Source organism: Coregonus lavaretus (genome assembly GCF_964263955.1).
Source record: "Coregonus lavaretus genome assembly, chromosome: 28".
NCBI classification, from domain to species: domain Eukaryota; kingdom Metazoa; phylum Chordata; class Actinopteri; order Salmoniformes; family Salmonidae; genus Coregonus; species Coregonus lavaretus.
This window is the reverse complement of record NC_140015.1, coordinates 16,166,192-16,288,049: the sequence shown is the minus strand read 5'-3', so window position 1 is coordinate 16,288,049 and position 121,858 is coordinate 16,166,192. Positions and strand designations below refer to the sequence as shown.

Here is a 121,858-nt window from a genome sequence, read left to right as displayed (position 1 = left end):
TTATTACATTAACATTATTTGAAATATTAACAAAAATAAGCCAAAAATAGTGGGGAAATATACAGTTCTAAACATATGCCAAAAATGTGTAATATGCCTACTATCTGAAGTGATAGACCTATTGCACATCAATTACACTTGGTGGGGATTCAATGACTTTGTCTGAGAAACAGTTTTCAACTAACTCTGTGTATGCCTATAGTCAGATATTACTAAGATATAACTACGATATTAATATACAAAGATATACTACATAGCCTACTAAGATATTACATCATTTTTTATCCTTGTAATACATTTCTAAACAAATTAATTGATATTTCACCTCTATTTTTATTCTGTGCCAGTAAGCTCGAATCCATATAATATTCATTTTTATAATTGCACTATTCCAATCTATTTTGGAACAATCTCTACCGTTAAACTTGTCTTAACTTTTCCATATTTCTGAGTACAGGCTTCTATTTCTTACTCATGATACAGGCAATTTAGCCATTGACAATACAATTAGACTTTTCTATTTTTTGGGTAAATACCATAAAGCCAGAGGGATAAATAAATAAATAAACTAATATTGAATTATTTTGTATTAAATTAAAATATATATATGACTAACTCCCTTGTGAAAACTACCAGCATAAAAAAACCTCTCAACACATCTCTAATACTAAATAACTTTGTGGACTTCAATGACTGTGATAATCATGTATTTCTTCTTTTTTTTTTCATAATTTTTATCCATCTCTACCCTGTGTGTTTTGTGTTTGATATTGTGTGTTGCTCACAAGGTGCTAACAATGTCTTTGTAAGTCTTGTATGGAGGACTGTACCAACTTGTGTTTTTGTTCAGTAAAACAAGCAAATAAAGAAATAACTTGTGAGGCATTGTGCCTATTGAAAATTAACAAAAGGCATGTTGCATCTTGTGTATCTTGGAGGTGGGGCTGCATTGGGTGGGGCTCGCGGCTAATATAAAAAGGCTTCGTTTGTAAGAGCTCATCACTGAACTTTTACTTCAGCATCGTCTTTAACGACAATCATGAGTCTCACCGCTAAGGACAAGGCAATGGTCAAGGCCTTCTGGGCCAAGGTGGCCGGCAAGGCTGAGGACATCGGATGCGATGCTCTGTCTAGGTAATGGATATCTTGCTGCTAATTTTATAGCTGTTTTTGAAGTAAAAATGTAGACTATTTGGTGTTAGCGTTCCATCTTTCTTGACATGTCTTTTTCTTCCCGTGTAGGACGCTGGTGGTGTACCCCCAGACCAAGACCTACTTCTCCCACTGGAAGGACCTGAGCCCCGGCTCTGCCCCAGTCAGGAAGCACGGTGGGACCGTCATGGGAGGCATCAGTTTAGCCGTGGCCAGCATCGACGACCTCACCGCAGGTCTCCTCACCCTCAGCGAGCTGCATGCCTTCACGCTGCGTATCGATCCCGCCAACTTCAAGGTCAGGACAGTCACAGCATTATTTATAATAATTTGTTTAGCGTTGACACCAAATCAAAATGTATAGTTAAAATGCATTAAAAACATATCGGGTACTCTTTACAGTAAAATGGACAACATTGCTTATTAAATAAAATAGCCTATTAAAACATGTAGCGTACTAATTTCCATTCCTTTCGTCCTGTAGATCTTGTCCCACAACATCTTGGTGGTGCTGGCTATCTTGTTCCCGGATGACTTCAATCCCGAAGCTCATGTGGCCATGGACAAGTTCCTGGCCGCCGTGGGCCGGGCTCTGTCTGAGAAGTACCGATAAACTGTGGGCAGAAGGCATCAGACCAGACGGATTGCAGCATTGATCAGCACTGTGCTCAGCTCTGTATTGATCTAAAATATAATTAAATGTTCAAACGCACATATTTATGTTTTTTGGTCTTTACTTTGGTTTTTAATGAGTCGTGCTGTAGAGCACAGGACCTGATATGATGAAATACGTTGCTGTTTGCAAGGCTGAAAGACATTGAAACTCAAAAAGGTAATCATAAAGAAAATGGAGACTATATACAAAACATTGCCACAAAAATCTGTCCTCAGAGAAGTTAGCAGTAAAAGTTAAAAAAGTAAAAAGAAAAAAATCGAGAAGAGGAACAAAGTTGAAATAGTAGCCTATAGATGAATCAAATGGCTCGCTTAGAACTTGCTATTGATGAACGAGATTGAACAAACTATTTGACATAGGACCACATAAACAAAATGGAAAAAAGGATTTGACATAACAAAATAATATATATTATAAACTGGGTGGTTCGAGCCCTGAATGCTGATTGGCTGAAAGCCGTGGTATATCAGACTGTATACCATGGGTAAGACAAAACATGTATTTTTACTGCTCTAATTATAATAATATAATAATATAATATACCATTTAGCAGACGCCCTTATTGCTTAATTAGATAATTAGGCTAATTAAGGACTCATATATATATATGTATATATATATTATGAATGGATTTATATTATTTATTAATAACATTCCTAAACTCTATACACATAAAAACGTATAAAACGTATAAAACATAGCCTAATGGTTTTGCTGATCATGCTATAATTGTAACATATTATTAATGTATTTTGATAAACCAATGTGGTTAAGTTTTCATAAAATGTGAAAAGTTACATGTTGCATTTATAAATGATGTAAAATGAAATACACAATGACTTGAATAGATTCCTATCTGAACACTTTTTGTAAAGTTATCATGGTTCTGATAAATGTATTTTGTATTTTATAGGGTTCTTTTCACTAACTGATTTATTGTTATTAATAAATAAAAATGTATCTCATGTTGATCTGGTTAAAGCTAGAATCCTTAATTGAAACAATAACAAAGCGGTCACGATCTGTTTTGGTAAAAAACTGAGGGATGGGCCTGGAGAAATCTAACCACTCTCAAATGCATAGACAGAGCTATGGATGCAAGGACTGCCCATCCATGATATCAAAATTATAGTTTTAACCATGTTTTGAGGCAATACAGTGTTTGTTTACATTTACTTTGTTTACAAACAGAGTAAAAGCATAAAACAAGCTTAGGCCTGTATTTTGGGTTCTGATGGGGTACGACAGTTGAACTGAGCTCATGAGGCATATACAAGTCATATTCTTTAAGAATCAATGGTAAATATTATTAATTCAAAAATATATATATGTAGCAACTAGGGAGTCTAGGTTTAAACTCTTGATCACTCAACAATTCCTTGCCACACTAATCCATTAACCTAACATAGAATACCAGATCTGTTATGAAAAGTCCTGTTTACTTTTATGAATTAGATGATTGTGTGTGTTTAAACAGGAATTAATCATTGCAGTCCTGATATCATTTAACGCATTGTATCCATTCTGCACCATTAAACACAAGGTTGTATTTATTATATGCATTGGTTTGTTCGTGCACAGCTAATGTAACATGTCAGCGTGGTTAATTGGAAAATATTTTAGTTATTTGCCAAATATTTGTATATATCGCTCATTATCAATATCTGATAACAAGGCAATATTTACACACTTAGCTCATATTGCATTAGGTCTACCATATGTGCCACCATATTGATGTTCATGCAAGAAAAATAAGGCACAGATAAAAAATATTCTTTTGCGGAAGATTTTATTTGCTTTAGTAGAAGGAATAACATGTGCCTCTAAACAAATGATCAGCGCTTGTTGGTACTCTGATGGTCGTCGGTCTATGAGCGGAGGGGCTCTAGTGGTACTGTCTGCCCAGGGAGCTCACCACGACGGCCAGGAACTTCTGGAAAGCGCCCTGGACATCAGCGGTGAAGTCAGCACCCATCCTCGCAGCAACGACAATAGTCAGGCAGTCAGCCAGCAGCTGCAAAAGAAAGGAGAAAATTGACATGTAAGAAAATGCATTCTGGCGCAGCATTGAGATAGGCAAGTAGAATATGACCTTGTGAAGTAGAAAAGGATAACTCATTTACCCTGAAGTTGTCGGGATCCACGTGCAGTTTCTCGGAGTGCAGCACACTCAGCTCAGCGTAGGTGGCCTTGATGTCATCCATGTTCTTGACAGCCCGGTCCAGTCCGTGCAGGACGGTCTTTCCGTGAGCGGCGACCTTGGGGTTTCCCTGGATGGCAGCTGCGTTGTACAGGTTTCCAAAGTTACCGAAATACCTCTGGGTCCAGGGGTACACGACCAGACACCTGTAGAAATAATAAACAGTCAAGAATCACACTCAACTTACAGAAATCAATTATTTTGTCGTTTGGAGATGTCCATTACGCGAAAATTACGTGCATGTGTCAAATAAGAACCCGTCTTGAAAAGCGTTATAACAAGCGAAAGAATCTGATAACAACATGACTAATTCCAGTAATTTGTAGGCAACAATGTTTAAGGCACCATAACGCTGACATCAAATAGGGTATAAAGGGTAGCTTACCTGGAAAGAGCCGCGGGGCCCACGTCATCGTAGTCCATCTTCGAGAAGATGCTTTGGATTGTGGCGCGCTCAAAGTCTGTCCACTCAACCATGTTGCTGGCTATGAGGTTGCTTTGACAGGGTTCTTAATGGAGGTTAAGGAATCCTATGCACTTATCCTTTGTTTGAGCACCGTTTTTAAAGTAGCCTACCGGAACACTCCTCCCTAAAGACAGCGATGGGTGGGGTCATGGTAGTAGGTTGTAAAGCCAAGCGTCACAGATTTTACTGAGATAATATAATGTGAATGGAAAGGTTTACTTTTGATAATATACACTCAGGTCCAAAATTATTGGCACCCATTTTTCTTACTTTTTAACTCTGCATTGTTGGGAAAGGGCTCATAGGTAAGCATTTCACGGTAAAGTCAACACCTGTTGTATTCTGCGCATGTGACAAATACAATTTGATTTGATTTGATAAAGATGAGCACAAAATACTGTATAAAATAAATAATACAAATACAGAGCTATATTGTATGCTAAAATGAATTGGACAATTCTATTATTTTATAGGTTTACTAATAGAATTGCTCAGAGAAAGCGATTTTGTTTAACAAGTTATTCAAAAAATCTAAAATCTAGGGGTCAAAATTATTGGCACCCCTATTTTCAATACCGCAGCACCCTTCCCTTCCGACGATAGCGACAATTAACCTTTTTCTCAAATGTTTAATGAGAATGGAAAACACATTGGGAGGGATCTTAGACCATTCCTCCATATAGACTCTTTCCAGATCATTGATATCCTTCATCTGCTCTTATGGACTGGACTGCCCTCTTTAATTCAAACCACAGGTTTTCAATGGGGTTCAAGTCCCAAGACTGAGATGGCCATTGCAAAATGTTGATTTTGTGGTCAATTGACAATTTCTTTGTGAATTTTGATGTGTGCTTGGGGTTATTGTCTTGCTGGAAGATCCACTTGCGGCCAAATGTCAGCCTCTTGGCAGAGGCAACCAGGCTAAAATGTCCTGGTACTTGGTAAAGTTCATGATGCCATTGACCTTAACAAGGGCCCCAAGTACCACACTCACTTGAATATGATTTGCTATTGAAGCTTTATTTTAATCTTCCTTTTAACTCATAGCAACATATCGTTATAGACCACACACTGGCATGGAGGATTTGGAGTTGGGCATATTGGGCCTGTAGGGTATAGGCCTATGTATATTTACGAATACTCTCATTTCAATAAAGGACGGTTATTGAAATGAGTGTGTGGGCACGTGCAAACTGACAATAATGATCTTCAATAGCCAATACGCCACGTTTCATGTTTGTCATAGGCCTATTGAGTCCCAAATTAGTAGAGTTGGAAAATGGTCAGAAATGTGTACAATACAGCCAATTAGGTATTCCTGTTACAAATCTAGTAGCGCCGTCTGCTGTTACTATATGGCACTTTGTTGCACTTTCTTTTTATTGGACGCAGTTCTTGGATAATTTCCCCCTCAATCAAATATCCAGCAGAGGGCACTCTCAACCTTTCATGTAAGTGATACCCAAACATACCATGGCGTTATCAAAGAGGCACACTCATAGAGATAGATAGAGGACTCATCTTCATATCTGTGCCATCATAGCGTCTGCGACAGCAGCGCCATTGAGGCTACAACCCATAGGAATTCCCACCCAGTTGACTACTTTGACTAGGCCTAATTTAAAATGGCAGAAGCATGGTGGAAGCCCTCAAGACATATTCACCCAATTGGAGAGCTAGTCTGTAAAAGTACAATAGATAATGCTTTATTGTTATTATAAGAGCAACTAATTTCACATACTATTTAAAGGAAAGGTTCACCCATTTTGAATGTTATTTCGTTTTGGTGCATCTCTGAGTGATGTTCTATCGATTTCCCGGGTCATTTCATGTTTTCATGTGTATCTAAGTTATTGGCGTTCAAGCAGGCAGAAATCTGTCAGGTGTGACATAGCACTTTAATGAAGTCGCTCTCATTACACTGGAAGTTAATAAAACTTGCACAAGACAGTTTATAGAATAGTCAATTTAAAGATATTTAGGCAATTTATTAATTACTACATTTAGCTAACATTATATCCTAGACACCCACCTGAGTGACCCATACCCCAAAGAGAAGTCCCCATCTGTTTTATGGACCTGCTGTGAGTTGCCTATATGCAACCTAAACAGAACAATAGCAGCACCGCCCCCTCAAGATTCTGAGCCTGCCTGGCAGGGTTGGTCCTACAAAGCCAGAGCCCCCTGATGGGAGAGCATAATACACAAGGAAATTCTCAAAGCTGCTAATGAGAACCTTGATGACCTTGTACCTAGCCACTAGCCGGTGGGGATTCCGGTGGGGTACCCCCACCCAGGTAGTGGCAGTGCTGGCAACACTGGCTGCAGTAACCCATGGGGAGGGGGTCACACTTGGACAATCAAAGAGGGGGCTTATTATTGTGGCCCAAGTGGCACAAAATAATCAAAGGTCTGACTGTATGGAGATGCTTGGGAAAAACGGGGTACCAGAGTGTTTGTGTCTCAGGTGAAGAGGGTGGATCTGATCTCCATCACCTAGGACTTGACATAGATTAAATAGATAAATCAGATCTCACATTGTTGTCCATTTTTGCTCAATCTTGCATGCTTTCTCAAACAGCTGTAACTGTATATGCATTCGTAAATCAGGTCCTTTCTAGAGTTGGGCTCTGGGATGTAACAACCGTTGAGCATCTGATCTTATGGTTGATTGTGGAGGAAAGGGGTTGAGTGTGTTAGAGTATGTATGTTTATCCCACATCTGTTGTAAGGGGGTAAGGATGTTAAGGAGAATATAGGATGAACCACAATAATTGTTTGCTAAAATAATAATTGCTTGTCAAAAATGTAATGTAATACAATGGCAATCCGGGTTATAGGTTAAAATCCTACGCATGAACTGCCAACATTATTATGCATATTAATCATTAATGAAGGAAAATAAGATACGCAAGATATTTGAATGGATATATATTTTTTAATAGATATATATATATATATATTGAGGTGAGAGCATTGGAAATGCTTTTGGCGGTTGACCTGCTTCTGTTTTGTGGGTGGCACTGTGTGCTGTTTTCGATGGATGGGTCCTGGCCTCTCGGGGGCCTAGGGATTGGGGGTAATAATACTTTTAACAAAAATGTTTATTTTCAATTTATGATCTGTAGAAACAATGAGAATAGAAAGGTTCAGAACTTTTGTAAAACATCACAGTACAGTTGAAAAATATATGGCAAATAGAAATCCAATATGGATGGTGTTAAGAGATAGATGGGAGGTGTTGAATGGAGCTGAAGGATGGGACTAATAACAACAACTAATAACAACAAGATAACTAATGTAAAGCATACTGTGTCCATAATAAGTATATAGGTTATAGGTTAAGAGCTTTTGTGAAAGAGCACAGTTAGAAAAATATGGCATTTAGAAGCAAACCAGATGGACATCATGAAAATGATCGGAGGAAGTTCAGGAGTAAAAACAAACAAAATATATTTATTGTAGAATTTGACTGTGTCCATGAAATGTATATAGTATGTATGGGCTGGAAGTAGAGGCCTAAGCGTTGTTGTTCACTAGCTTACTCCAATTGGCGTAGGGGTGGTGGGGTTGGAAAGTAATGAAGGGAAATACACTTCTCAAAAAAAATAAAGGGAACACTTAAACAACACAATGTAACTCCAATCAATCACACTTCTGTGAAATCAAACTGTCCACTTAGGAAGCAACACTGATTGACAATACATTTCACATGCTGTTGTGCAAATGGAATAGACAACAGGGGGAAATTATAGGCAATTAGCAAGACACCCCCAATAAAGGACTGGTTTTGCAGGTGGTGACCACAGACCACTTCTCAGTTCCTATGCTTCCTGGCTGATGTTTTGGACACTTTTGAATGCAGGCGGTGCTTTCACTCTAGTGGTAGCATGAGACGGAGTCTACAACCCACTCAAGTGGCTCAGGTAGTGCAGCTCATCCAGGATGGCACATCAATGCGAGCTGTGGCAAGAAGGTTTGCTGTGTCTGTCAGCGTAGTGTCCAGAGCATGGAGGCGCTACCAGGAGACAGGCCAGTACATCAGGAGACGTGGAGGAGGCCGTAGGAGGGCAACAACCCAGCAGCAGGACCGCTACCTCCGCCATTGTGCAAGGAGGAGCAGGAGGAGCACTGCCAGAGCCCTGCAAAATGACCTCCAGCAGGCCACAAATGTGCATGTGTCTGCTCAGACGGTCAGAAACAGACTCCATGAGGGTGGTATGAGGGCCCGACGTCCACAGGTGGGGGTTGTGCTTACAGCCCAACACTGTGCAGGACGTTTGGCATTTGCCAGAGAACACCAAGATTGGCAAATTCGCCACTGGCGCCCTGTGCTCTTCACAGATGAAAGCAGGTTCACACTGAGCACGTGACAGACGTGACAGAGTCTGGAGACGCCGTGGAGAACGTTCTGCTGCCTGCAACATCCTCCAGCATGACCGGTTTGGCGGTGGGTCAGTCATGGTGTGGGGTGGCATTTCTTTGGGGGGCCACACAGCCCTCCATGTGCTCGCCAGAGGTAGCCTGACTGCCATTAGGTACCGAGATGAGATCATCAGACCCCTTATGAGACCATATGCTGGTGCGGTTGGCCCTGGGTTCCTCCTAATGCAAGACAATGCTAGACCTCATGTGGCTGGAGTGTGTCAGCAGTTCCTGCAAGAGGAAGGCATTGATGCTATGGACTGGCCCGCCCGTTCCCCAGACCTGAATCCAATTGAGCACATCTGGGACATCATGTCTCGCTCCATCCACCAACGCCACGTTGCACCACAGACTGTCCAGGTCTGGGAGGAGATCCCTCAGGAGACCATCCGCCACCTCATCAGGAGCATGCCCAGGCATTGTAGGGAGGTCATACAGGCACGTGGAGGCCACACACACTACTGAGCCTCATTTTGACTTGTTTTAAGGACATTACATCAAAGTTGGATCAGCCTGTAGTGTGGTTTTCCACTTTAATTTTGAGGGTGACTCCAAATCCAGACCTCCATGGGTTGATAAATTTGATTTCCATTGATAATTTTTGTGTGATTTTGTTGTCAGCACATTCAACTATGTAAAGAAAAAAGTATTTAATAAGATTATTTCATTCATTCAGATCTAGGATGTGTTGTTTAAGTGTTCCCTTTATTTTTTTGAGCAGTGTATATACAGTGGGGGAAAAAAGTATTTAGTCAGCCACCAATTGTGCAAGTTCTCCCACTTAAAAAGATGAGAGAGGCCTGTAATTTTCATCATAGGTACACGTCAACTATGACAGACAAAATGAGAAAAAAAAATCCACAAAATCACATTGTAGGATTTTTAATGAATTTATTTGCAAATTATGGTGGAAAATAAGTATTTGGTCAATGACAAAAGTTTGTCAATACTTTGTTATATACCCTTTGTTGGCAATGACACAGGTCAAACGATTTCTGTAAGTCTTCACAAGGTCTTCACACACTGTTGCTGGTATTTTGGCCCATTCCTCCATGCAGATCTTCTCTAGAGCAGTGATGTTTTGGGGCTGTCGCTGGGCAACATGGACTTTCAACTCCCTCCAAATATTTTCTATGGAGTTGAGATCTGGAGACTGGCTAGGCCACTCCAGGACCTTGAAATGCTTCTTACGAAGCCACTCCTTCGATGCCCGGACGGTGTGGTTGGGATCATTGTCATACTGAAAGACCCAGCCACGTTTCATCTTCAATGCCCTTGCTGATGGAAGGAGGTTTTCACTAAAAAATCTCACGATACATGGCCCCATTCATTCTTTCCTTTACACGGATCAGTCGTCCTGGTCCCTTTGCAGAAAAACAGCCCCAAAGCATGATGTTTCCACCCCCATGCTTCACAGTAGGTATGGTGTTCTTTGGATGCAACTCAGCATTCTTTGTCCTCCAAACACGACGAGTTGAGTTTTTACCAAAAAGTTATATTTTGGTTTCATCTGACCATATGACATTCTCCCAATCCTCTTCTGGATCATCCAAATGCACTCTAGCAAACTTCAGACGGGCCTGGACATGTACTGGCTTAAGCAGGGGGACACGTCTGGCACTGCAGGATTTGAGTCCCTGGCGGCGTAGTGTGTTACTGATGGTAGGCTTTGTTACTTTGGTCCCAGCTCTCTGCAGGTCATTCACTAGGTCCCCCCGTGTGGTTTTGGGATTTTTGCTCACCATTCTTGTGATCATTTTGACCCCACGGGGTGAGATTTTGCGTGGAGCCCCAGATCGAGGGACATTATCAGTGGTCTTGTATGTCTTCCATTTCCTAATAATTGCTCCCATAGTTGATTTCTTCAAACCAAGCTGCTTACCTATTGTAGATTCAGTCTTCCCAGCCTGGTGCAGGTCTACAATTTTGTTTCTGGTGTCCTTTGACAGCTCTTTGGTCTTGGCCATAGTGGAGTTTGGAGTGTGACTGTTTGAGGTTGTGGACAGGTGTCTTTTATACTGATAACAAGTTCAAACAGGTGCCATTAATACAGGTAACGAGTGGAGGACAGAGGAGCCTCTTAAAGAAGAAGTTACAGGTCTGTGAGAGCCAGAAATCTTGCTTGTTTGTAGGTGACCAAATACTTATTTTCCACCATAATTTGCAAATAAATTCATTAAAAATCCTACAATGTGATTTTCTGGAATTGTTTTTCTCATTTTGTCTGTCATAGTTGACGTGTACATATGATGAAAATTACAGGCCTCTCTCATCTTTTTAAGTGGGAGAACTTGCACAATTGGTGGCTGACTAAATACTTTTTTTCCCCACTGTACATACCTCCATACACACACACACATATCCTTTTTTAAATTATACACTGCTCAAAAAACAGTTGAAGTGTACCTATGATAACAATTACAGACCTCTACATGCTTTGTAAGTAGGAAAACCTGCAAAATCGGCAGTGTATCAAATACTTGTTCTCCCCACTGTATATATATATATATATATATATATATATATATATATATTTGCGAGAGAAAAAAACATATGGGGGATTGGAAATTATGCAGACAATTACATTGATGGAAGTTACAATCTATCTGAAATATTAAAGCTGATCTACCCCCTAAAAACAAACAAAAAAACAACAAACATTAGCTAGTTAATCCAGAGATTCTTACATTCGCCTTGATTCGGCAGTCTCGTCCAGATCATTATGTCATTTGTAGTTCTTTATGATAGCCACATTAGCAGCTAATCAGCATTTCATTTTGGGAGGATAAATACAGGTGAATATATTGATAAAAGTCACCTTGTCCTAGAGAGATTTACACAGTTATCAAAACGTCACGCCAGAGTAAGCTTACGCGAAACACAGCCCTTATTTTAAATTGGAACCATTTCCTTGTTTGACCACTAGGTTTTTTTCACTGCAGTGGATGCTTCTTGGAAAGATGGCTGATGTGTGGCCAAAGCTGTATCTTATTACCTGGCCAGTAGGCTCGGCCTGTAGGAAGTCATCTTTAAGACACTGAAATCTCAGCCATCTCTCACACAACACTCACTGATAATGAATTGCCTTCTTCAAATAATAAATGTTTTTTAAAATGTCACAGTGCTGTCATCTTACATCTTAAAGATATCTTACATCCTAAAAAGACGTTGTTTGAGTCCTGATTGTTTCAAATGTTTTATGAAAATATGGAAAATAGCCTATACAAATATCTGTGTCCAAACTATATGATCTAAGACTGACGCAAGATATCAAATAAGGTTGTTATGTTGCAGTCAACTTCAGGGAAAGTTCCCAAGATTTCCCCATTTAATTTAGAACGCATCCCGTTAAAGTTACGTAAATGGCCTTGTGTAGTTATTTGGCCAGTTACAGCAGGGAAAACAATCATGCTATCCTGCTATATGACAATGAAGAGTAATGTCTGGCCACAACATATTGGTCTCAGGCACATTCATTTAGGACATTTTAATGTCAAGGTGTATGCAAAAGTGGAGTAAAAATATAATTCATTGTGAAGTGCATAATTTTATGAAATGCCCTTGAAACAATGTGAAATAGGCTGTTAACTTTATTTTATAGTTGACGTGACAAATCCATTCTACAAGAGAATCCAAATGTAGCCGACAATATATATCACAAGACATTGTCAGTGTGTCAATATTGGATGGACATTATGCCTTGGATGACAGTTTGACAGCTGAATTCCCGTTTAGCAGTACTTCTCCGCAAGGGCCAGAGCTAGTTGCTGCAGGAACTTGTCCACGGACAGATGGATCTCGGGGGTGAATTCCGCAGGGAAGTAGGCGGCAACGACCACAATCAGGTTGTGAGCCAGGATCTGCAAATGAAAAGGGAAATAGATTATTTCACATTCACACAGGTAAAATCTCCTATTTTGGTGTGTGTTCTTTCCAGTCTTATTCTCTTACCTTGAAGTTGGTGGGGTCCACCCTCAGCTTGGTGGCGTGCAGTTCACTGAGCTTGGACAAGAAATCAACGAGATTGTCCATGTTGCCTACACATTCATCGATCTGATTCATGATGGTGATGCCGTGCTTCTTCACTGGAGCGGAACCGGGGGCCACGGAAGCCCAGTGGGAGAAGTAGGCCTTGGTCTGGGGGTAGACAACCACCATCCTGTCGTGGACATTAGAAATCAGGTGAGCCAAAATGAATATTCAATAATCATTCACACGGTCGGGGCTCCCGCCCTTTCTTCGCCGACATACACTCTTAGAAAAAGGGTTCCAAAAGGGTTCTACCTGGAACCAAAAGGGTTCTCTACCTCGAACCAAAAATGGTTATTCAATGCGTTATCCTATAGGGACAGCTGAACAACCCTTTTAGGTTCTAGAGTAGGCTAAGCATTTATAGCTTTCAAATTGACTGAGGAATTCTGTGTTAATAATTTGAACAGCCTACATGTCACTAGTCTATAATTTATCATACATCGTTATGTAATTACCTGGAAAGAGCCTGTTCTCCAATCTCATCGGATTTAGGGAGGATCTTGCCCCAGATGGCCTTCACCTTGGCTTTGTCCTTGGCTGAGAGACTCATAGCTGCGTCTTGTCCGTTTATCCACCTACAGTGAGGGAAAAAAGTATTTGATCCCCTGCTGATTTTGTACGTTTAACCACTGACAAAGAAATGATCAGTCTATTTGCATTTTAATGAGGGAAATAAGTATTTGACCCCCTCTCAATCAGAAAGATTTCTGGATCCCAGGTGTCTTTTATACAGGTAACGAGCTGAGATTAGGAGCACACTCTTAAAGGGAGTGCTCCTAATCTCAGCCTGTTACCTGTAAAAAAGACACCTGTCCACAGAAGCAATCAATCAATCAGATTTCAAACTCTCCACCATGGCCAAGACCAAAGAGCTCTCCAAGGATGTCAGGAACAAGATTGTAGACCTACACAAGGCTGGAATGGGCTACAAGACCATCGCCAAGCAGTTGGTGCGATTATTCGCAAATGGAAGAAACACAAAATAACTGTCAATCTCCCTCGGCCTGGGGCTCCATGCAAGATCTCACCTCGTGGAGTTGCAATGATCATGAGAACGGTGAGGAATCAGCCCAGAACTACACGGGAGGATCTTGTCAATGATCTCAAGGCATCTGAGACCATAGTCACCAAGAAGGGGACAGGACAATTTCACCGCATCAAAGGGACGATGGACGGGGCCGTCAAATCTTGGGTGAGAACCTCCTTCCCTCAGCCAGGGCATTGAAAATGGGTCGTGGATGGGTATTCCAGCATGACAATGACCCAAAACACACGGCTAAGGCAACAAAGGAGTGGCTCAAGAAGAAGCACATTAAGGTCCTGGAGTGGCCTAGCCAGTCTCCACACGTTAATCCCATAGAAAATCTGTGGAGGGAGCTGAAGGTTCGAGTTGCCAAATGTCAGCCTTGAAACCTTAATGACTTGGAGAATATCTGCAAAGAGGAGTGGAACAAAATCCCTCCTGAGATGTGGGCAAACCTGGTGGCCAACTACAAGAAACGTCTGACCTGTGTGATTGCCAACAAGGGTTTTTCCACCATGTACAAAATCACGTTTTCATGCTATCACAAAACATTTAACAATATGTAGGCTACATGCATTTTATTTCAGAGGAATTAAACAAAAAGCTTTAAAGTTTCATTGAATGAAATAGGCTAATATTCAAATTGAGTAGTGTCCAGTTAAAACGTATCATGCAATTCCCCTGATGAAGGCTAGCCTGTACAACAACGGCTTTTCCCCAACTGACATTTCGATTCATCATTAAAAAATACCAGAAATATGGAACTATCAAATGGGTGGGGCCCTCTGAATATGAAGATAACACACATTTTTAGTCATGCTCTTTCTTCAATAGTTTACACCCAATCTAGGTTTTTATTTTTTAAACAAGACCCTAAATAAACACTTACATTAATAATTAGCATTTTACAAAGATAATATTACAATTCAATGTAAATATTACAACGATAAATTAAAAGAGAATTTAGGGCTAAAGGAACCAAAATCCTTTATTGGTCTATACATTTTACTTTTTGAAATTATGTTCGATTGCATCATTAAGTATGCATGTGTTTATGAAGGCTAATCATTACCTGTTTATTCGATCCGTAATAATTTGAATTGGCAACGCCTAAATGCTGAGCGCAGTGCCATCGTAGGCCTGTGGGGAAAGATCAGCGTGGATGAGATCGGACCCCAGGCCCTGGCCAGGTACAGTATTGTAATATTGATTTAGATATCATTAAATATCCAAGATGGTGTAGTAGTGCAGTCCTGTTTTTGTCGTGTGTCTGTAAATAGCCTGTAAATACCCTGTTTTTGTTTTGTTTTTTTCGTACATATTTCCCTATCAGACTTTTCATCCTTCTACAAAATATACTTTCCTGCAACCTCTATTATTGACTTACCTTTTATCTAGAATCTCCAGTTGAAACTAGCTAGCCAGCTAACTAGCTACTTGCTATTAGCCACAGTTAGCGGTATTTCACCCAGAACATTGGATTTTTCTGCGGGAATAATTGAATCACTGGACATTAATCACCGGATCGCAACTAGCTAGCCGCAACCGAATGGATGTTGCTGTCTGGCTAATTACCACTGCCCCCGATGCAAGCACCAGTTAGCCTCGAGCTAGCCTAGAGCCAGGCTCATATCTACCTCTAGGTCTACCGGACGGGAGTAGCCAGCTAACTAGCTACTTGCTATCAGCTACCGTTAGCGGTTTTTCACCATTGTCTGTGGCCTGCACCACCCACCAGCCAGCTCTAGTCTGGACTATTATTCGGCCAGTCAGCACTGTCTGCACAGCGCGTTATCGACCCAGGACATATCAGTTTTTCTGCCGGAATCACTGAATCACTGGACCTTTAACTCCGGATTCATCGCTACCAGCTAGCTGCAACAAAATGGACGTTGTGGTCTGGCTAATCATCCTGAGCTAGGCCCATCTCCCGGCTATCTACCTCTCTGTCAACCGGACGGGACCACCTAGTGTTGACACGGAGCCCCGCCGATCCTACACGACTGGTCTGCCGACGAAATCGTCTGATGTGGTTACAACAGGCTTCCCGTTACGACGTCGACCACGAAGATTCCATCTGCTAGCCCCGGCCCGCTAGCACACGCTCACCATGGCCTCTTGCTCGCTAGTGCTTTAGCAACCCCCGAACTACCTCCGAACTATCCTACTGCTGTTCACCGGACCTTATGATAACTCAGCTATACAGCTGATGTCTGCTGGACTGTTCCTTTTTACGGTACCGCATCCTGTTTATGTTTAGCCCCAGCCCAAACTGTGTCGTCATTACCAGCTGTTGTCTTAGCTCTCTCAAATTACACCTGTGATTGCTTTATGCCTCTCTCCCATCTCAATATGGTTAGCTTATTGTTGTTTCGGTTATTTCTAATTGTACTATTTCACTGTAGATCCCCCAGCCCAGCTAAACCTGCCTTAGATAGCTCCTTTGTCCCACCCCCCATAAATGCGGAGACCGACTCAATTGGTGCCTCCAGTGATGTAATCTCTTTCATTGTTACCCAACGCTTAGGTTTACCTCCACTTTACTCATATCCTTCCATATCGTTGTCTGTACATAATGCATTGAATCTTTTCTACAACGCCCGGAAATCTGCCCCCTTTATTCTATGTACCCAACGCACTAGAAGACCAGTTCTTAAAGCCTTTAGCCGTATCCTTATTCTAGTCCTCCTCTGTTCCTCCGGTGATGTAGAGGCTAACCCAGGCCCTGCAGCCCTCAGTATCACTCCTTCTCCCCAGGAGCTATCATTTGCTGACATCTGTAATCGCAAAAGCCTTGGTTTCCTGCATGTAAATATCAGAAGTCTACTTCCTAAGTTTGAATTATTCACTGCGTTAGCACACTCCGCCAACCCTGATGTTCTAGCAGTGTCTGAATCCTGGCTTAGGAAGGCCACCAAAAATTCAGAAATTTCCATCCCCAACTATAACATTTTCCGTCTAGATAGAACTGCCAAAGGGGGTGGAGTTGCAATCTACTGTAGAGATAGCCTGCAGAGCTCTATCATACTATCCAGGTCTGTGCCCAAACAATTTGAGCTTCTACTTCTAAAAATCCACCTTTCCAGAAATAGCTGCTTGCTACAGACCCCCCTCAGCCCCCAGCTGTGCCCTGGACACCATATGTGAATTGATTGCCCCCCATTTATCCTCAGAGTTCGTATTGCTTGGTGACCTAAATTGGGATATGCTTAATAACCCGGCCATCCTACAATCCAAACTAGATGCCCTCAATCTCACGCAAATTATCAACGAACCTACCAGGTACAACCCTAAATCCGTAAACATGGGTACCCTCATAGATATCATCCTGACTAACTTACCCTCTAAATACACCTCTGCTGTCTTCAACCAGGATCTCAGCGATCACTGCCTTACTGCCTGCGTCCGTAACGGGTCCGCGGTCAAACGACCACCCCTCATCACTGTCAAACGCTCCCTAAAACACTTTAGCGAGCAGGCCTTCCTAATTGACCTGGCCCAGGTATCCTGGATGGATATAGATCTCATTCCGTCAGTAGAGGATGCCTGGTTGTTCTTTAAAAGTAATTTCCTCTCAATCTTAAATAAACATGCCCCATTAAAAAAATACAGAACTAAGAACAGATATAGCCCCTGGTTCTCCTCAGACTTGACTGCCCTTGACCAGCACAAAAACATCCTGTGGCGTACTGCATTAGCATCAAATAGCCCCCGCGATATGCAACTTTTCAGGGAAGTTAGGAACCAATATACACAAGCAGTCAGGAAAGCAAAGGCTAACTTTTTCAAACAGAAATTTGCATCCTGTAGCACTAACTCCAAAAAGTTTTGGGACACTGTAAAGTCCATGGAGAATGAGAGCACTTCCTCCCAGCTGCCCACTGCACTGAGGCTAGGAAACACTATCACCACCGATAAGTCTACAATAATCGAGAATTTCAACAAGCATTTTGCTACGGCTGGCCATGGTTTCGACCTGGCTACCACTACCCCGGCCACCAACTCTGCACCCTCCGCTGCAACTTGCCCATGCCCCCCCCCCCCCCCCCCCCCCCCCGCTTCTCCTTCACACAAATTCAGACAGCTGATGTTCTGAAAGAGCTGCAAAATCTGGACCCCTACAAATCAGCTGGGCTAGACAATCTGGACCCTTTCTTTCTAAAACTAGCAGCCGAAATTGTCGCAACCACTATTACTAGTCTGTTCAACCTCTCTTTCGTAACGTCTGAGATCCCCAGAGATTGGAAGCTGCCACGGTCATCCCCCTCTTCAAAGGGGGTGATACTCTAGATCCAAACTGTTACAGACCTATATCCATCCTGCCCTGCCTTTCGAAAGTATTTGAAAGCCAAGTTAACAAACAGATCACCGACCATTTCGAATCCCACCGTACCTTCTCCGCTATACAATCCGGTTTCCGAGCTGGTCATGAGTGCACTTCAGCCACGCTCAAGGTCCTAAACGATATTATAACCGCGATCGATAATAGACAGTACTGTGCAGCCGTCTTCATCGACCTGGCCAAGGCTTTCGACTCTGTCAACCACCGCATTCTTATTGGCAGACTAAATAGCCTTGGTTTCTCAAATGACTGCCTCGCCTGGTTCACCAACTACTTCTCAGATAGAGTTCAGTGTGTCAAATCGGAGGGCCTGTTGTCTGGACCTATGGCAGTCTCTATGGGGGTGCCACAGGGTTCAATTCTTGGGCCGACTCTTTTCTCCGTGTATATCAATGATGTCGCTCTTGCTGCTGGTGACTCTCAGATCCACCTCTACGCAGACGACACCATGTTGTATACATCTGGCCCTTCATTGGACACTGTGTTAACAAACCTCCAAACGAGCTTCAATGCCATACAACACTCCTTCAGTAGCCTCCAACTGCTCTTAAACACTAGTAAAACGAAATGCATGCTCTTCAATCGAACGCTGCTGGCACCCGCCCACCCGACTAGAATCACCACTCTTGACGGGTCTGACCTAGAGTATGTGGACAACTACAAATACCTAGGTGTTTGGTTAGACTGTAAACTCTCCTTCCAGACTCACATTAAGAATCTCCAATCCACCAAAGTTAAATCTAGAATCGGCTTCCTATTTCGCAACAAAGCCTCCTTCACTCATGCTGCCAAACATGCCCTCGTAAAACTGACTATCCTACCGATCCTTGACTTCGGCGATGTCATTTACAAAATAGCCTCCAACACTCTACTCAGCAAATTGGATGTAGTCTATCACAGTGCCATTCGTTTTGTCTCCAAAGCCCCATACACTACCCACCACTGTGACCTGTACGCTCTTGTTGGCTGGTCCTCACTACATGTCCGTCGTCAAACCCACTGGCTCCAGGCCATCTATAAATCACTGCTAGGCAAATCCCCACCTTATCTTAGCTCATTGGTCACCATAGCAGCACCCACCCGTAGTCTGCGCTCCAGCAGGTATATCTCACTGGTCATTCCCAAAGCCAACACCTCCTTTGGCCGCCATTCCTTCCAGTTCTCTGCTGCCAATGACTGGAACGAATTGCAAAAATCTCTGAAGCTGGAGACTCTTATCTCCCTCACTAACTTTAAGCATCAGTTGTCAGAGCACCTTACCGATCACTGCACCTGTACACAGCCCATCTGAAATTAGCCCACCCAACTACCTCATCCCTATATTGTTATTTATTTTGCTAATTTGCACCCCAGTATCTCTATTTGCACATAATCTCTTGCACATCTAGCATTCCAGTGTTAATACTAATTGTAATTATTTTGCACTATAGCCTATTTATTGCCTTACCTCCATAACTTGCTACATTTGCACACACTGTATATATATTTTCTGTTGTATTTTTTGACTTTATGTTTTTTTTACCCCATATGTAACTCGGTGTTGTTGTTTTTATCGCACTGCTATGCTTTATCTTGGCCAGGTCGCAGTTGTAAATGAGAACTTGTTCTCAACTGGCTTACCTGGTTAAATAAAGGTGAAAAAAATAAATTAAATAAAAAACACGATAATAGGCTACATAGGCTATATAGCACTATTTGCGCAATAGGATATCGCGGTGTTCACTTTTGGTGCGATACAGACCTTATTGATTGTGAAGTATAATTGTAATTGCAGCCTGTTTTATTTATTTTTAGACTTCTGATCGTATCTCCATGGACTCAGAGGCACTTCAGCACCTTCGACAACCTGTCCACACCCGCTGCCATCATGAGTAACCCCGCTGTTGCCAAACACGGAAAGACCGTGATGCACGGACTGGACAGAGCTGTGCAGAACCTGGATGACATCAAAAACACCTATACTGCAATGAGTGTGATGCACTCGGAGAAACTGCACGTGGATCCCGATAACTTCAGGGTGAGTATTAAACTTTAGCAACAAAAAATGCATTAAATAGCGTTATGAGCCAATGTAAAGCTTATGGCAATATTTAATTTTCCATGTGGTTATTTTACGGTCCCCTCTCCACAGCTCCTCGCCGACTGCATCACCGTGTGCGTGGCCGCCAAGCTCGGTCCCGCCGGTTTCAGTGCTGATACTCAGGAAGCCTTCCAGAAGTTCCTGGCTGTCGTTGTGTCCGCTCTCGGCAGACAGTACCACTAGAGCGTCACTCGACAGTATCAATATGGAAGAGAGATTACACTCCAACTCCAGTCTGTTAGGCTGGAAGCTGTGCCATAGCTACACATATTGAAAATAATAAAAATCAATTTAAAAGCATTTATGTTTTTGAAGTGTTGTTTTTCGATGGAAAATGCTCTCCTGCAATTTTACTAATGGCACATGGTTTCTAGTTAGGCCTTCAGAGGGTTCAAATGAGTGATATATAGGCCTAGGCCTAGGCCTAGGGCTACATATCTTTAAGTTTGAAATCGAAATTATTTCCTAAAGCGTGGACAAATGATCACATAGGCCTAATGTTGCCTCATTTACAAAGTGAAATAGGCCTAACTATTTACATATTTAGATATTGATATTCTTTGTTTTTAGATATTTAGGTATTGGTTTCCTTACAAAAGAATTACTGCAATCCGCTGTCAAGAAATGCTTTTGCCGTTTTTGTACTAAAACCCCATGTAGCCTAAGTCAATCTTTTAAGCACATTTTTAAATGTCATACCCAAGAGCCCGAGGGACTATCCCACTAGTATGCCTACTAGGCTACATTTCAACACATTTTAAAAACAATACACCTTTGTACGAAATAGTAAAACCTTTTAATTTACAGACATTTAGGTTAAGAGATGCGCAAAGATACTTTATTACTACAAAATAAAATAAAATACAATTTTATCAAAAATAAACTACAAAATGCAGCGGTGCCGAAAGGGGTTTGAAAGAAAGTCGAGTCACGGAACTTTCAGAATGAGAGTGAGTGTGTTATATACATTATAACACAACGTGTTCGCTTTCAAAGTCGAGTTCACGTCCCCCTTTGGACCAAATTCACTGCATTGAAAATACAATATACCCTACCATTTGCAACAGAGTCTTGTTGCAAATTACATGGTCATTTTTACCACAATACAAATTACAAAATACTCAAAAGTTATTAAAATATTTAAAATTCATGTAGGCCTAAAATAAATATTTGTTAATCTTTGAATAGGTTTTCATTGTGCCTATGCTGTCTATTCATATAGCCCATTCAGTTTACCAACCCCTGTCGGGAACAACTCCACATTAATCAAATATTAAATGAGGTCAGCTAAATTCATGTTCCACGCATTAGATAGGCTATCCAAAGTTATGGAGAACAACATACTGAGCTAGTGCATGGTGGGCCTAAAGCACTATTTAATACTTACTCCTTCTTTTCTTCATTTAATGTATTAAATCTAGATGTGGTAGTGATCAAATTCAAATATGACTTTGTGATGGTGAACTGCGGTGGAATAAGGACACAAACAGAGGACATAACTTAATGAATTGCCTGTTTCTTTTATTGTGATAACAACAGAGCAGGAACTGAACTCCAATTTATCTGTATTTGTCAGCCAGGGCAGCGGACAAGGCTGCAAGGAATTTATCCACAGCAATGTGCACTTCGGGAGTGAAATCCCCAGGGAAGTGAACAGCCAGGGTCACAAGGATGTTGTGGGACAGAATCTGAAAAGTATATTTTTAAAGTTAATATTGAAGGATTAAGCCATAGCAACAGACTTAGAGTTGATGTCGAAAGTGATCAATATACAGACAATAGGTTATCTGGGAGCGAACCTTGAAGTTTCCAGGGTCAACGCGCATATTGAAAGCGTGCAAATCGCTGAGAGCACTCAGTCCTCCGACGAGGTTGTCCATCTTTCCGACAGCATTACCAATTGCACCCATGATGGTACTTCCATGCTTCTTGACTGGGGCAGAGCCGGGGCTCAGGTCAGCCCAGTGGGAGAAGTAGGTCTTAGTCTGGGGGTAAGCAGTCAGCATCCTGCAAAGGAAGGTACAGAATAGTTTGTACCATAGGCGTTTTTATTCGATTTTCAACTTCTAAGCATTACGCGTATCATATTTCATCCATCGTCTGTGTCTACAATGTAATCAAAGTAGTTGACTTACTGTATGTTAAAATGTTTCGTCCGGGTAGGCACATAGGCCGCTGTCAACAGGTTAAACACAACCATTCTCATAATTCTTTTTTTGAAGAAGGCTTACCTTCCCAAAGCCTCAGCGCCGACGACATCTGCCTCTCCACTAATCTTGCCCCAGAAGGCCTTGACCAAAGATTTGTCCTTTGCTGTCAGACTCATTTTGCTCCTTTTTGATTTCCCTGTATTAAATGTACAAGAAATGAACCTAACAAGTTGACTGTCTATACAACTAGGTCCCTTTATATTATCGTAGAGCAGCAGACACGCCCAGCTACTAGGGTACACTCCCCCTCCACTGTAACCATCTTGGTCAAAATCCAATAGTAAGAACCGTTATCTTGGCTTTCATGAAATATTACATTAGCGTTTTTATATCAGGTAATTCAATAAGATGTCAGAGGGCTATGCTTCTAATCATATCCATAATTAATTTTGTTCCTTTTTGTGGCCTACGTTTTCATCTTCTGGCTGTACTGTAACACAATACATATACATGAATTGTAGGCCTACCAGATGCAACAATTTTACAATTTGTTTGATTGATAAAGATAATAACAATAATATTATCATTATTAATTTTTTTACGTTGCATAAAAATAATTGTTTCAGAGTATCCTAATCGAGCATATATTTCCAATAAGTAAATTCAAAAGATGCAGCTGCTTTTGCCAAAATAGCCAAATATTTATTGATAGTTAATTGGCTATTTGAAATGGCATAGGCCTAGAGTATGATGCAAATGTCGTTCTATCCTACGCAATGTTAAATAATTAAGGTAGGCTATATATTTGATTGTAGAGTTCTATAATACATATTACATTGGTAAATTCAATTGTAGAAATCAAATCCACCTTCAAAGACCTGCATTCAATTGGAAAATATTTATTCAAGGTGACGTATTTCACATTTGTATGTATCAATGATATGCCTATTCTGGTGTTCAATTGAAGTTGGATATGATTCCCAATTAAAAGGTTGATTGGACTTCGAATGACGATCGAAAGAAAAGTCAGAGAGGTCATGCGAGGACATGGGTACACACCTATCCGCAAATAATACTGGACTTTCCTGCTTATCACATTTAATGTCTTGAAATTAATAACTTAGAATGGGTGGGACCGGTCTGAATACCTCGATTTAAAAAAGGAAGGCATAATTTTGTCATAGATAAGAAACTGTGCCAAATTGTAGGCCGGAATTGGCTGGAATTATCAAATTGCATCTCTTTCTATTTTTTTCCTTTGAATAGCCTTATACACAGCAATGAAGGAAATGTAATCTTCGGAAGAGTTTTGCCATAACCTTGCTTTTATTCTTGCATCAGTTGGATCAACTAAAACTGTTTAGCTGTGATCGTGCGAATTTTGAAACGTTGGTAATCTAGATAAAACTGTATATGCCTATTTACATATGATTTCAGATTGTAGGATCTAACCTACAGACTTGATAATGTAACAACTAATAAATTAACATTTATTGTGTTTTTTAACAGATAAATGATTGGAATTTAGGTCATCAAATTCGAGAGCTGAAGCGCTCACTTGGCCAATACTTATCTTTGCCAGAGCCAATCACATGCGCCGCCTCCAGTGGGCGGAGAGCGCTCATAAATATAAGTTGCAGGCAAAGTGTCTCCCTACACAAGACATTAATTAATTGTATCTTGTTGCAAAACCGGAGATCAAACACTGACAACATGGTTGACTGGACAGATGCAGAGAAGAGCACCATCAGTGCTGTGTGGGGCAAAGTAGATATCAATGAGGTCGGACCACTGGCTCTGGGAAGGTGGGTCACGGCTTCAGCCTGATTCAAGTATATAATTTAATGTAGCTTATCATGAGTAATTATAACACTATTATACCTGTCATGTTATCTAATCATTACTATTAATATTGAGTTGATATTGTTAAACTTGAATGGAGCATGTTAGAGTATTAATTAGGCATATAATTGAAATACATTTGAAAATAATCCACATATGTCTGTGTTCTTGCAATGACAGAGTCCTGATCGTCTACCCCTGGACTCAGCGTTATTTCGGCTCTTTCGGAGATCTGTCCACTCCTGCAGCAATCATGGGCAACCCCAAAGTTGCTGCTCACGGCAAGGTCGTGTGTGGAGCTCTGGATAAAGCTGTGAAGAACATGGGCAACATCTTGGCCACATACAAGTCACTGAGCGAGACCCATGCCAACAAACTCTTCGTCGACCCTGACAATTTCAGGGTATGCCTTCTGTCTTGAGAAATAGGTTTATATTTTAGGCTATACTGAGTTAGGCCTACACGTATAACATTCAGAACAATACGTCTAATTCCAAAGGTAAAACAAAAACGGCAGTCTTATTTAACGTCTTCCTTCTTTGTTTTTTGTCCACAGGTGTTGGCTGACGTCCTCACAATTGTCATTGCCGCCAAGTTCGGAGCAGCTTTCACTCCTGAAATCCAGGCAACCTGGCAGAAGTTCATGAAAGTGGTTGTCGCAGGCATGGCCAGTCGGTATTTCTAAATGCATCCCAGACAAGTGATTATGTTCTGACATCCCTGCCTGAGTGAAAATAAAGACATCGAAACAAAATATTGTATTTGTATTTATACAAAGTGTTTTTTTAGAAGGGGGTGGGGGGGTGTTTAGCAATTTTGGGGACAGTTCCACATCAAAATCCTTAAGATCAATACTTAGGCTATACCCTATTTAGATGAGGGAAGTGGAGCTAGGCCCCCATATGGCATGTAATCGAAGAAAGAAAAACAAGTGGGCGGCCAGTACGATGCAGAACACTTTAGTAAACTATTTACAGGTAATATTTACAAAGCATACATATAAGTCGCAGGGCCTCGTTTCCCAGAGCCTTCGTAGCCTTAAGATCATTGCCATGCGATACAGGTCTCTTTCTCTCACACACACACCGCATACCGTTTGGCGCCGCCAACTACAGCAGCGTTCGGGTACTACTGTAAAGAAATACAGTAAGTTAGAGTAATTTTTACAGGGGGCTTACAATTACAGATAATAACAGTATTTTTCAGCATTTTACCCATAATCCAGTGCAATCTACAGCATTAATTTTGTAAAACACATTTAAGGTATTTTACTGTGCATGCTACAGTGTTTTACTTTTGAAAATTACAGAAAAGTCTTACAGTGTAGAACCTTCTTGTCTTTATTAGCCGAGTCGTTTCCCAGAGCCTTCGTAAGTAACGTGGCTCTTAAAAACACTCTTAAAAACCTTTGCACGTCTATGAGTGATCCAGACCACTCATAGAGCAACCAAAGTGCATGGTTAGATGTTTTTTTGCCCTTCATTTACGTAAGTTGTTTAGCCTATCTGTCTGACCGTGACCGCCTATAACGTCAGAACGAAGTTGACTACAAAAACAGATACAATTGAAGTATCTGCAATTGTTTCAAACAAGTGAGGGATAAAAGTATGCTTCAAATGAAAAACGAGGTGACTGTATTAAAATGTAGCCTACATACATGGGCATATAAAGGCTATTTCAATCATATTGAAATTAATTTCATGTTCAACCAATCGAGTTATATTTTGCCACTAGGCTACGGTCTGTACTTTTTGCCTCAATGTGTTTCATGATGTGTGACAACATGTGCGCAATGATGTGCCCAATCTGTGATTTAGTGCATTATTATTGCATAAAGCATAATAAGCCGCCTCAATAGCCTATTTGCAGCCATAGTCAAAGTGGATTGCCTATACAGCCTAGGTTTATCTGTAGTCAAGTCTGTGATTTTGTCAAATAAGCTGGCAAATGCTATTAATTGAAAATCATAAATGAGCTCTTGATCATTGTCGATTGATAATTAATAATCCTGATCTTTACTAAAGCAACAATATGTTAATAACATTGTTGTTGGTTTTATAGGCCGCTACTACATACACTCTAAAAAGTAAAGGTTCCTGGAGGATCCTTTAGGGGTTCTTCAAACTGAAACTGTGGGGGAACCCCTATAAGTTCTTCGAAGAACTCTTCAGAAGTGTTCTTCTGTAGCTCTGTTGGTAGAGCATGGCGGTTGCAACGCCAGGGTTGTGGGTTCGATTCCCACGGGGGACCAGTATGATAGGAGCTTCTGCTAAATGACTAAAAATGTAAAATAAAATAATGTCAAAGAACCCCCTTCAATGGATCATAAGATAACATTTTGGGGTTAATTTTTTAACTAACCCCCCTCCCCTATTATTATTATTAATAATACGGTTAACAATAACAAAAATGACACAATATTTTAGTTGTCAGTGTTTATTAAGATTCTAGTGGCAAAGCAGAATAAAAAAAATCAAATATAAGGTAAACTCCCAGCGGAGCCCCAGGTATAATGGGTATATCCTCTGACGTGTTGATGTTAATGTGTTGATGTTCTCCGTATCCATAGCCAATAATGATTTTGCAGTGCATGGAGATCGAACAGGTTTCCTGTTATATTCATCAGAGGTGTAGGGTGGGTGAAGTCTGTGAATACAAAAAATAGTAATTATACAGATGATTACCAAAACATGCACACGACAGTATTCATACCTTGGCTTTTGTGGTAAATATGGATGAATAAAACTCTTTTGATAATGGTTTTCATACACATAGATTGTCCACAATGTAGAGGCCTATGGGATTTTCCTTGAAGAGGTAAGGGAGGAGGATTGTACACGTGATCTGCATAACATACCAATACCAATTGACATACATCTGTATACCTGCAGACACAGACACAAAAGTGAGCAGTTCATTCATCTGCACCCAATACAGCTAGCCTTCAACATATTCTTATAGCATATATATTCTTACCTCTTTGTTGATTGATATCCATTGAATTGTGTCCATTTTCAGTTTTAGAATGATCTGTACAAATATGAAAAGATAGATGGTATCATCATGAAACAATATCAATTTAGATCATACAAGGGACAAAGCTTACCTTAAATTGTGGAGATCTTTACATTTTTAGAACAGGTTTTTAGAAATGTTTGCAAATGTATATTACAAAAATAATACCTTATTTACATAAGTATTCAGACCCTTTGTTATGAGACTCGAAATTGAGCTCAGGTGCTTACTGTTTCCATTGATCATCCTTGAGATGTTTCTACAACTTGATTGGAGTCCGCCTGTGGTAAATTCAATTGATTGGACATGATTTGGAAAGTCCCACAGTTGACAGCGCATGTCAGAGCAAAAACAAAGCCATGAGGTCAAAGGAATTGTCCGTAGAGCTCCAAGACTGGATTGTGTTGAGTCACAGATCTGGGGAAGGGTACCAAAACATTTCTGCAACATTGAAGGTCCCCAAGAACACAATGGCCTCCATCATTCTTAAATGGAAGAAGTTTGGAACCACCAAAACTCTTTCTAAAGCTGGCCGCCCTGCCAAACTTAGCAATCGGGTGAGAAGGTCCTTGGTCAGGGAGGTGACCAAGAACCTGATGGTCACTCTGACAGAGCTCCAGAGTTCCTCTGTGGAGATGGGAGAACCTTCCAGTAGGACAACCATCTCTGCAACCCTCCACCAATCAGGCTTTTATGGTACAGTGACCAAACGGAAGCCACTCCTGAGTAAAATGCACATGACAGCACGCTTGGAGTTTGCCAAAAGGCACCTAAAGGACTCTTAGACCATAAGAAACAAGATTCTCTAGTCTGAAGAAACCAAGATTGAACACTTTGGCCTGAATGCCAAGTGTCACGTCTGGAGGAAACCTGGCACTATCCCTACGCTGATGAAGCATGGTGGTAGCAGCATCATGCCGTGTTGATGTTTTTTAGCAGAAGGGACTGGGAGACTAGTCAGGATCGAGGGAAAGATGAATGGAGCAAAGTACAGAGAGATCCTTGATGAAAACCTGCTCCAGCGTGGTCAGGACCTCAGACTGGGGCAAAGGTTCCCCTTCCAACAAGATAACGACCTTAAGCACACAGCCAAGACAACGCAGGAGTGGCTTCGGGACAAGTCTCTGAATGTCCTTGAATGGCCCAGCCAGAGCACCGACTTGAACCCGATCGAACATCCCTGGAGAGACCTGAAAATAGCTGTGCAGCAACGCTGCCAGTTGCTGCAGGAACTTGTCCACGGACAGGTGAATCTCGGGTGGGAGTTTGGCGGGGAAATAGGCTACAACGACCACAATCAGGTTGTGAGCCAGGATCTGCAAAGGAAAATAAAATGTAGATTATTTCATCTTCACACAGGTAACAACTCAGAAAAAAATGTTTGTGTTCTTTCCAGTCTTATTCTCTTACCTTTAAGTTGGTGGATTCTGAAGGTTAACCTTCCAACACAATCCTGTCTCAGAGCTCTACGGACAATTCCTTTGACCTCATGACTTAGTACTACTGGATTTATGGTGCTTTCAAGACAACTGGGAACTCTGAAAAAAACAAGATCGAATCTTGATGATGTCAGTGTGCTTCAGGTCGTTGCTCTAGAAAGAGGCCCGAGTTCCCGAGTTACAATTCAGAGTTGGATGACCGTTAAAAACGTATTTTCCCAGTCTAAGCTCATTTTTTGCCGAGTTCCCAGTTGTCTTGAACTCACTGAAGTCAGATTTCACTGTTCCGAGTTAACAGTTGTTTTGAGCGCGGCAGAAATCATGCTGGATTGTCAGCATGGCCAATGTTGAGAGTTTATCATTTTAAGCTTGGAAAAGAGAACCTTGAACCCAGAATTGGGACCACACAGCCACTCCACTGAATAGCAGGCTAGTGATTGCTTTGCAATGCTTGTTGTTAGCCGCTGATTCCATCCAAACAACTTATTGTTGAATTTGCAATTTCCAACAATGGCCGATGAGCACCGATACGTTTTATCTATAATTTCTCTTCATTATTTCTGTTCATATGACACGGATTAAAAAGGATTTGCCTGTAGATAGTCAACTTGATTCATGATGATGACTGCTAGCTGACATTGCCAACCCCTAAGCTCCTTATTTTCCACTGGCTGCACCATCACCACAGAAAGCACTGAGCTAGGCTGAAACACCTGCATTTTGGAGTAGCCTTACTCAAGAAAGCAAAAAAGAGACCATGTTTGCATGCGGCTTTATTAACCCAAGTAATGTTATTTTTTATTTTTTATTTTTTTTACATTGTTTGCAATCTGATATGTGACAAGTATTAATGCCAAATAACATGCAAAACAGGCAACCCCCCCCCCCCCCCCCCCCCCCCCCCCCCCACACAGTTTTTTTTTGTGGGGGGTGTTTTGTGGGGTTTTTTAGCTAAAAATATGGGGCTCAAAACAGGGAATGACCGGTCAATGTTTAGTCAATTTTAGAATAAGGCTGTAACATAACATAATGTGGAAAACGTCAAGGGGTCTGAATACTTTCAGAATTTACTCTAGCTAACATTTCCCAGCTTAATTGTAACCAAATATCCAAAAGGAGATTCAGTGAAAACAAAAATCTGACATTGATTAATTTATCAAGATGAGTTTAAATGCTTTTATCAAAGCAGCGCAATGATGCTGTCCCAATCAAAATGGTGCTGGAATTATTTCTGAATGAAAGATGGTACCAACATGAAGCCTATTGTATAACATCATTTTATAGTATACATACAATGCATCATCCAAACTGCATGATTGCCTACACGTACTGTAAGTGGCTAAAGGAAAATGTTCTATTTTTTAAATTAGGCCTACCTTATTATAAATTAGGCCATCATCATTGTCAATCGTGAATGCTAATTCTTCACTTTTTAAAGGTGAAACCTCCATGCTGCATGTATGCCAACCATTTGATCCAATTCAGTTTCATGGGAATATGCATTTCGATCTTCTTGAATGATATTATTATTATTATTATTATTATTATTATTATTATTATTATTATTATTATTATTATGGCTAACTGGCCGAACTAATCACATTTTAGAGCAGATGGAGTGCCAAGAGTGTGGAAAGCTGTCATCAAGGCAAAGGGTGGCTATTTGAAGAATCTCAAATATAACATATATTTTCATTTGTTTAACACTTTTTTGGTTACTACATGATTCCATATGTGTTATTTAATAGTTTTGATGTCTTTACTATTATTCCACAGTGTAGAAAATACATTTCAGTGTAAGTTGCGCCCCTGCTCCTGATTATAATGGTTGGATGACTTCGGGAGTTTCACCTAACCACAGCCACAGCTCTATGAACTAAGTGGCGCATTCAATTGACTACAATTTTTTTTACCCAATTGCAGCAGTGCAAAAGATTCGGGGCTGACCCAAAAACATTCGGGGCTAACGCCCCGAAAGTCAGGTCCTGTTGACATCCATGCTTTGGATTGGAAAATATGTACACAGTTTATTGAGGTAGGCCTATTGAGAAACACCTCTGAATACCTGTTGGAATACCATATGTTGCAGTCAACTGGAGGGAAAGTTCCCAAGATTTCCCCATTTAATTTAGAACGCATCCCGTTAAAGTTACGTAAATGGCCTTGTGTAGTTATTTGGCCAGTTACAGCAGGGAAATCAATCATGCTATCCTGCTATATGACAATGAAGAGTAATGTCTGGCCACAACATATTGGTCTCAGGCACATTCATTTAGGACATTTTAATGTCAAGGTGTATGCAAAAGTGGAGTAAAAATATAATTCATTGTGAAGTGCATAATTTTTATGAAATGCCCTTGAAACAATGTGAAATAGGCTGTTAACTTTATTTTATACTTGACGTGACAAATCCATTATACAAGAGAATCCAAATGTAGCCGACAATATATATCACAAGACAATGGGAGACAATTAAAATGACAAACAACAAACACCTTTGTATGAGTTTCAATTAGGTTTATTGTCAGTGTGTCAATATTGGATGGACATTATGCCTCGGATGACAGTTTGACAGCTGAACTCCCGTTTAGCGGTACTTCTCCGCCAGGGCCAGAGCCAGTTGCTGCAGGAACTTGTCCACGGACAGATGGATCTCGGGGGTGAATTCCGCAGGGAAGTAGGCGGCAACGACCACAATCAGGTTGTGAGCCAGGATCTGCAAATGAAAAGGGAAATAGATTATTTCACATTCACACAGGTAAAATCTCCGATTTTGGTGTGTGTTCTTTCCAGTCTTATTCTCTTACCTTGAAGTTGGTGGGGTCCACCCTCAGCTTGGTGGCGTGCAGTTCACTGAGATTGGACAAGAAATCAACGAGATTGTCCATGTTGCCTACACATTCATCGATCTGATTCATGATGGTGATGCCGTGCTTCTTCACTGGAGCGGAACCGGGGGCCACGGAAGCCCAGTGGGAGAAGTAGGCCTTGGTCTGGGGGTAGACAACCACCATCCTGTCGTGGACATTAGAAATCAGGTGAGCCAAAATGAATCTTCAATAATCATTCACACGGTCGGGGCTCCCGCCCTTTCTTCGCCGGCATATACTCTTAGAAAAAAGGGTTCCAAAAGGGTTCTATCTGGAACCAAAAGTGTTCTCTACCTCGAACCAAAAAGGGTTCTTCAAATTGTTATCCTTTAGGGACAGCTGAACAACCATTTTAGGTTCCAGATATCTCCTTTAGGCTAAGCATTTATAGCTTCCAAATTGACTGAGGAATTCTGTGTTAATAATTTGAACAGCCTACATGTCCCTAGTCTATAATTTATCATACATCGTTATGTAATTACCTGGAAAGAGCCTGTTCTCCAATCTCATCGGATTTAGGGAGGATCTTGCCCCAGATGGCCTTCACGTTGGCTTTGTCATTGGCTGAGAGACTCATAGCTGCGTCTTGTCCGTTTATCCACCTAAATGAGGATGCTAAGAAAAGAAGCTTGTGAGCGTGGAAAACTCAGAGGCTTTTTTTATTGACGCACAAGAAAAGGCACACCCTGATATAATCTTAGCTCCACCTCTGATTGGGCATTTGTCCAAGACATGATTCATGTTTGTTATACTTTATAATTATGCAACCGAGCCAATTCGTGTAATGCCCAAAATATGACCTTTGCACATAATACTTTCGTTAGTAAAAATGCTGCCATAACAGTGCATGCATTTATTTCATATATATTGAATAACAAAGGGTTTTTGAAACACTTAAAACCTCAATATTTTCTTTAGAATTAAAGTTTAGTCGTAAGTATTAAGACTCGTCTAATATTGCAGCACTCATTTGTGAGCGAGTATATGCTATGTGATTCTGTAGCCTATGGAAAAATAAATGGAAAGGTTTTGTTCTGGTAGCAAAGCGTTGCCTAGGCCTATCACAAAACATTTAACAATATGTAGGCTACATGCATTTTATTTCAGAGGAATTAAACAAAAAGCTTTACACTTTCATTGAATGAAATAGGCTAATATTCAAATTGTGTCTCCAGATAGAACTTATCATGCAATTCCCCTGATGAAGGCTAGCCTATACAACAACGGCTTTTCCCCAACTGACATTTCGATTCATCATTAAAAAATACCAGAAATATGGAACTATCAAATGGGTGGGGCCATCTGAATATGAAGATAACACACATTTTTTGTCATGCTCTTTCTTCAGTAGTTTACACCCAATCTAGGTTTTTATTTTTTAAATGAGACCCTAAATAAACACTTACATTAATAATTAGCATTTTACAAAGATAATAGTACAATTCAATGTAAATATTACAACGATAAATTAAAAGATAATTTAGGGCTAAAGGAACCTAAATCCTTTATTGGTCTATACATTTTACTTTTTAAAATTATGTTCGATTGCATCATTAAGTATGCATGTGTTTATGAAGGCTAATCATTACATTTGCATTTACATTGTAGTCATTTAGCAGACGCTCTTATCCAGAGCGACTTACAGTTAGTGAGTGCATACATTTTCATACTGACCTGTTTATTCGATCCGTAATATTTTGAATTTGGCAACGCCTAAATGACCAAGCATTATCTTTAAAGGTGGGATGAAGTTGCTGATATGTGCCCCCCCCCCCCCCCCCCCCCCCCAGACATTCATCCAATCATTTTCTGTGTTCTTTTCAGGGCGGAGATACTGAACATCAATAAATTGGACATCACAGGAGAGAAAAAGCTCAGGGATCCCTTGTAACATTTTGCAAGTACCAACGGAAATCAACAAACAAACGTCAACATGGTCGACTGGACAGATGCTGAGCGCAGTGCCATCGTAGGCCTGTGGGGAAAGATCAGCGTGGATGAGATCGGACCCCAGGCCCTGGCCAGGTACATTCTTGTAATGTTTATGTAGATATCATTAAATAATAACACGATAATAGGCTACCTAGGCTATTTAGCACTAATTGTGTAGTAGGAAATCGCGGTGTTCACCTTTTGGTGCGATACAGTATAAAAAAACTAAACATGTATGCATTCACTAACTGTAAGTCGCTCTGGATAAGAGCGTCTGCTAAATGACCTAAATGCGATACAGACCTTATTGATTGTGAAGTATAATTGTAATTGCAGCCTGTTTTATTTATTTTTAGACTTCTGATCGTGTCTCCATGGACTCAGAGGCACTTCAGCACCTTTGGCAACCTGTCCACACCCGCTGCCATCATGGGTAACCCCGCTGTTGCCAAACACGGAAAGACCGTGATGCACGGACTGGACAGAGCTGTGCAGAACCTGGATGACATCAAAAACACCTATACTGCACTGAGTGTGATGCACTCGGAGAAACTGCACGTGGATCCCGACAACTTCAGGGTGAGTATTAAACTTTAGCAAACTAAAACAAAATACAAAAATACATAGTATTTTGCATTAAATAGCGTTATGAGCCGATGTAAAGCTTATTCCAATATTTCATTCTCCATGTGGTTCTTGTACGGTCCCCTCTCCACAGCTCCTCGCCGACTGCATCACCGTGTGCGTGGCCGCCAAGCTCGGTCCCGCCGGTTTCAGTGCTGATACTCAGGAAGCCTTCCAGAAGTTCCTGGCTGTCGTTGTGTCCGCTCTCGGCAGACAGTACCACTAGAGCGTCACTCGACAGTATCAATATGGAAGAGAGATTACACTCCAACTCCAGTCTGTTAGGCTGGAAGCTGTGCCATAGCTACACATATTGAAAATAATAAAATCAATTTAAAAGCATTTATGTTTTTGAAGTGTAGTTTTTCGATGGAAAATGCTCACCTGCAATTTTACTGATGGCAAATGGTTTCTAGTTAGGCCTTCAGAGGTTTCAAATAAGCGATGCACATGTATAGGCCTAGCCTACACATCATCAAATTTGAAAAATAAATTATTTCCTAAAGCGTGGACAGATGATCAAATGTTTTACATTTAGCAGATGCTCTTATCCAGAGAGACTTACAGGTGCAATTAAAGTTAAGTGCCTTGCTCAAGGGCACATACGACCTTTCGGTTACTGGGCCAACACTCTTAACCGCTAGGCTACCTGCCGACCATCACATAATGTTTGCTAATTGATAACTACAGTATATTTTGATATTTATTTTATTTGCTTTAGATATGTAAATATGTATTTCCTTAGAATGACTGCAATCCACTGTCAACAAATGCTTTAAAAAATGTTGGACCTAAAAACCCATTCAAGTCAATCTTTTTAGCAACATTTTAAATGTCATACCCCATTAATGTAAAATTATTTTAAACACATTGAGTAGCCTAACACAATTCATTTAAAATATGATTTGGGAGTGTTGCCCTCACCGTCACGGGATTTATCCACATCAATGTGACAGATCGCGCCATCTTGCAAAATGAGGGCAACTGATGCATGGCTTTATTCAAACAAATCCGGTGACGGTGAGTAAAATACAAAATAGTGCTGCAAGAATTATTGTGGCTTCCGGAGTGGCGCAGCGGTCTACGGTACTGCATCGCAGTGCTAGAGGTCACTACAGATCCGGGTTCGATGTTTCGGGGGACGCATGGCTCTCGACCTTCGCCTCTCTCGAGTCAGTACTGAGTTGCAGCGATGGGACAAGACTGTAACTACCAACTGGATATCACGAAATTGGGGAGAATAAAGGGGTAAAAAGTTTTTTAAAGATTTATTGCATCAATTCAGGTAATCCCATCAAACCTGTGAAAAACTGCAGATGGATTGAAACTCTCATCCGTAATCTTTTGCCTCTCATGTTATGCCTGAGTGCATCAATCTGCGCGTAAAACCAAGCCTGTGCGTAAAACCAAGCCTGTGCGTAAAACCAAGCCTGTGCGTAAAACCAAGCAGGAACAAGCCGCACAAGAAAAGCCCGAGAGACTATCCCACTAGTACTAGCCTACATCTCACCAAATTTCACTTCACATAAAGTGAAAACAATACACATTTGTACGAAATAATAAGACCCTTTAACTTACAGACATATATGTGCAGAGATGGGCAAAAATACTTTAATAAAATGTGCTATTTTGTTTGTTTTTTCGCATTGTTTGTAACTGATTTTGTACATAATGTTGCTGCCACCGTCTCTTATGACCGATAAGAGCTTCTGGACATCAGAACAGCGATTACTCACCTTGAACTAGACTAATAATTTTTCTTTAATGAGTCGGATGAGAGGGATTTGATCCAGATACCCGACAGGGCCCTCATCCCGTTCATTCACAGTAGAAAGAGACGGAGATATCGCAGAGGAGATCGGGGTGCCTGGTAAGGAGCCGGCGACGAGTGGCTAATCTGCCTTTGCCATCGGTACTATTGGCCAAGCACAATCGCTTGTTAATAAAGTGGACGAACTACAAGCATGTATATCCTACCAACGGGACATTAAAAACGGTCATATCTTATGTTTCACCATGTCATGGCTGAACAACGACCTTAATAACATACAGCTGGCGGGTTATACACTGTATCGGCAGGATAGAACAGCAGCCTCTGGTAAGACAAGGGGTGGTGGTCTGTATATTTGTAAACAACAGCTGGTGCACGATATCTAAGGAAGTCTCGAGGTTTTGCTCGCCTGAAGTAGAGTATCATGATAAGCTGTAGACCACACTATCTACCATGAGAGTTTTCATCTATATTCTTTTTTTTTGAGAACTCTGTTTATTAAGTTTTACACACACACAGACAAGACAAAGCAATATAAATAATATACTCAACTAGACAAAAATACAAATAATACATATAAAAAAAAAAAATTTAAAAAAAAATATATATATATATAACTTTAAAGATACCATACTTTAGACAAGTTAAACACCAGGCAGAAGGCTACAAAAGGTTAAAGGGCAATCTATAGTATAGGGACAGAGCAAATACCTCACCATTGTTCCTGTAAACAGTTAAGGGATGGGGTGGAGAAATGCAACCACTCACAGACAGTCAAGGCCACAGACCAATCCTCCACTGGACCAAAAATAAAAAGTTACAATGCTTTAAAAATAAAAAATGAATATTGATAATTTTATGTAGGCGTGAACAGAATTAAAAAAATAAAAATAACTGGGAAAAACAAGCTCACACCTTAGTCTCTGCCCGGGCGAGATGAACAGGGCATCCGCAGGTCACAATCAATAAGCACATCAACCTTAATGCCCCCCACCCCCACCCCAGAAAAAAAACACAGAGAAATGCTCATCCAACCCCTAAGTCACAGGGGGGTCAAATATAGACTTATTTTGGTTTTAATAGGAATGCTATCAGAGGATGGACTGTTTAAAGTAAGACCGGAATGGAGCCCAAGCCTCATTAAACAGTTTGGGGTTCCCACGTGAATTGAATTTAATTTTTTCTAGCTTCAGAGAGCACAACACATCTCTCACCCAATATTTATAAGATGGGGGAGCTGCCATCTTCCAGTTCTGTAGTATTAGCCGTCTAGCTAAAAGAGTTGTATAAGCAACAGTGTCCGACTGGATTCTTGACAGGGGGGTGCTTATGGGCAGTACTCCAAAAAGGGCTGTAAGGGGAGAGGGATCTATAACAGTGTTATATATATCAGAGAAACATTTAAATATTAATTCCCAGAAACCTGACAGTTTATGACAGCCCCAGAACATATGCAACAGTGTGGCCGGTTCAATTTTACATCTGACACAGGTAGGATCAAAATCAGAGAATATTCTTCCAAGTCTGGCCCCAGACCAGTGGATACGGTGAACCACCTTGAATTGAATGAGGCTGTGTCTAGTGCTAAAAGAGGACGAATGCACCCTGCGCAGCACAGATTCCCAGGTGTCTTCCCCAAGTTCCTCCCCCAAATCCTTTTCCCATCGAGTCTTTAAAGGCACCAAAGAAGGGTTCTGTAAGTCATGAATGATTGCATATACATCTGAAATTGCGCCCCTAGGAAGCTTGTTCAGCTCCAGGATGCTCTCTATAGCTGTATTCACAGGCCTATGGGGAAATTCAGGTGTGTTAGCTCTGACAAAGTTCCTAGTCTGGAGATAGCGGAAAAAGTGGGATTGGGGGAGGTTGAACCTTTCCTGTAGCTGAGCAAAAGAGGCAAATGTATCATCAAAGAATAATTGGGCTAGTGAGGAGAGGCCTAGTGAGTGCCAGATGTCAAAAGCCCCATCATTCAAAGATGGAGGAAATAAAATGTTCTGATTGATTGGGCCTGATAGAGAAAAGCCTCGGAGGCCAAAGGCTAAGCGGAACTGATTCCAAATTTTAAGAGACTGCTTTACAATTGGGTTGACACACCTTTTGCCAAGGGACACTGGGAGAGACGAGCACAACACAGAAGAAAGTGCAGCAGGTTTACACGATTCAGACTCCATCTGGACCCAGATTGGTCTAGGGCCAGTAGGATCAGTCTGCAGCCAGTACAGAAGGGCTCTGAAATTTGCAGCCCAATAGTATGTCTGAAAATTTGGTAGAGCTAAACCCCCCAATGACTTAGGCTTCTGTAAATGTTTCCTACCAATCCGTGGTACCTTGCCATCCCAAATAAAATGCATGAATGTTTGATCCAGTGAAATAAAAAAAGATTTTGGAATAAAAATGGGTAGACATTGAAATAAATATAGAAATTTGGGCAACACACTCATTTTAATGACATTAATCCTTCCGATAAGAGAAAGAGGTAGCGCTTTCCAAAAAGCAAAAGATTGTTTCAAACTGTCTGCTAGAGCAACCAAGTTTTCCTGAAACAGATTTGAATATTTCCTTGTCACTTTGACTCCCAAGTAGGTGAATTGATCCCGGACAATCCTCAACTGAGAGCTTGTAAAAGAGCACTTTAAAGCAGCCTTGTTTACAGGAAAAAGCTCACTCTTGCCTAGATTCAGCTTGTACCCTGAGATTGATCCAAACCTTTTAAGAACAGATAAGGCGCGTGGCAATGAGGTATCAGGGTTAGAGATAAACAAAAGGAGGTCATCCGCATATAGCGAGACTTTCTGCTCTGAGCCCGTCCGGGTTATTCCTTGAATGGCATCATTAGAGCGTAATGCAATGGCGAGAGGTTCGATTGCCAAAGCAAACAACAAGGGGGAGAGTGGACAGCCCTGTCTGGATCCGCGGTGCAAGGGAAAATAGTCAGAGGACAAGTTGTTAGTCCGTACCGAAGCCATGGGGGAAAAATAAAGAATCTTTATCCACGCAATGAATTTGGGGCCAAAGCCAAATCTATAAAGGGTGGCTGTTAGGTAATCCCACTCAACGCGGTCAAACGCTTTTTCTGCATCAAGTGAGACCACCACCTCTGGGTCCTCCGACGCAGGGGAGTACAGTATATTCATAAGGCGCCTAATATTGAAAAACAAATGCCTATTTCTCACAAAGCCAGTCTGGTCAGAGTGTATTACTTGATGCAGCGAGCCTTCCATACGGATGGCTAAAAGCTTGGCTAGGATTTTGTAATCACAGTTTGAAAGCGAGATTGGGCGAAAGGATCCACATTCCAGAGGGTCTTTGTTTTTCTTTAATAGTAATGAAATTGAAGCTTGATAAAGACTAGGCGGTAGCTTTGAGGTATTAAGGCACTCTGCAAATAGTCGAAACAAGAATGGGCAAAGCAGACCAGAAAACGTCCTGTAAAATTCGGTTGGAAAACCATCCGGACCCGGTGATTTACCGCTTTTCATTGCGGACACTGCTGTTGCAATCTCCTCAGGTGTAAATTCTTCTTCTAGATAGTCATGGGTGTCTGTATCAATTGAAGGCATATTCAGGCCATTAAAGAAGGAATCAATCAGCAAAGGGTCTTGAGGGGATTCAGAGGTGTATAGCGCAGAATAAAATTGTTTGAATTGATCATTGATCTCTTTATGTATAACTGTGGTGGCACCAGACGGGGTCCTTATTTGTGGGATTAAACGTGAGGCCTCAGATTTACGGATCTGATGTGCAAGGAGTTTACTGGCCTTGTCGCCTTGTTCATACACTCTGTACCGAGCTCGCAAGAGTAGCTGTTCAGCTTGCCTGGTAGAAAGCTCATCAAATTCAGATTGGAGTAGTTGGCGCTCTTTATGCAGATCAGAGGAAGGAACCGTGGCATACTTCTCATCCAATGTGGCTATGGATTCGCTCAGGTCCCGAAGTCGCTGAGAGCGAACTCTGTTTTGGTTGGCTGTATAAGAAATAATTTGGCCACGTAGGTATGCTTTGAGAGACTCCCATATGGTAGAGCAGGACATACCTGGTGTTGAATTAGTTTCTAGGAATAAGGTGATTTCAGAAGAAATGAAATTGACAAACTCCTTATCTGAGAGTAAAATGGGGTTAAGACGCCATTGATAACACATAGGAGGTCGCTGGGGAAACTCTAGTTCAAGCACTAATGGAGAATGGTCCGAAATAACAATACTCTTGTAAGTACACTGCCGAAGGTTAGGCAAAAGTTTTTTGTCCAAAAAGAAGTAATCAATCCGGGAGTATGTTTGATGAACATGAGAATAAAAGGAATACTGTCTATCTGTAGGATGTAGGAAACGCCAGGCCTCAAACATGGCATATTTCTGAAGAAAGGCTTGAATAAGTAGGGCACATTTAGATGGGCCTGTAGTTGTTCGTGAGGACTTGTCAAGAACTGGGGACATTTTGCAGTTGAAATCCCCCCCTAAAATCAATAAATGAGAGTCTAAATTGGGTATAGCAGACAAAAAGGAAGAAATGAAACTTGTGTCATCCCAATTGGGAGCATAAACACTAGCCAAAACAAGAGGGGTAGAAAACAGTTTACCGGTTACTATGACGTATCGTCCCTTAGGATCAGCGATAACCTCAGAAGCTACAAAGGGAGTGACTTTATCAACCAAAATGGCAGCCCCTCTTGATTTACTATGAAAGTTAGAGTGGAACACTTGACCAACCCAGTCCCTACGCATCCTGAAGTGCTCACCAGTCCTCAAGTGAGTCTCTTGTAGAAATGCAACATTTGCATTCAAACCCTTTAAGTGTGTCAACACCCTCTTACGTTTCACTGGGTTATTAACCCCTTTGGTGTTCCACAAAATGTATTTGATCGCATTGTTTCGGCCCCTCTGGGCATTCCCGTTATACAACCCCGTCATTAGAGCATAGAATGGAAAAGCAATGAGCGCCCAGAAACCCCAGAATAACTTGTCTCAGAGTAATAATGTACGGTGGTAGATGTTGAGAAAAAGTACCGAAAAAAAAACAAAAAAGACAGAATGACAACATTAGAACTGAACAATTCAACCCCTCCCCCCACCCCCTCCCCCCATCCCAGACAGTACCTCCCCAAACGAGGTACAAGCCTAAATAGAGCATGTTCTCTTCGCACAGTATGTCTGTGAGAGTGCGGTCTTAAACCTAAACCCACAGTCCCGCTCTTTAAAATCGTGTTTTGTTAGTGGATCAAACAGCAAAAAGAGATAATCATTTTTTAAATAAAAGAAATTAAGGTGAATCCCTTGTGCAGACGAAATTACAAAAGCACCACTTGTAGATGTATATAATTATATTCCCAGTCTTATAACAGGCATTTGGTTTTCATCTATATTCTACCACTACATATACCGATGCTGGCACTAAGAACGCACTCAATGAGCTGTATATGGCCATAAGCAAACAGGAAAACGCTCATCCAGAGGCGGCACTCCTAGTGGCCGGGGACTTTAATGCTGGGAAACTTACATCCGTTTTACCTCATTTCTACCAGTATGTTAAATGTGCAACCAGAGGGGAAAAAAAACTCTAGACCACCTTTACTCCACACACAGAGATGCGTACAAAGCTCTCCCACGCCCCCCCATTTGGCAAATCTGACCATTATTCTATCATCCTGATTCCTGCTTACAAGCAAAAACTAAAGTAGGAAGCACCAGTGACTCGGTCAATAAAAAAAGTGGTCAGATGAAGCAGATGCTAAGCTACAGGAGTGTTTTGCTAGCACAGACTGGAATATGTTCCGGGATTCTTCCGATGGCACTGAGGAGTACACCACATCAGTCACTGGCTTCATCAATAAGTGCATGGATTAAACGCAACATCTGCACTGAGCTAAAGGGTAGAGCTGCCGCTTTCAAGGAGCGGGACTCTAACCCGGAAGCTTATAAGAAATCCCGCTATGCCCTCCGACGAACCATCAAACAGGCAAAGCATCAATACAGGACTAAGCTGGAATCGTACTACACCGGCTCCGACGCTCGTCGGATGTGGCAGGGCTTGCAAACTATTACAGACTACAAAGGGAAGCACAACTGCGAGCTTCCCAGTGACACAAGCCTACCAGACGAGCTAAATTACTTCTATGCTCGCTTCGAGGCAAGTAAAGAGGGCACGTCAAAACCTATTCCCCCTAAGGAGACTGAAAAGATTTGGCATGGGTCCTCAGATCCTCAAAAGGTACTACAGCTGCACCATTGAGAGCATCCTGACTGGTTGCATCACTGCCTGGTATGGCAACTGCTCTGGCTCCGACCGCAAGGCACTACAGAGGGTAGTGCATACGGCCCAGTACATCACTGGGGCCAAGATTCTTGCCATCCAGGACCTCTATACCAGGCGGTGTCAGAGGAAGGCCCTAAAAATTGGCAAAGACTCCAGCCATGCTAGTCATAGACTGTTCTCTCTGCTACTGCACGGCAAGCTGTACCGGAGTGCCAAGTCTAGGTCCAAGAGGCTCCTAAACAGCTTCTACCCCCAAGCCATAACACTCCTGAACATCTAATCAAATAGCTACCCAGACTCCTGGAGGATCCTTTAGGGGTTCTTCAAATTGAACCCCCCCCCCCCCGCCCCCCTCCCCTATTATTAATAATAATACGCATTACATTAACAACACTAACACAATATTTTAGTTGTCAGTGTTTATTATGATTTTAGTGGCAAAGCAGAATACAATATTTCAAATATAAGGTAAACTTTGAGCTTTGAGGATCTTAGAAGAACCCTTGTTGAACCCCTATTGTTATTTTACTGATGCGCTTTAATTATTTTTTTAGGTATTATTTCTTAAAACTACATTGTTGGTTAAGGGCTTGTAAGTAAGCATTTCACTGTAAGGTCTCCACCTGTTGTAAAAAATACCCTAAATACCATGCATCAAAGAGAAACTACAAAATGCCGGTGTCAAAAATACATTTAATTACTCAAATTGTATTTAGTTAATCGAAAAACAGAAAATACATTGGCAAACTTAAATTAGCTAGGCTATTAAACAACCAGTTACCCTTAGTTAACACGCTATAAACAGTATCAATAGCCCAGACAATTGGCGCAGACAATTGGCTAGCGCATGGTGGGCCTAAAGCCCTATTTTTAAAATAATGTATTCGTTCATTTGTCATTCAATTTTGTATAATGTGGTAATCTAATGTATTTAGCCTGTTGTAGTGCTAACATTCAAATATGACCTTGATGGTGAAATGTGGTGGAATAAGGACACAAACAGAGGACGTAACTTGATGAATTGCCCGTTTATTTTATTGTGATAACAACAGAGCAGGAACTGAACTCCAATTTATCTGTATTTGTCAGCCAGGGCAGCGGACAAGGCTGCAAGGAATTTATCCACAGCAATGTGCACTTCCGGAGTGAAATCCGCAGGGAAGTGAACAGCCAGGGTCACAAGGATGTTGTGGGACAGAATCTGAAAAGTATATTTTTAAAGTTAATATTGACGGATTAAGGCAGCAACAGACTTAGAGTTTAAGTCGAGTGTGATCAATATAATGATAATAGGTTATCTGGGAGCGAACCTTGAAGTTTCCAGGGTCAACGCGCATATTGAAAGCGTGCAAATCGCTGAGAGCACTCAGTCCTCCAACGAGGTTGTCCATCTTTCCGACAGCATTACCAATTGCACCCATGATGGTACTTCCATGCTTCTTGACTGGGGCAGAGCCGGGGCTCAGGTCAGCCCAGTGGGAGAAGTAGGTCTTAGTCTGGGGGTAAGCAGTCAGCATCCTGCAAAGGAAGGGACAGAATAGTTTGTACCATAGGCGTTTTTATTCGATTTTCAACTTCTAAGCATTACGCGTATCATATTTCATCCATCGTCTGTGTCTACAATGTAATCAAAGTAGTTGACTTATTGTATGTTAAAATGTTTCGTCCGGGTAGGCACATAGGCCGCTGTCAACAGGTTAAACACAACCATTCTCATAATTCTTTTTTGAAGAAGGCTTACCTTCCCAAAGCCTCAGCGCCGACGACATCTGCCTCTCCACTAATCTTGCCCCAGAAGGCCTTGACCAAAGATTTGTCCTTTGCTGTCAGACTCATTTTGCTCCTTTTTGATTTCCCTGTATTAAATGTACAAGAAATGAACCTAACAAGATGACTGCCTATACAACTAGGTCCCTTTATATTATCGTAGAGCAGCAGACACGCCCAGCTACTAGGGTACACTCCCCCTCCACTGTAACCATCTTGGTCAAAATCCAATAGTAAGAACCGTTATCTTGGCTTTCATGAAATATTACATTAGCGTTTTTATATCAGGTAATTCAATAAGATGTCAGAGGGCTATGCTTCTAATCATATCCATCATTAATTTTGTTCCTTTTTGTGGCCTACGTTTTCATCTTCTGGCTGTACTGTAACACAATGCATATACATGAATTGTAGGCCTACCAGATGCAACAATTTTACAATTTGTTTGATTGATAAAGATTAAATATTATTATTTATTTCGTTGCATAAAACGAAATATTTCAGTGTAATCAAGCATATATTTCCAATAGGTTAATTCTAAAGTTGCAGCTGCTTTTACCAAAATAGCCAAATATTTCATTTATAGTTAATTGGCTAAATTTCATTCTATATCCTAATAACGTTAAATAATTAAAGAGTAAGAACCGTTAATGTGGCATTTATGAAATATTAAGTTAGACTTTCTATATTAAACCCTTCGATAAGATGTCATAGGGCTATGTTTTTAATAATATCCATCATTAGGCCTAATTTTAAAAAAAATGGTTCCTTTTTGTAGCCTACAATTTAATCTTCTGACTGTACTGTAACACAATGCATTTAAATCAATTGCACCAGATGCAACAGAGATGACAACAATTTTACAATTTGTTTGATTGATAAAGATAATAACAATAATATTATCATTATTAATTTTTTTCCGTTGCATAAAAATAATTGTTTCAGAGTATCCTTATCGAGCATATATTTCCAATAAGTAAATTCAAAAGATGCAGCTGCTTTTGCCAAAATAGCCAAATATTTATTGATAGTTAATTGGCTATTTGAAATGGCATAGGCCTAGATTATGATGCAAATTTCGTTCTATCCTACGCAATGTTAAATAATTAAGGTAGGCTATATATTTGATTGTACTATAATACATATTACATTGGTAAATTCAATTGTAGAAATCAAATCCACCTTCAAAGACCTGCATTCAATTGGAAAATATTTATTCAAGGTGACGTATTTCACATTTGTATGTATCAATGATATGCCTATTCTGGTGTTCAATTGAAGTTGGATATGATTCCCAATTAAAAGGTTGATTGGACTTCGAATGACGATCGAAAGAAAAGTCAGAGAGGTCATGCGAGGACATGGGTACACACCTATCCGCAAATAATACTGGACTTTCCTGCTTATCACATTTAATGTCTTGAAATTAATAACTTAGAATGGGTGGGACCGGTCTGAATACCTCGATTTAAAAAAGGAAGGCATAATTTTGTCATAGATAAGAAACTGTGCCAAATTGTAGGCCGGAATTGGCTGGAATTATCAAATTGCATCTCTTTCTATTTTTTTCCTTTGAATAGCCTTATACACAGCAATGAAGGAAATGTAATCTTCGGAAGAGTTTTGCCATAACCTTGCTTTTATTCTTGCATCAGTTGGATCAACTAAAACTGTTTAGCTGTGATCGTGCGAATTTTGAAACGTTGGTAATCTAGATAAAACTGTATATGCCTATTTACATATGATTTCAGATTGTAGGATCTAACCTACAGACTTGATAATGTAACAACTAATAAATTAACATTTATTGTGTTTTTTAACAGATAAATGATTGGAATTTAGGTCATCAAATTCGAGAGCTGAAGCGCTCACTTGGCCAATACTTATCTTTGCCAGAGCCAATCACATGCGCCGCCTCCAGTGGGCGGAGAGCGCTCATAAATATAAGTTGCAGGCAAAGTGTCTCCCTACACAAGACATTAATTAATTGTATCTTGTTGCAAAACCGGAGATCAAACACTGGCAACATGGTTGACTGGACAGATGCAGAGAAGAGCACCATCAGTGCTGTGTGGGGCAAAGTAGATATCAATGAGGTCGGACCACTGGCTCTGGGAAGGTGGGTCACGGCTTCAGCCTGATTCAAGTATATAATTTAATGTAGCTTATCATGAGTAATTATAACACTATTATACCTGTCATGTTATCTAATCATTACTATTAATATTGAGTTGATATTGTTAAACTTGAATGGAGCATGTTAGAGTATTAATTAGGCATATAATTGAAATACATTTGAAAATAATCCACATATGTCTGTGTTCTTGCAATGACAGAGTCCTGATCGTCTACCCCTGGACTCAGCGTTATTTCGGCTCTTTCGGAGATCTGTCCACTCCTGCAGCAATCATGGGCAACCCCAAAGTTGCTGCTCACGGCAAGGTCGTGTGTGGAGCTCTGGATAAAGCTGTGAAGAACATGGGCAACATCTTGGCCACATACAAGTCACTGAGCGAGACCCATGCCAACAAACTCTTCGTCGACCCTGACAATTTCAGGGTATGCCTTCTGTCTTGAGAAATAGGTTTATATTTTAGGCTATACTGAGTTAGGCCTACACGTATAACATTCAGAACAATACGTCTAATTCCAAAGGTAAAACAAAAACGGCAGTCTTATTTAACGTCTTCCTTCATTGTTTTTTGTCCACAGGTGTTGGCTGACGTCCTCACAATTGTCATTGCCGCCAAGTTCGGAGCAGCTTTCACTCCTGAAATCCAGGCAACCTGGCAGAAGTTCATGAAAGTGGTTGTCGCAGGCATGGGCAGTCGGTATTTCTAAATGCATCCCAGACAAGTGATTATGTTCTGACATCCCTGCCTGAGTGAAAATAAAGACATCGAAACAAAATATTGTATTTGTATTTATACAAAGTGTTTTTTTAGAAGGGGGTGGGGGGGTGTTTAGCAATTTTGGGGACAGTTCCACATCAAAATCCTTAAGATCAATACTTAGGCTATACCCTATTTAGATGAGGGAAGTGGAGCTAGGCCCCTATATGGCATGTAATCGAAGAAAGAAAAACAAGTGGGCGGCCAGTACGATGCAGAACACTTTAGTAAACTATTTACAGGTAATATTTACAAAGCATACATATAAGTCGCAGGGCCTCGTTTCCCAGAGCCTTCGTAGCCTTAAGATCATTGCCATGCGATACAGGTCTCTTTCTCTCACACACACACCGCATACCGTTTGGCGCCGCCAACTACAGCAGCGTTCGGGTACTACTGTAAAGAAATACAGTAAGTTAGAGTAATTTTTACAGGGGGCTTACAATTACAGATAATAACAGTAGTTTTCAGCATTTTACCCATAATCCAGTGCAATCTACAGCATTAATTTTGTAAAACACATTTAAGGTATTTTACTGTGCATGCTACAGTGTTTTACTGTTGAAAATTACAGAAAAGTCTTACAGTGTAGAACCTTCTTGTCTTTATTAGCCGAGTCGTTTCCCAGAGCCTTCGTAAGTAACGTGGCTCTTAAAAACACTCTTAAAAACCTTTGCACGTCTATGAGTGATCCAGACCACTCATAGAGCAACCAAAGTGCATGGTTAGATGTTTTTTTGCCCTTTCGCGTCACTTCATTTACGTAAGTTGTTTAGCCTATCTGTCTGACCGTGACCGCCTATAACGTCAGAACGAAGTTGACTACAAAAACAGATACAATTGAAGTATCTGCAATTGTTTCAAACAAGTGAGGGATAAAAGTATGCTTCAAATGAAAAACGAGGTGACTGTATTAAATTGTAGCCTACATACATGGGCATATAAAGGCTATTTCAATCATATTGAAATTAATTTCATGTTCAACCAATCGAGTTCTATTTTGCCACTAGGCTACGGTCTGTACTTTTTGTCTCAATGTGTTTCATGATGTGTGACAACATGTGCGCAATGATGTGCCCAATCTGTGATTTAGTGCATTATTATTGCATAAAGCATAATAAGCCGCCTCAATAGCCTATTTGCAGCCATAGTCAAAGTGGATTGCCTATACAGCCTAGGTTTATCTGTAGTCAAGTCTGTGATTTTGTCAAATAAGCTGGCAAATGCTATTAATTGAAAATCATAAATGAGCTCTTGATCATTGTCGATTGATAATTAATAATCCTGATCTTTACTAAAGCAACAATATGTTAATAACATTGTTGTTGGTTTTATAGGCCGCTACTACATACACTCTAAAAAGTAAAGGTTCCTGGAGGATCCTTTAGGGGTTCTTCAAACTGAAACTGTGGGGGAACCCCTATAAGTTCTTCGAAGAACTCTTCAGAAGTGTTCTTCTGTAGCTCTGTTGGTAGAGCATGGCGGTTGCAACGCCAGGGTTGTGGGTTCGATTCCCACGGGGGACCAGTATGATAGGAGCTTCTGCTAAATGACTAAAAATGTAAAATAAAATAATGTTAGAATGTTCTTCAAAGAACCCCCTTCAATGGATCATAAGATAACATTTTGGGGTTAATTTTGTAACTAACCCCCCTCCCCTATTATTATTATTAATAATACGCTTAACAATAACAAAAATGACACAATATTTTAGTTGTCAGTGTTTATTAAGATTCTAGTGGCAAAGCAGAATAAAAAAATTCAAATATAAGGTAAACTCCCAGCGGAGCCCCAGGTATAATGGGTATATCCTCTGACGTGTTGATGTTAATGTGTTGATGTTCTCCGTATCCATAGCCAATAATGATTTTGCAGTGCATGGAGATCGAACAGGTTTCCTGTTATATTCATCAGAGGTGTAGGGTGGGTGAAGTCTGTGAATACAAAAAATAGTAATTATACAGATGATTACCAAAACATGCACACGACAGTATTCATACCTTGGCTTTTGTGGTAAATGTGGATGAATAAAACTCTTTTGATAATGGTTTTCATACACATAGATTGTCCATAATGTAGAGGCCTATGGGATTTTCCTTGAAGAGGTAAGGGAGGAGGATTGTACACGTTATCTGCATTACATACCAATACCAATTGACATACATCTGTATACCTGCAGACACAGACACAAAAGTGAGCAGTTCATTCATCTGCACCCAATACAGCTAGCCTTCAACATATTCTTATAGCATATATATTCTTACCTCTTTGTTGATTGATATCCATTGAATTGTGTCCATTTTCAGTTTTAGAATGATCTGTACAAATATGAAAAGATAGATGGTATCATCATGAAACAATATCAATTTTGATCATACAAGGGACAAACCTTACCTTAAATTGTGGAGATCTTTACATTTTTAGAACAGGTTTTTAGAAATGTTTGCAAATTTATATTACAAAAATAATACCTTATTTACATAAGTATTCAGACCCTTTGTTATGAGACTCGAAATTGAGCTCAGGTGCTTACTGTTTCCATTGATCATCCTTGAGATGTTTCTACAACTTGATTGGAGTCCGCCTGTGGTAAATTCAATTGATTGGACATGATTTGGAAAGTCCCACAGTTGACAGCGCATGTCAGAGCAAAAACAAAGCCATGAGGTCAAAGGAATTGTCCGTAGAGCTCCAAGACAGGATTGTGTTGAGTCACAGATCTGGGGAAGGGTACCAAAACATTTCTGCAACATTGAAGGTCCCCAAGAACACAATGGCCTCCATCATTCTTAAATGGAAGAAGTTTGGAACCACCAAAACTCTTTCTAAAGCTGGCCGCCCTGCCAAACTTAGCAATCGGGTGAGAAGGGCCTTGGTCAGGGAGGTGACCAAGAACCTGATGGTCACTCTGACAGAGCTCCAGAGTTCCTCTGTGGAGATGGGAGAACCTTCCAGAAGGACAACCATCTCTGCAGCACTCCACCAATCAGGCTTTTATGGTACAGTGGCCAGACGGAAGCCACTCCTCAGTAAAATGCACATGACAGCCCGCTTGGAGTTTGCCAAAAGGCACCTAAAGGACTCTTAGACCATAAGAAACAAGATTCTCTAGTCTGAAGAAACCAAGATTGAACACTTTGGCCTGAATGCCAAGCGTCACGTCTGGAGGAAACCTGGCACTATCCCTACGCTGATGAAGCATGGTGGTAGCAGCATCATGCTGTGTTGATGTTTTTTAGCAGAAGGGACTGGGAGACTAGTCAGGATCGAGGGAAAGATGAATGGAGCAAAGTACAGAGAGATCCTTGATGAAAACTTGCTCCAGCGTGGTCAGGACCTCAGACTGGGGCAAAGGTTCCCCTTCCAACAAGATAACGACCTTAAGCACACAGCCAAGACAACGCAGGAGTGGCTTCGGGACAAGTCTCTGAATGTCCTTGAATGGCCCAGCCAGAGCATCGACTTGAACCCGATCGAACATCCCTGGAGAGACCTGAAAATAGCTGTGCAGCAACGCTGCCAGTTGCTGCAGGAACTTGTCCACGGACAGGTGAATCTCGGGTGGGAGTTTGGCGGGGAAATAGGCTACAACGACCACAATCAGGTTGTGAGCCAGGATCTGCAAAGGAAAATAAAATGTAGATTATTTCATCTTCACACAGGTAACAACTCAGAAAAAAATGTTTGTGTTCTTTCCAGTCTTATTCTCTTACCTTTAAGTTGGTGGGTTCTGAAGGTTAACCTTCCAACACAATCCTGTCTCAGAGCTCTACGGACAATTCCTTTGACCTCATGACTTAGTACTACTGGATTTATGGTGCTTTCAAGACAACTGGGAACTCTGAAAAAAACAAGATCGAATCTTGATGATGTCAGTGATCTTCAGGTTGTTGCTCTAGAAAGAGGCCCGAGTTCCCGAGTTACAATTCAGAGTTGGATGACCGTTAAAAACGTATTTTCCCAGTCTAAGCTCTTTTTTTGCCGAGTTCCCAGTTGTCTTGAACTCACTGAAGTCAGATTTCACAGTTCCGAGTTAACAGTTGTTTTGAGCGCGGCAGAAATCATGCTGGATTGTCAGCATGGCCAATGTTGAGAGTTTATCATTTTAAGCTTGGAAAAGAGAACCTTGAACCCAGAATTGGGACCACACAGCCACTCCACTGAATAGCAGGCTAGTGATTGCTTTGCAATGCTTGTTGTTAGCCGCTGATTCCATCCAAACAACTTATTGTTGAATTTGCAATTTCCAACAATGGCCGATGAGCACCGATACGTTTTATCTATAATTTCTCTTCATTATTTCTGTTCATATGACACGGATTAAAAAGGATTTGCCTGTAGATAGTCAACTTGATTCATGATGATGACTGCTAGCTGACATTGCCAACCCCTAAGCTCCTTTTTTTCCACTGGCTGCACCACCACCACAGAAAGCACTGAGCTAGGCTGAAACACCTGCATTTTGGAGTAGCCTTACTCAAGAAAGCAAAAAAGAGACCATGTTTGCATGCGGCTTTATTAACCCAAGTAATGTTATTTTTTATTTTTTATTTTTTTTACATTGTTTGCAATCTGATATGTGACAAGTATTAATGCCAAATAACATGCAAAACAGGCAACCCCCCCCCCCCCCCCCCCCCCAGTTTTTTTTTGTGGGGGGTGTTTTGTGGGGGTTTTTAGCTAAAAATATGGGGCTCAAAACAGGGAATGACCGGTCAATGTTTAGTCAATTTTAGAATAAGGCTGTAACATAACATAATGTGGAAAACGTCAAGGGGTCTGAATACTTTCAGAATTTACTCTAGCTAACATTTCCCAGCTTAATTGTAACCAAATATCCAAAAGGAGATTCAGTGAAAACAAAAATCTGACATTGATTAATTTATCAAGATGAGTTCAAATGCTTTTCTCAAAGCAGCGCAATGACGCTGTCCCAATCAAAATGGTGCTGGAATTATTTTGTTATTATTATTAAGCCATCATTTCTGAATGAAAGATGGTACCAACATGAAGCCTATTGTATAACATCATTTTATAGTATACATACAATGCATCATCCATACTGCATGATTGCCTACACGTACTGTAAGTGGCTAAAGGAAAATGTTCTATTTTTTAAATTAGGCCTACCTTATTATAAATTAGGCCATCATCATTGTCAATCGTGAATGCTAATTCTTCACTTTTTAAAGGTGAAACCTCCATGCTGCATGTATGCCAACCATTTGATCCAAATCAGTTTCATGGGAATATGCATTTCGATCGTCTTTAATGATATTATTATTATTATTATTATTATTATTATTATTATTATTATTATTATGGCTAACTGGCCGAACTAATCACATTTTAGAGCAGATGGAGTGCCAAGAGTGTGGAAAGCTGTCATCAAGGCAAAGGGTGGCTATTTGAAGAATCTCAAATATAACATATATTTTCATTTGTTTAACACTTTTTTGGTTACTACATGATTCCATATGTGTTATTTAATAGTTTTGATGTCTTTACTATTATTCCACAGTGTAGAAAATACATTTCAGAATGGGGGGGGGGGGGGCATGTCCCCCCCTGTCCTCAGTGTAAGTTGCGCCCCTGCTCCTGATTATAACGGTTGGATGACTTCGGGAGTTTCACCTAACCACAGCTCTATGAACTAAGTGGCGCATTCAATTGACTACAATTTTTTTTACCCAATTGCAGCAGTGCAAAAGATTCGGGGCTGACCCAAAAACATTCGGGGCTAACGCCCCGAAAGTCAGGTCCTGTTGACATCCATGCTTTGGATTGGAAAATATGTACACAGTTTATTGAGGTAGGCCTATTGAGAAACACCTCTGAATACCTGTTGGAATACCATATGTTGCAGTCAACTGGAGGGAAAGTTCCCAAGATTTCCCCATTTAATTTAGAACGCATCCCGTTAAAGTTACGTAAATGGCCTTGTGTAGTTATTTGGCCAGTTACAGCAGGGAAAACAATCATGCTATCCTGCTATATGACAATGAAGAGTAATGTCTGGCCACAACATATTGGTCTCAGGCACATTCATTTAGGACATTTTAATGTCAAGGTGTATGCAAAAGTGGAGTAAAAATATAATTCATTGTGAAGTGCATAATTTTTATGAAATGCCCTTGAAACAATGTGAAATAGGCTGTTAACTTTATTTTATACTTGACGTGACAAATCCATTATACAAGAGAATCCAAATGTAGCCGACAATATATATCACAAGACAATGGGAGACAATTAAAATGACAAACAACAAACACCTTTGTATGAGTTTCAATTAGGTTTATTGTCAGTGTGTCAATATTGGATGGACATTATGCCTCGGATGACAGCTTGACAGCTGAACTCCCGTTTAGCGGTACTTCTCCGCCAGGGCCAGAGCCAGTTGCTGCAGGAACTTGTCCACGGACAGATGGATCTCGGGGGTGAATTCCGCAGGGAAGTAGGCGGCAACGACCACAATCAGGTTGTGAGCCAGGATCTGCAAATGAAAAGGGAAATAGATTATTTCACATTCACACAGGTAAAATCTCCGATTTTGTGTGTGTTCTTTCCAGTCTTATTCTCTTACCTTGAAGTTGGTGGGGTCCACCCTCAGCTTGGTGGCGTGCAGTTCACTGAGCTTGGACAAGAAATCAACGAGATTGTCCATGTTGCCAACACATTCATCGATCTGATTCATGATGGTGATGCCGTGCTTCTTCACTGGAGCGGAATAGGGGGCCACGGAAGCCCAGTGGGAGAAGTAGGCCTTGGTCTGGGGGTAGACAACCACCATCCTGTCGTGGACATTAAAAATCAGGTGAGCCAAAATGAATATTCAATAATCATCAAGTCGGGGCTCCCGCCCTTTCTTCGCCGGCATACACTCTTAGAAAAAAGGGTTCCAAAAGGGTTCTCTCTGGAACCAAAAGGGTTCTCTACCTCGAACCAAAAAGGGTTCTTCAAATTGTTATCCTTTAGGGACAGCTGAACAACCATTTTAGGTTCCAGATATCTCCTTTAGGCTAAGCATTTATAGCTTCCAAATTGACTGAGGAATTCTGTGTTAACAATTTGAACAGCCTACATGTCCCTAGTCTATATTTTATCATACATCGTTATGTAATTACCTGGAAAGAGCCTGTTCTCCAATCTCATCGGATTTAGGGAGGATCTTGCCCCAGATGGCCTTCACGTTGGCTTTGTCCTTGGCTGAGAGACTCATAGCTGCGTCTTGTCCGTTTATCCACCTAAATGAGGATGCTAAGAAAAGAAGCTTGTGAGCGTGGAAAACTCAGAGGCTTTTTTTATTGACGCACAAGAAAAGGCACACCCTGATATAATCTTAGCTCCACCTCTGATTGGGCATTTGTCCAAGACATGATTCATGTTTGTTATACTTTATAATTATGCAACCGAGCCAATTCGTGTAATGCCCAAAATATGACCTTTGCACATAATACTTTCGTTTGTAAAAATGCTGCCATAACAGTGCATGCATTTATTTCATATATATTGAATAACAAAGGGTTTTTGAAACACTTAAAACCTCAATATTTTCTTTAGAATTAAAGTTTAGTCGTAAGTATTAAGACTCGTCTAATATTGCAGCACTCATTTGTGAGCGAGTATAGGCTATGTGATTCTGTAGCCTATGGAAAAATAAATGGAAAGGTTTTGTTCTGGTAGCAAAGCGTTGCCTAGGCCTATCACAAAACATTTAACAATATGTAGGCTACATGCATTTTATTTCAGAGGAATTAAACAAAAAGCTTTACACTTTCATTGAATGAAATAGGCTAATATTCAAATTGTGTCTCCAGATAGAACTTATCATGCAATTCCCCTGATGAAGGCTAGCCTATACAACAACGGCTTTTCCCCAACTGACATTTCGATTCATCATTAAAAAATACCAGAAATATGGAACTATCAAATGGGTGGGGCCATCTGAATATGAAGATAACACACATTTTTTGTCATGCTCTTTCTTCAGTAGTTTACACCCAATCTAGGTTTTTATTTTTTAAATGAGACCCTAAATAAACACTTACATTAATAATTAGCATTTTACAAAGATAATATTACAATTCAATGTAAATATTACAACGATAAATTAAAAGAGAATTTAGGGCTAAAGGAACCTAAATCCTTTATTGGTCTATACATTTTACTTTTTGAAATTATGTTCGATTGCATCATTAAGTATGCATGTGTTTATGAAGGCTAATCATTACATTTACATTTACATTGTAGTCATTTAGCAGACGCTCTTATCCAGAGCGACTTACAGTTAGTGAGTGCATACATTTTCATACTGACCTGTTTATTCGATCCGTAATATTTTGAATTTGGCAACGCCTAAATGACCAAGCATTATCTTTAAAGGTGGGATGAAGTTGCTGATATGTGCCCCCCCCCCCCCCCCCCCCCCCCCCAGACATTCATCCAATCATTTTCTGTGTTCTTTTCAGGGCGGAGACACTGAACATCAATAAATTGGACATCACAGGAGAGAAAAAGCTCAGGGATCCCTTGTAACATTTTGCAAGTACCAACGGAAATCAACAAACAAACGTCAACATGGTCGACTGGACAGATGCTGAGCGCAGTGCCATCGTAGGCCTGTGGGGAAAGATCAGCGTGGATGAGATCGGACCCCAGGCCCTGGCCAGGTACATTCTTGTAATGTTTATGTAGATATCATTAAATAATAACACGATAATAGGCTACCTAGGCTATTTAGCACTAATTGTGTAGTAGGAAATCGCGGTGTTCACCTTTTGGTGCGATACAGTATAAAAAAACTAAACATGTATGCATTCACTAACTGTAAGTCGCTCTGGATAAGAGCGTCTGCTAAATGACCTAAATGCGATACAGACCTTATTGATTGTGAAGTATAATTGTAATTGCAGCCTGTTTTATTTATTTTTAGACTTCTGATCGTGTCTCCATGGACTCAGAGGCACTTCAGCACCTTCGGCAACCTGTCCACACCCGCTGCCATCATGGGTAACCCCGCTGTTGCCAAACACGGAAAGACCGTGATGCACGGACTGGACAGAGCTGTGCAGAACCTGGATGACATCAAAAACACCTATACTGCACTGAGTGTGATGCACTCGGAGAAACTGCACGTGGATCCCGACAACTTCAGGGTGAGTATTAAACTTTAGCAAACTAAAACAAAATACAAAAATACATAGTATTTTGCATTAAATAGCGTTATGAGCCGATGTAAAGCTTATTCCAATATTTCATTCTCCATGTGGTTCTTGTACGGTCCCCTCTCCACAGCTCCTCGCCGACTGCATCACCGTGTGCGTGGCCGCCAAGCTCGGTCCCGCCGGTTTCAGTGCTGATACTCAGGAAGCCTTCCAGAAGTTCCTGGCTGTCGTTGTGTCCGCTCTCGGCAGACAGTACCACTAGAGCGTCACTCGACAGTATCAATATGGAAGAGAGATTACACTCCAACTCCAGTCTGTTAGGCTGGAAGCTGTGCCATAGCTACACATATTGAAAATAATAAAATCAATTTAAAAGCATTTATGTTTTTGAAGTGTTGTTTTTCGATGGAAAATGCTCACCTGCAATTTTACTGATGGCAAATGGTTTCTAGTTAGGCCTTCAGAGGTTTCAAATAAGCGATGCACATGTATAGGCCTAGCCTACACATCATCACATTTGAAAAATAAATTATTTCCTAAAGCGTGGACAGATGATCAAATGTTTTACATTTAGCAGATGCTCTTATCCAGAGAGACTTACAGGTGCAATTAAAGTTAAGTGCCTTGCTCAAGGGCACATACGACCTTTCGGTTACTGGGCCAACACTCTTAACCGCTAGGCTACCTGCCGACCATCACATAATGTTTGCTAATTGATAACTACAGTATATTTAGATATTTATTTTTATTTGCTTTAGATATGTAAATATGTATTTCCTTAGAATGACTGCAATCCACTGTCAACAAATGCTTTAAAAAATGTTGGACCTAAAAACCCATTCAAGTCAATCTTTTTAGCAACATTTTAAATGTCATACCCCATTAATGTAAAATTATTTTAAACACATTGAGTAGCCTAACACAATTCATTTAAAATATGATTTGGGAGTGTTGCCCTCACCGTCACGGGATTTATCCACATCAATGTGACAGATCGCGCCATCTTGCAAAATGAGGGCAACTGATGCATGGCTTTATTCAAACGAATCCGGTGACGGTGAGTAAAATACAAAATAGTGCTGCAAGAATTATTGTGGCTTCCGGAGTGGCGCAGCGGTCTAAGGTACTGCATCGCAGTGCTAGAGGTCACTACAGATCCGGGTTCGATGTTTCGGGGGACGCATGGCTCTCGACCTTCGCCTCTCTCGAGTCAGTACTGAGTTGCAGCGATGGGACAAGACTGTAACTACCAACTGGATATCACGAAATTGGGGAGAATAAAGGGGTAAAAAGTTTTTTAAAGATTTGATCCAGATACCCGACAGGGCCCTCATCCCGTTCATTCACAGTAGAAAGAGACGGAGATATCGCAGAGGAGATCGGGGTGCCTGGTAAGGAGCCGGCGACGAGTGGCTAATCTGCCTTTGCCATCGGTACTATTGGCCAAGCACAATCGCTTGTTAATAAAGTGGACGAACTACAAGCATGTATATCCTACCAACGGGACATTAAAAACGGTCATATCTTATGTTTCACCATGTCATGGCTGAACAACGACCGTAATAACATACAGCTGGCGGGTTATACACTGTATCGGCAGGATAGAACAGCAGCCTCTGGTAAGACAAGGGGTGGTGGTCTGTATATTTGTAAACAACAGCTGGTGCACGATATCTAAGGAAGTCTCGAGGTTTTGCTCGCCTGAAGTAGAGTATCATGATAAGCTGTAGACCACACTATCTACCAAGAGAGTTTTCATCTATATTCTACCACTACATACGGATGCTGGCACTAAGAACGCACTCAATGAGCTGTATATGGCCATAAGCAAACAGGAAAACGCTCATCCAGAGGCGGCACTCCTAGTGGCCGGGGACTTTAATGCTGGGAAACTTACATCCGTTTTACCTCATTTCTACCAGTATGTTAAATGTGCAACCAGAGGGGAAAAAAACTCTAGACCACCTTTACTCCACACACAGAGATGCGTACAAAGCTCTCCCACGCCCCCCATTTGGCAAATCTGACCATTATTCTATCATCCTGATTCCTGCTTACAAGCAAAAACTAAAGTAGGAAGCACCAGTGACTCGGTCAATAAAAAAAGTGGTCAGATGAAGCAGATGCTAAGCTACAGGAGTGTTTTGCTAGCACAGACTGGAATATGTTCCGGGATTCTTCCGATGGCACTGAGGAGTACACCACATCAGTCACTGGCTTCATCAATAAGTGCATGGATTACACGCAACATCTGCACTGAGCTAAAGGGTAGAGCTGCCGCTTTCAAGGAGCGGGACTCTAACCCGGAAGCTTATAAGAAATCCCGCTATGCCCTCCGACGAACCATCAAACAGGCAAAGCATCAATACAGGACTAAGCTGGAATCGTACTACACCGGCTCCGACGCTCGTCGGATGTGGCAGGGCTTGCAAACTATTACAGACTACAAAGGGAAGCACAACTGCGAGCTTCCCAGTGACACAAGCCTACCAGACGAGCTAAATTACTTCTATGCTCGCTTCGAGGCAAGTAAAGAGGGCACGACAAAACCTATTCCCCCTAAGGAGACTGAAAAGATTTGGCATGGGTCCTCAGATCCTCAAAAGGTACTACAGCTGCACCATTGAGAGCATCCTGACTGGTTGCATCACTGCCTGGTATGGCAACTGCTCTGGCTCCGACCGCAAGGCACTACAGAGGGTAGTGCATACGGCCCAGTACATCACTGGGGCCAAGATTCTTGCCATCCAGGACCTCTATACGAGGCGGTGTCAGAGGAAGGCCCTAAAAATTGGCAAAGACTCCAGCCATGCTAGTCATAGACTGTTCTCTCTGCTACTGCACGGCAAGCTGTACCGGAGTGCCAAGTCTAGGTCCAAGAGGCTCCTAAACAGCTTCTACCCCCAAGCCATAACACTCCTGAACATCTAATCAAATAGCTACCCAGACTCCTGGAGGATCCTTTAGGGGTTCTTCAAATTGAACCCCCCCCCCCCGCCCCCCTCCCCTATTATTAATAATAATACGCATTACATTAACAACACTAACACAATATTTTAGTTGTCAGTGTTTATTATGATTTTAGTGGCAAAGCAGAATACAATATTTCAAATATAAGGTAAACTCCCAGCAGAGCCCCAAGTCCAATGGATATATCCTCTGACGTGTTGATGGCATCATCATAAAACAATATGAATTTAGATCATACAAGGGACAACCCTTACCTTGAGGAGATCTTTAAATGTTTCGTTACGTGCCTGCACCTGCGGTCCTTTCCAATCCAAATATTTCAGTTGGGCAGTTAGGTTCCTGCAAGAACCCCCACCTACTAAGGAGGTTCCTCGATTAACTCCACCTCCTATGGGGTTCTTGGAAGAACCTTTTGGGGGCAATTTTCAGTGCCAAGAACCTTAAGGTTCTTCGAAGAACTTTGAGGATCTTAGAAGAACCCTTGTTGAACCCCTATTGTTATTTTACTGCTGCGCTTTAATTATTTTTGTAGGTATTCTTTCTTAAAACTACATTGTTGGTTAAGGGCTTGTAAGTAAGCATTTCACTGTAAGGTCTCCACCTGTTGTAAAAAAAATACCCTAAATACCGTGCATCAAAGAGAAACTACAAAATGCCGGTGTCAAAAATACATTTAATTACTCAAATTGTATTTAGTTAATCGAAAAACAGAAATACATTTGCAAACTTAAATTAGCTAGGCTATTAAACAACCAGTTACCCTTAGTTAACACGCTATAAACAGTATCAATAGCCCAGACAATTGGCGCAGACAATTGGCTAGCGCATGGTGGGCCTAAAGCCCTATTTTTAAAATAATGTATTCGTTCATTTGTCATTCAATTTTGTATAATGTGGTAATCTAATGTATTTAGCCTGTTGTAGTGCTAACATTCAAATATGACCTTGATGGTGAAATGTGGTGGAATAAGGACACAAACAGAGGACGTAACTTGATGAATTGCCCGTTTATTTTATTGTGATAACAACAGAGCAGGAACTGAACTCCAATTTATCTGTATTTGTCAGCCAGGGCAGCGGACAAGGCTGCAAGGAATTTATCCACAGCAATGTGCACTTCGGGAGTGAAATCCGCAGGGAAGTGAACAGCCAGGGTCACAAGGATGTTGTGGGACAGAATCTGAAAAGTATATATTTAAAGTTAATATTGAATGATTAAGCCATAGCAACAGACTTAGAGTTGATGTCGAAAGTGATCAATATACAGACAATAGGTTATCTGGGAGCGAACCTTGAAGTTTCCAGGGTCAACGCGCATATTGAAAGCGTGCAAATCGCTGAGAGCACTCAGTCCTCCGACGAGATCGTCCATCTTTCCGACAGCATTACCAATTGCACCCATGATGGTGCTTCCATGCTTCTTGACTGGGGCAGAGCCGGGGCTCAGGTCAGCCCAGTGGGAGAAGTAGGTCTTAGTCTGGGGGTAAGCAGTCAGCATCCTGCAAAGGAAGGTACAGAATAGTTTGTACCATAGGCGTTTTTATTCGATTTTCAACTTCTAAGCATTACGCGTATCATATTTCTCCCATCGTCTGTGTCTACAATGTAATCAAAGTAGTTGACTTATTGTATGTTAAAATGTTTCGTCCGGGTAGGCACATAGGCCGCTGTCAACAGGTTAAACACAACCATTCTCATAATTATTTTTTTGAAGAAGGCTTACCTTCCCAAAGCCTCAGCGCCGACGACATCTGCCTCTCCACTAATCTTGCCCCAGAAGGCCTTGACCAAAGATTTGTCCTTTGCTGTCAGACTCATTTTGCTCCTTTTTGATTTCCCTGTATTAAATGTACAAGAAATGAACCTAACAAGATGACTGCCTATACAACTAAGTCCCTTTATATTATCGTAGAGCAGCAGACACGCCCAGCTACTAGGGTACACTCCCCCTCCACTGCAACCATCTTCGTCAAAATCCAACGTTATCTTAGCTTTTATCAAATTTTAAGTTAGAAGTTCTATATTAGTCTCTTCCATAAGATGTCAGAGGGCTATGTTTGTAATAATATACATCATTAACGTTTTTGTTGAATTTTTAGCCTATGTTTTCTTCTTCTGACTGTACTGTGAAGCAATGTGTGGAAATAAATTGTACAAGAGATGTCAACAATTGTACAATTTGTTTGATTGATAAAGATAATAATAAAACATAATAATAATTATTATTATTATTTATTTCGTTGCATAAAACGAAAGATTTATGTATAATCTATCATATATTTCCAATAGGCTAATTCTAAAGTTGCAGCTGCTTTTGCCAAAATAGGAAAATATTTATTGATTGTTAATTGGCTATTTAAAATTACGATGCACCTTAGTAAATTCAATTGTAGAAGTAATTTCCACCTTCAAATACCTGCAGTCAATTGGAAAATATTTATTCAAGGTGACATACTTGACATTTGTTCAATTAAAGTTTGATATGATCCCGAATTAAAAGGTTGATTGGACTTCGAATGATGATCGGGAAAAAAGTCAGAGATCATGCGAGGACATGGGTACACACCTATCTGCAAATAATACAGGACATTCCTGCTTATCACATTTAATGTCTTGAAATTAATCACTTAAAATGGGCGGACCGGTCTGAATACCCCGATAAAAAAGGAAGGCATAATATTGTAGTAGATAAGAAACTGTGCCAAATTTTAAACCAAATTCATAAAACAATTAAATAAAGTGACTGCATCCCTTTAAAAACATGTATTTGAATAGCTTTGTACACTGCAATGAAGACATTTTGAATAGTTTTGCCATAATCTTAATTTTATTCTTGCATCAGCTGGATCAAGAAAACTGTTTAGCTAGTGATCATACGAATTTTGAAACGTTGGTTATCTAGATATTTACATATGATTTCTGATTTTAGGATCTAACTTTCATAATTTATTCTGTAACAACTAATAAATTATCCTTTACTGTCGTTTTTAACAGATAAATGATTGATTGGATTTTGTTCAAGAGCTGAAGCGCTCATTAAACACTTGGCCAATACTGATCTTTGCCAGAGCCAATCACATGCGCCGCCTCCAGTGGGCGGAGAGCGCTCATAAATATAAGTTGCATACAAAGTGTCTCCCTACACAAGACATTAATTTGTTTTATCTTGTTGCAAAACCGGAGAACAAACACTAACATGGTTGACTGGACAGACGCCGAGAAGAGCACCATCAGTGCTGTGTGGGGCAAAGTAGATATCAATGAACTCGGACCACTGACTCTGGGAAGGTAGGCCATGGCTTCAGCCTCATTCAAATACATAGTAAAATGTATCTTATAATGATGATGATTATGCGTAATTATAACACTATTATATGTGTTCTATTATCTTATCATTACTATTCATATTGATAATAGTTGATTGGCCTATTTTTAAGTTTGAATTGAGCATGTTAGATTATTAATTAGGTATATATTTGAATAGCATTTGATAATAATGCACATATGTCTGTGTTCTTGCAATGACAGAGTTCTGATCGTCTACCCCTGGACTCAGCGTTATTTCGGCTCTTTCGGAGATGTTTCCACTCCCGCTGCAATCATGGGCAACCCCAAAGTTGCTGCTCACGGCAAGGTCGTGTGTGGAGCTCTGGATAAAGCTGTGAAGAACATGGGCAACATCTTGGCCACATACAAGTCACTGAGCGAGACCCATGCCAACAAACTCTTCGTCGACCCTGACAATTTCAGGGTAGGCCTCTTGTCTTGCGCAATATGTTTTAGGCACCGATATTCACTTATAACATTCAGAATAATACGTCTAATTCCAAATGTAAAACAAAAACGGCAGTCTTATTTAACAGCTTCCTTGTTTTTTTGTCCACAGGTGTTGGCTGACGTCCTCACAATTGTCATTGCCGCCAAGTTCGGAGCCGCTTTCACTCCTGAAATCCAGGCAACCTGGCAGAAGTTCATGAAAGTGGTTGTCGCAGCCATGGGCAGTCGGTACTTCTAAATACAAGTGATTATGTTCTGACATCCCTGCCTGAGTGAAAATAAAGACATCGAAACAAGCTGTTGTATTTGTACAAACAAAATGAGGGTTAGGATGGGGGGGGGGGGGTGAAGTTCCACCACAAAATCCATAACATCAATATTTAGAGCATTGACCGATGGGGAAAGGATAGTTTAGGGTCATGGAATATTGTGTGAATAAAGTGCGGGTGGGTAGCGGGCAGGTTGAATAAAGAGAAAACAATACATTTTAAAAATCCATAAATGTATAATTCTTGAGCAATTTTTAACTATAGGCTACATTAAAGGTTTTTCTTTCATTATTTTAGGTTATTTGGCATTAGTGCGTAAAAGGCTCTGCATGGTCAATTTGTACAGTGGCGGTAAAGCATTTACTGCCTTGCAGCCTCCGCAGACGTCAATGCTTTCATACTTCTTGGCTTAGCGGAGCAGAGCTGCTGTGAAGGAAGTTATCAAGGAAGTGAGTTTGTGTTTATACTGGACCTCACGCCCCCACCTACCGTCAACCAATCATGTCAATGCGGAGCTATAAGGATCCCTCTGCATTGTGAGTCGAGAGAGAAGAAAATGGTTGAGCAGAGGAGCGGTCCCGCGAGAGCACAGGCCAGTCAAAAGCGCAAATTAAACTTGAGAGATCAAAAATAAACATTTATTAAACACTACATATAGAACTGTAAGCAAAGAAACGTGATTCAAACGTGTAAAAAAATGTTTTTGAGGGCATTAAATTGTCCACCAGCAATAGTCCCTTGTCATTCGCTCTCAATTTCTCAAATTGCTCTCTCAAGTTGTGGCACCTTTGGGTTTGGATTTCAGGCTGATTGGAGGGGGGCTTACAGGTGGGTGCTTGTCTAGAAACCTTACATTTGTCACTTTTACTGCAGTGATGGAGAAACTAACAAATTCCTGCCATTGGCCAGTCTAATGTTGTGATTGGCTATTATGAACCTTCTGTTTGTGATGCACTGCAGACAGTGTTGCTGTGTTTTCAGTTTTCCAGAAAAATTGGTCTACTTTGGGTTTCTGGGCCATGGCATTTATCTTAATTTTAAACAATATATATATTTCACTGTGACCTGCTGCTGCTGACTATCAGGCTGTTACTGAGTGAGTGAGTGAATGGTGGAGGGCATAGGCCCACCAACTTGGCAGCCAGAATGAGTTTCTCCCCACAAAAGGGCTTTAATACAGACAGAAATACTCCTCAGCACCCCCTCCACTCCCCCTCAGATGATCCCACAGCCAATCAGTCTCATCCGATTAGATGTTATCAGCAAGCCAGAGCAATCTGTGGAAAGAGCACAAGTAGAACAAAGATAAGTGCAAACAGAATAAATGTGTCGTTCAACATAAGATTCCACCTAAAAAATGACATGAGCCCTATCCCAATTAATCTCTGCTCAACTCCTTGTCTATTTTTCTTGTCTATTAATGTATTGCATTATGCCATGTTTCATGTTCTGTGTGGACCCCAGGAAAAGTAGCTGCGGCTTTCGCAACAGCTAATAAAATACCAAACTCCTCACTTCCTCTCGCATCCTTCTCAAAACACATTGGAGGAGGTCTTAGGCGAGGAACCTTGGGTCGTCTCCTCCAATGGGGTTTTAGAAGGAGGCGCGATGGTCAGTCCTTGAATTTGAGTGGTTACATTTCTTCAGCCCCGTCCTTCAGCTTTTTACAAAACAGGGGCGAGGAGAACGCTTTGTTATTGTTTCAACTGCTGAATACTGCTTTCAGAAACACATAAATGAGCATACAAGTATGTTTAAGCATACATGACTGTTGGGAGTGCGGTGCCATATTTTTAGCTCCCAGGTGCAGCAGAGCTGACACACTAAAGATGAAGTTGCGGGAAATATCTCGACCACCCTCTGGCTGTTCTCTAGACAGCAGTAGCACGAGAAGGTGTCCCAGGCACAGTTTGTTGCCACATCACCTCCCTCAGAACCAGTGAAGATCTCCAGATTTTTACAGTCGGGTATCAGCATAATTTATAGAGGGCAGAACAATACAGGAGATCTGATTAGATTTAGTATGGAGTCGAAGTCCCAAATTAAAATTCTTGTACAATCCATAGACATTGGTAAAATGGTAAACAAAAGTATGGCACTGGAGTTTGAGGAAGGTGGAGTGATACATACACTACATGACCAAAAGTATGTGGACACCTGCTCGTCGAACATCTCATTCCAAAATCATGGGCATTAATGGAGTTGGTCCCCCCTTTGCTGCTATAACAGCCTCCACTCTTCTGGGAAGTCTTTCCACTAGATGTTGTAACATCGCTGCGGGACTTGCTTCCATTCAGCTACAAGAGCATTAGTGAGGTCGGGCACTGATGTTGGGCAATTAGGCCTGGCTCGCAGTCGGCGTTCCAATGTATCCCAAAGGTGTTCGATGGGGTCAGGGCTCTGTGCAGGCCAGTCAAGTTCTTCAACACCAATCTCGACAAACCATTTCTGTATGGACCTCGCTTTGTGCACGGGGGCATTGTCATGCTGAAACAGGAAAGGGCGTTCCCCAAACTGTTGCCACAAAGTTGGAAGCACAGAATCATCTAGAATGTCATTGTATGCTGTAGCATTAAGATTTCCCTTCACTGGAACTAAGGGGCCTAGCCCAAACCATGAAAAACAGCCCCAGACCATTATTCCTCCACCACCAAACTTTACATTTGGCACCATTCATTGGGGCAGCTGGCGTTCTCCTGGCGTCCGTAAAACCCAGATTTGTCCAGAAAACGCGTTTCCACTGCTCCAGAGTCCAATGGTGGCGAGCTTTACACCACTCCAGCCGACGCTTGGCATTGCGCATGGTGATCTTAGGCTTGTGTGCGGCTGCTCGGCCATGGAAACCCATTTCATGAAGCTCCTGATGAACAGTTCTTGTGCTGACGTTGCTTCCTGAGGCAGTTTGGAACTCGGTAGTGAGTATAGCAACCGAGGACAGACGATTTTTACGCGCTACACGTTTCAGCACTCGGCGGTCCTGTTCTGTGAGCTTGTGTGGCCTACCACTTCACGGCTGAGCCTTTGTTGCTCCTAGACGTTTCCACTTCACAATAACAACACTTACAGTTGACCGGGGCAGCTCTGGTAGGGCAGAAATTTGACGCACTGACTTGTTGGAAAGGTGGCATCCTATGACGGTGCCACGTTGAAAATGTATGAGCTCTTCAGTAAGGCCATTCTACTGCCAATGTTTGTCTATGGAGATTGCATGGATGTGTGTTCGATTCTATACACCTGTCAGCAACAAGTGTGGCTGAAATAGCCACATTCTGTAATTTGAAGGGGTATCCACATACTTTTATATATAGTGTATGTGCCGAGTTGTGTAAGGCATAAGATGAGTTGGTGACTCACTGGTTCAAACTTGAGGTCCTCTGCCTCATTGTTATAGTGGTCCAGGGCGATGAAGTAGAAGCCTGACTCCACCTGATCAAATGTGTTCTCTCTACACACACTGACCTGTCTCCTGAGAACTGGATTGAGAGAGAGAGGAAAATAAGATGCCAGGAAAGTTCAATTGGAGTTTAAATGTTTTAACATCTTAATCAGGTAGCAGTCCATTTTAAGACTGCTGTATCAAACAAACCATACAACTCTATGTACAATGACTACTTTTAACAATTTGTAATAATAATAATAAATAATAATATGCCATTTAGCAGACGCTTTTATCCAAAGCGACTTACAGTAATGCGTGCATAAATATTTTTTGTGTATGGGTGGTCCCGGGGATCGAACCCACTACCTTGGCGTTACAAGCGCCATGCTCTACCAGCTGAGCTACAGAGGATCATTGGTTTGTTTGACATACATTTTAAAGTTCAGCATCACCCCCTTACCGCAGAATTGCCTTGTACCAATACACGCCACTTGTCAGTAAACTTGGCTCAGTATTGAACAGTATGCCGCGTTAGGTGATGCCCAACCAACGTCGTGGAGTGCTATCCTCCTATAGGTTAACTTCATCCCTTACCTACAGTACTCATATTGTTTAGCAATGACTATCACATACATTCAGTATAGAACCATCTTTCTAACCAATTGACAGCAGCTTTGGTTAAACCACATTGCTAAACATTAGTTAGCTAGCTAACGTTTGTTAGCTTCCTAGCTAGCTGACGTTCACCTAGCTTGCCTCATCAATAGCCTGTTTTAATATCAGAATACCAAATAACTGCCTACTTAAATTTCAATATTCAAATCATAGTTGATTAGCTAGCTAGTTGATCTCAAGGCAGCTGGGACCATAGTCACCAAGAAAACAATTGGTAACACACTACGCCGTGAAGGACTGAAATCCTGCAGCGCCCGCATGGTCCCCCTGCTCAAGAAAGCACATATACAGGCCCGTCTGAAGTTTGCCAATGAACATCTGAATGATTCAGAGGAGAACTGGGTGAAAGTGTTGTGGTCAGATGAGACCAAAATGGAGCTCTTTGGCATCAACTCAACTCGCCTTGTTTGGAGGAGGAGGAATGCTGCCTATGACCCCAAGAATACCATCCCCACTGTCAAACATGGAGGTGGAAACATTATGCTTTGGGGGTGTTTTTCTGCTAAGGGGACAGGACAACTTCACCACATCAAAGGGACGATGGACGGGGCCATGTACCGTCAAATCTTGGGTGACAACCTCCTTCCCTCAGCCAGGGCATTGAAAATGGGTCGTGGATGGGTATTCCAGCATGACAATAACCCAAAACACACGGCCAAGGCAACAAAGGAGTGGCTCAAGAAGAAGCAATTTAAGGTCCTGGTGTGGCCTAGCCAGTCTCCAGACCTTAATCCCATAGAAAATCTGTGGAGGGAGCTGAAGGTTCGAGTTGCCAAACGTCAGCCTCGAAACCTTAATGACTTGGAGAAGATCTGCAAAGAGGAGTTGGACAAAATCCCTGCTGAGATGTGTGCAAACCTGGTGGCCAACTACAAGAAACGTCTGACCTCTGTGATTGCCAACAAGGGTTTTGCCACCAAGTACTAAGTCATGTTTTGCAGAGGGGTCAAATACTTATTTCCCTCATTAAAATGCAAATACATTTATAACATTTTTGACATGCGTTTTTCTGGATTATTTTGTTGTTATTCTGTCTCTCACTGTTCAAATAAACCTACCATTAAAATTATAAACGGATCATTTGTTTGTCAGTGGGCAAACGTACAAAATCAGAAGGGATCAAATACTTTTTTCCCTCACTGTATATATATATATATATATATATATATATATATATATATATATATATATATATACAGTTGAAGTCGGAAGTTTACATACACTTAGGTTGGAGTCATTAAAACTCATTTTTCAACCATTCCACAAATTTCTTGTTAACAAACTATAGTTTTGGCAAGTCGGTTAGGACATCTGCATTGTGCATGAAACAAGTAATTTTTCCAACAATTGTTTACACACAGATTATTTCACTTATAATTCACTGTATCACAATTCCAGTGGGTCAGAAGTTTACATACACTAAGTTGACTGTGCCTTTAAACAGCTTGGAAAAGTCCAGAAAATGATGTCATGGCTTTAGAAGCTTCTGTTAGGCTAATTGATATCATTTGAGTCAATTGGAGGTGTACCTGTGAATGTATTTCAAGGCCTACCTTCAAACTCAGTGCCTCTTTGCTTGACATCATGGGAAAATGAAAATAAATCAGCCAAGACCTAAGAAAAAAAATTGTAGACCTCCACAAGTCTGGTTCATCATTGGGAGCAATTTCCAAACCCCTGACGGTACCACGTTCATCTGTACAAACAATAGTACGCAAAAATAAACACCACGGGACCACGCATCCGTCATACCGCTCAGGAAGGAGATGCTTTCTGTCTCCTAGAGATGAACTTACTTTGGTGCGAAAAGTGCAAATCAATCCCAGAACAACAGCAAAGGACCTTGTGAAGATGCTGGAGGAAACAGGCACAAAAGTGTCTATATCCACAGTAAAACGAGTCCTATATCGACATAACCTGAAAGGCCACTCAGCGTGGAAGAAGCCACTGCTCCAAAACCGCCATAAAAAAGCCAGACTATGGTTTGCAACTGCACATGGGGACAAAGATCGTACTTTTTGGAGAAATGTCCTCTGGTCTGATGAAACAAAAATAGAACTGTTTGGCCATAATGACCATCGTTATGTTTGGAGGAAAAAGGGGGATGCTTGCAAGCCAAAGAACAGCATCCCATCCGTGAAGCACAGGGGTGGCAGCATCATGCTGTGGGGGTGCTTTGCTGCAGGAGGGACTGGTGCACTTCCTCGATGCCCTTCTTGACACCAGGCCATCCTCCAAAAGACATCGCCTCACTGTGCGTGCAGATGCATTCACACCTGCCTGCTGCCATTCCTGAGCAAGCTCTGCACTGGTGGTACCCCGATCCCGCAGCTGAATCAACTTTAGGAGACGGTCCTGGCGCTTGCTGGACTTTCTTGGGCGCCCTGAACCCTTCTTCACAACAATTGAACCTCTCTCCTTGAAGTTCTTGATGATCCGATAAATGGTTGATTTAGGTGCAATCTTACTAGCAGCAATCTCCTTGCCTGTGAAGCCCTTTTTGTGCAAAGCAATGATGACGGCACGTGTTTCCTTGCAGGTAACCATGGTTAACAGAGGACAAACACTCGGTCCTCCCGAGTGGCGCAGTGGTCTAAGGCACTGCATCGCAGTGTTAGCTGTGCCACTAGAGATCCTGGTTCGAATCCAGGCTCTGTCGTAGCCGGCCGCTTCCGGGAGACCCATGGGGCGGCGCATAATTGGCCCTGCGTCGTCCAAGGTAGGGGAGGGAATGGCCGGCAGGGATGTAGCTCAGTTGGTAGAGCATGGTGTTTGCAACGCCAGGGTTGTGGGTTCAATTCCCACTCACTAACTGTAAGTCGCTCTGGATAAGAGCGTCTGCTGAATGACTAAAATGTAAATGTAAGAACAATGATTTCAAGGTCCACCCTCCTTTTAAAGCTTCCAGTCTGTTATTCTAATTCAATCAGCATGACAGAGTGATCTCCAGCCTTGTCCTCGTCAACACTCTCACCTGTGTTAACGAGAGAATCACTGACATGATGTCAGCTGGTCCTTTTGTGGCAGGGCTGAAATGCAGTGGAAATGTTTTTTGGGGATTAAGTTCATTTTCATGGTAAAGAGGGACTTTGCAATTAATTGCAATTCATCTGATCACTCTTCATAACATTCTGGAGTATATGCAAATTGCCATTGTCGTATCGAGTGAGTGGTGGCAATTATTGCTGATGAACAAAAGGAGTGTGCTCATACTGAACGTTGATCATAAGGTTTATTCAGACCACAAGCTTCAGCATGAGTGACAGGTGACATGACACCCGGAGAGTGACGCCTCAGAATGGCTGCTCGTTCTGCCCTCTCCTTCGTTTTCCCCCCTATTTATAACAATGATGCTCCCTCTTCTGGCCAATCACCAGTCTCCCCTGGGGCGTCACCCTAAAACATTCCCTTTTGATACTAACATAAACAACATTCATTGTTCCTCCAAAACAGTCATAATGTTAATACACCACACCATCATAAAAACTGAGGCAGCAGACTTTGTGAAAATTAATATTTGTGTCATTCTCTAAACTCTTGACCACGACTGTACTTCCAAAGTTGTGGCAAAATGGCTTAAGGACAACAAAGTCAAGGTATTGGAGTGGCCGTCACAAAGCCCTGACCTCAATCGTATAGAACATTTGTGGGCAGAACAGAAAAAGCGTGTGCGAGCAAGGAGGCCTACAAACCTGACTCAGGAGGAATGGGCCAAAATTCACCCAACGTATTGTGGGAAGCTTGTGGAAGGCTACCCGAAAGGTTTGACCCAAGTTAAACAATTTAAAGGCAATGCTACCAAATACTAATTGAGTGTATGTAAACTTCTGACCCACTGGGAATGTGATGAAAGAAATAAAAGCTGAAATAAATCATTCTCTCTACTATTATTCTGACATTTCACATTCTTAAAATAAAGTGGTGATCCTAACTGACCTAAAACAGGGAATTTTTACTAGGATTAAATGTAAGGAATTGTGAAAAACTGAGTTTAAATGTATTTGGCTAAGGTGTATGTAAACTTCCGACTTCAACTGTATATACAGTTGGGAGAACAAATATTTGATACACTGCCGATTTTGCAGGTTTCCCTATTTACAAAGCATGTAGAGGTCTGTAATTTTTATCATAGGTACACTTCAACTGTGAGAGACTGAATCTAAAACAAAAATCCAGGAAATCACATTGTATGATTTTTAAGTAATTCATTTGCATTTTATTGCATGACATAAGTATTTGATCACCTACCAACCAGTAAGAATTCTGGCTCTCACAGACCTGTTAGTTTGTCTTTAAGAAGCCCTCCTGTTCTCCACTCATTAACTGTATTAACTGCACCTGTTTGAACTCGTTACCTGTATAAAAGACACCTGTCCACACACTCAATCAAACAGACTCCAACCTCTCCACAATGGCCAAGACCAGAGAGCTGTGTAAGGACATCAGGGATAAAATTGTAGACCTGCACAAGGCTGGGATGGGCTACAGGACAATAGGCAAGCAGCTTGGTGAGAAGGCAACAACTGTTGGCGCAATTATTAGAAAATGGAAGAAGTTCAAGATGACGGTCAATCACCCTCGGTCTGGGGCTCCATGCAAGATCTCACCTCGTGGGGCATCAATGATCATGAGGAAGGTGAGGGATCAGCCCAGAACTACACGGCAGGACCTGGTCAATGACCTGAAGAGAGCTGGGACCACAGTCTCAAAGATAACCATTAGTAACACACTACGCCGGCATGGATTAAAATCCTGCAGCGCACGCAAGGTCCCCCTGCTCAAGCCAGCGCATGTCCAGGCCCGTCTGAAGTTTGCCAATGACCATCTGGATGATCCAGAGGAGGAATGGGAGAAGGTCATGTGGTCTGATGAGACAAAAATATAGCTTGCCGTGTTTGGAGGAAGAAGAAGGATGAGTACAACCCCAAGAACACCATCCCAACCGTGAAGCATGGAGGTGGAAACATCATTCTTTGGGGATGCTTTTCTGCAAAGAGGACAGGACGACTGCACCGTATTGAGGGGAGGATGGATGGGGCCATGTATCGCGAGATCTTGGCCAACAACCTCCTTCCCTCAGTAAGAGCATTGAAGATGGGTCGTGGCTGGGTCTTCCAGCATGACAACGACCCGAAACACACAGCCAGGGTAACTAAGGAGTGGCTCCGTAAGAAGCATCTCAAGGTCCTGGAGTGGCCTAGCCAGTCTCCAGACCTGAACCCAATAGAAAATCTTTGAAGGGAGCTGAAAGTCCGTATTGCCCAGCGACAGCCCCGAAACCTGAAGGATCTGGAGAAGGTCTGTATGGAGGAGTGGGCCAAAATCCCTGCTGCAGTGTGTGCAAACCTGGTCAAGACCTACAGGAAACGTATGATCTCTGTAATTGCAAACAAAGGTTTCTGTACCAAATATTAAGTTCTGCTTTTCTGATGTATCAAATACTTATGTCATGCAATAAATTGCAAATGAATTACATAAAAATCATACAATGTGATTTTCTGGATTTTTGTTTTAGATTCCGTCTCTCACAGTTGAAGTGTACCTATGATAAAAATTACAGACCTCTACATGCTTTGTAAGTAGGAAAACCTGCAAAATCGGCAGTGTATCAAATACTTGTTCTCCCCACTGTATATATATATATATGCAATGTAATTTAAACACATTTTCACCAAGGTCAATACAATCAAAGCTGCTTTGAAATGCCTTCTCAGTTTGCAAGTTTATTGCAAGTATATTACAAATATTGAAATGTTCTTAACACAGCAAATGGAACATACAAATCTGGTGTGAAATGTTCAGTTGGGCCAACCCCGTATCACTTCAGTGTTTGCAGATATGAAGGTTTAGAGCGGTGGCCAGTAACCGAAAGGTTGCTGGTTCACATCCACGAGCTGACTAAGTGAAAAATGACACCTCTGCCAATGTGCCCTTGAGCAAGGTATTTACCCCTAGTAGCTCTGGATAAGAGTGTCTGCTAAATGACTAAAATGCCATGTCAAGAGAGTCTATTAAATATGACTGCAGACACACAAATCAATGCTGCTAATATGTTTATTAGATGGTGATGGCTAAATCTTTCTAATTCTTCTTGCAAAAATCACAGCCCTTGAACGGTTTCGAGATGGCTCTGGAAATGGCCCGGAACACCCTGACCAACAGGGGATGTTTACGGGACTCCTGTGCAGGTGCTGGTGGCAGGTCGTCCTCAGGTTGGGGAATGAATGGGACAGCATGATCATCATCTGTGATAAGAGAACATTGCAGGATCAGAATTGAACATATCAAATGTACTTTCCTTCTCTCCAACCACAGCACAAACAAATGGTAATACATCAGAATGACAGAATCTACGATTTTGACCTTGGGAAATGTGAAAGTCGCTACAATGTTTGCCTGACAGCTCGTCAAACTCAGTGGCCTTGATCAGAGAAAGCATTATGGATGGATTAATACATCTCAGCATTAAACTCAGTAAAGCTGCATTCACTCTGACCACAGGCCACATCTTGGCAATGCATCAAAATCAAATGATCATCATTGTGTGTCGCTTACCCAGCGCAACTCGAGAGGTGCTGAAACGCTGCGAAGGCAGCTCCTTTTGAGCGGGGTGGCTCTCTGGTTCCACTCTGCTCTTGAACACCTGTTGCCGAGTAAATTCATCCTTCCATTAGACGCCCCACAATGTCTCACTCTGACCCCATTAGCTTCGAATTCTATTTTAGCCGTAATGACGGGGAAAAACCCCAAACATGGAGCTCCATACCTTGATCTTGACCGTTGGCAACTTTGGGCAGTAACTGAACCTCCGGCCCTGGCTCTTCTTCTTCACTCTGGCAGAGGGGACATGACGAGTCTCTGTATCAGCAACAGCTGTAGAAGTGCACTTCACAGGCAATGCGGTGTCAGGGCGGTTGGCATGGAGCTCAGCAAGAACGTCACTGGAGGCCTGGCTAGTGCCTGACCTGTGGGTACTTGTGGCCTGGAAGAGACTTCTCTTTGATTTGGGCAGAAGAATATCTGGGGGCAGAAGAGATAAAATAGTTATGTTGTGTATATTTTACAATAATACACAATCTTGAAAATCCAATGAACACAATTGCAATAAAACTATTAAGCTCATGAGTGAATCCTACATGACACGAGAGTTGGCGTGGTCACAGTTGTAAATGAGAACTTGTCCTCATCTGGTTTACCTGGTTAAATAAAGGTGAAAAAAAATAAAAAATAAAAAATAATTCAATTTAGTGCATATTACAAAATAAAATAAATGAAAAGTGGTCATTTTACTTACCACGCACAGAGGTCGCGGCTGACACATCATCGGTCAGTGTGTCCATCGCCTGGCCGGTCACCGCCATACAAACCTGAGAGGTTTTAGATGAGACATCCTGGTAGATGTCATGGACCGACATCACATGAAGATGATCCTCTTCACCCACATCAGGCTCATCATCTTCTAGCCTGTTCAGAATGGAGTCAAACATCTCCATGGCAACCTGCCACTCTTCGGTCATCTGCTCACCCACAGATGAGTGCTCTGAGGCAGCTACTCCGGCCTTGATCACATTCAGAACCTTGCTGAGGATCTTCTTGGCGCTGTGTCTGACTGACTCCTGGCTGACTGCAACTGTTGGGTCTTTGAGGTCATTGTTGGTAGACACTTCCATGTCCTGGATTTTGTCAGCAGTTAAATGGGTATCCTGGTGGTCCCGCTCATTGGTGAGGTGGCAACCAGTGTACAAACTCTTCAGCTCGTTCACAGCTGTGCTGTAAAGTTTCTGGGAGGATAACCGGACCTGTTCCCAGAACTTGATCCTACCTGCCTTACTCACCTCAATTGCCTCGTTTAAGTCCACTAGAAGGGACTCAAGAATGCTAGTTGAGGCCTCAGCAATGTTCCTTGAGGAGACGTGGGCTGACAGGATGTCCATGGTCAAAGAAGCATCTCTTATGACCTGAGTCACTACCCCTTGGGCCTTGGCAGAGTATTCTGCCATTAGGTTGTCGGTCTGAAGGTCAGCAGGATGCTGCTTTTCCCCCTGTGTGGTCACATCCTGTGCAGTGAGTGGACGGCTTAGAATAATTGTTTCCTGAATCCTCTCTGATGGTGGGAATGGACAATCAATGAGCAGGGAGTGGTAGATGGCAGTGGAGGATATGTCTGGGTGTTCTCTCACAGCCTCCGGCTCCATGATTGCTGAGGGGCCCTGGAGCATCTCACCAATTTCCAGATCGCTGATGCTCTCGACACTCAACACTAGACGTGCTAGAAGGTTTCTAGACATCTGGCATGGAACAAAGGACTCGTCTGAGTTGCTGTCAAGCTCTGTTTTTATCACTTGCAGGGCAGTTCTGACTGACACTGCTGACCGGACACAGAGCATCCTCAGGTCGGAGTGGGAGCGAGACAGAGGTGAGTGGTTCGAGGGACCACTGCTGCCCTGTGAGTATCTGGATCCCCCCTCCAGCTCAAACTCAGACATGGATGCCTTGAGTTTGGCTGCAGCTTTCCGGACCATGTCCCTTGCCACACCATCAATGTCGAGGCCTTCAATCCCTGTCCGGGAGCCAGCACTCTGGGACCTGGAAAATGCCTGGTTCTCTAGATAACCAAGGGCATCCAGGGTATCATCGACCACCAAATCCACCAAATCATTGGACATGGCAGTGATTCTGTCATGACCTAGCTGGATATTCTGTTCTGTCAGGGACCAATCCCACAGGGATCTACCGTACATTTCAGCCATTTTCAGCTCGACGGCCCTGTTGATCTTTGCCCGAGACAGGTTCAGCAGGTGGTCGCTTCCTGACATCCTGGTCTCCGTTCTCTGGACCACCAGACTCTGCACCTCGGCCGACACCGCTGACAGGAAGTAGGACACCCGCACCTCATGTCCTGTCTGAGCGTCGCTCTTCACCCTCTGGATGCTGCTGATGGTTGCAACAATGACCTGACCTGCCAGTCGTCCTAGCTCTCTCTCAATCTCCTTAGCGGACTTTCCAGACAGCCAAGTGAGCGCCATCTGTCCCATAGTATGGCCATTCATTGTGGTTGTGATTGTCCGCAGCAACTGCTCAGCAAACTGACTGCTTGGTGAGCTGATGCTGGTGGAAGGAGCTTCGGCTCCCTGACTGGCCCCTCCTATCAGCATGAGCTGGGCTAGTCTGGCGTTGATCTGCTTGAAGATGATCTCCACAATGGCCATGATCAGCCTGGTGTCCGCAGACAGAATAATAGGCCTCATCTTCTTTGGTCTCCTCTGGATGGATGGCAGTATGACCTCACTCAGGGACCTGCGGGCGTCTCTGTGAACCTGACTGAAGATAAAGTTGTGAGACAGTCCGAACACAGACCTCAGGGGGTCTGAGTGGGGTCTGTCCCAATCCTCTCTATCTCCGTTCTCAGATGCTGAGGAATATCTTCTTGGGTTGTCATCTTCTTCCTCATTTCCCAAAGACTCCTCTGACCTGAAGAGCACCCCACAACAAAGATATGGTAACAACGACAATAACAAACCTTTCTGGACACAAACACTGCTTTAAAACATTATTTAAAAGAATCAACTAAAGTCATACAGATGCAGGATCTTAATTTGATCACCCTGTTGCAGGAGAACTTTCCTGCAATGTAGGAAATGTAAAACGTATAGTGTATTTGAGGTTTTAAAAGGCTTCTGAAGTCCACTTTGAAATTTCAGACTAGATTTTTTTCCCTTACGAATAATGTATCAATCCCTTCAAAAATGTCCATTAATTATAATCCAGATATTAATTCACATTTCCTAATGCTGCAGGATTATTTTCCTGCTGTAGCAAACGTAAGTTCCTACATCTGTATTCAGTGGAAATAAATCATTTTAGAGAAGTCATTATTTATACACATGTATGAAGTTAAGGAATTAACTGTTCCAACCATTATGGGGAGGAATAAGCTACAGGGGGGTACATACGAAAGGAGGGAGGGGAAGGGAGTTGGGTTCCGTGTCCTGGCACCAGTTCTAGGGCTGGTGACCTCGCTTGGCCCATGACTTGGCCCAAGGTTGAATCTGACGCTGCGGCATACGGAGGCCGCTTCCAGATCTGCTTCATTGATTACGACTGAAGACCAGGAGGAGGAAGTTGATGAAGATGATGATGGTGACCAGGGCAAATGCCTGTACATGATGAGATCAAGGGCAGGGACCACCACTGTTGAAGAGTCCTCCTTCACCCATGACACGATGTTCTTGCACTTAGCATGAGCCTCAACTGTGGTGGACTGTAATGTAAAAGAACAGCCGGGAAAGATTGTTCTAAAATTGAACATTCAATTAAATCCACCGTCTGTCTACATTGTGATGTCTTTATTATCTAACCTGAATGCCAAAACTTATTAAATAAAGTTATTCTATTCAACTTCCTCCGACCTTGTTGTTGAGATATAAAGCCTGCTCACCAGGTTCCCATTGTCTAGACTCAAAGTGCTGACTCGCCAGCTCCTGGTACATTTACTGTAGTATTGTAATAGAATATCTATGCCAGGGATCGGCAACTTTTATGGGCGTGGGGGCCAAAAAACTCTGAACTCATCATGAGGGGCCGCAGTGGCTCGCGGGTCTTCATTCCCACATCCATACCCACACATGTAGTCTGAGTCGGCCCTTGCGTTTTGGGGGCCCCAAGCAACATTTTGTTGGGGCCTGCCCCCCACTCTGCCAGCAAATGATTTTAGCCGATCCCCTCTTGACAGTGGAGAGACAAAATTGAAGTTTTAGGGTTAATTTCCTGCAATTCTGCACATTTTGCCATGTGGCGTAGAACATTTTTTGCCGTTTTAAAGCAAGTTTGCTGCAATTCTACACATTTTACCCTGGGGCAGAGAGAACATTTTGAAATTGTAGAACTACTTTCATGTAATTCTACTCATTTGATATCTGAGTGAGCGTGACTAACAAAATCAATGCCCCCTCCCCATTGCCCCCTCCCCATTCGACCATGATTACTACAAATTTAGATAGCTGGCCGCTAGACTAACTTACCCCCCAAAAAATGTTTTAGCTGACATGGGCTAATTGAGTGACTGTCAGTGACTGACATAGCAAGAGAAAAACTGCTGATGCAAAACCAAAATTGAAAACGGCACCTTGTGTATTCTACTATTCTAACTCTCAACAATAAGTTGAGACCCTGACTGAGTTCCATTCATTTTTTTTATTGATCCGCGGGCTTACAAAAGGGGATCCACGGCCACCAGTTGCCCATCCCTGATCTAGACTGCATCCCAAATGGCACCCTATTCCCTATATAGTGCCCTGCTTTTGACCAGGGCCCATAGAGTTCTGATCAAAGGTAGGGCATATATTTGGAAAATGGCACCATTTGGGATGCACCCATAGTCTATTTTACCGTCTCCCTGATGTTAGAAAATTCCAGCGCTAACTCTAACTCACCCTTTCATGCATATTCTCAGTCGAAATAATCCATTGCCTGCAAAAGGGATAAATAGATGAGTACTGTTAATTATTAAAACTATCTAACCCTTGACCTCTACGGGACTAGCCTATATACATGTACACCACAAACACACCCTCTGATTGGTTCTTTGGTCAGTTGCAGAACACACAGTATAGAGAATAGGAGGTAAGTATGGGGAAGACAAAGAGCTACCTACTTCTCATTCATCTCCTCCCCTGAGAATTCGAGTTCTGAGGAGGAGCTTCTCCGGGCCAAGGACAGGTTGTAATGAGAAGTCTGCTGTGGCTCCCATGTGTTAGATGGGCCGGCTAAGTCCTGATCAGCCTCCTGCATCTCACTCTCTGCTTCAGTCTCCTGTGAATGAGATGGGCCGGCTGACTCTGGATCAGCCTCCTGCATCTCTCTCTCTGCTTCAGTCTCCTCTGACTGAGATGGTCCGGCTGACTCTGTATCAGCCTCCTGCATCTCTCTCTCTGCTTCAGTCTCCTGTGACTGAGATGGGCCGGCTGACTCTGGATCAGCCTCCTGCATCTCTCTCTCTGCTTCAGTCTCCTCTGACTGAGATGGTCCGGCTGACTCTGGATCAGCCTCCTGCATCTCTCTCTGAGATTTTACATATCACCTTTCTCAACTCTCATTAATTAGCCTACATTATTTATCACTATATATCACCTTGGCGATCACCTTTACCCAATTACTCACTATTTCTGAATTTGGCAGATGGCAAGACTTATCTTGCCTTTCAAAATGTTTAATATAAAAAATATACATCTCTATTTAAAAAATCTGAAAAACAAAGCCTACCTCCACTTCTTTCTTCTCCATATTATCTCCAGTTGTATCACATATTAATGCTTTTAAAAAATTATGATACAATTACATTGCAATAAAATGCGGGATAATACATTTTCAACCACCAACGACACCAACTTGATGACTGAATGAAGAGTCAAATGTTATCTGATCTGTTTCGAACGTGATCACGTATGACGTAATAGATATACATCGCAGACGTAATTGTGCCGTAACTGCAACAGTCAGCAAGTAGCGGCAAAATCAACAATGAAAACAACAGATACCAGACTAGACCACTGAGCGTTACACACCATTACAGTCAAATCAATTCTGCCTCATAAAAAAAGTTGCTTCGCCTCGGGCCTCAGAACAGCCTTGTCACACAATAATTATCGGATTCTCAGGCATTATTGCTTAAATGACAACAACAGATACCAGACTAGACACTATTCCAGTCAAATCAATTCTGCCTCATAAAAAATAAAAAATAAAAATCGGCCACCACAAGCAGACTTCATCCAAAATATGTAAAGGAAAATTGTTTCAAATTGTGTTTGTAAAATGTAAGGCTCTGATATATATTTACACCTACGCCTGTTTCTTTGATAAAAAACAAACAAACAAACATGTACACCCACTTAAAAAACCCACCCACCCTTTGCAACAGATACCATTTTGGTTAATAATAATAATAATTAGTCTGCTGATATCAACCTTTGGTGTTGCTATGCTATATAATTAGCACTTCCCAATGTCTAGACTCGAATATTTGACAGCACATGTCGATATCACCATTAACTGTTGTGTGGCGCTAGAATGCACAAAAGAACATGGGTGATTAAAAGCAGGCAACATGTCAATCAATTTTTGACCTCATCCAAGCCCCACCCATTCACTGGGCAGCCTTTATAAACTAGCTCTCATCATCATCTCAGCCTTACTGATTTTGTCTCTGTCTTGAACGGTTGTGTCCAGGTTCTTCTGTCAGTCTCAACATCGTAACTTTAAAGGTATGCTGCTTGAATGGTGGTGTTACAACTCCCTTCATTTTGCATTATGTCATAGCATTGTGTTTTACGAATCTCACGTTGCGGTTCTATTCATTTCATGTTTTTAGGAAGTTGGTGGATCCGTGTCGGTTGTGTTTTGCCTTTCGCATTGACTAGCTAGCTAACATGCCACGTAACGGCGTGGTGTTTTGCCCGTTTATACCTAACTAACGTTAGCTAGTTAATTGATATACATTGAGTGACTCTTTTAAAGTTAAGTCTCATCCTAATAGTAAACCAATGACTTGGAGTAGTTATAGCATGCTTAACGATAGTTAATTAGTTGAATGTAACGCGGTAACTCCGGTGCTGTGCATTTCAGTTTCACCGGACGTGACTGGCTTACGGGGTGACAACTGCTAATTCACATGGCTAACTAGTTAAGCCTTGCGGGTTACCATAAGCCAATTATTTGTCCCTCTCGTGTTACTATAAGCTCACTTGTAGGTGGCAAGTACTTGACAATTCTACTTTAATCTACTTGGAATTTATTTCGATTAAAGACCGTGGAAAGCCGGGCCATGTGGCATCTGATCTGTACCAAATATGGCCGCTTGCTTTCAACAATGGGATGTACTCAAGTTCATGGCGCTAACGTCCTTAGCTCGCTTTGAAAAGTATATTAATGCCGGTGTAACACTCGGATCTGTATTTAATCGGGACGTAGCCAGTTAACTAGTTACTTTTCGTGGTTTGCTGTCATTCAAACGGTGGGAGAATTTAACAATCAGCCCATCGCGATGTAAAAATGCTAACTAATGTATTGCCAAGCTTGCAAATATGTGCCCAATTCGACTGGTTCCGGCGCAGGGTGTGGTTGTGATTTGATTAGATGACTCGTTTATAGTTTGAATGCTGTTAAGTCGGTGTAGGTTTTGAATATTACTATTTTAAAAAGCTCAATGAAATGACGTTTGAACCAGACAGTTTAACACTGCTGCAGCATCTGGCTGCAGTTCAGTGTAGTGAACTGTACTTTCTATAGATCTAAACATAACTATACTAAAGCCTGAGTTCACTTTGTACAACAGTAACTAAGCTACAGTACCAGTAAAAAATGTCTCGTTTGCCCATGTATGAAACATCAGTTGCGCATTGGCAACGAAAGCAAATTGTTCATACTAAATACCCCATAGGCATGGAATGGGCATGTGGGAATACTTTCCGCAGGATTGGTGATAAGAATAGAATTGTGCTGTCCTTGCCCACTTTCCCACTAGCCACAGTACATCTGTTCACTCCATAGCAGTCTAGGTGACATTGAAGAGCTGTCAACTGGCAGTACATTGGTCAAAGGTTGTGCAGAGTGGCCTGGCTTACTCCAGCTAATTCAACAATTTCAGTTTACGGGGGTTGGGGGATTTGGATTGCCAAGACCACAAATTAGGCAGTTTTTCCATTAATGTGCATTTCACTGATGGCCCACTGCCATTTCAGTCACTCAATATCTATCCTCCTGTGTTGCAGCACCATGTCTAACACCGAACGTACCTTCATTGCCATCAAGCCTGATGGTGTCCAGAGGGGGCTTGTGGGAGATATCATTAAGCGCTTTGAGCAGAGGGGCTTGTGGCCATGAAGATGATCCAGGTATGTGAATAACTGAATCTGTTCAGAGGTGCTTCTAGTAGGGTTCAATGGCATTTAACTGCTTAATATTGAGTTTGAGGCATTGAACTGAGTTTTTTTGTGATTGCAGGCGTCTGAGGACCTTGTCAAGCAGCACTACATTGACCTGAAGGCCATGCCCTTCTATGGCGGCCTTTGCTCATTCATGCACTCCGGTCCAGTTGTTGCCATGGTAACTATCCTCCCCACGCATGCACTACGCACAGCCCGTTTTAAAATGCTGGCTCATTGCTAGATTCATAGTGGCTCACTGCTAATGCCACCCTGGACACTATACTTCAGGTTCTCTTGAGCGGTGCTTGTGATATAATTAATCGTTCCACTCAATTCTCCATTATTTTATGCTCCCTTGCTTTCAGATCTGGGAAGGCCTGAACGCTGTGAAGAACGGCAGATTGATGCTGGGAGAGACCAACCCTGCAGACTCCAAACCCGGAAGCATCCGCGGAGACTTCTGCATCACGCTTGGCAGGTATGTGTCCACTGATGCTTGTTTATACAGACTCTGATATGGAAAGTAGGAAGTGCTCAACCAATGTGAGTAGAGGTGCAACCTGTAAAGGTGTATACAACATTGGACAGGAATCTGATGAAATATTCAAGCTATAATGAATTTTCTACAAGCAAACTGGCATGTATAGAGGAATATGTACCCTGCTGTAGTTCCAATAAATCTAAGCCCATTATCCGCATGATGCAGAGTTTCTGATTTGTAGCCTTTTGCCATTACAGGAACATCATCCACAGCAGTGACTCCCTCGATAGTGCCAACAAGGAGATTGCCCTGTGGTTCAAGCCAGAGGAGATTGTCGAGTACAAGAGCTGCCAACATGGATTCCTGTATGAGTAAATAAAATGGGACTGGAAACTTTTCTCCTCACACCCCATCAAACCCATTCTGAATGCTGTTGATCTGGAATTTGTTCATGTACCTTGTGACTTTCAAGCACTTAAAAAGAATCATGTCAATAAAAATAATCATGAATTAGAATACGCGAGGCTCGCCTAGTTTACTTTTGAAACTGCGGGGGGCTTTGTGTAGGGGACTGGGACATGTGAACATGTTTGATAAAATAATTGGTAGTGTCCTCTGGCTTCTGTTCAGTGCATGTGGGCCTCTATTGAAGGGGCTTCAATATATCCATAACAAATGACAAGTCATGCTGTGGAAAATGTTATGTACATGCCATTTGTATAAGGCATTACCCTTCAGGGTGCCCTCTACAGTATGCAGAGTAGTCGCCGGTGACGTGGGGTGAATTCCTAATTGTCAACAACCCAATTCCACCACCATAGTGTAGGAACCATTCTGACTGACACTGGTGTGTTCCATTGTGGGGCATGCCTGATGGGAGGTTTTGGTAGAAATGTACTTTGGGCCTGTTGGGGCAATGTCACAGATGTAGGCCTTTATTGCGTTGAAAAGGGTAGGTGTTGTCAACTGCAACATTCTTGATTTACTTGACAATACACCAGTCTTCGAAGCAGGCCGTTGCCCTATATGCCTGCTAAATGGTTCCTGTTTGAGTTGGTGCAACTTAGTAGCAGGGGTATTCAACGCTTACCCTGTGAGGTCTGGAGCCTGCTGCTTTTATGTTCTGCCTCATACTTAATTGCACCCACCTGCTGTCCAAGGTCTAAATCAGTGTGATGGGGGGAGCACTGGAACTGGAACTGGTCTAGGGTTGCGTTTGAGGGCACTATAGCAATGTTTAAATCCAGAGAACATGGTTCAATGGGAACATCTTGACACAATAGGTCAAAATCATTTTGGCAGAGGCCGTTTTATCTACTTTCCCAGTGTCCGAACTCGTGGATAACATGTTTTTGTCCAGTATGAAGGAAGTTAGCATTGGCTCAAGAAACGAGTACTACTAGCATGCTGAATATCTGCTAGCAGATACCCATAGACTTCGTCATAGCATGCTAGCAGATACCCATAGACTTCGTCATAGCATGCTAGCAGATACCATAGACATCTAGTCATAGCATGCTAGCAGATACCCATAGACTTTGTCATAGCATGCTAGCAGATACCCATAGACTTTGTCATAGCATTCTAGCAGATACCCATAGACATCCAGTCATAGCATGCTAGCAGATCCCATAGACTTCCAGTCATAGCATGCTAGCAGATCCCATAGACTTCCAGTCATAGCATGCTAGCAGATACCATAGACTTCCAGTCATAGCGCTAATGCTAGTTAGCATTAACTCACGAAACTACCTCTAACTTCCTTCATACTGGACAGAGACACAAAAATGGTATCCAGGAGTTCATCTGACTCAGGGGAAGTAGATAAAGGACCTCATTGCCAAAATCCCAAAGTATCCCTTTAATGGTGTAGTCAACGAAACAATGGGCACTGGCTTTTCAATACTGTACTTTTATGCAGTGTAAAAAAAGTAAAGTGAATCATTTATTTTACGTTAATACTTTTCCGCAAGATTCATTACAAATGTTAAATGAAAGTAAACATCTAAATATCTTTCTTCAAACACATTTTTTTTTCTTTTGTATTTGATATACTGTAGCTTAACAAACTTAATGTTCACAGCACATTTACCATGGAAACCAAGGGGGGAAAACGATATACTTGGACAAAGAAAAAACGTACAGAAAACGCAGGAATCCCTATTTATCCCACAAGTGCCATGCAAAGAAAATGTTTTGACAGTTAATTCAATATAAATCTTTCATTATAGTTGTATCCAAAATATGAGAATACGAGAAAATAACTGAATTTCTCCACCATGGTCACAGTTTTTGAAAATAATTTCATTCTTAATAAAAGGTTATGACTTTATCAAATATATATATATATACATGTATAGCACCAGAATACAAAGACAATATGATGAAGGGGTTTCACATTAGAAACAAGCACACATACTCGTGTTAGTGCAAAGACCAACAGTTATACATAAATTAAGCCCAAGAGGACATGGTGTTCACACTGCTGCATGCACATATTTTGGTTTTAACAAACACACCCTCTAGTCTTGTTTCTTTTATATTTATTATTATATTGATGAAATAAGGCATTTGAAATCAATTAACATCATGATCAGAATAGTGTAGCCCTATATTGAGTCCATTTCTGCGTTTCTTTTTTTCTTGATTCAAATACCATGAATTCTCGTGTCTAACATTTGTGTTACAAGGATGACGGAAACAAGGTTTGTCGCCTCAAAACAGTCATGCCATATAAATTATTAACATAATGTAATGTATATTTCCACCATTCGGTCTTTGATGCACAGTCTGAAGTTTGATTGAAAGTACAGCTAAAAGCTTTTGATCTCACTGCGTCTCCCAAACCTAATGTAGGGTGAAATTGAGGGGTATTTGCAACAGATACGCCTCTTTACCATATATTTAGCTATTGTGTGCATGTCAAACCTTGTTCATTATTATGACATTTAGGGTGAAATGTAACGTTAGGAGAGAACTGTGATAAGACGTTATTGCTTGACAGTGACCTTTGGCAATCTTTGGCATCACCATGGTCACCTGAGCTGGTTTACACCAGCCAACGCGTAAAATGTCAATTTTAATTGAGACTGTAATACTAGTTTGAGTTTCACTCAGGACCAGACATTGAAACATACAGTAACAACAGTAAGACAATCGACAGAGCTAACATTTAACTGAACACTTTTGCAAAAAAGGTTAAAACAAACACCTACACATTATTAAACAGTGACATACAGACGGGTAATCCTACCTCTAGAGCGACAGAATATATGACAAATCCACTTAAAATGGGACCTTGTATAACAATCAGATAGGTCTCTACGTTAGTGAGATGGTTTAACAAGTAACATTTACTTTAAGACTGCTCTTGGACTAACACATTTTGTTAATACTGTTGACCACATCAATATCTGAAGCCTAATTTCAGCATACCAACAGCCAATGACAACACCTTTCTCAATAACCATAACGACGAAGAAGAAGCCTATAATACAATACGCTAAGATTTCCTGAGAGTAAATTGTCAACCTTACTGGTATATAAAGTGAGACAATGGAGTGCAGTCGGTATTTTATATAGTATGTCGATTATAATCCCTATTCCATTTCTCATATGGCACAAAATAAATCACCATATCATGTTTGTAAATTGGCTCTGTTTTATACTGTATGCTTTATTCATAAATACACATTTAATGCGATATATTTTGTTTTATAAATCAATATTGACATTCATTTAATATCTCCCATTGAAAGGATGGCCTATGAATAAATTGTATGATCATGAGTCGGTGAGTGTGACAATTTAGCCCAGGCCTACCATTCACCTACTAGGAAATATGCACACAGCTGCCAAAGTGATTTAAATTGTCATGAAAATCAACTTTACATGTGGTTTGATCAGAATCGGACTACCTTGCAACAGGAGATTACATTAAAGTTCTAAAAGAGGTAGAGAAAACATAACATTATTTTGAAGATGTTCTTTTACAAAGGCAGTAAATTCTCTATTTAGATAAATGGTTCTCATGTTGTTGATGGTAGTGAAGTGATGATAGTGATAATAGTGAACAACAGCCCAACTATTACAGTGGCTTGAATATCTACTCTATTTATAGTATCACTCTGAATTATGACATAATTAAACGTAGAATAATGCTATACATTAGATATAGAACATTTCACATAGATCTCAGTATTATTTGACACAAGAGTCAAGGTTTGCATATCATTGTGTAGTAAACTGTGATAGAACTCAATATTACCACAGTGGATGACCTGTTTTTCATAGAGTATAATTTTTTAGATTTGACAAAACTTTGCCTGCAATCAGCTGGCCAAGAGGAGTAATATTTGTAAACATACTTTAAATAAGGCATGGTAAATATAGTGTGAAAAAAGGGTCAACTAGAGATTTGGGAACTCTACCACATTCTCCTTGGTAATGTCCCAGTGATAGCTGTCGGTCATGATTGGCTATCACACAAATGGAACGCAAGATTCAGAGAATGTGGAAGGCTGCTCAAATCTTAGTTGAACGTGTGGAACTGGTATGAAGCTGATTGGTGGTGTTTCTATTTTATATCTGTGTGATTGTTTTATACCAGTAAGGTTTAGTCCATTCAATACCTACATACATACACCCTGTTTTTTTGTTGAAAATCTGATTATATATACTCACAAACATCACAGTTTATCCATCGAAAGATTACCCTACCTCAAAGTAACGAATACGAGAGATGCACAAAAAGATCTCGGATTTGAAAATCGTACAAAAACGTTTTTGTTGAAGTACAAAAAACTGAAATGAAACGTAAAGTTATTGTCGTTCACACACCTCACTTTTTCTTTTCTATGCTCCTCTCCCCATTTGCGCTGTCTGTTTGGAACTAGTCTTTGAGCCACTCTGTCCCAAGTCTCTCTATGGGCACAGCTTGGTGACCTTCCATGTTAATGTTGTGGGGATGTCACACAGGGCCCATGGTCTCTGGTGCTGTGGAGGGAGAGGGAGTGGACTGGCTCCTTCTTGCCCCCAGGCTGGCCCTCTGTTGGTGGGTGGGTGCAGCAGTGCCCCATGGAGGGTCAGGGCTCCTGCTTGATGTAGTAGCTGCCACTGGAGCCGTTGCTCTCCAGGTCGGAGGCTGTGCCCTGCGGGAAGGTGAACTCGTCCGCCTCCTGAACCTCCTCCTTCAGCTGCAGCGTCACCCCTTGGGAAGGGAAAGAGGGACAGTAGAGAAGTAGGAGAGATGGGGAATGAAAATACATTAATTATAAAACTCAGGAGATAAAGGAGAAAATAGGTTGCCTTGTTCAATATGGTAGAGTACTTGGTCTACTACACCATTCTGTTTCAGTAGAGGACATCCCTACCCAACTACCATGCTTAACATGGGTTTCTAATTTGAGTTCAGTTGGCGGGGTGGTTTAGGTTACCTGGCTTTCCATTGGGGCCGAGTTCCTGGGCTGCCGAGGGAGGCTGTTCGGTCCCAGAGGCAGATGCTGGCGTGGGAGGAGATGGGTAGTCTGGCGGGGTCATGTTCTCGTCTCCAGATAGGTTCCTCTGGGGCACTCCACTCAATGCCACCCCCGACAAACTCACTGGCCTCTTACTAATGGGGATCTTCCTCTCTAAAAATCCAGTCAAAGGTAAAATGGTTAATCAGCTCTGCTGTTGCCTTCTCATGTTTATTTTGCCTTTGCTCTTTTTGACGTGTGACTACTTCAAATCAAATCAAATGTTATTTGTCACATGCGCCGAATACAACAGGTGTAGACCTCACAGTGAAATGCTTAGTTACAAGCCCTTAACCAACAATGCAGTTTTAAGAAAAATAAGTGTTAAGGAAACAATAGATAAGTAAAAAATAAAAGCAGTAAAATAACAATGCAAATAGTCCGGGTAGCCATTTGATTAGCTGTTCAGGAGTCTTATGGCTTACGACCTAGACTTGGCGCTCTGGTACCGCTTGCCGTGCGGTAGCAGTGAGAACAGTCTATGACTAGGGTGGCTGGAGTCTTTGACAATTTTTAGGGCCTTCCTCTGACACCGCCTGGTATAGAGGTCCTGGATGGCAGGAAGCTTGGCCCCAGTGATGTACTGGGCCGTACGCACTACCCTCTGTAGTGCCATGCAGTCGGAGGCCGAGCAGTTGCCATACCAGGCAGTGATGCAACCAGTCAGGATGCTCTCGATGGTGCAGCTGTAGAACCTTTTGAGGATCTGAGGACCCATGCCAAATCTTGTCAGTCTCCTGAGGGGGAATAGGCTTTGTCGTGCCCTATTCACGACTGTCTTGGTGTGTTTGGACAATGATAGTTTGTTAGTGATGTGGACACCAAGGAACTTGAAGCTCTCAACCTGCTCCACTACAGCCCAGTCGATGATAATGGAGGCGTACTCAGTCCTTCTTCGGTTACTTATGTGTTATTAAATCATTAATAAGGTACAATTTAAATATTCAAAACTAGGTAAAAATGTCTTAGAAATGTAAGTTATTCAGGAAAAGCTTGATGTAATGTCTGGCATGACTAACAAAGACTGAATGAACACAAAAACCAAGCATACTATAAAAAGATCTGCACTATGTGCCTACATAATCAAATAATTTGTATTTTATTGCAGTCATTGAATATTTTTCTTTAGCCTGAGGTCTCCTCCTCTAATAACAGCTTCACACTGGTATGAAAATCCATCCATTGTAGGAGGGTTTTGACTTGGTTTCAATGCTCTGTTTTGGTGTGAATAGAGATGCCCGCAGAGCAAGAACCGTGAAGAGCTGTGGCAAGTGCAGCTTTGCCCTTAAATAGAGAGAAAAAGAGGGAAAGGGGAGGGTGCAGTGGAGGAGGCGGAGGCACAGGGGCAGAAACGAGAGGGGGAGGGGTCTGAGGCACAGGGGCAGAAATGAGAGGGGGAGGGTGCAGGGGGAGGGGTCTGAGGCACAGGGGCAGAAATGAGAGAGGATGCAGGGGGAGGGGTCTGAGGCACAGGGGCAGAAACGAGAGGGGGAGGGTGCAGGGGGCGGGGTCTGAGGCACAGGGGCAGAAATGAGAGGGGAGAGGCAGAGGATGCAGGGGGAGGGGGCTGAGGCACGGGCGAAACGAGGGGACAGATGACCCACTTTTCTTTTGGCCTTTGTACTGCTGGGATTTCTTCTTCTGTTTTGTCACACTCGGAGGGAGCTCTCTAGAGGCTGAAAAAAAGCACAAACCAGAGAACAACTCATTCATTCATATATTCGTGCAGCACAGCTCGTCTCACCTCATTCAAAAAATGTTTCCTACATTACTAGAATTAGTTTCAGGTTAAAGGTTTGCGTTAAAGTCGCAGTGTTTTGGTTATCGATTAGTTACCGGAGTGTAACTCCAGTTCTATGAGTGGAGCGGAGCCCCATAGGGGAGCTCTGCTCCTAGTGGTTTACCCTCTGCCCTAAGGCAGCAGCAGCCTGAGACAAAATTATGCACACACCTACAGCCAATAGGAGTACAGGTGTCCCTATAAGAGGGGATGCCTCCCCTCAATCAGCCTCCCGAGATATTTTTCTTCAGCGAGACTAGAGAGGGTCGGCAGGGCCTTAAGTCCTATGGGGCTCCGCTCCACTCATAGAACTGGAGTTACACTCCGGTAACTAATCGTTCTATATCGTGGAGCTCCGCCCCATAGGGGAGCTCTGCTCCTAGTGGTTTAAGGCGGAGCGTAGCGCTCCAAAATGTACTCCCTGCCGAGCCTAACACTTCCCATCGAAACGAGAAAGTCAGGCCTAGCAATGGCTGCAACCGAGTCCCGCAGTACTGCAACTAAAAACCCCTACGGGCGTCACAATATACCGCGTCATCGGTTAAAAGACCCGCCCAACCTAGTCCAATGGCAATGCCAATGACTAGTGGGCAGATCACCAGAATAGAAGCCATACTAACCTGTACTAGCAGATAGATGTGCCTCAATATCCTGTGAAAACACTACCGACCACTAATGGAATGACATCAAGTGTCACTCTACATTGTGAACGCGGTAGACCGCCTCACTCACTCAATGGAATCCCAGAGATTAGTGGGCAGGAACAAAAACATGAGTCATACTAACTGAACAAGCAGATAGATGACCTCACATTCTGTAATCAACGCATGCCTCTACTGTACTGACCCTGTCAGTCAGGATTCATGCCACAAAATATGTTTTCTTATCCAAAGCGGACCTGATGGAAACCCTGTCCATAGTCCTGCTTTTCCCTCTCTTCCTAGCTCAAGATCTCCCTTCAGCTATGCTGAGTACAGACCGAGCCAAAGAGTTAGAAAACACATCTGTCAAAAACACGTCTTCTTAACCAAAGCGGACCTGATGGAAACCTGTGTCCACAGTCCTGCTTCTCCTCTCTTTCTTGCTCAAGATCTCCCTTCAGCCACGCTGAGTACAGATCGAGCCAGAGAATTAGAAGACATATCTAAGAGATAGAAACGGATAAATGGAGACGGCGTCGACCAGGATGCTGCTCTACAGATATCCTCTACTCCTGTTCCTCTGAAAAGGGCAGTAGAAGCCGCTACTCCACGAGTGGAGTGAGCTCTGATACCCTGAGGCAATTGCCGCCCTGCTACCTCATAAGCTGTCTCAATGCCTTCACAAAGCCAGTGAGACAACCTCTGTTTTGAAAGTGGTCTACCTAGTGCAGCCGCACCGTGACACACAAACAACTGAGGCGATGACCTAATCGCTGCTGTGCGCTCGACGTAACACGCCAAAGCGCGTACCGGGCACAGGCGATGGAGCTTTTCCTCACTCCTCTCTCTATGAGGAGGAGGAGAAAAAGCCCACAGCTCCACAGTCTGTGACCTATATGAACTCTTAATAACCTTCGGCACAAATGCCGGGTTAGGACGTAACACTGCTCTGCTCATGTCACCATTGATGGCCAAGCAGTCAGGTCTCGTCGAAAGAGCACACAAATCACTGACCCGCTTAGCTGTAGTCAAAGCGAGCAACAGTGCTGTCTTTATAGACTGCATCTTGAGAGGTATTTGATTCAATGGCTCGAACGGCGACTTACATAGCGCTTCGACTACCAAAGCCAAATCCCACTGAGGAAGCGTGACTCTAGGTGTTGGCCTAAGTCGCCGCGTTCCTAATAGGAAGCGTTTCACTAGAGGGTGGCTAAAGACATTGTCTCTTCAAAACCCTCATGACAAGCTGAAATCGCTGCTGCAAACACTCTAATCGTGGCAGGCGATTTTTGCTTATCAAACATGAGCTGTAGAAAAGAGAGAATACTCTCCACCTGACAGCTCATGGGGTCTACACCTTGTGTGACACACCATCGTGAAAACACGTTCCATCTACTGGCATACATCTTAGAAGTGGAACTGGCACGTGAACCCTGTATGGTCCTGATCACTGCATCAGATAACCCACGGCGCTCTAGCCTGTCCCTCTCAGCAGCCAGGCCTTCAGTGGTTGGCCGATTATGGGCAATTTCCCTATCGTGCCAGCCGCTTGAGACAACGCGTCCCGTCGATGTGGAATTGGCCAAGGTGGCGCAATCAACATCTGACTCATCTCCGCAAACCACGGAGCCCCCGGGCGATCGGGCGCTATCAGTATCACTGACAGCCCCCCTGACCTCACCCTGGCTAGCAGTGGGAGAATGCAGGACAGCGGAGGGAATGCATACAGGAGAACTCTCGGCCACGGTTGGTGCGCAAAGTCGTCCCTTCCCAGTGGCGGTTCGTCCTGTTCCCTCAGAGAGAACCACAGAGGACATTGCGCTTTCACGCGTGACGCGAATAGGTCCACCTCGGCTCTCCCGAATTGTTCCCAAATCTGGAGAACAATGTCTGGATGCAGACACCACTCGTCGTCTCGAGGACCCCCTCTTGACATGAGGTCTGCTCCTCCGTTCAAGTAGCCCGGAATGTGTGCTGCTCTCAATGAGCGAAGGTGCTCGTGAGCCCACAGCCACAATTCCTCTGCCGCCCGATGGAGAGCAGGAGACCTGACTCCTCCCTGGCGATTTATGTGGGCTACTGTGGTCCGGTTGTCTGACCAGACCAGCACATCGCGACCCGAAGGGTAGACGCGAAGTGGGTCAGAACCAGTCGAACCGTTTCCAACTCCAGGAGGTTGATGTGACGACCTGATTGAGGCCACACACCTCCTATCGCTTGTGTCTGACATGTCCCTCCCCATCCCGTCAGGGACGCATCCGTGAATACTGGGATGTGAGAGGACACCTTTCCTATCGGGACTCCGTGCGTGAGAACGCGCAAGTTTCTCCAATAGTTTAGGTCTGCACTGAGCGAGAGGGGAACCACCACCAACCGATGACGTTGACGCAATGGGTCTAGTCTTAGTTGGGTGAACCATCGCTGCGTCCTGCGCATATGCAGGAGTCCCAGCGGAACCACAGAGTGCGCTGACGACATGAGACCCAAAAGTGACATGATCGACAGTGCCGTCACCGTGTGATTCGGACGGCACTTCCTTAGGGCTAGCAACAAGGCTACCCTTCGGGGGTCCGAAATTCGAGCCCTCATCCTCACAGTGTCTAGCTGTATCCCCAGGTAGACAATCTGATGAGTGGGCCAGGGCGCGCTCTTTTTCCAATTCACAGCAAACCCCAGACTTGTGAGATGCATCACTGTCTGTGTTGTGTGAGTGATCGCCAGCTCTGCTGACGGGGCGAGAACCAGTAGGTCGTCCAGGTAGGCTAGTAGCCATATTCCCTGACGACGCAACGGTTCCAATGCCGCCTCCACACACTTGGAAAATGTGCGAGGTGCCAGGGCGTACCCAAATGGCATCCTCGTGTATTCGTACGCCACCCCTTGAAAGGCGAACCGCAGAAACTTCCTGTGACGCGGCTGAACCGGCACATGAAAGTACGCGTCCTTTAGGTCTATGCTCGTACAAAAGTCTTCTCTCTGGACACATTCCAGCAGACGTTTTGTCGTTAGCATTCGGAAGGGCCGTTTGGTTATGCTCTCGTTGAGAATGCGTAAATCCAAAATCGGCCTCACTCCCACCGTCTTTTTGGGCACTAGGAATTAAGGCGAATATAGCCCTTTGTTCCTTTGCTCCCGGGGAACTACTGTCACCGCCTCCTTCGCCAAAAGTTCCGTAATCTCTGTCATCAGAGCGGCCACTTTGTCTGGCGTTTTCATCACCGTCTCCACCACTCCCCTGAACGGGGGTGGGGTCCGGTGGAATTGGAGAGCATAACCCTTCTGCAACGTCTGTTCTAGCCAGCGTGAGAGGGTGTAGATTCTTCGCCACTGCCAACAATGCAGAGAAAGTGGCTGGGCGCGAAGCTGTGGTGCATCCAGTAGGAAGGACCTGTATTCCTCTATGGCCCTTACCGCCACTGTTCCCCAACATTGAAGTGGTGGAACAGCCCAAGGTGGGCCTCCCGTGAAAGGGAGAGGAAATGCGTTCTGAGAAAGAAAGAGGAGTAGGGACGTCGGTTAAACCCGTAACCGTCGTATTCCTGCCCTCCTTGAACGCATCGCGGGTCTGAATTGCGCTGACCGAGGCCACAGCCTGCGGCAGGGCACCATCCCCAGCAAGCGATTGCGTCATCTTAGGTGACTGCAATTCGCTATCAGAGCCCTTCACTACAGTACTCCTAGAAGTCTGTAGTATGAGGTCTCTATGAGGTAAAACAAGGCGGCGCCTTGATACCTTCTTAACTTTCACCTTCTGTGTGTGTTCAACTCTGCCCCCCTGGTGGGTTGATTCACGCTCAGTGTGGTGAGTACTGGCTCGTTCTGTCAGGGGAGCTGATACTTTGGTTATACCCATAACGCTAGTAATCCTGCCCTCCGTGAACGTAGCATGGGTCTGAATCGCATTAACTGAGAACTTGGTCTGCGATAATGCGCCGTCCCCAGATAGCTGCTGTGTTACAATGCCTGGGGGCGCCGATACTCTGGGCACCTTGGTGACCGCGGTAATCGGGCCCTCCGTGAACGCAGCATGGGTCTGGCTCGTACTAGTGGAGACCTTAGTCTGTGCTAGTGCGCCATCCCCAAATAGCGGCTGCGTCCTCATGTCAGAATCTGACCGGGACTGCTGCCTTCTATGTAAAGCACTTCTTATACGTGAAGTGGGATGTGACGACCTGATTGAGGTCTTCTGGATACCTACCCTTAGTGCCTGTTCAGCAACGCACCCTCGGTGGGCTGAACGGCTCTTAGAGTGGTAAGGAAGAGAGGGTGAGATTTGAACGCTCTCGGACGTATTATGGAAAAGAGGCTCTTTTTTGACAAAGTCAGGTGGAGCCAACTCTTTATTAAACACATCAACAAAGGCATTTACATCAACACCCGTCCCTTCAACCGAAGGGTGGGGGGGAACAGTGGGTACGTTCAACACCATCAATGCGTCCTCCATCCTTTCCCCCGCGTCCCGTCACGTACGCCTCCTCTTGCCTCCCTTGGAGGGCCAGGTCGGCGTTCTCGTCACCTCCCTCGCCAGCTGTAGTGGGGCTACCGTAGCTGCTGGGAGGGCCGAGCCCGCTCCCTTGCTGCTCGTGGCCGCCGGATGACGCCGATTACGCCGCCTCGCCGTAGACCCCGGTCTACTTAGAGGGGCGGAGGTAGATGGCCTTTGGGGAGGAGGGGGGCCGAGTCGTCCTGCCAACGGCAGGTGCTTGGCCAACTGCTTCTTCTCCTCCTCTAACTTCGAAAAACGCTCCGTCGCCTCTTTGACTGCGACCCCAAAGAGGCCGTCGTCAGAGAGGGGGGCGTTCAAGAGAGACGTCCTGTCTGCCTCTTTCATGGATGTCAATGACAACCAGAGGTGTCGTTCCCCGACCACCGAAGTGGCCATGGACCTCCCCGCGCAGACTGCGGACGCCTGTGTAAGGTGGAGTATGGCGCCAGAAATTCTGGACGCCTCCTCCACCTCCTCCGGTGCCATCTCTGTCTTACCCGTGGTTAAACGGGACAGAGAGGCCGCCAAGAGGGCAATGTTGTTAGCTGCTGCTACAGCTTGGGCTCCCAACCCAAAAGACTTCTCTAACTTCGACGCTGTGAGTCGGTCCTTCTGGGATGGCAACGTGGCCTTCTTGGAAGAGGGCCAAGGGCTCGAACCCGGTACGAGATACGCCGCCATGGCGCTCTCTAACCTGGGGATTCTCTGACCCTGAAACCTTCCTTCCACTCTCGTGAATGGGAGATACGCTTTCACAGGCGAACGCGCCGCTAAAGGTGCCTCCCACGAGCCCTCAACGTACCTAGCCAAAGAAGGCATGGCAGGAGCCACTGGCTCTGCCGCCTTCCTTGGCCTGGAATAAGGACCGCCCTCCATCATATCAACCTCCGGTGCGGAGGGAAGAGGGGGCAGCCTTATTGCCAGCCGTTGAGCAGCTCTCTCAATGAGACCCGGAAAATCCGCTCTCAGAGAGGCTGCAGCGAAAGAGAGAGCTTCTGATCTCTCAGAGCTCCTATCCCCTTCGCTATAGGGACTACAAGCCCTCTCGCTCTCCAAAGGAAAGGGGGGCTTGAAAGTATGAGGGACGGGGTCCGACTGTTCCATTGGAATGCCAGACACTTCCTCAAAATCCCTATCTTCCCCCGAGTCTGCGCCGTCGGACGACGCCTCTGAAGCAGAGGCTAGTATCGACAGCACATCCTCAAGGGGGATGTCCTCCCTTAAAAACGCCCAACGCTGCTTCCTCTCCTTTAAAGAAAGGAGGGCGCAGGAGGCGCAATTCGGGGGACTGCAGACGCCTTCCTTGGCATGCTGGGATCCCAAACACACGAAACATAGGTTGTGGTGGTCACCGGCCGCCATGGAAGTGCATCTGCACTGAGCTCTGAAAAGAGCTTTTGGGGGTGGAAAATCTCCCGGTGTGCTCATTTAGACGACGTTGATGACTGGAATATCAACGGCGTTTTTTCGTCCTGAGTCTTCGTGCTTCGTCTCTTCTTGGCTCTTCAGTCTAGTCATCCAGTCGCTGAAGAAAAAGGGAGGCTGATTGAGGGGAGGCATCCCCTCTTATAGGGACACCTGTACTCCTATTGGCTGTAGGTGTGTGCATAATTTTGTCTCAGGCTGCTGCTGCCTTAGGGCAGAGGGTAAACCACTAGGAGCAGAGCTCCCCTATGGGGCGGAGCTCCACGATATAGAACTGCTACAGGCTATGTTTCATTGGCTATAACTTCCCCGTTATAAACTTATAGTGAACAGTTGCGAGAGCAACATTTATTTTGGAGAGCGAACTGGAGAATTGGTGTGGGCAGGAGAAAATACACCCGTGTAGGGAAGCTGTGTATTTGTGAGAGTGCAGTAATTTCTGAGTCTTGACATGTAGTAAGTATTTCTTCAGCCGAACAAAAATCTCTGCTCTCTAATTAATTTACTGCGTGCGGAAATGCAGTTCTGCTAGCTCAAAGTGACACTAATAAACTCTCAAGTGAAATTTGCGCGCACCATGCTTGCCTGTGCTCGCGGAACACGTCTTCTCTCTCGACTCAAGCGTTTACTCGCGCAATTATGTTTAATCTTTCTCGCGCGCCATTTAGTGCTCGTTCGACTTTTGGATCGGATTTGTTAACATATGAGTTATGATAATACATCTATAATGCGCACTATTTCTTCTTATTTTGGGTAGTTGGAGGACCATTTGGGTCACGGAAGGGTGGGCAATGTCTTGTTTGGGTCTCGAAGTGATAACGTTTAAGAACCCCTGCTCTATGCTTTCCAGTTTTATTAGCCTCACGAGATCATGCTGGCTCTACAGTTGCTTTGCTATTGAATGTGAAAAAGAACAGTGATGATATTAATTGGTAAAATGCGAGTTTTACAACAGGGTATTTGGTTCAGAATCGACCGATAATCTCAGATTGTCACGGTAATCTTCCACCCCACTAGCGGAACTGTTTTTACTGTCTACATCACAAATCAGTGTAACATACAACATTGGCAGGAAGCCACTGATGAGGTAGCAGGCAGCGCTGAGCTGGAGTAGAGAGACAACAACAAATCTAGCAGATAACTGAATTATATAAGTATTAAAATATAATGTTACCGAGTGTTGTTAAGTAGCTAATCAATATACTTACCTAATGGTGCTGCGATAGCTAACGTTAACCCTCAACATTTCTAACGTTAGCTAACTAGCTCGGAGCTAGCTTGCAAGCTATATTTAACAATTGTTGGAAAGTTTGGCAAGTGGTAGCTAGGTTTCTTATAAGCATCTAACTAGCTAATATTAAATATTCATTAACAAACAATTTGCCAATGCGACGTTACAATATGTACATTCATTCCTCTTCATTTGAGTTACAAGGGGAGCGAAAATCTATGTATAAACAGTCTGAAAATAGCTCCTACAAAAGTGGTGAAAACATTTTTTACATTTTAGTCATTTAGCAGACGCTCTTATCCAGAGCGACTTACAGTTAGTGAGTGCATACATTATTTTTTTATACTGGTCCCCCGTGGGAATCAAACCCACAACCCTGGCATTGCAAACGCCATGCTCTACCAACTGAGCTACACCCCTGCCGGCCATTCCCTCCCCTACCCTGGACGACGCTGGGCCAATTGTGCGCCGCCCCATTGGTCTCCCGGTCGCGGCCGGTTACGACAGAGCCTGAAAAGACAAGCCCTATCAGTGTAGTGGTGAAAAGACAAGCCCTATCAGTGTAGTGGTGAAAAGACAAGTCCTATCAGTGTAGTGGTGAAAAGACAAGCCCTATCAGTGTAATTTTGGTTACTTCGGGTAGCCGAGGGAACAAATTGCTCTTTAGGTACCCATTTCAACGGGTTGCAGATTGTCCATCATCACTCACGAGTAAGTAGTCCTTATTGTGTATGACGTTAGCTTGCTATGTGGTGTGATGTGTCAGATTTGGTCAACAATCTAATTATCTGATGTTTTTGCCCAATAGAAAAACAGCGAAGTCCATATGCATTGAACACGACAGGAGATGTTCTTGAAGACCCAGATGGAGATTCAAGGTATTGGTCACCTTATTATGTCACCAACATAAGGTTTCCATCTTGCTGTAACCACAGTTTAGGCCTACATCACGATGGGGAAATGAAGAACATCCATTTGAATGGGGACTGTTAGCTTTCTTAAACTCTTCTCCTTATGTAGGGGTTTCATTCATTACATTTGCCCACATTTGGCTCTGTGTAAACTGCAATTCCGATGCTGTGTTTTAACGTTTAAAAACGTCAATAATCATCACTTTCGAAAACAGTTTTCGAAACGTATGCTGATATGCCCCTTATCTTTCATGTCAGCGAGAAATAATCTTTCAAATAAAAAAGATACACATACTGTAGCAGTTTTGAACAGATCCATACACTGTGTGTGCCCCCAGTTGATTAACTACACTTCCTCCCCAGTTAGCTTACACACAGGTGTTCGGAGCACACTAGATAGCTAAATTGCACAGGTAGCGGCCTATGTCTTCCATCTGTCTTCCATAAACTAGTGCTGTAACATGGAGATATAGCCGTGTGGGAACACTAACCCTATAAAGGTGTGTAGTAATTTTCCTTTCATAAAAAATGAAGGAGATTTCTCACTGATATGAAAGATACGTCCTTATGTTTCCAATACAGTTCCGCAGGCAATGCGTGTTAATGTTTAGAGCAAGCGTCGGGGCTCTCAACAAAACTCCCCCAGTCAAAAAATACTATCATCAATAGGTGCTAATGAAGTTAGCGTTTATTAATGGGGTAGGGGACTGTGTTACACTTTGCACCAGTGTGACTGGCTTCATCATATTCATCATACGTTTTGTTAACCAGTCAAGTTTTGGATATGTTCATATAAGAACTAAATTAGTCAACATTTGATTAAAACAATGGTGGCATGTGTGTTGGCTAGGGTGCTATTGGCTGTGATTCACCTAAGAGGGCTAGGGTTGTATTTGTGCCCTCTTGCAAATGTCTGTGATATTACAGCATGGGTTCATGGCAATAGACCCTTTATCAGTTGTTTGGGTGATAATTTGGGTCCTGAAATCTTTTTACATCAGATTACATTTGTGGACATTTTCTTACAATCTAAAGTTTTTTTTTATTGATCTTTGCAGGATTTAATTACTGGATGTTCTCTTTAGTGGCTTTAAAGTTAGGACTAAAACAAAATATGTGATTATGAAAGTCACTCTATACAGTGAGGGAAAAAAGTATTTGATCCCCTGCTGATTTTGTACGTTTGCCCAATGACAAAGAAATGATCAGTCTATAATGTTAATGGTAGGGTTATTTGAACAGTGAGAGACAGGATAACAACAAAAAAATCCAGAAAAACGCATGTAAATTTTTTTATAAATTGATTTACATTTTAATGAGGGAAATAAGTATTTGACCCCCTCTCAATCAGAAAGATTTCTGGCTCCCAGGTGTCTTTTATACAGGTAACGAGCTGAGATTAGGAGCACACTCTTAAAGGGAGTGCTCCTAATCTCAGTTTGTTACCTGTATAAAAGACACCTGTCCACAGAAGCAACCAATCAATCAGATTACAAACTCCACCATGGCCAAGACCAAAGAACTCTCCAAGGATGTTAGGGACAAGATTGTAGACCTACACAAGGCTGGAATGGGCTACAAGACCATCGCCAAGCAGCTTGGTAAGAAGGTGACAACAGTTGGTGAGATTATTGGAAGAAACACCAAAGCACTGTCAATCTCCCTCGTCCTGGGGCTCCATGCAGGATCTCACCTTGTGGAGTTGCAATGATCATGAGAACGGTGAGGAATCAGCCCAGAACTACACGGGAGGATCTTGTCAATGATCTCAAGGAAGCTGGGACCATAGTCACCAAGAAAACAATTGGTAATACACTACGCCGTGAAGGACTGAAATCCTGCAGCGCCCGCAAGGTCCCCCTGCTCAAGAAAGCACATATACAGGCCCGTCTGAAGTTTGCCAATGAACATCTGAATGATTCAGAGGAGAACTGGGTGAATGTGTTGTGGTCAGATGAGACCAAAATCGAGCTCTTTGGCATCAACTCAACTCGCCGTGTTTGGAGGAGGAGGAATGCTGCCTATGACCCCAAGAACACCATCCCCACTGTCAAACATGGAGGTGGAAACATTATGCTTTGGGGGTATTTTTCTGCTAAGGGGACAGGACAACTTCACCGCATCAAAGGGACGATGGACGGGGCCATGTACCGTCAAATCTTGGGTGAGAACCTCCTTCCCTCAGGTAGGGCATTGAAAATGGGTCGTGGGTGGGTATTCCAGCATGACAATGACCCAAAACACACGGCCAAGGCAACAAAGGGGTGGCTCAAGAAGAAGCACATTAAGGTCCTGGAGTGGCCTAGCCAGTCTCCAGACCTTGATCCCATAGAAAATCTGTGGAGGGAACTGAAGGTTCGAGTTGCCAAACGTCAGCCTCGAAACCTTAATGACTTGGAGAAGATCTGCAAAGAGGAGTGGGACAAAATCCCTCCTGAGATGTGTGCAAACCTGGTGGCCAACTACAAGAAATGTCTGACCTCTGATTGCCAACAAGTACTAAGTCATGTTTTGCAGAGGGGTCAAATACTTATTTCCCTCATTAATAAGTATTTATTAATAAGTATTTATTAATATCAATTTATAACATTTTTGACATGCGTTTTTCTGGATTGTTTTGTTGTTATTCTGTCTCTCACTGTTCAAATAAACCTACCATTAAACTTATAGACTGATCATAAGTACAAAAACAGCAGGGGATCAAATACTTTTTCCCCTCACTGTATGTTTGTCAAATAAATGGCTAGGCTACATGTGCTTTTTAACCTTGTTACTTAAGTGTCTTTTGTTTAACATGTGGGCTTTTAAAATGTTTTCATTTGATTTTCAGAATGACTTGTGAGGTAGTCAAACACTGAATATCTGATCAGGGACATTCAGATAGTAATAAATAGCTGGCCTGCAAAATGGTGGCCACAAGATACAGAAAATTGTTTTATGGAAATGTCAGTGTGCCTCATTTATTTTAAAAGCAAGAATTTAACAAAAATGCTCATGCCCTGCAATTGATAGCTACTCAAATAAAAGTGACAGGCCTATTTACATCAAGTTAGGCCTATTCTTTACCTATTTCAAACCATCTATGGTATTAACATGGTAATTACTGTAGTAACTTGTTATTGCTTTGTAGTTTAATTTTAATGCAGTTGAGTCCACTAACAAAACAACTTATCTTGACTACTATGCAAATTATAAATTGTAACAACATGTTTATAGCATTGTTACTAGGTTAATTATAGCATTTGTACTCGGGTACAAGAGCAATGCATTGTGAAGCGTTACATTTTCTGTAATCAAGTCTTTCGTATAAAAATGAGATCAATTTGCTTTTAAATATTTATTCAAGTCACTCTCAAGTGGTAGTCTTGTTTAGCTTTGTTTGTGATGTCCTTCTGTTATGCATTCTGTCCAATTGTCTGCTGCATTTTTTTCGTTTCCTGTGTGTGTACATATACAGTGGGGGAAAAAAAGTATTTAGTCAGCCACCAATTGTGCAAGTTCTCCCACTTAAAAAGATGAGAGAGGCCTGTAATTTTCATCGTAGGTACACGTCAACTATGACAGACAAAATGAGAAAAGAAATTCCAGAAAATCACATTGAAGGATTTTTAATGAATTTATTTGCAAATTATGGTGGAAAATAAGTATTTGGTCAATAACAAAAGTTTCTCAATACTTTGTTATATACCCTTTGTTGGCAATGACACAGGTCAAACGTTTTCTGTAAGTCTTCACAAGGTTTTCACACACTGTTGCTGGTATTTTGGCCCATTCCTCCATGCAGATCTCCTCTAGAGCAGTGATGTTTTGGGGCTGTCGCTGGGCAACACGGACTTTCAACTCCCTCCAAAGATTTTCTATGGGGTTGAGAACTGGAGACTGGCTAGGCCACTCCAGGACCTTGAAATGCTTCTTACGAAGCCACTCCTTCGTTGCCCGGGCGGTGTGTTTGGGATCATTGTCATGCTGAAAGACCCAGCCACGTTTCATCTTCAATGCCCTTGCTGATGGAAGGAGGTTTTCACTCAAAATCTCACGATACATGGCCCCATTCATTCTTTCCTTTACACGGATCAGTCGTCCTGGTCCCTTTGCAGAAAAACAGCCCCAAAGCATGATGTTTCCACCCCCATGCTTCACAGTAGGTATGGTGTTCTTTGGATGCAACTCAGCATTCTTTGTCCTCCAAACACGACGAGTTGAGTTTTTACCAAAAAGTTATATTTTGGTTTCATCTGACCATATGACATTCTCCCAATCCTCTTCTGGATCATCCAAATGCACTCTAGCAAACTTCAGACGGGCCTGGACATGTACTGGCTTAAGCAGGGGGACACGTCTGGCACTGCAGGATTTGAGTCCCTGGTGGCGTAGTGTGTTACTGATGGTAGGCTTTGTTACTTTGGTCCCAGCTCTCTGCAGGTCATTCACTAGGTCCCCCCGTGTGGTTCTGGGATTTTTGCTCACCGTTCTTGTGATCATTTTGACCCCACAGGGTGAGATCTTGCGTGGAGCCCCAGATCAAGGGAGATTATCAGTGGTCTTGTATGTCTTCCATTTCCTAATAATTGCTCCCACAGTTGATTTCTTCAAACCAAGCTATTGCAGATTCAGTCTTCCCAGCCTGGTGCAGGTCTACAATTTTGTTTCTGTTGTCCTTTGACAGCTCTTTGGTCTTGGCCATAGTGGAGTTTGGAGTGTGACTGTTTGAGGTTGTGGACAGGTGTCTTTTATACTGATAACAAGTTCAAACAGGTGCCATTAATACAGGTAACGAGTGGAGGACAGAGGAGCCTCTTAAAGAATAAGTTACAGGTCTGTGAGAGCCAGAAATCTTGCTTGTTTGTAGGTGACCAAATACTTATTTTCCACCATAATTTGCAAATAAATTCATTAAAAATCCTACAATGTGATTTTCTGGATTTTTTTCTTCTCAATTTGTCTGTCATAGTTGACGTGTACCTATGATGAAAATTACAGGCCTCTCTCATCTTTTTAAGTGGGAGAACTTGCACAATTGGTGGCTGACTAAATACTTTTTTTCCCCCACTGTATATGCCTACGCCAACCTTAATCTCTGAAATTCCTGTTGAACTATTGCAGATCGAATGATTCACTGGTCTATCTGGGTAAATCCTGCATTTCAATTAAGCATTGTTAAATGCTTGCTACAAAACCAGCAATGTAGATTCTTCAGTTCATCTGATGATATTTGATTGTTGGGAAATCAATTATGAATAGGTACATAGACTTCTTCTACATGGCTAAGCCAAGTATAGCCATAATAATATCCTCACTTATTTCTCAGAACAAAAACATAGTCATGATTAAGATTGGATTAGAATCTGGCCCAGTTTTCTGGTGGAATAATACCACCTGATGATTGTGATACAATTTTTATTTGATGATAGGTCCAGCCTACAGCATGAGCTATGTAAACCAGCATGAGTCTGTCACCTTCCCTGTACAAAGCCCTCCCCTTCTCTGCCAGAGGGGGCTTATTCACTGTCTCTCCTCTCACAGTACTATTTACATCAGCTCCTTTCAAACTGTGATCCGTCAATCAGGTTGCAGGCTGATCCATGGGATTAACCTAACCCTCCTATCCATAGACACACTATGGCTACCATTATAGGTTGATGGACTAAATAATAAAACAGAGACAATGAAACCACTTTCTCAGATGTCTTGTTGCTCTCCTCCTCCCTTCCCTTCCCTCTCTTCTCTACTCTCGGCTGGTTTAATTAGGTCTGTTTCTCCTCTCTCTCCAACAAGGTTCTCTGACATCATCCTCGCCACTATCTTGGCCACCAAGTCTGATATGTGTGGGAAGAAGTTTGAGCTGAAGATAGACAATGTGCGTTTCGTTGGGCACCCCACCCTCCTCCAGCATCCTCACACCATTCAGGTAAGATACTTTTTTGGGGGTAAATTTGTGATGCCCTGAGCATAAATACCCATTCACTGCAAAGATTCTCTGTCAGTCAGTCCAGCAGTACCATGAGATCTGAACAATGACTGTATATGAATGGACAAAGCCATCGATCACTTGACACAATTCATTTAAAAAAAACATTTTTAGTCATTTAGCAGACGCTCTTATCCAGAGCGACTTACAGGAGCAATTAGGGTTAAGTGCCTTGCTCAAGGGCACATCGACAGATTTTTCACCTAGTCGGCTCGGGGATTAGAACCAGCGACGTTTCGGTTACTGGCACAACGCTCTTAACCACTAAGCTACCTGCCGCCCCAATTCATCCCTTTGTGAAGACTCAATAGCACATTTAAAGCCAAGGAAGTCGGTTAATATGGCGTCTCATGGATAAATAACATGCCCAGTTTGAGCTACTCCAGAAAGTGACGTTGTAGGCTAGCTCAGTGCTGCACCCTCTCATTGAATATATCAAGTTGAAGGCCAACCGGGGTACTGCAGGCTTTCATTAGTCATTTAGCAGACACTCTTATCCAGAGCGACTTACAGGAGCAATTAGGGTTAAGTGCCTTGCTCAAAGGCACATCGACAGATTTTTCACCTAGTCGGCTCGGGGATTGGAACCAACAACCTTTTGGTTACTGTTGCGATTTTAAAATAATAAGTTCAAGGACATACATCTGGTGTAATAGAAGCAATTATTGGTACCATGTTTGTTTTAGAATATTTTCATTTATTTACACGAAGATTGACCACAAAGGTTTACATTTTCCTATTCACTATAATGGGGGATCCTATTTTCTGCAAACAATGCCTGCAGTCGGCCTTGAGAGGGGACAGTTCTTCTCCCCTGGATCTGAAAGAGCAATTCTCCTTTGACTTCTAGTTCCCCTCTGAGACTCTGAATTAAGGTCCCTTGCTCCATCTAGTGGAAGAAGTGCCTTACATCTCAGTGGTTCACAATAATGATTTGACAATTCACAGAAGGAAGATAGAATGGTTGAATATAAGGGGGGGAGAGATAAATAATTTGCAGTGAAAATTCTAGACAAATATTGAAATGATTTGTAACGTAAATAAAACGTATCTAACCTAAGTAGGTTATTGATAGGTACTATTACATTCACTGGACTAGATTTAGCCTATTGGAGGGTTGAAATTAGTGTCCTGATTAACCTGATAACAAATTACTAAACTGGTGCAGTGAATCATTTGCTTACTATAAAGACATGTATTGAATCCATGTGATTCGTAAACTGTTGATTGTATCCAAATGGCAATTTCTCATCAAAGTGTGATCCCCTAACAACAGAGCCTGAGCTGTACATTAGAATCCTTACAAAATGGCCCTTTTCAGAAATTATACCAACAATTAATGAGCTATGGCTCTCATAGAATGTTATTTCAAAGCTTAATTGAATACCTAGTGTAATAAACCAAGCTTTAAAAAGTGCAGTTACATATTTATGTATTTTTGAAAATAAGATGTTGAAAATGCCAGTATAAAAGGCATTAATAAAATGAATCATTTACAGCGGTTTATTTCTGTCTAGAGAGCTTTGTCACAGGACATTGTTTTCACTGTGTTTATACATTTCAATACATACAATAGCAAGTATTATGATTTGCTCTGGATAAGAGCGTCTGCTAAATGATGTAAATGTAAATGTAAATAAGGGTATGCAAAGCCATTGATCATAGTCAGAATGATTTAGAACATCTTACATCTATTATATTTATTATCTTATTTCTTTCTGTCCAGGTGTCCAAGACAGACCCCTCACCTAAGAGGGAGATGCCCACCATGATCCTGTTTAGTGTCGTGTTTGCTCTGAGGGTAAGAAAATAAAATTAAAAAAATGAATATAATTATTGTCATGTCAATAATATTCCTCTTAATTTGATGAATAAGTGCTAATTCTCAGGTTTGGATTATCTAAATGTTTTCCACATTATGTGCTTATTTTACAAACAACACATTCATTGGTTATAAATACATTTTCTCTAATTAAATAAAATAAATCAGTTGGTAATTTGGGTGGGTGAGGCCAGGTCAGGGAGTCTGCTTTCCCAGAAAGGGAGGGGTCTCTTGGGGTGATAACATTCCAGCATGGGGTCTATCTGTGGTCGAAAGGAGGGTGAGAGCTGGGCGGGGGCAGTGGGCTCTGTTTAATCACTCTACCCAGCATGGCACTACCCTCCCCTGGACATGACTCAGCCTGGCAGACTGCTGAGTCACTGGAGGCTGCCTAGCCCGGCACTGCTGAGACTGGGCGGATTGTGCACAGTCATGTTCTAACCTCATATCTGCCCAGCAACCCACCCAGCCTGTCACTCACTGGCATTTTCCATGGCACTGCGCCTAACATGACCATGCAGAAAATTCTGTCCTGCCCTTTTGACTTGTTTGGTTTTTATTTTGAAATATGAGTAATTTGTTTACATACACTATTGATTCATATTTTTTGTAATTGAGTGCCTGTAATGTCACTCAATGTCGGTTCACCCAAAATTATTTAACTGCAAAAATAAAATTTGACATGCATGTATTGATAAAATATCTGATATTAGTTTTGTATAGTATGCAAACATTTTAAATTAGCAGTTTGGAACTAGGGCCCCTTTTACCACTCAAGAAAATATATTTTTAATAAAGTTATTATTGAATCTCTAAATGGATTATGTTTCTAATATTGCTGGTTTGAAGTTACTTAGAGATTACGATATTTGGAAGTCAACATGTTTTGCAGTCAGCAATGCTGCTAATACTCAGATCTAGTGATGTAAACAAACCGATATCTTGGGTTACTGACTCGCCAGACAATAGATTCACTTCTTGTTACAATTACAATGTAATAATTTAGTAGATGCTCACAATTTCAACCAATGTGTTATAACATTACAGATTTATAATCATCTATAAAAAAATAATAAACTGTTAATAAACCGTTTATAAGCAATTTAGAAATCCTTTTTAGCAATAAAAAAATAAAGGGATATTTTGAGATTTTGGTCTGGGAAAATAGATAATTAATTGCCACAATCTCTAAGTATCCCTTTAACCAAGCATTGAAATGTGATCAGTGTTCCAGTTGCTTTGCACCATGGCTTGTTATTGAGCCAAGTGTCTCAATATGCCTTCTCTCTGTCCTGGCGCCCCCTACAGGCCAATGCCGACCCATCAGTCATCAGCTGCATGCACAACCTGTCTCGGCGCATCGCTATCGCCCTGCAGCATGAGGAGCGCCGCTGCCAGTACCTCACCAGAGAGGCCAAGCTGATCCTGGCCGTGCAGGACGAGGTCACCACCATGACCGAGAGTGAGTCACATACTATATTACCCAAAACACACCACTCAGTGCTTGAGTCTAGTACATTTACATTACATTTTAGTCATTTAGCAGACGCTCTTATCCAGAGCTACTTACAGTTAGTGAATACATATATATATATTTTTTTTATACTGGCCCCCCGTGGGAATCGAACCCACAGGGATGTAGCTCTATCAACTGAGCTACATCCCTGCCGGCCATTCCCTCCCCTACCCTGGACGAATTGTGCGCCTCCCATGAGTCTCCCGGTCGCGGGCCGGCTGCGACAGAGCCTGGATTCGAACCAGGATCTCTAGTGGCACAGTTAGCACTGCGATGCGGCGCCTTAGACCACTGCGCCACTCAGGAGACACTGAGAAACTGAGTACCATGAAGTACCCACTTTACTCTGATAGCATTTTACAGAACAATGCAGATATTTTCCTCTTCATATTGTCCCAAAGAAGATGGGGATCAGAGGTGTCTTTGTTAAAGTCTTCACATGACATGGATTTACAATGTCATGGAGAGGTCAATGGCTGTATGTGACTTGGTTTTCTGTGTTTTCGTTCTAAGCTGATGGCAGCCCTCAGTCACCGTTCAGACAAATCCTTCCTAAATGCAAGCTTGCCAGGGACTTGAAGGAGGCATATGACAGGTTTGTAAAAACACCCGTCAAAATCATGTATTTGTGGTTCGTTTCTTTGTTTTTACAATGCAGGTGTATTAATAGAGTCTGTGTTGTGTTTCTAGCCTGTGTACAATAGGGGTGGTGAGGCTCCATATCAACAACTGGCTGGAGGTGAGCTTCTGTTTGCCTCACAAGATCCACCGGGTAGGGGGCAACCACGTACCTCCAGAGGCCCTGGAGCGCAGCCTCAAGGCCATAAGGTGTGTATGTGTGTGAGTTTGTCCTTTGTGAGTTACTGAACACTGTATGTGACGTGTGGGTTACATGTTGTAACTGACACCAGAACTTTGTAGGCTTTCGTTGTATGTGGACATTTGGTTGATCAGATCTTGCGGCCTGCTTCTTTATGTGAAACTATTAACTGCATCTGGTGAGCAGCTCCACCAAGAATTTTCTGTAGGCCACAGCGCCACCTAATGGAATTATTTATTTACTTCTTCTGCCTTTCACGTGCTTATGTTTAGTCAGACCAATGTTACAGCGTCCTCATCTCAAAACACTACTATAACTACAATCTTGCCCTAAGTAAAACATGTATTGAAACTTAAATATAAGCCATAATGATAGCTATATATTATTTTGTCTTTTCCGAGAGAGAATGAGTACATTACTAGCAATAAAGAAGCACTAAGTGCATTTATATACACTTCATGGACTATATAGAATGTAAAATATGATAATTAGTCATTAACATGAGCTCTGTGTTAAATGTATGTGTTGTTGTCCCCCAGGCCGTATCATGCCCCTCCTTCTGCTGGACAGTGAGAAGGCTCTGCTGGCCCAGCTGCCTCTGGACTGCTCTCCTGCTCTGGTGCGCCTCATCAAGACCTGCTCTGCAGTCATGAACCTGCAGCAGCTTGCACAGGATGCAGACCTGAACCTGCTACAGGTTGGTAGGAGCACCTTGCATCAGTACACAGTACACACTTAAGACCACCAGACCTGGGTTCAAATACATGTGTATTTGATTGTTTGTTATTTTAATACTTATTTTCGGTTTATTTGAGTATTTTCAAATAATGTGGGCGAATCAAATACTTCTATTGGAAGTATTTAAATGTATTTTCAAATAATTTCCTATAAATAGCCTACTATTTGAAAGCATTTTTAAATACTAATTTCAATTACTATTTTCAAATGCCTGGGTCAAATGCATGGGAGTGTATTTGAGTCAGTGTATTTGAGTATTTTCAAATACTTTCCAAGTGTATTTCCAAATACGTTCCAATATTCAACTACTTGTCTTTAAAAATAACATCTAAATACTTCCTTCCAAATGTCTTTGAAAGTAATTGAAATACCCTAAATAGTAGTTGAAGCCAGGTTTGGTTGACATCGCCCCACTTTTCAAAAACAGGGGACTATCATTTATTGTATGTTGCTGAACACTAACATGCAGCAATATAAAGAATTGGCAATATAAGGAATTGCAAGTCATTACAAACTGTCCTCAATGTCACACCATAGCACTGCTGTCATAATATTGCTGGTCTCATACTGACATCTAATGGAGTAAATTAGGAATCTTCTTTCTCTTCAGTACTATTTCATTTTTACACAGACAGGTTCTGTCCATGACCAATAATACAATTTCACAGTTACATTTTTGTTTCTGTTCATTGTGTGTGCAGATCTTCCAGATTGCTGCTCACCTGGTGTACTGGGGCAAAGCCATCATAGTGTAAATAAATAAATATGCCATTTAGCAGACGCTTTTATCCAAAGCGACTTACAGTCATGCGTGCATACATTTTTACGTATGTACCCTCTATGTGAGAACAATGTCTACATGCTGTCCCCACACGCCAACATCAGCCTGTGAGTATCAGTGTGTGTGTGTGTGTGTGTTTGAACAGCCTCCTGCTTCCTTTCTCTCCTTCCTGCCATGCCTCATTACCAGGGTGTGTGCTGAGAGGTGGTTAAACTAATGAACCAAACACTGTAGTCTGTCCATCTATTTAATACCAACAGAATAAGCTGTCATCATGAGCATCAGGGTGCTAATGTTAAATTATGACCAAATGATTGGGTGGTGAATCTATAACAAAAGGTGTTGTTAGTGATGTCATTATGTTAACCCATTATTTATTTGGCAGCAAAGAAGAGCACATTATTTTTTGTACTGAATTAGATTGATTTTCTTTGGGCCACTCATGGTCCGTCTGTGTTTTGTACTGTATACTGAAAGGATTCTCTCCTGCTTGAACATTTGCAGTGGTTACAATATGAATATGAAGAAGTAAGAAATCACCATCTCCTTCTTCTTGCATAGGTACTCTCCATTGGCTGAAGGGTTTGGCCAGCAGTTCCCAGGTCATGACCTGCCTTCCATGCTGGCCAAATTCTCCCTGCCCCTCTCACTGTCTGAGTTCAGGAACCCACTGGATGCGTCTGTGCAGGAGGTAGGTCTATTAGGAAAGATAGCTTCCCAAAAGCTACTCAGCATATAATTGATACCTCAGAAATGCTGATGTCTGAAACAGAAAGAACGTCTGGGCTCTCTCCCAGACCCATCCTGGTTTGGCCGAGCTCTCTAAGCGAAGATGATAAATTATAAAAGACATCACATCTACTCCGTCCTTCTCAACGTCCATTTTTCATGAGAACAGGACCAGAACACGCAGCTATTTCTTGGCTCTATTTTGGGCCAGGATAGAACCCTCTGGAGGTTTAGAAACATATCAAACCTGTCTGTCTGAAACAGATGGGCCCAGTTACAGGGTGATGCTTCTTCCAGCTCTACTTGTTCTGCCTTTTTCTTTGAGTGGTGTCTCTAACCCAGTTTGTCCCTTCTCCTTCCCTCTCCCCTCCTCCTCTCCTCTGGCCAGGCCCAGCTGATCCAGATGGTGGTGTGGATGCTCCAGCGGCGCCTGATGATCCAGCTCCATACCTACGCGTGTCTGCTGGTGCCCCCCAGTGAGGAGGAGCTCCCCCTGGTGGCCGGGGTGGGGGGCCGCAGCCTCAGCACACCCAGCGCACTCCGCTTCGGATCCCCAAGTATGTGAACTTCCCATTCAACCAGCTGTCTTGCACTCTGGGGGTGAAGTGTTGATGAAGTACGCTCTATCCTTATGGTAGAGGATGTCTTTATGTATTACCGTACCTGGTTAACGTGTTCAAAAGGGTTACCCGCTACAATTGTGCCTCTAGGCAGCTAATCATCAACCCCTGTCCTTCATTCCTTCTCCTCCTCAATCAGTCTGTCTCTCCCTCTCTCTCTCCCTGTAGCCAGCAGTGATGACATGACCCTGAACAGTCCCAGTATGGGAAACTCCAGTGCAGAGCTACTTCCTGGTGGAGACTCTCCACTAAACAAGAGGATGACCGAGACGTTACTGGCCAGCCTGACAGAGCACGAGCGCCAGGTCATCCTCAACATCCCAGCTGCATGTTCGCCAGGTACAGTATGTCCCCTGCCCCTTTACTTGTTGGCACCAAGGTGGACTACTGTATTTCAGTGGCTTTGGACAGTGGCGTAATGGCGCCCTCTATTGTGTAGCAGTCAGTATGACAGGTGGGCTGGGTTGTTTTGAAGGACCTGGGCTGGAGGCTCTTGTGACTCGTATATCTTCAGAACAAACATACATCTGTCAGCTTGGTCTTGTGGGGAATTAAAGGGTTTTTGTTCAATGCTTTAAGAAAATATATTTTTCTCATCCTGTCTTCATGTAAGAATATATGGGAAAGAGAATGGTATTTTCGGTTGTGTAACAATTAGATATAGTTGAGGTGTAGAAGTGAGAGAAAGCTTGAAGGAAAGTGCCAAAGCCCTAAGCAGTGAATCAATAGTGTGACTGCATATGTGCAGGCTGCACTAATGTGATTACTGGCTCTAAGAAGTGCTGCTTCATGCTAGATTTACCCAGCTAATGATTTGGTGGAGAATTTGCTTTAGTCTAATTTCTATGCCTGTTGTGTGATGTTCCTTCCCTCTGTTCAGACTGCTGCACTACTTCCGAGGGCACCATCACCTTGAGGAGATCATGTATAACGAAAACATGAGGCGCTCTCAGCTGAAGACCCTCTTTGACAAATTCAGAAGTGTTCTGGTTGTCATCAACCATGAGGACCCTGTCATCTCCCTCTTCCAGTCTCCTCTGGAGTAGAGAGAGTAGAGGGGTCTGTCATGAGATGAAGGACCCTTTCTGAAATACCAGACGGACAGAACGACACGGACTACTGCTGTACATTGTACAATGGCCTAATTATGGTGCTTGCTGCTTTCAGCCAACTGGAGAATATTGCAATTTGAGAGAACTAATATACTGTACCCATCTATCAATGCACCAAAAAAAACGTTTCAAAAAGAATAACTGTCTGCTCTGCTTGGGGGACTGTGATGAATGTAAATAGCTTTTAGATTATTTTTATTTGTTCCTTTATCTCTTAGATGTTTTACGTTCAATGCCTTGTTTTCAATAATACATTATTGAATAAACATAGTGTGTGAAAAATTGGCCAGTTTAAACACTGTACTCGACTTGAGCCTTTCCAATTAGAGGATTTGGGTGATTCCCAAAGGTGATAAATCATCTCAAACAAACACAATGTAGGAAAACAACCCTAATGCTAATTCCTGGCTGCAGGCAAGGCTGCCTCCCCCCAGGAGTCGAGTGGGAGGGAGAGAATTAAAAGATGCCAAACATCAGACATGCTGTTTTTGCTTTGAGAGGAGGAGCACAACATTCCAAACATCTGTGAAATCATTGATTCCAAGAGAACTTCTCAAGCAAGGATGTTTATTAAAAACAGGTGGAAGATTGAGAATGACTGGAATGGAAATTCTAGTTGGTTTGATAGCAGGGAGGGTTGGCTAGATAAAATATTTTACAGATGTTTGGAATGCAGTATAATCATTTGTAGCATACAAGTATGGCATATTCCTTATCTGTGGGATTTGTGTTTGTGCAACAATGTGGATCTAAATTGAAATAATGATATATTGAGTCTGGATTCCCCTCAGAGTGCAAACATTTTCGCTTTGGGTCTTTTGCAATGATTTCCCCATAGCTAGACCAAATGACTGATAGCTGAAATGTTTTCACTTGCTCTAGCATCATGTCTGTAAAAACCTGGTTATAGTTAAGAAAAAACATCAATTAAGTATGTGCTCATCATGGTTTGATACAATTCCAAAATATTCTTAGTTTCAACTCTGTCCTGTGCCACCATCACATACGTCCACTGAGGAGGACGCAAAGTCTGATATAACAGTGTTGGCCATTGAGTGAGTCTGTGTCTCTGCCTGTTTGTCCACTACACTCACACAGTGGTGACCACGCAGATAGAAGCGCAGGGGTTTGGTGGCCCATTCCCCATGAGAGTCAATGCCGATCCGGGCTGCTGAGACCACCTCCTTGAGGTCTGACTCCTGTGGTCCTATCTGGGGGTCCCTCTCCAGCCACACCTCTGGGTCTGAGGCTAGGTCTCTCCGATCAAAGCAGCGTGGTATGTCCAGGGCCTGGCACAGCTTTGAGGGGCCGTTGCATAGCTCCTTTTCCTTCAGGGGCCGGGCCCCCTCCCTTCGCCTGGCTCCCCGCAACTGCCTCATTAGAGGCAGGCCCTGTAGGGGCTCCAGAGCCCGCAGCAGCACGGCAGCACCCTCCCCTAGGGAGAACACACACAAGGCATGATAGTAAGGCTCCACTCTGTCTCCTTCCTTTGCCCTTTCTCCAGTGTGAATGAATGGATAATAACATGGTGCAACATATAAAACGTCTTCAATAATGAGAAACAGTTGGAGAAAAAAACCCATCAAAACATTTCACAGGCTACACACGGCAAAACATGCATCAGCACCTGTAGCCAAAGATAACTATCGCCTAATGAAAGTAACATGGGGGAGCCTGGGAGGTACTACACTATTTAGTGTCTAATGAGGTGATTTTCCTACAGATAAGGCCAACACAAAATGTGAACTTTACTGCGTGTGGTTTTAATAGTAGTTTGGTTTATTAATGGTGGTTAGTTCCACTGCCTTCTGGGTAAGCCTGGCTGTTGTATGGTCTTACCTTGACTGGAAACATTCATACAGAGGTAGATGCCATAGATTGGGTATACATAGATGGTGCCAGGTTTCATAAACATCGCTGTGTTCCTCTCAGTGCATTTTCCCCCAGCAGAGTGAGAGGCTTTGTCCTCTCCTCCCAGGTAGGCCTCAGTCTCCACCACCCTCCCTCTCAGCTCAGTGCCATTTGCGCTCCGACGCACCAACACCTTGCAGGGCAAACAAGGAACAGCCTAAATAAAGACTTTCTTTCATGTGTGTCCTCAGTGGGTAAGTCTTCAGAAGGAACTTGATCTATTGTTGTCTCTGAAGAGAACTAGACTACATGTGTGTGGTCACAATAAGCACTGTAGATGGTGTATGTGTGCCAACGGCTGTGCAACCGCTAGCTGGACTCCATTCAATGTTGATACAGGAATACACAGACAACACACATTTTCCCATCATGTTTAGCTAGATCATTCAACTCATCAGCAGAGGCCATGATACTCCACTGAGAAGGCATTTAGTATAGATGGAGCTGGGGGGAACAAACTAAGAGAAAATGAGGTTAATGTGAGAAGGAAAACAATATTTCTCTACAAGATAAGTCCTCTCCCATCAGTTGTTTGGATCTCAGTCACCACCAACTACTCAGAGAGTCAGAGGGTTTCTTTCAATGCCGATGAAAGAAGTCACCATTGAGGAGAGCAATTATTTCAGCATTGAGCAAAGGACTGTTCACAAACCACACAGTGTTCTGAGGCAGTGTGTGCTGGAAGGCTGGTGGAATGCATGATCACACGGGGGGGGAACCAAGCTTCTCTGACAATTAACAACCAGCCCGGAAGCCTTGCCACATGATAATGGCTTTCATACTTTTTATTACAGTCTTGCTGTAAACTGGTCCAGACATAGCTTCATTAAACACAAACATACTCAGGCACTGGAGGGCTTAAAAAGACGCAACGTGCAGAGGAGTCATGGCTAAGATTATTAATAGTCACTCTGCATACACAAGTGCTTCCTGGCTTTGACATTTGCTGGTCGTTTGAATGCAAGCACAGTGATTCTGTTCAGGATTTAAATAGATGACCTTTCGAACTCTTTGTTGCAACAATAATCCTTAGAGGTAACTACAGATTGTTACACCAGATAATCATTTTTTTGTGTCATTAAGTAATCGAACAATATGTACGCTACCATCTTGTCTATTTCAAGTCTTCTCTCATTGATCGAGACAGGTGTCTGTCATCATGACCTGCCGCACCTTGGGGTGGACACCCACCAGTCTCGATCAATGACAGAAGACTTGAAATAGACAAGATGGCGGCATACACATTGTTGGATTACTTCAGGGAGCCAAAAAAGTTCAATCACATTATCTGGACACATTAGTTGGTTAAATCACATTATCTGGTGTAACAATCTGTAGGTATATCAGAGGTAGAGGGTAGTCTACAAAGAGCCCCCCTTCACATCATGAGGGCTGCCCTAGTCATAGGCCTATCTACTGTGTTACATATAATATGTATCTGATCAAGGGTTATTCAACAGCGGTTTGGGTTACAATGATGTTTGATACTAGGGAACGTACCTTGCCCAGGAATGATTTAGCCAAACTGATACAGGGCTGGTTGAAGAACTCTTCTCCAAGCCTTTGGGGGTCCCCCTCCTTGGAGAAGTACTGACTCTTCACTGTCCCTGGTTTGACATCATTAACATCCCTGCTCTCATGGTCATGGACGGTAGACCTCAACTGTCTCAGTGACACGCCCCTGTTTACTTGGTCCTCGGACTCAGGTACTGATATTTGCTTCCTCTTTCGCCCTGACATGCTACATTGCTTGATGTACACGAGTTTGTAATCTAGTAAACACAGCTACCTAGTCAGAGATACGTATAACTAACTCTTTCATCTATGACCTAGCTTGTTAGCTAAACATGTTTATTTTTGCCTATACTAAGGCTAAAAACATTAGCTAGCTAGCTAGCTAGTGTTTTTGTTTTGTTGCAACGATTTACTAGGGTTGTTGAGGTACATTTATGCTAGCCAGAAGATATAGGCCTATTCGGTACGCAACATCAATAATGTCCGTTTCCTATGCATTCATCTGAAATTGGTTTTGCACCCACAAATTATTTGATATAGGAAATATTTATCAAATAGCCGGCTTGGATTGCTAGTTATCTAGCTATCTCGCTGGGGATGCTGGGACTTCTGCTGCGTTCATAACTAAGTGGGAAGATGGTAATTATCAGTTATGTAGTCGTAAATACGAGTTCGGTGCATTCACGTGCTTTGAACTTGTTGAGAAACGCCGATTGGCTAATGCCAAACAAGCTGCGTCAACCATCGACTAAAAGTACAGCTATTATGCTCGCAAACAAATTAAATTGTTAAAAAAAACACATTTAAAGATTGCTTTTGATAAATAATGTTTTGTTTTTTCATTTTACTGCCGAAAACGCTGTTAGTGAGATAATTTCCTTAATATGTGACGTCAGAGTTCAGCATGTATGAGAAATCGGAGCTCAGAGATGGTAGACGAGTTTACCACTAGTAATTACCAGTTGGTAGTGATGCGTTCAACTGGATTTCCCAGTCATATGTGGGAAATACCACCGGCCCACTTGGGTATGAACGCAGCATTCTCTTCTGACTCCTCTTAAAGGGACCACACACCTCAGATGAACAAATTAAATCCCCAAATGTACTATTATAAAATGTACTCTCTTATATGGAGAATTTAATTTATGTCAAGTAAATCATATGATTGAATGGTGGGGGAAAATATGTTATAATTTCCACTTATTTTTCTCATTCCACTTATTTTTTTTCTTATTTTTTTTCTTACAGCAACTCACAAAAGAAAATCACTATTTAGGCTACCTAGCTACATTTAACAAGTGGTTGTGCAATTACACATTGTAAATCTATGCTTACAGGCACAGCAGATCATAGTTACTTACAGGGGACCTACAGGGGATGTTTCAAATTAGTGACTTGACCTTTGTGTACATTTTACATTTACATTTTAGTCATTTAGCAGACGCTCTTATCCAGAGCGACTTACAGTTAGTGAGTGCATACATTATTTTTACATTTTTTATATATTTTTATTTTTATTTTTTTAATTTTTCATACCGGCCCCCCGTGGGAATCGAACCCACAACCCTGGCGTTGCAAACGCCATGCTCTACCAACTGAGCTACATCCCTGCCGGCCATTCCCTCCCCTACCCTGGACGACGCTGGGCCAATTGTGCGCCGCCCCATGGGTAAACCTTCACAATTGTGTAAACCTTCACAATTTCTCTTTGTTCACAGCGAATACTTTTCAGCTGTGTTGCTTGGACTGCCACGTTCATAACATTCATAGTTGTTGACCCATGCCAAAGTTATTTAAAAAATGATGGATCATGGATATCACTTCACATTGTACACATTTAGAGCATCTGGATGGTTCCCTAGAGATGGCATTTCACGTTGCTATGCTCAGTTTGAGTTTGTTTTGTATTATCTCAATGTAAACATTAAGAAAAACCTTCCTAATATTGAGTTGTACCCCCCTTTTGCCCTCAGAACAGACTCAATTTGTCGGGGCATGGACTCTACAAGGTGTCGAAAGTGTTCCACACGGTTGTTGGCCCATGTTCAGTTCTTGACACAAACCGGTGGCACCTACAGTGGGGAAAAAAAGTATTTAGTCAGCCACCAATTGTGCAAGTTCTCCCACTTAAAAAGATGAGAGAGGCCTGTAATTTTCATCATAGGTACACGTCAACTATGACAGACAAAATGAGATTTTTTTTCTCCAGAAAATCACATTGTAGGATTTTTAATGAATTTATTTGCAAATTATGGTGGAAAATAAGTATTTGGTCAATAACAAAAGTTTCTCAATACTTTGTTATATACCCTTTGTTGGCAATGACACAGGTCAAACGTTTTCTGTAAGTCTTCACAAGGTTTTCACACACTGTTGCTGGTATTTTGGCCCATTCCTCCATGCAGATCTCCTCTAGAGCAGTGATGTTTTGGGGCTGTCGCTGGGCAACACAGACTTTCAACTCCCTCCAAAGATTTTCTATGGGGTTGAGATCTGGAGACTGGCTAGGCCACTCCAGGACCTTGAAATGCTTCTTACGAAGCCACTCCTTCGTTGCCCGGGCGGTGTGTTTGGGATCATTGTCATGCTGAAAGACCCAGCCACGTTTCATCTTCAATGCCCTTGCTGATGGAAGGAGGTTTTCACTCAAAATCTCACGATACATGGCCCCATTCATTCTTTCCTTTACACGGATCAGTCGTCCTGGTCCCTTTGCAGAAAAACAGCCCCAAATCATGATGTTTCCACCCCCATGCTTCACAGTAGGTATGGTGTTCTTTGGATGCAACTCAGCATTCTTTGTCCTCCAAACACGACGAGTTGAGTTTTTACCAAAAAGTTCTATTTTGGTTTCATCTGACCATATGACATTCTCCCAATCCTCTTCTGGATCATCCAAATGCACTCTAGCAAACTTCAGATGGGCCTGGACATGTACTGGCTTAAGCAGGGGGACATGTCTGGCACTGCAGGATTTGAGTCCCTGGCGGCGTAGTGTGTTACTGATGGTAGGCTTTGTTACTTTGGTCCCAGCTCTCTGCAGGTCATTCACTAGGTCCCCCCGTGTGGTTCTGGGATTTTTGCTCACCGTTCTTGTGATCATTTTGACCCCACGGGGTGAGATCTTGCGTGGAGCCCCAGATCGAGGGAGATTATCAGTGGTCTTGTATGTCTTCCATTTCCTAATAATTGCTTCCACAGTTGATTTCTTCAAACCAAGCTGCTTACCTATTGCAGATTCAGTCTTCCCAGCCTGGTGCAGGTCTACAATTTTGTTTCTGGTGTCCTTTGACAGCTCTTTGGTCTTGGCCATAGTGGAGTTTGGAGTGTGACTGTTTGAGGTTGTGGACAGGTGTCTTTTATACTGATAACAAGTTCAAACAGGTGCCATTAATACAGGTAACGAGTGGAGGACAGAGGAGCCTCTTAAAGAAGAAGTGACAGGTCTGTGAGAGCCAGAAATCTTGCTTGTTTGTAGGTGACCAAATACTTATTTTCCACCATAATTTGTAAATAAATTCATAAAAAATCCTACAATGTGATTTTCTGGATTGTTTTTTCTCAATTTGTCTGTCATAGTTGACGTGTACCTATGATGAAAATTACAGGCCTCTCTCATCTTTTTAAGTGGGAGAACTTGCACAATTGGTGGCTGACTAAATACTTTTTTTCCCCACTGTACTACCATACCCATTCAAAGGCACTTAAATATTTTGTCTTGCCCATTCACCCTCTGAATGGCACACATACACAATCCATGTTTCAATTGTCTCAAGGCTTACAAATCCTTCTTTAACCTGTCTCCTCCCCTTCATCTATACTGATTGAAGTGGATTTAACAAGTGACATCAATAAGGGATGATAGCTTTCATCTCAATTCACCTGTCAGTTTATCTCATGGAAAGAGCAGGTGTCCTTAATGTTTTGAACAATCATTGTATACTCTAAATCAGATTTATACAAGTACATGCTTGGCTGCAAACAATGGCACAATTCACTCAACTGGGCCATCTCAATTTTGTTTTTTAACTTTGAATAATCACTTTGTTCCTCTGGCATTCATCCATCAATATCAAGGGCTAAATTGGATTAAATATACAATCTCCAAGGGGCATTTTGTACTGCATGTAGTAGACCTGGGTCCACTCTTTCCTCTTTCTGCCTTATCATTTGACACAGCTTCATTAGGAAAACAGTGCTGGTCTAATAAGTGGTTATAAATAGTTCTGATGTCCTCGTGCCTGCCCGCCCGCCCGTGCCCAGGAAGAGGGCTGTCTGCACCAGGCAGCTTGGCTCCAGGCTGTGTTGACCGATGTGCCAGTCTGGCCGTCTATAACAGAATGTGACACGAGCGTGCACACAGCATGGCACACTGGGAATAAAGTACAGTACAGTACAGCAGTCTGTCCAGTATCCTTGTGTTTAAAAGGTTTTTGTGACACAATAGTTTAGGAGGCCTTTCAGAGGTAGTGAAATGAAATGAGCTATTATTTTTGAATGTGCCATGGTGTTTCATAGTCTCTCCTGTCAGCCATAGGCGTGAAAGTAAGGCGGTACGGTCCGGTACGGCGTCCCAGCAAAATAAATAGTGGAGGTATGCCATACCGCTAAAACATGAGCCTATCACAATAATTAAAACAAAATGTCGGCCTCCTGAGTGGCGCAGCAGTGACCGGGAGTCCCAAAGGGTGGTGCACAATTGGCCCAGCGTCGTCCAGGTTAGGGGAGGGTTTGGCCGGGGAGGCTTTACTTGGCTCATCGTGCTCTAGCGGCTCCTTGTGGGGTGCCGGGCGCCTGCAGGCTGACTTCGGTTGTCAGTTGAACAGTGTTTCCTCTGACACGTTGGTGCGGCTGGCTTCTGGGTTAAGCGGGCGGGTGTTAAGAAGCGCGGTTTGGCGGGTCATGTTTTGGAGGATGCATGACTCGACCTTTGTCTCTCCCGAGCCCGTTGGGGAGTTGCAGCGATGATAGAAGATCGCAATTGGATATCACGAAAAAGGGGGTAAAATACAAAAAAATACAAAAGAAAATAAGAATTATACAAAACTGTAGGCTATTGCACCCCTTTTTATCACGCATGTCAGAGGCATGAAAAATGAGCAAACAGACTTGAAAACGGGTGGTAGCCTATAGCCTATGCTCCAAAATGCGATGTGGTTTGACGAGAACACTGACATTTTGGCAAGGCAGAGATGAGTGGCCGACACCGAGACACGCACGGCCAGCAGTGGACGCATAAATTCTGTCCTAATGACAATCGCCAAAATGTCATTACACTTCTTGGTGTTTTGTGGAACAGTTATCTCTTTCCTTTCACCACTGTTTGGAGGCTGGAAATATGTTTGGAGCCCATCAAAGGTTTTGGTGCACGTGTATGAGTTCCCGTACAGGGAATAAATTAATTATACTTTCACCCTACCTCCCACTTTCAGTATTACTCACTGAAACTGCCTGCAGATGCATTGAGAAAGATGTTGTGCTTTAGTATTATGAGGCAGGGTCACTTTCCACTCCCGTTTTGGCTTTCACATTCTTCTAGAACTTAACTTTGCAGGATGAGAGTGGGCCCCATGTTGGCCAGGTTTGCCTAACACTGTGTGATGGTTAGTAGCTCTGATGGGATTGACAGACTTTCTGGTTTCTAGCTTGGTCCCACTTGCCTCTCCCTGCTGTACGGTTCTGTCATTAGCACCAGCCAGACGTGCTCCCAGCCGCCTGGTCGACCGCCTTCTCCTCCTGCTCCCCAA

The 121,858-nt window shown here is 42.5% G+C and overlaps 13 protein-coding genes, 1 long non-coding RNA gene and 2 pseudogenes across 16 annotated transcripts; 6 read left to right on the top strand and 10 right to left on the bottom strand.

Annotated features, from left to right (window-relative positions):
- Positions 1 to 1,039: 1,039 nt before the first annotated feature.
- On the top strand, positions 1,040 to 1,765 carry LOC311103994 (hemoglobin embryonic subunit alpha-like; the record flags this gene model as incomplete). The annotated part of the gene is made up of 3 exons (XM_084145632.1): positions 1,040 to 1,134; positions 1,243 to 1,450; positions 1,637 to 1,765. 3 exons carry the CDS (start codon positions 1,040 to 1,042, stop codon positions 1,763 to 1,765), a joined length of 432 nt encoding a protein of 143 aa, XP_084001758.1.
- A 1,948-nt stretch (positions 1,766 to 3,713) lies between these two features.
- On the bottom strand, positions 3,714 to 4,505 carry LOC311103991 (hemoglobin subunit beta; the record flags this gene model as incomplete). Its single annotated transcript, XM_084145629.1, has 3 exons — positions 3,714 to 3,842; positions 3,952 to 4,174; positions 4,414 to 4,505. The coding sequence occupies 3 exons, from the start codon at positions 4,503 to 4,505 to the stop codon at positions 3,714 to 3,716; spliced, it is 444 nt and encodes a 147-aa protein (XP_084001755.1).
- Positions 4,506 to 12,635: 8,130 nt separating this feature from the next.
- On the bottom strand, positions 12,636 to 13,516 carry LOC311103983 (hemoglobin subunit alpha-4-like). Its single transcript, XM_084145620.1, has 3 exons — positions 13,407 to 13,516; positions 12,871 to 13,078; positions 12,636 to 12,779 (listed from the first exon to the last, which is right to left on the bottom strand). Exons 1-3 carry the CDS (start codon positions 13,499 to 13,501, stop codon positions 12,651 to 12,653), a joined length of 432 nt encoding a protein of 143 aa, XP_084001746.1. The 5' UTR covers positions 13,502 to 13,516; the 3' UTR covers positions 12,636 to 12,650.
- An 8,377-nt stretch (positions 13,517 to 21,893) lies between these two features.
- Positions 21,894 to 22,773, bottom strand: LOC311103984 (hemoglobin subunit alpha-like). The gene is made up of 3 exons (XM_084145621.1): positions 22,629 to 22,773; positions 22,197 to 22,404; positions 21,894 to 22,085 (listed from the first exon to the last, which is right to left on the bottom strand). The coding sequence occupies exons 1-3, from the start codon at positions 22,721 to 22,723 to the stop codon at positions 21,957 to 21,959; spliced, it is 432 nt and encodes a 143-aa protein (XP_084001747.1). The 5' UTR covers positions 22,724 to 22,773; the 3' UTR covers positions 21,894 to 21,956.
- Positions 22,774 to 24,206: 1,433 nt separating this feature from the next.
- LOC311103893 (uncharacterized protein) lies at positions 24,207 to 34,611 on the top strand. Its single transcript, XM_084145523.1, has 8 exons — positions 24,207 to 24,352; positions 24,570 to 24,792; positions 24,946 to 25,068; positions 31,452 to 31,547; positions 31,678 to 31,881; positions 33,608 to 33,738; positions 34,002 to 34,224; positions 34,364 to 34,611. The coding sequence occupies exons 1-8, from the start codon at positions 24,261 to 24,263 to the stop codon at positions 34,493 to 34,495; spliced, it is 1,224 nt and encodes a 407-aa protein (XP_084001649.1). The 5' UTR covers positions 24,207 to 24,260; the 3' UTR covers positions 34,496 to 34,611.
- On the bottom strand, positions 31,352 to 32,328 carry LOC311103985 (hemoglobin subunit alpha-4-like). Its single transcript, XM_084145622.1, has 3 exons — positions 32,196 to 32,328; positions 31,651 to 31,858; positions 31,352 to 31,559 (listed from the first exon to the last, which is right to left on the bottom strand). Exons 1-3 carry the CDS (start codon positions 32,288 to 32,290, stop codon positions 31,431 to 31,433), a joined length of 432 nt encoding a protein of 143 aa, XP_084001748.1. The 5' UTR covers positions 32,291 to 32,328; the 3' UTR covers positions 31,352 to 31,430.
- Positions 34,612 to 43,301: 8,690 nt separating the features above from the next.
- On the bottom strand, positions 43,302 to 44,179 carry LOC311103988 (hemoglobin subunit alpha-like). Its single transcript, XM_084145626.1, has 3 exons — positions 44,034 to 44,179; positions 43,603 to 43,810; positions 43,302 to 43,493 (listed from the first exon to the last, which is right to left on the bottom strand). The coding sequence occupies exons 1-3, from the start codon at positions 44,126 to 44,128 to the stop codon at positions 43,365 to 43,367; spliced, it is 432 nt and encodes a 143-aa protein (XP_084001752.1). The 5' UTR covers positions 44,129 to 44,179; the 3' UTR covers positions 43,302 to 43,364.
- Positions 44,180 to 46,032: 1,853 nt separating this feature from the next.
- LOC311103892 (uncharacterized protein) lies at positions 46,033 to 63,157 on the top strand. The gene is made up of 8 exons (XM_084145522.1): positions 46,033 to 46,178; positions 46,396 to 46,618; positions 46,772 to 46,897; positions 53,336 to 53,431; positions 53,561 to 53,764; positions 62,233 to 62,372; positions 62,613 to 62,835; positions 62,971 to 63,157. The coding sequence occupies exons 1-8, from the start codon at positions 46,087 to 46,089 to the stop codon at positions 63,097 to 63,099; spliced, it is 1,233 nt and encodes a 410-aa protein (XP_084001648.1). The 5' UTR covers positions 46,033 to 46,086; the 3' UTR covers positions 63,100 to 63,157.
- On the bottom strand, positions 53,208 to 55,297 carry LOC311103982 (hemoglobin subunit alpha-4-like). Its single transcript, XM_084145619.1, has 4 exons — positions 55,267 to 55,297; positions 54,075 to 54,207; positions 53,534 to 53,741; positions 53,208 to 53,443 (listed from the first exon to the last, which is right to left on the bottom strand). Exons 2-4 carry the CDS (start codon positions 54,167 to 54,169, stop codon positions 53,315 to 53,317), a joined length of 432 nt encoding a protein of 143 aa, XP_084001745.1. The 5' UTR covers positions 54,170 to 54,207; positions 55,267 to 55,297; the 3' UTR covers positions 53,208 to 53,314.
- On the top strand, positions 55,461 to 56,492 carry LOC311103980 (hemoglobin subunit beta-4). Its single transcript, XM_084145617.1, has 3 exons — positions 55,461 to 55,619; positions 55,883 to 56,105; positions 56,245 to 56,492. Exons 1-3 carry the CDS (start codon positions 55,528 to 55,530, stop codon positions 56,374 to 56,376), a joined length of 447 nt encoding a protein of 148 aa, XP_084001743.1. The 5' UTR covers positions 55,461 to 55,527; the 3' UTR covers positions 56,377 to 56,492.
- LOC311103987 (hemoglobin subunit alpha-like) lies at positions 60,073 to 60,952 on the bottom strand. Its single transcript, XM_084145625.1, has 3 exons — positions 60,808 to 60,952; positions 60,376 to 60,583; positions 60,073 to 60,264 (listed from the first exon to the last, which is right to left on the bottom strand). The coding sequence occupies exons 1-3, from the start codon at positions 60,900 to 60,902 to the stop codon at positions 60,136 to 60,138; spliced, it is 432 nt and encodes a 143-aa protein (XP_084001751.1). The 5' UTR covers positions 60,903 to 60,952; the 3' UTR covers positions 60,073 to 60,135.
- A 10,111-nt stretch (positions 63,158 to 73,268) lies between the features above and the next one.
- LOC311103473 lies at positions 73,269 to 74,025 on the bottom strand. Its single transcript, XR_014610093.1, has 3 exons — positions 73,951 to 74,025; positions 73,740 to 73,827; positions 73,269 to 73,429 (listed from the first exon to the last, which is right to left on the bottom strand). It is a non-coding gene; the product is annotated as an uncharacterized lncRNA (long non-coding RNA).
- Positions 74,026 to 80,386: 6,361 nt separating this feature from the next.
- LOC311103795 (nucleoside diphosphate kinase A-like) lies at positions 80,387 to 83,107 on the top strand (annotated as a pseudogene). The gene is made up of 5 exons (XR_014615797.1): positions 80,387 to 80,446; positions 81,953 to 82,075; positions 82,185 to 82,286; positions 82,474 to 82,586; positions 82,847 to 83,107. The product of XR_014615797.1 is annotated as a nucleoside diphosphate kinase A-like (transcript).
- A 4,364-nt stretch (positions 83,108 to 87,471) lies between these two features.
- LOC311103505 (MBT domain-containing protein 1-like) lies at positions 87,472 to 89,777 on the bottom strand. The gene is made up of 3 exons (XM_084145079.1): positions 89,710 to 89,777; positions 88,025 to 88,219; positions 87,472 to 87,798 (listed from the first exon to the last, which is right to left on the bottom strand). The coding sequence occupies exons 2-3, from the start codon at positions 88,125 to 88,127 to the stop codon at positions 87,674 to 87,676; spliced, it is 228 nt and encodes a 75-aa protein (XP_084001205.1). The 5' UTR covers positions 88,128 to 88,219; positions 89,710 to 89,777; the 3' UTR covers positions 87,472 to 87,673.
- Positions 89,778 to 98,244: 8,467 nt separating this feature from the next.
- LOC311104363 (GATOR1 complex protein NPRL3-like) lies at positions 98,245 to 112,915 on the top strand (annotated as a pseudogene). Its single transcript, XR_014615796.1, has 14 exons — positions 98,245 to 98,379; positions 98,477 to 98,546; positions 104,355 to 104,487; positions 106,274 to 106,348; positions 107,678 to 107,831; positions 108,399 to 108,480; positions 108,576 to 108,713; positions 109,245 to 109,402; positions 110,145 to 110,192; positions 110,273 to 110,331; positions 110,786 to 110,915; positions 111,342 to 111,510; positions 111,742 to 111,952; positions 112,454 to 112,915. The product of XR_014615796.1 is annotated as a GATOR1 complex protein NPRL3-like (transcript).
- A 97-nt stretch (positions 112,916 to 113,012) lies between these two features.
- Positions 113,013 to 116,729, bottom strand: LOC311104362 (DNA-3-methyladenine glycosylase-like). The gene is made up of 3 exons (XM_084146177.1): positions 116,097 to 116,729; positions 114,525 to 114,729; positions 113,013 to 114,120 (listed from the first exon to the last, which is right to left on the bottom strand). Exons 1-3 carry the CDS (start codon positions 116,334 to 116,336, stop codon positions 113,663 to 113,665), a joined length of 903 nt encoding a protein of 300 aa, XP_084002303.1. The 5' UTR covers positions 116,337 to 116,729; the 3' UTR covers positions 113,013 to 113,662.
- Positions 116,730 to 121,858: the final 5,129 nt, after the last annotated feature.

Bases quoted from the DNA above. Each gene is read 5' to 3' on its own strand.
- LOC311103985 (XM_084145622.1), bottom strand. From the start codon at position 32,290: ATGAGTCTCTCAGCCAATGACAAAGCCAACGTGAAGGCCATCTGGGGC. The intron at 31,859-32,195 runs GTAATTACATAA...TGTCCACGACAG, and splicing joins GGAGAACAGGCTCTTTCCAG to GATGGTGGTTGTCTACCCCC. The intron at 31,560-31,650 runs GTAAGAGAATAA...TTTCATTTGCAG, and splicing joins TGGACCCCACCAACTTCAAG to ATCCTGGCTCACAACCTGAT.
- LOC311103988 (XM_084145626.1), bottom strand. From the start codon at position 44,128: ATGAGTCTGACAGCAAAGGACAAATCTTTGGTCAAGGCCTTCTGGGGC. The intron at 43,811-44,033 runs GTAAGCCTTCTT...CTTCCTTTGCAG, and splicing joins GGCGCTGAGGCTTTGGGAAG to GATGCTGACTGCTTACCCCC. The intron at 43,494-43,602 runs GTTCGCTCCCAG...TATACTTTTCAG, and splicing joins TTGACCCTGGAAACTTCAAG to ATTCTGTCCCACAACATCCT.
- LOC311103984 (XM_084145621.1), bottom strand. From the start codon at position 22,723: ATGAGTCTGACAGCAAAGGACAAATCTTTGGTCAAGGCCTTCTGGGGC. The intron at 22,405-22,628 runs GTAAGCCTTCTT...CTTCCTTTGCAG, and splicing joins GGCGCTGAGGCTTTGGGAAG to GATGCTGACTGCTTACCCCC. The intron at 22,086-22,196 runs GTTCGCTCCCAG...TATACTTTTCAG, and splicing joins TTGACCCTGGAAACTTCAAG to ATTCTGTCCCACAACATCCT.
- LOC311103980 (XM_084145617.1), top strand. From the start codon at position 55,528: ATGGTCGACTGGACAGATGCTGAGCGCAGTGCCATCGTAGGCCTGTGG. The intron at 55,620-55,882 runs GTACATTCTTGT...ATTTATTTTTAG, and splicing joins GGACCCCAGGCCCTGGCCAG to ACTTCTGATCGTGTCTCCAT. The intron at 56,106-56,244 runs GTGAGTATTAAA...CCCTCTCCACAG, and splicing joins TGGATCCCGACAACTTCAGG to CTCCTCGCCGACTGCATCAC.
- LOC311103892 (XM_084145522.1), top strand. From the start codon at position 46,087: ATGGTTGACTGGACAGATGCAGAGAAGAGCACCATCAGTGCTGTGTGG. The intron at 46,898-53,335 runs TAAATGCATCCC...CTTCTCCGCCAG, and splicing joins GCATGGGCAGTCGGTATTTC to GGCCAGAGCCAGTTGCTGCA. The intron at 62,373-62,612 runs GTAGGCCATGGC...TTGCAATGACAG, and splicing joins GGACCACTGACTCTGGGAAG to AGTTCTGATCGTCTACCCCT.
- LOC311104362 (XM_084146177.1), bottom strand. From the start codon at position 116,336: ATGTCAGGGCGAAAGAGGAAGCAAATATCAGTACCTGAGTCCGAGGAC. The intron at 114,730-116,096 runs GTACGTTCCCTA...TTGCCCTGCAAG, and splicing joins CTAAATCATTCCTGGGCAAG to GTGTTGGTGCGTCGGAGCGC. The intron at 114,121-114,524 runs GTAAGACCATAC...TGTTCTCCCTAG, and splicing joins TATGAATGTTTCCAGTCAAG to GGGAGGGTGCTGCCGTGCTG.
- LOC311103505 (XM_084145079.1), bottom strand. From the start codon at position 88,127: ATGACCCCGCCAGACTACCCATCTCCTCCCACGCCAGCATCTGCCTCT. The intron at 87,799-88,024 runs GTAACCTAAACC...TCCCTTCCCAAG, and splicing joins CGGCCCCAATGGAAAGCCAG to GGGTGACGCTGCAGCTGAAG.
- LOC311103983 (XM_084145620.1), bottom strand. From the start codon at position 13,501: ATGAGTCTCTCAGCCAAGGACAAAGCCAAGGTGAAGGCCATCTGGGGC. The intron at 13,079-13,406 runs GTAATTACATAA...TGTCCACGACAG, and splicing joins GGAGAACAGGCTCTTTCCAG to GATGGTGGTTGTCTACCCCC. The intron at 12,780-12,870 runs GTAAGAGAATAA...TTTCATTTGCAG, and splicing joins TGGACCCCACCAACTTCAAG to ATCCTGGCTCACAACCTGAT.
- LOC311103982 (XM_084145619.1), bottom strand. From the start codon at position 54,169: ATGAGTCTCTCAGCCAAGGACAAAGCCAACGTGAAGGCCATCTGGGGC. The intron at 53,742-54,074 runs GTAATTACATAA...TGTCCACGACAG, and splicing joins GGAGAACAGGCTCTTTCCAG to GATGGTGGTTGTCTACCCCC. The intron at 53,444-53,533 runs GTAAGAGAATAA...TTTCATTTGCAG, and splicing joins TGGACCCCACCAACTTCAAG to ATCCTGGCTCACAACCTGAT.
- LOC311103893 (XM_084145523.1), top strand. From the start codon at position 24,261: ATGGTTGACTGGACAGATGCAGAGAAGAGCACCATCAGTGCTGTGTGG. The intron at 33,739-34,001 runs GTACATTCTTGT...ATTTATTTTTAG, and splicing joins GGACCCCAGGCCCTGGCCAG to ACTTCTGATCGTGTCTCCAT. The intron at 34,225-34,363 runs GTGAGTATTAAA...CCCTCTCCACAG, and splicing joins TGGATCCCGACAACTTCAGG to CTCCTCGCCGACTGCATCAC.
- LOC311103987 (XM_084145625.1), bottom strand. From the start codon at position 60,902: ATGAGTCTGACAGCAAAGGACAAATCTTTGGTCAAGGCCTTCTGGGGC. The intron at 60,584-60,807 runs GTAAGCCTTCTT...CTTCCTTTGCAG, and splicing joins GGCGCTGAGGCTTTGGGAAG to GATGCTGACTGCTTACCCCC. The intron at 60,265-60,375 runs GTTCGCTCCCAG...TATACTTTTCAG, and splicing joins TTGACCCTGGAAACTTCAAG to ATTCTGTCCCACAACATCCT.